Genomic DNA, 144,179 nt, shown 5'->3' with positions numbered 1-144,179 from the left:
TTTTCTCAAGAGATTTGGGAGCGGATCCAAAGAAAGATACAATGGAATAGTCTACTTCAAGATAGATTCCTAGACCATTTTCAAATTTGGCCTACATTATTCCCTTCATCTACTTTTTCATGCATATGGAAGGAAGTACCATCAATTGTGGTTTGGAATATATGGTTAGAAAGGAATGCTAGAATATTTAAGAAACATGAATATGAGATGTGATAGCTTAAATTTAGAATCAAACAATCAATTTAAAAAATGGTGATGAGTTTTAAAAAAAAATCTACAAGTTCTAAGAGGATTTTTCCATCTTGTGATGCCTTTATCTTGAGAACATGGCCTTTTCTTAAACCTCCTCTATCAATTGGATCTTTTAAGATTAAGGAAAAAATGGCTAGAACCAAATTTGTGTCACAACCTCCTTTGGAGAGTTGGATAAAAGTAAATTTTGATGGACCTACTAAAGGTAATCTGGAGTGTTTTAGCTGTAGGAATTATTCTCAAAGATCACATGGGTGAGCTAATTAAGTCAGCATATCAAATCATTGATCATGCAACAAATAATTGGGGTTTAGAATATCTTTTTTTGGTTTATCCTTGGCAATTAAAATTGGGGTTTAGAATATTTATGCAGAGAGAGATTCGATGAATGTGATAAATGCCCTATCTAAATCCTTTACTTTAAACTACCAATTGAAATATTTCTTGCAAAAGGAAAATGAAATATTGATTTGTTTTTATTAGTTAGAAGTTGTACATTGCTTTCGAGAGGTAAGTAGGTTAGATGATGAGATGGTCAATTGGGCCATTGTGGAGACAATAGATATGTTGAATGGGATTCCTAAGGATGTGTGGGTAGTACATGTTATTTTATATTCCTTTTTTGAGTTCGTCTGAAGCTATTTTGAAGTTTGCATCCATGGTAATTGATTCATCTCGACCAGGTGAGGTTACTAAACTTCAAGTTGGAGCTCTCTTTCATCCTTCCTTGTTCTCTTGGGAAGACTTTCACATTTATCTTGTTAGCCTTCCATGATTGGATATGAATGCATAAGGACGTCACCAGAGATACATTATTTTCTTCTTCCTTGTCTTCTATTGATTCTCGGCATGAGATATTTTTTGTTTAACTTTTTTTGAGTTATGTTATTGGCTAAGCTTTATAATTTTGGTCTCTTTGGGTTGAATTCCTTCCCATCATTTTGTAAAGTAGTTATGTAAATCTTGTTTCTTAATATATTTTAGGCACTAGCCTTTTATTAAAAAAACTCTAACCCTAATTAAACATTAATGGATACCCTTAAATCTTAAATCAAATTCAACCCTAATGCTAATGATAAAGCACAGGGTTAAGGTTACAAATGGGAATCAAATAGGGTAACAATCAAGGTTAGTGTTAGGGCTCATTTAGGGTTATGAATAGGGTTTAATTATAATTATCATTCAATTAGTGTGTGGGTTAGCACTATATTATGGTAAGGGTTATTTATAGGGTAAGGGTTATTATTGGATCAGGGTTGGATTGAATTTTCATTCAACACTATGATTAGAGTTCAAATAGGGTAGTGCTACAATTAGGTTTAGGTTTAGGTTTAGATGTAAAGTTAGAATTCAACTTTGGTCACTATTATGGTTGAATTTGAGTTGATTTTAACAAGGGTTAGGTTTTAATTTTGTTTAGAGTTTAATTAGGTTCCAGTTTAGAATTTAATCTAATTTAGTGTTTAGTTAGGCTTGGATTAGAGGTTAATTTAATTTAAGGATATGGTTCAATTTGGGTTAAACAAACTACTAATGGTCTAGATCCAATTCGTCTTAAAATTTTACAATGGTCGGGGTTTTGGTTTAGTGTTACGACTAAGGTTTAATTGTTAGGGTTAGGATTATATATAGGATGAGACCTAGGGTTGACATTAAAATAATAAAACTAATTTAATAAGAGTAAGTATTCAATTTGTCTCAGTCTTCAATCAAGTTTAGGGTTAGGGTTAACTTTGGTTGAGTTATTGATTAATTTTAAGGTTAAGGTTTAAGTTAGTTTAGTGTTTATTAAAATTTAGTGTTAAATTTGGTTAGTGTTAAAATCAAGATTAGATATAGAATAATAATTAGGAATGAGATTAAAATACTAACAATAATTTAATAAGGGTTAGGGTTTTATTTGGTTTAGGCTTAAACTTAATTAGGTTTAGAGTAAGGGTAGGGACACAATTTGGTTTAGTGTAAGGGATATGATGTGTTAAGTTTTAGTTACATTGCAATCTAATGCCAACTATACCTATTTACCCTATTCCTAACCCTAAATGAAGAATACCACTAACCTTGATCCTAAATCTATTTGAAAAAGGCTAGAATTAGATTTGGTTTGGTGTTAGGGTTAGGGTTCAATTTGGTCAGTGTTAGGGTTAAGTTTCAATTTGTTTTAATATTTAGGTTCAATTTGGTGTTGGCTTAGGGTTCGGTTTAGTTAATTGTTCAATAATATTTAGGTTATGAATTAATGAGGACAATATTAAGAATGGGATTTAAATTTTTTAAGTAAAATTAATAAACCTAATCCTAACCAAGAATTATTTTTTTATCGTTTCATGTTAGGGTTATGGTTCAATTTGGTTTAGTATTCAATTAAGCTTATGAATAGGGTTCAATTAGGATTATAATTTGTTAAATTTAGTTGAGTGTTTGGGTTAGGATTATATATACAATTACAATTAGGGTTTTAAAATTAAATGACCAAGTCTAATTTAATAAGGGTTAGGGTTCAATTTGGTTTTTCTTTTTCTTAGATTTAGGGTTGGGGTTTGATTAGGTTTATTATTAGGGCTCAATTTTGTTAAAGGTTGCAGTTAGGATTCAATCTCATTTAGTGTTGAATTAGGTTTAGGGTTAGGGTTTTATAAGGGTTAGTGTTTAATTTTGGTTTTGGTTTACTATTAACATTAGAGTTTATTTTTTATTATTAGGATTAGAATTATATAGAAGTAAACTTAGGTTTGGGATTAAAATATTAAGCTTAATTTGATAATAGTTAGGGTTCAATTTAGTTTAATCTTAAATAAGGTTTAGCATTAGTGTTGGTGTGAATAATTATTCATCTTGGATATTATTACACCTTACTTAAGTTTACTTAGGATAATGCATTTCATAGTAGTTTGGGTATGAGACACTTGGGTGTTTGTGCCACATTGGGATAGTGTGTGTAGGAGAAATCCCACCTTTTATGGTGTTGATCTTGTTGTTACACTCCACTCTTGTTGTTACAATCCACATTCAGTGGGTGATCCACCTCATGTGGACTATTATATTATTTCTCCTACCTACCCTTGTTTTTTATTGAGCCACATGTCATGTTTGTGTGCTCACATATCCCTAGCCTTGCCTATATAAGCAAGCTCATCTACATTGTATGTAACTATCGAATTGATTATTGATCATTTTCTATTGATGAGAATACAGTTTATTCTTGTCCTATATTGTGTCTCTATTTTGTACATTTCATTGAGCTCTTGAACTTGGCAAAATCTCACATGGTATTAGAGCCATTGGGGCTTCATTGATTCATCTTGAAGAGGCATTATTGTGACGTCAAGAGGCAGATCTGAGGAGAAGCATCTTTTGGAGGGGTCCTAGACCAGATCCAACCCCGCCATTGCGTCCAAAAGGCCATTTCCATGAATTTTGGTTATAAAGTCAGCCTATTTTGGTGAGAAAATTTTTTTCGCCAATTTTGCTATAATCGTATGGATTTCAAAATTTTTTAATATATTTTTTGAAAAAAAAAAAAAATAATTTTCTGAAATTTTTTTTCAAAAAATCAAAAATTAAAAAAAAAAAAGAAATTGAAAAATTTCGAAAAAAAAAAAATCATCAGAAAAATTAAAAAAAAAAAAAAAAAAAAGATGTTTTTGGGGGGTCCGCAGACCCCCCCGTGACCTGCCGTACCTGCGTGTTGCGTGTTGCAAGTCTGTCATACTCTGTAGCACCCTAATCGCTTCAGACGCCATTCCTATACCTTCCGCTCGCGCCGAGAGCCGTGCCACCGCTGCTACCCGCAGGTCCTCCCGGCACCTCCCCTGCTTCTCGGCCGCAGCTCCCACCGGCGCCCGCAGGTTCCCGCCGGCTCCCTCAGTCACCAGTGCACGCAGGTTCCCACCGGTACCTTCCAGCGCCATCGCCGGCCAAAGACTTCCGGCGCCGTCCAGTCCTCCGCCGACGACCACCAAACCAGGTGGAAACCACGTCCGCCACATGGCAGGCGACCACTAGCCCGCGGGAAAACCGTACCCCTGCATGCCACGTCATCATGCCAAATCACCACCATGCAGATGCCACATGGCTCACACAGTCATCTTTCCGTATTCCATTGTATAGTGCCCAGTCAGCAAATCCGTACGGTACGACCTGCACAGTCATCTGCCACGTCAACTGTCCATACAGTACGGACGCCCAGTCAGCAAAGAGGTGAAGTTTTTGCGATGGTCATACGGTCGTCAAATTTAACACAGTGAATTGCTGACATTAGCGCCACATCAGCATTTTTCAAAAATTTTGCAGGCCCCTCTCATTTGCATTTTTGATTTTGCAGTTCAACTTCAAATGGCCATAACTTGCTCATTTTTGCTCCTTTTTGGATGGAATTTTTTTTGAAATGGGATATAATTTTGTGCTCTCCACAGTGGTGAAGAATTTTTTTGATTTTGATGTATTGATTTTTAAAAAAATGCAGTTTTTGGTGACTGTACCTGAGTAATCCTAGTTTTTGCAACTTCAGAGGCTTTGTTTGGGGTCATACGACCTCCTTTTCAGGTGTCATTTTTTTTGAAAGTGCGTATTTTTTTGTCTACTTTCACATTATGCTATCAGATTGATGCCATTGTAAGTAGAAATTGTACTTTCAGATTTTGGCCATTTTTGGCTCTCTTGGTACTTATATATTTACTTGAATCTTAGTTAGATTCATTGCACTATTGATTGAAGTCTCTTGTATCTCATTTGAGAAGTTGTAAAATTTGCATCATAAGTCCACTTTTCCTTGTTTTGCAAGTGGCTCATTGTAATCGCACTAAGTATAAAGTGCCAAAATCATCACTTTAGGGGGGGTACTTTGAATGAGTGAATTTGGGAGGGTGTCTCTTGTGCTTTTGTGCTCTTGTGTTCCTTCCTTTTTTGCTACTATGGGTTCTTCTAAGTTTCCTCTCTTAACTCCTCATAATTATGCTACTTGGAAAATTGATGCATGGAGTAAACTTATGGAAAAATGACTCACTCATTACATTGATGGAACTATTGTTGCTCCAGCTGATCCTAAGGCTGATCTAGTTGGTCACTTGGATTGGCTCACTAAAAATATCATGGCAATTGGTACCTTAAGAAAGTATGTATCAAAGGATCTCATTTTTCATATTGAGAAGTGTACTCTAATCAAGGATGCTTGGCAAAAGTTTCAAGACTTGTATGGTCAAGTTGATGAGATTAGGGGATATCAAATTGATAGTGATCTCACCATGTTAGATCCCAAGAACTTTGATACTATACAAGATTATGTCACTAAGGCAAATGAGTTGAGGGCACAACTCAAAGATTGTGGCATTGATAAAAAGGATACTCAATTGATATTCAACTTGATAGGCAAGCTTCAACAAGAATATGCAGCATTTGTTTCTAGTTTCCAAACCCATAGGATGACAATGGGTTCAAGCTACAAAATGCCTACATTTGATGCTTTCAATGAAATGTTGATGATGGAACAAACTAAGTTGATAAGCATGGGCATTCTTAAGGCCTCTAAGTCTCAAGCATTAGTGGTAAATCAAGGGAACAAAGGAAATCAAGGAAAGGACAACTCAAACAAGAAGAAATAGCAATCAAAGCCTAAAGAAAAAGCACCTTCTTCTCCACAACAAGGAGATTCATCCTCTTCCAAGAAAAATAATTCACCAAAGAGGGAGAGACCTACTTGTGCTTATTGTAAAAAGATTGGTCATGAGGAGCATCGTTGCCATTCTAAGAAGATTGATGAGCTTACACATATCATCAAAAAGCATAACATTGATTTACCTAAAGTCTACAAGAAGGATGATTCATCAACTTCCACTTCCTCACATTCAAAAGGAAAAGGGCAAGAATTCATGGCTTCTACAAGTGGAAAGACTCACTCTTTTGGAACAAGAAAAGGAAAAGCTCTATGTGCTACTATCAGTCATGATTTAGAGAGATGGCTTCTAGATTGAGGGGCTTCTCATCATATGGCATCTTCGCAGTCCATGTTCTCTACATTTGAGCCTTGCACCATGCCACAGATTTTAATGGGCAATCATACATATATGGATGTGATTGGGAAAGGATCTATTGAAATTGGTGATAACTCCTTCAATGATGTGTTGTGTGTACCCCACTTGACAAACAATCTCCTTTCTATCTATCAAATCACACATGGCGCAACTAAGAGAGTTGTGGAGTTCACATCTGACCCAGTTTTCATTAGAGACTTGTAGACTAGAGCTATCATTGTGACTGGGGTGGTTGATCATGCATCTCGGTTATACTCCTTTTCAGATTTTGTTGATGATGATGATTTCACATTTGATGATTCTATACATGATGATCACACTTCTTGTGATGGTTTAGTTTTTGAGGAGAACTTTGGGCACTTGAACATGGGGATTCTCACATGTGACCCCGTTCTTGAGTCTTGTATTTCATCTCTTCATATTGATATCACATCACCTATTACACCTGATGATACAGATAGTGCGACAGTTTTGCCTTCATGTGATTCAATGTAGTAGGATATTCATTGTCTTCCAGCTTCAGCTTCATGGGATGATTACTTGACAGACATTGCAGGTTTGTTTGTGGAATCCTACATTGTAGATTTGGGAGACATCATTGATAACATTCATCTTCTCTTTGATGAAGGTGATCCTTCTTCAATTGTTGTGAGGGAACACTCTGACCCTCTTGTTCATTCTCTACATGATCATTCTTTCAAGGTTGACATGATTGTGGATACTTATGTACAACAGTTGGAGGAGGTCTCTTTATGTTTTGAGGAGACATGTGAGTCTTTGGGACATGTTCTACATCCATCTCCACTAGATCTTGGAGTGCCTTTTTCAGTAGTGTGGCATAGTTTACCACCTTTGGAGGGGGTATCTTTCAGCATCGACATGGGGACACTTGAGTAGTTTTCAGAGATTCCTTTCATCATGAGTTTTCTTCATACATATTCCCTTCATGATTGGGGATACTTCATGGATACACCTTTGGTTTTGTTTCTTCCTAAGGGGAGGAATGTTGTTCGATGTTCATGGAGCAGTTTCTTCATACATCGAGCTTCTATCATTGGTGCAGATTCCACATTGAGGGGGGGCTCTCTAGCTTCTCATCTTCTCTCATATGGGGGGGAATTTTTCCTCACATGGTGTTTTGTCCTTCACATTCTTCTATGAGAGTTCTCTTGTATGTTTTTCATCTCTCTTTTGGGGGAGGGGTTTTTCCCATTGGGTTTTTCTCTCTTTCCCCACTTTGTGAGAGTTTTCATTGCATTGGTTTGCATGCATTTGCATTTGTACATGGGTACCTAACATGGCCTCATAGCCGGGACCCATCTTGCATTGCTTAGTTGCATTGTAGACTTAAGTGCATTCCCCTAAGTTGCGCTTAAGGGGGGGTGTTGGTGTGAATAATTATTCATCTTGGATATTATTACACCTTATTTAAGTTTACTTAGGATAATGCATTTCATAATAGTTTGGGTATGAGACACTTGGGTGTTTGTGCCACATTGGAATAGTGTGTGTAGGAGAAATTCCACCTTTTATGGTGTTGATCTTGTTGTTACACTCCACTCTTGTTGTTACACTCCACTCTTGTTGTTACACTCCACATTCAGTGGGTGATTCACCTCATGTGGACTATTATATTATTTCTCCTACCTACCCACACCTATTTCCTACCTACCCTTGTTTCTTATTGAGCCACATGTCATGTTTGTGTGCTCACATATCCCTAGCCTTGCCTATATAAGAAAGCTCATCTACATTTGTATGTAACTATTGAATTGATTATTGATCATTTTCTATTGATAAGAATACAGTTTATTCTTGTCCTATATTGTGTCTCTATTTTGTACATTTCATTGAGCTCTTGATCTTGGCAAAATCTCACAATTAGAATTAAATTATTTTTATTTTTAATTAAATTTAGGATTAGTCTTTAATAGGTTTAGGGTTAAGATTAATTTTATTAATTTATTTTTAATTAAATTTAGGATTAGGGTTAAATTTGGTTTAGTGTTAGGTTCAAGATAGGATATGAAATTATATTTAGGGATAAATTTAAAACACTAACTATAATTTATTAAGGGTTAGGGCTAGAAAGTTGAACAAAATAGTTGAATAGTCTAGAAAGCTATGTTATGCTAGTCAACTCACCCTACTGCATATATCATTGTTTAGTTTTAGGAGTTAATAATATCATCTAATAACTAGTTATGGTTTTGAGCATACAACAACCTATATAAGACATGCAATAAACATAAATTATGCTTGGTTTCAAGCATGAATCATTTCGTATAATACTTGTTGGTTTGGTTTTGAGAATGAACACCTCGTATAAGACATGGAAAATTAAAAATATAGTACAAAGAGGGTGTTATGTTTGGCCCCCCTTAAGATGTCAACATAAGGGTTTGTTGATGTCTTAAGGAAGCTAGAAATAAGGATACATACCTTGAAGACCAAGGAGATATCCTTTAGTTAACAATGTATGTAAATCCAAGATAAAGAGGTGGGATACACACCTCTTGCATAAAATATAATCCTTGAGAAAAAATTAACTCCACACAATGAATACAATAAAATAATAAGAAAACACCACTCAAAAAAGGAAAAGTGGATCCTTAGAAAGGATAGGAGAAATCAATTCCCACCAATCATAGAGACAAATAGAAGAATTATACAACTTCCAAAAGAGAGATTATGCATAAAAGGTGTACCTCTTCAAGGAAAGAATAGCTCTTAACCAAGGAAAATACATGTACTCGCATGAAGGATAATATTATGCAAGAAAGGACATAATGTTATGAAAAGTCAAACTCATAAAGAAAAAGGTAATATTTGGAATAAAACAAAGAGAGTTGAATTGAAATGCCATTCCCCCCCCGAGCATGAAGTTAAGGATAACCTAAGGAGATATTATTCATAAGATACATATTATTTTTAAGAAAGGCATAGGTACTAACCAAGGATCACACGTGTACTCACATAAAGGATAATTCTATGCAAGAAAGGAAATCATGTTATGAAAAATGCAACTCATATAGGAAAAAGTGAGGAAAGAGAGAAAATTATTCTTTCCCTCAAGCATGTAGATAAGAATAAATAGATTATTATTTTTCTCACTGAGTATGATTGCACTTAAAATTGTACTACCATGAATGACAATGAGCCCCCAATATGTAAGCTAAAAATGTCACATAGTGAGGAGAAACATACTAGGAACTTGAATTTTATTTAAAATGATCACAAGAAATATGTCATTTATTGTCAACTATTACTTTTATGATACCTAAATAAATATACTATTGTATTTTAATTTGCAAATCTTGACATTCATTAGTAGAAAAACCATTGACTTGATTATACTTTTGAAAAGTATAATTTTCAAGATGTTTTCTATGTTTCTTTCTTTGTTTAGACCAAATAAGAGAAATTAAGTTGGCATGAAGAAGGTAAGATAAAACATTATTTTCTCATAATGCCATATTGGAATGAGAAGAAATTGAATTAATAGAAAATGTGGGAGGGGATGTTGAAATATCCAGAAGACAAGGTTTGTTCTTAGGTGGAATTGGATTGAAGTTTAAAGAGGCCCAATCAACATCTATATATGTGTTACTATCAAATTTGGGTATCTTAGATTTGCTACAAAAAGAATGTGTGAAATCTAATGACCCCCAATCATCCTCTAAGAGTTTCTTTTTAAGAACGTCTTTAGTAGGAGAGGGTGTATTTGTTTGAATTGGAGAAAACATTGTAGGAACTTAAAAAGTGTATTGTCCTTCAATTTGTATATTCCTATCAACTTCCAAAGTAAACACTTTGTTATTATATGTGTAATCGAGTTGATTATTCACTCCATCTTTAACAATAATTTTTGGTTGTTGATATTGGGAAACATCTTGATGAAGGTGGACACCAACCTTATACTTCTAAATAATATGAATGGTATTTATTTGATCTTGGTTATGTTCTTCAAATTTGGGAGAGAGATCATTGGAAAATTATAATGATGAGAAATGGCAGATCATCCTATATCCCTAAGGTATCTTTATGATTAAGATAAAATTTAGGAAAGGGACAATCATATATCATTAATGCTTCACCTTTAGGGGGGAGGTCAATGAAATGAAAATAAGATATGGTATCACTAGGAAAGGTAGATACAATATCATCCCCTTGCACCAAATAATCCTTATGGAGAGGTACATTTTAGGAGAAGGATGAGCATCATTCTCCAAAGCTTCATCTCTAAGAGGAAGATCTTTGTAACAAGTGTTCATATTCTCTTCTTACACCAATTTTTCCTTATTGGTGGGACCAATTTTGGGAGAGGGTAAATCATATATATGAATGAAAGGGAGAACTAAGTTATTATCATATACATGAAAGGGAACATCATGATCATGTTGAACATAACTTGAAATTGAACTAGCAAAATAAGGTAAGAATTCCATATGCCCTTATGATAAAATAAGAAATTCATATGCCATATAACCAAAGTAATGGGTTAGTGTAGGATCAAGGGGGGCCAAAAAGTGGCGATGTGAAAAAAATAGCCTTCCTCACTCGCCTAAAAACGCGAAAATCCATGTTGACTTTTTGCTAGGCCTGGGTGTCAGTACACCTTGGCCTGGTAATTACCTATGCAAATCGGATATCCAATTGTTATTTGTAATTTTAATTTAAAAAATATATTATATGTTACATATTATATAATATATAATATATTATTATATTAAATAATATATATAATGTAATAATATATTATATATAATATGATATAATATTATATTATATTATATATAATATGATATAATATTATATTATATAATATATAATATAATATAATATTATATTATATTATATAATATAATATAATATAATATTATATTATATATAATATGATATTATATTATATTATATTATATAATATAATATAATATTGTATTATATTATATATAATACCACCCAGTTCTTAGAGATCGAGGGCATATTAAAAAAGAGTACATGCCGCTAGTTCAACTCAACTCGTGATGATATAACGTCCATCGTCTATAATATCATCTTTTCAATACATGACCCGATGATCAATCATCGGGTCATGGCATGGGGGTTAAAGTGACATAGAATTCCTTCCCACCCGAACTATAGCTTCCAACCCATCCGATCTCCTACCTCCCACCCACCCCAAGAGTTGTTTTAAACCCCGTAGTCCACGAGTTTGCCTTTGCACGAAAATGAAATATTGTATTATATTATATATTATAATATATATAATATAATACAATACGTATTATATAATATAATAATATATTATATAATATATTATTATATTATAATATAATAACGTATTATATAATTTATTATTATATTATAATATAATAACGTATTATATAATATATTATTATATTATAATATAATATAATATTATATTATATATAATATAATATTATATTATATTATATATTATAATATATATAATATAATACAATACATATTATATAATATAATAATATATTATTATATTATATATGTTATTTAAAAATAATTTAAGTATAGAAATCGGATATCCGATAAAATCTGATATCTGATTTTCTGAGACTTATATTTTGACAATGACAATCCCGTGAGTTATTTTTAACTCACGGGCCGCATGAATTCATCAAAATCCAATATTCACTCCATCCGATATCTGGTGTTTTGACAAAAAATTGCTAAAAAATAGATTTAGAGGTAAGAATTTTATCGTTTTGAATCATTTTCATTCATTTTTTGTATTGTTTGTTAATGTTTATTTGATTTTTCATTGAAAATATGATTTTTTTCATGAAAACTAGGTTTTTCTAAATCAAATACCTAATTGTTTAAATTTGTTAACTAAATTTAATTGTTTACATTCAATTAGGTTAAAAATGGGGGATAACAATGAAAACACTGACCAACCACAACTACAACAACCAAACCCTCATTTGCCAAACCCCCCCTCAATACAAGATTTGATTGCACAAAATTTGAATGAATTGAGGGGGATTGCAAAAGTATATCGTAGGATCCCTCATCTAAACCCATTGTTTGATCCTCTCACATCGATCATAAAAAGTATGGAAACCATGACTGAGGAGCACGATGCCGCCCTTTTGTGGTGAGATTCTATGAAGGAAAAATATGCAGATGCCTTGTCATATAAGGATATCAAGGACCTTGAGATATCCAAAGCCGAAATCACCTCATTGTTTGTCAATCCCCATACTGGCCAGCTCGCAGATCTCAAAAAAAACAAAACTTTCTATCAAATGGTGCACAAATGATGGGATTGTGAAATTTTTTTGGGATCATTGGTGGATGGTTTTCGACAAACCACCCAACAACAATCTTGATATCCCCTTCTATTTCATAAAAAAATTGTATGTTGAGTTTGTTTTACACAAACATGTGAACTACTTTGACATCCAACCTTTCCAGGGTGTAGGTTTAGGTATGCCCCAAAATAGACCTGGGGCAGTCAGAGTAGTCCAGGGCCCATATGTTCCCCCTCCTCCTGTTGATCCCCCACTTGTAGTTTAGCATCCTGATATCATTTGTGAGGTGGCTTCACGGACCATATTGGCTATTCACTCTTTGAGTAGCCTTTTGGTTTCTCAGGCTGTGTCAGTAGCTCCACCTACTCTTGATGGTAGTGGTGCATCCGGTGTCAGTGACATGTTATCCTTGGCTCCACACATATACGTGCCCCATAGTTGTGTCATGTGTGGGCATGTATGCTTGGGTCCACTTGGACAACCCATTGATCCTCATGTGGACAGTGCAGATTATGAGGTGAATGAGATGCATGATGCACCAGATGTTATTACGCAAACTAGAGTATACCCTGGGGAGTCCTCACATGCTAGAGGCGAGGAGGCACCGTCATCATACATTGATGATGTATTGGTAAGATTTGTGTTTTTACAGTTCATGTTATATTTTAATTAAATATTTATAAATTAGATAATATTAAGTACTAATTTTTATTTACATGGTCTATTTAACAATTGATGACCAAGGATGAGTTGAGATAGATTCAAGAGGGCACCTTATCGACCATTTCATTTGGCTTTGATAGCTTGATGGTACATATATTATTGCACCTAGTCGTTTGTATTTTATTGTAGATACATGCTCATCATTTATATTGGTATTAATTAGATTATGTAGTAACTTGCATGTATATCTTATTTTACTCTTGTAGGGCACAAGCAACACGAGTGTGAGGCAGTGTGATTTAGGATCTGGTAGTGCAGTTGGAGACAAGGGAAAGGTAATTGAATGCAAATATGATTGAATAAATAGTTTAAATAACTTGTAGTGATTATACATGTCTAGACATAGATTGATAGTTTCATATACTTGTTGTGTATATATACAAAGAATTCTTGGCTTTACATCCTTGATGACTACACCCAGTATACCTGAAGAAGAAGAGATGCCTTAAGTAGATGTGTGTTTATTTTATTTTTTGATTAGTAGATATAATTTGTTATTATTAGTGACAATTATATGCTAACTTGTATTAATGTCATGTTTCTGAACATATGTAGGTTGTGTATGAAAATATTCAAAACATACCTCCTCTACCAAAGGCATACATCAAGAGTCCTACAAAGCTGATGAGAAAACATGGAGATGAGGTAAACATGAATAGTTCAAATATAGTTCATTTTTATGTTAACTTTTTGAATGTGAATTATATAATATAACTAATATTAATCGTGGTTTGTTTTTCTTGTGCAGGATCCTTCAGAGCTGAGCAGTGCAGCAAAGAGGATCGATTTTGATGATCCATCAGCAACTTAGGATGTTATAGATAGTTTTGGGATGCTTACATGTCTAGTTGGCATGTATATTTTGTATACGGACATACATTCATGTATTTAGACATACATTTCGTTTCAGTTGGCGTTTATGCCATATATGTGTATGGACATACATTTGTAATCATTTGGCATTTTTATATATACAAAAGTTGATATTCGATCATATAAATTGTTGCTCATCTATGTGTGGTGTTATCATGGAAATCTTTAATCTTCATTCCAATAATTAACAATGGTTAATAATGGTTATTTAATGAACAATACAATTCACTTCATTTCATCGTAAGTGTTGTTTTTATAATGAATAATATAATTCATTTAATGAACAATACAATTCATTTAATCAACAATACAATAAAATTCATTTAATCAACAATACAATACAATTAATTCAATGAACAATACAATTCATTTAATGAAAAATACCCTACGCATGCTCTTATTTTTCCCCCCACTTGATCAAACGCTTGGGGTCATACCCTATCGGCATCGTCCCTTGAGCGCCCTAAGTGCTTAAAATTATCAAACTTTGATGGACCCTAACTCGGAATCTGTGGCACCTACAAACAATCCATTTGAACCTACGAGGCCATGAGAGGGGTCCCTACAAAAGCCTATCTTGGTTTTTCATGTTGCCCTACAGTTTTATTAGGGCATAAATTTTTTGGTTGGCAAAAAAATCGTTAGTCTCAATCAATGGAATGTTGTCGCGTGGCCGATTTCTCATTCTGCTCATCGCAATGATGAACCATCAGCTCTGACATGTCCAGTTAGGCATTATTACCCTATGCATGCTCCTATTTTCTCCCCCCACTCGATCTAATGCTCGGGGTTATACCCTACCGACATCGTCCCTTGAGCACCCTAAGTGCTCAAAATTGTCAAACTTTGACGGGCTCTAACTCGGAATCCGTGGCACTTGCGAACAATCCATTTGAACCTATGGGGCCACAAGAGGGGTCCCTACAAAAGCCTATCTCAGTTTTTCAAGTTGCCCTATGTCATGCCCAAAATTTAGGGCAAGAACGGGATAATTTTTTTCTTTTTTAAAAAAAAATCGCACTTAAGACATTCAAATTTGGCAAATATAAAATGCTATAACATGTTTTGTCTTAACTATGGTTAGAGTTAACTTTATCTACTAGCTCAAGTAATCAAAATAATTAAAATTATTTGCTGAATTCTAATTGAATAGTTTTATCATCGCATCGTTCTTAATCAATAATTAAATCAATTAATTAATGTAGCAATAGATTAATCTCCAATATCCATTCATTGTTCTTAGGATCTAATTAAAACTAGTCCTAGCACTTAGTTTTATAAGTGTCTTTATTTTACTTAACAATAATTAAATAGTAGATTAACCTAAAACAACTAAAGGGTCGATTATATTCGTAAATGAATAATTTTCTATAAAGTTTAACCACATACACCTACGTCTAGGAGAGCTAAAAATTAAACCCTATAGTCCAATAATATAAATTAGAATTAAATTCCCTAAATGTTTAATTTAAAACATCTCAATTTATTTAATTAAAATTAACTATTACTTCACAAATATTTAATTCAAAAACATCTCAATCTATTTAAATTTAAAATTAAATATTAACTTCATTAATATTTAATTTGAAACATCTCAACCTATATAAATATATATGTATATATTCATATTCATATATATGTATATAAACAGTGGCGGCTCTCGGGTCGTTCACTGCGGACGGCCGCAATGGCGGCACCCAAAGTGATGCCGATTGAGGTCGCCCACTATGCCATGCACAGAGGGTTCAACCTAAGCCGACCCGCCCCCCCTTCCCCCGCCCCCCCCCCCCCCAAAAAAAAAAAAGTTTTGTTTTATTAAAAAAATTTTTTGTTTGGTTTTCTTTTTTTTGTAAAATGAAATAAATTTTATATATATAAGTATTCATTTATATACATTTTAAGAACCAGTTTAGTTTTGTATATTTTTTTGAATGATTTCCCTTTCTCTTAAAGTAAAAAGCAGAATTAAATCACTTAGAACCGCATCTCTAAAATTTTTAATTATTTCATTTAATTTGTTTAACTATAGATTTTATTTTCTGTACATAAACAAATGACAGTATTTAATAATTCTAGCAACAACTATATAAATGACCAAATTTAATAAATTTAATAGCAGCTAGATAAATCTGGATTTTATTAAAATAAAACTTTAGAAATGACTATAAAAATTTTGATTTTCATTTTCTGCAATAATCAAAATGATAGATTTAAATAAAACTAAATATGGCATTTCCATGTATAGATCTATTTTTTTTTAAAGTTTTCTTTTATTTCCCAACCTACAACATGCATGTAAATCTATTTCATTTCTCTTCTAATATTTGATTTTAAATGCATAAAGGGAATGAATACATTTCTTTCTTTTCAAAACATCCTATACACCACAAATATTTATTTCAAAACTTTAGGAACTAAAATAAGAAATAATCATTTTCTTTTCTGCAATATAACTTAAATGACTATTACAAAACTTTAACTCTTATCTCCAAGATACTCTTGTCACTTTACAAATAGGTCTCTCATCTCTAATAATGAGAAAAATAATAAATACATTTCCAAATATTTTTCTGCAACAAATAACTCCAACCACATCTACTTGTCCTGTTATTTTCTTCTAACAACCTGCAAATAAATCAAAGGTTGTGACCATGGAGTGCTCACCTCCCAGCCTAGGCTAACTGGTAGCCACCCCCGAGCTTGGAGAACCAATCCCTAGACAAGATTACACACATGCAAACGTAGTAAACAAGGGGAAAATAAACACAACACATTCCCAACCCAAGGCTACACTGCACCACACATTGTGATGTCCTTTCAAGGGTGGTGGTGGACCAAGTACCCTAAGGAGACTACAAGTATGGTAAAACATATAGCCACCTCATGGAAAACCAAATACATCATAAGTATAACAACCCCACATTCCTTATGCTCCACAAGGCATTAATGCCTTATTCCCCTCCTTATGACCCCCAAATGCATAAACAAGCCATGCAACAAGGGTCACATAAAATCCCTTGTGATCACTCTCATAACGAGAACCTCTCACTCGAGGGTTGTCACTTCTACCACCCACAAGACCATCCTCTCTCCCAAGAGTAGGAGGCCTTGATTACTCTCGAAGCACATAAAATACCACACAAAAGTAAAACATAAAACACAATAATTTTCCAAGGGAAAATATGCAAGAAAACTAGACTTTTTACACAAGATATTGTTTCAACATAACATTCAATATGAAAACACCTTACAAGTAAGGTGAAACCAACTTTCAACTGCCCAAGGGTATGCTAGTTTTATTGAGGATGAGTAGCCCAATTCCACAAGTCTTTCCTTTCTACACTTAGCCAAATTCTTAATTCAAAATCTATCTTTTTCCTTTCAAAATTCCTTGTCTCCAAAAATGGAGAGTGGGTGATTACCCACAAAATCTCTCATTCTTGCTTAAGAAGACCCTAGTGAGAGTTCCCACAAGTTTCTAAAACTGAAAAGGAAAGATAGGAGAAAATGGGAAAGGGATCTCAAATCCAAAAGGAAAGTTTATAACTTAGATGGTCCTTCTAATTTCAATTTTCGCACAACTTAGAAAAGTCACTTTTTAAGGTGTCAAAAAGGTCACATGAGAGTTGGTACATGCCTAAAATTACTCCTAACCCTTAGGTATACATTATGGGCTTTAGGAAACTCTATTAAACTACCCCTAGGTGTCCATTTAACCCTTTTTAAACCCATCTGAAGTTAATTTTCGGGTCAAACTTAAGTTGACCATCCCAAAGATTCTTTACCCAAGGCATTTATGGAATAATATTAAATTAATTGAAAAAAACTATAGTTAAACAACTCCCTCCAAGAGACAAATTTAAAAACTCAAACATAAATCAAAACATGTGTCAAGTGACACAAAGAAAATACTTTTACAAAATTATAGATGAAATCTTGTCTCTTGTTGGATTTACACAAATAAACAAAATTCAATTTAACATTCATGCAATAATCACTTTCATGAATAAAATACGATACAAACGGGGTGTTGTCTCTCCAAATAGACAAACCCTAGTTTTATGAACGCACATAGGTCTAGGTTTGGTTCTCCATAATATTTCCATGGTCAGATGGATAATTTCTTATGCAACTCAATTACACATTAGTAATTTCAAATACCCTCATATAATGTAAAACACATGATTAAGAATACACATCAAACACTCTGCATACAATATACATTAAATCAATACATCTTGCATCCAAATAACTCAACATAAGAAATTATCATATTTCTCATAATTTTGATCCATATAAAACATGTATCCTATTTCTATCATCATAGGAAAGTCCTGCGAATCCATAAATGACATACATCATCTCAAATTTATCTTATTCTAGAATCATATAGAGTTCTATAACATAAAGCATATAAATGAAGCATCAACATATAGCAATGTTATCCAAAACATGGAATAATATAAGTTATAAATCCATAATGCATAAAAATAAAGTATCCATAATAGTCTCAACATAAAAATCACTGAACTGCTAGACTGAGTCAGGGTAGGGCCTCACACCCTACGGTTTTATTAGGGCAGCAATTTTTTGGTTGGCAAAAAAATTGTCAGTCTCACTCAATGGAATGTTGTCGTCTGGCCGATTTCTCGTTCTTCTTGTCGCGATGATGAACCAGTGACTCCAACATATCCAATTAGGCATTATTACCCTATGCATGCTCCTATTTTCCCTCCCAACTCGATCGAATGCTCGGGGTCATACCCTACCAGCGTCATCCCCGGAGCGCCCTAAGTGCTCAAATTTATCAAACTTTGACGGGCCCTAACTCGGAATCCGTGGCACCTGTGAATGATTTGTTTGAACCTATGGGGCCACGAGAGGGGTCCCTACAAAATCCTATCTCATTTTTTAAAGTTGCCCTATGGTTTTATTAGGGCAGCAATTTTTCGGTTGGCGAAAAAACGTCAGTCTCACTCAATGGAATGTTGTCGTGTGACTGATTTCTCATTTTGCTCATCGTGATGATGAACTGTCAGGTTTGATATGTCCAGTTAGGCATTATTACCCTATACATGCTCCTTATTTTTCCCCCCACTCAATCGAACGCTCGGGGTCATACCCTACCGACGTTGTCCCTTGAGCACTAAAATTATATATAAACAAGCATTACACTGTAGACACATAATGATCATGAATATTTCCATGTATTGTATACACATGATTTTCTCATGGACATTGTATATCATTATAACAATGTTACATCAATTCACATCCATATACAAATACAACATCCCACTTCATCTACATCAGACATCCTCATGTCCTAAGAGAAAAGCTTGCGTATAGCAGTGCCTGTATATAAATGAAGACCAATACAAATTATAAATAGATCATTTCAAACATTTTTAAGATGCACAAGATTGTATAATTACGAAACTTACCAGTTTCTCTGCAAAGTATACAAGCATAACTTTGAAGAAAGACCCATGTTGATTAAAGCCCTTCTCACTGCATTTCTCTGCATGGTTGAAGACGATGGTAGATATGGTTATTTCTAAATAGCAATACATTCACTTGACTTAATGTTTATGCACAAAATTTTATCTCATTAATGCACAAAAGAATATGTACCATCACCAAGAGAGGGTCTTGTCAACGATGAATGATCTAGCATGAACTTGTATATCATCAAAAATCATAATGTGATGTACAATTGTATATCATCAATAAAGACTTGCATGAGCATAAAGGTTTTGCGGTAATTATATCATCAAAAATTTTCAGATGGTGTTATCTAATAACAAAAATTGTAAATCTCATCAAATGCATGATAATAAGTCGTGTTGCAAAAATATGTCCCTTCCGATTATATCATGTACCCACTATGTGCATGCAAAAAACATGTTGCCAAAAAAAAACGTTCATCAATAGACCTGCATTTTCAACACATCCTTAATATACACGTAACAAACTTGATCATTAAGGTTTAATGATCATTGTTTGAAATGAAATGCATGATAAACAAAATAAGGCACCATTAAAGACCTACTACTCAAGTGTGCCTAAAGGGTCATCTCTTTATTTAAGAGTATCCAATATTGCTTCATGATCAGTAGTAGTCACTGTCCATAGCTCTTTGGTCTTCATTTTTGCTTGATGCTTCAACAACTTGACATTTGTAACTATAATAAGGTGTGAATACATTATAATTGTTTTGTGTCTCTCATAGTCTTCAAATGCAGGTATGGCATTCTTTCTAATAATGTATGTTTGCAACCAAGTTTCCACAACAACAACTGAACCTATAGGATATGTGAACCCGTCATCATCTATCACTGGTTGTGTTAGCTTTTGTTTTCCCTATACACATCGTGCCAACCAATATTCTGATCTCTCTTCATTCCCCTACGGTGAAACAACTGCAAAAACATGTCCTGGTTGTACAAGATTTGATAGATGATCATACTCAAGTGAACTTTCCATGTCATCGTTTGACAAGGATATTGTTTGAGATAAATGAGTTAGATAGTGGGGAACCCACTTATCAACCCACTCACTTGACTTGCACTAATCCCAATCACACCGAACGCAACTCTGACAAAAAAAAGCCAATGCTCGTGTCCAAATCATCCATGTACTTGCATTTGAGCTAAGAAATGAATGCATTTTTGAAGAATCTTTAATTGTTTGACAATCCAATCTATCTCCCACTGTTCCCTCCTCAACCAACCAAAAGAATCTACTCACTGCTAAATCAAGAGTACCTCCATGTGACAATGCTAAACTATACCAATCAACAATAGAACGTGCATCAGAGAAATTTGCATCTAAAATCCTCAACTGCTCCTTAACTAGAGCTCTCTTCAAACATGCACTTGCTCTGTCATGCTCTCCCTTCCCATGCCCTGCCTCAAAAAAACACCAAATATGAGGTTTACACCTCTCCACATGTATTCTACTCAACCAATATTATATGTCAGTCAATTGCAATATCTTTCTCATGCAAGAACTCAAAAATATTCTCGAAAGAATGTTGCACATACTCGAAGGAGTGTGATCTATCATCACTCATATAAAAATGATACTCCCTGATTATCTTCCTATCCTCTTATGTACTATCAGGAGCATGTCTATATGTAATATGAACAAAAATAACAATCTGGACTGAATTGTAGTACTGAGACTGTACCTCATTATGTGGTTGCAATGTATAGTTCTCTGCAAATTCAACCACTGATACAATAGTGCCAATTGGGAAAGAGTTCTTACACATCCTGAACTATTGATCCAACCACTGAGACCTATGGGTGTTCCTTGCATACTTGTAGAAAATATTTTCCTTAAAATCCAAAATAAAATCAGCAATACTCACTCCTCTTGAGACTAATTTGCATCTAGAACCTTCACCTCCACTCTTCAAAGTATATTTCACTATCTTGTATCTTTTTTTCTCAACATAATTATTTCCAAACTCGTGTTCGCTGCCCTCATGAAAACATGAAACAAACTTTGACAACCCATCGCATTTTGAGCACTTCTCATTCAAACAATCATTTCTATAGAAATAGCAGCCATCATCTCTAGGGCATAAAAATAGATCTTGCAAGTCTCTTGATGATCTCAGAAATAGTATTGCACCACACTCCTGCAACATCTCATTAGTATGCATCATAGAACGAATATGACATAAAAGTTCATGGTACATTGAAAAATCCACATGGTACTTGCAACAACAGGTATTGCAAATCTTAAGAGGAACATAATAAAATGGTTTCAAAGATTCAAAGGCCCTTTGTGATATTTGCAAAGTTGGATGTAATTCACAAAAAAATTTGTACAACATTGTTTGGCTTGATTCCAAGAAATGTTTGGGATGCAGTGTGCGGTCTCAGTTGTCAATTCTTAATTTCAAAACATCCTTTACATTGGGTGACACTCTAGAATTAGAGTGCCAAAATTGTTGAATCTCTTCCTTCACATTGTCAGTCAACTTTATATCAACATGTGGAAGCCTCCCATGAAATTCCCATGTATCTTGTTGAAGTGGATCGTCAAGTCTTTGTCTTCCTGCAAGTGCTCTATCCAAAGTTTGACGGTTTATGTTAAAATCAACACAAGTTTGTCTCATTTGATGAGCCTTCCTCAATTGATGGCTTACTAAGGAGGTTGTAATCACTCTTCAAGTGACTTTCTTATCTCTTTCTTTGGTATTCTTTCCAATAGAATTGAGAGTGTCAAATAGATTTTTTGTAATAATAGAATTTCTCTCCATCTTCTTGTTCATACGAATCTTCAAATTGTTTAGCAATGGTCTCATCTTTATCATCTTTAGCAATTGAACAAAGAGTTGGCATTGCTCGGTCAATGTCTTATTTCTAAAATTTTGGTTGAAAAGTTGTGTAGCCCACAACCGAATGGTTCTTGTTGACCTCTTGCCTTCAAGATTCACAATAATGTTCTCATCGATTTCAAATAACCATTTTGGGGTTCTTGAAGGTCTTGGATCTGGAATTTGTCTTTCATCCATGAGAGGGTCTTCATTTCTAAAGTAATTAGGTGTTACATATGGTTCACTTGGTTGAGCAATTCCACCTTCAATGTTAAAGTTTTCCATATTTTCACCTCCTATGTCAAAATTTTCCACATGTTGAGCATTTTCATTATCACTTTCAACATTTTCAAAATTTCCAATATTTTCACTCTCAAAATATACATTTTCATTTTCAATATCTTGCGGCACATTTTCAAATTCAATTTCCTCTTCAGTTGAGGTAACATTAGCAATATTTAACATACCTTGTCTTCTCCTCCTATGACATTCTCTATCACTTTCTCTATACACTTCAATTTGGTCATTTGAAAGTTTTCTTTTGCATTTAGACTTCCGACGACTACTACTCCCCATTTCCCTCCACACATATGCTCCTTCATGATTGACAATGTAAGTTTTCACTTTAAGAATCTCCCAAAAGCACAAATTTGTCTCTAGCAGTCTGAAAACCCATGATCCTTAACAAAAAATAGAATAGGACCCATATTGTGGGTCGTTGGAATCTACAAAATGGCCCACAAACCATTTTTTTCTCGGTTTTTTGTACAAAAATCAGATATCAAATAAAATCCGATATCCGCTTCTAGTACAAAAATTTGTGGTCCCCAAAAAAATTCCCCTTGCCGCCATTTATTTAGCAAACTACCAAATTGCAAAAATCAGATATCTGATTAAATTGGATATCGGATTTTATTAGTCATATTTTGGAGAGAGAGAGAAGGAGAGGGAGAGAGGGAGAAAGAAAGAGAGGAGAAAGAGAGAGAGGAGGAGAGGGAGAGAGCGAGAAAGAGAGAGAAAGAGAGAGAGAGAGAGAGAGAGAGAGAGAGAGAGAGAGAGAGAGAGAGAGAGAGAGAGAGAGAGAAGGAAGGAGAGGGAGAGATGGAGAAAGAGAGAGAGAGAGATAGATGGAGAAAGAGAGAGAGAGAGAGAGAGAGAGAGAGAGAGAGAGAGAGAGAAGGAAGGAGAGGGAAAGAGGGAGAGAGAGAGAGAGGGAGAGAGAGAACGAGAGAGAGAGATGACCTGTAAGACACAATATGACCCCTTAGGACACAATATGGTGTTGTTAGGGGTCATAGGGTGTTATTAGGGGTCCTCTAGTGTCATTAGGGGTCATATTTTGTCTTGGGACACCACATGACCCCTTAGGACACAATATGACCCCTTTTCCCTACAATATGACCCAAAGCAACCCAATTGTCATTAGGGGACATATGGTGTCCTAAGAGGTCATAAGGGTTTAAGGGACACCCTATGACCCCTATGGACACCCTATGACCCCTAACGACACCATAGGAGCCCTTAAGACACCAAATCATGTCGTTAAGGGTCATATTGTGTCCTACGACCTCGTAAGACACAATATGATCCATAACGACATCATTTGGTGTCTTAAGGGGTCTTATGGTGTTGTTAGGGGTCATACGGTGTACATAGGGGTCGTATGGTGTCTTGGGACACCATAGGACCCCTTAGGACACAATATGACCTCTTAGGACACAATATGACCCAAAGCGACCCAATATGGTGTCATTAGGGGTCATATGGTGTCCTAAGAGATCATAAGGGTTCATGGGATACCACATGACCCCTATGGACACCATATGATCCCTAACAATACCATAGGACCCCTTAAGACACTAAATCACGTTGTTAGGGATCATATTGTGTCCTACGAGCCCGTAAGACACAATATGACCCCTAACGACATGATTTAGTATCTTAAGGGGTCCTATGGTGTCGTTAGGGGTGATATGGTGTCCATAGGGGTCAAATGGTATCTTGGGACACCACAGGACCCCTTAGGACACAATATGGCCCCTTTTCCCTACAATATGACCCAAAGCGACCCAATATTATGTCATTAGGGGTCATACGGTGTCCTAAGAGGTCATAAGGGTTAATGGGACACCATATGACCCCTATGGACACCATATGACCCATAACAACACCATAAGACCCCTTAAGACACTAAATCATGTCATTAGGGGTCATATTGTATCCTACCACCCCGTAAGACACAATATGACCCCTAACGACATGATTTGGTGTCTTAAGGAGTCCTATAGTGTTGTTAGGGGTGATATGGTGTCCATAGGGGTCATATGGTGTCTTGGGACACCACAAGACCTCTTAGGACACAATATGACCCCTTTTCCCTACAATATGACCCAAAGCGACCTAATATGGTGTCATTAGGGGTCATATAATGTTGTAAGAGGTCATAAGGGTTCATGGGACACCATATGTCTGCTATGGACACCATATGACCCCTAACGACACCATAGGACCCCTTAAGACATAAAACCATGTCGTTAGGGGTCATATTGTGTCCTACGACCCTGTAAGACACAAGATGACCCCTAACGGCATGATTTGGTGTCTTAAGGGGTCCTATGGTGTCATTAGGGGTCATATTGTGTCCATAGGGGTCGTATGGTGTCTTGGGACACCATAGGACCCCTTAGGACACAATATGACCCAAAGCGACCCAATATGGTGTCATTAGGGGTCATATGGTGTTCTAAGAGGTCATAAGGTTTCATGGGACACCACATGATCCCTATGGATACCATATGACCCCTAACGACACCATAGGACCCCTTAAGACACCAAATCATGTCATTAGGGGTCATATTGTGTCCTACGACCCCGTAAGACATAATATGACCCCTAACGATATGATTTAGTGTCTTAAGGGGTCTTATGGTGTCGTTAGGGGTCATACGGTGTCCATAAGGGTCATATGATGTCTTAGGACACCATAGGACCCCTTAGGACAAAATATGACCCAAAGTGACCCAATATGGTGTCATTAGGGGTCATATGGTGTCCTAGGAGGTCACAAGGGTTCATTGGACACCACATGACCCCTATGGACACCATATGACCCCTAACGACACCATAGGACCCCTTAAGGCACTAAATCATGTCGTTAGGGGTCATATTGTATCCTACGACCTCGTAAGACACAATATGACCCCTAACAACATGATTTGGTGTCTTAAGGGGTCCTATGGTGTCATTAGGGTTGATATGGTGTCCATAGGGGTCATATGGTGTCTTGGGACACCATAAGACCCCTTAGGACACAATATGACCCCTTTTCCCTACAATATGACCAAAAGCAACCGAATATGGTGTCATTAGGGGTCATATGGTGTCCTAAGAGGTCATAAGGGTTCATGAGACACCATATGACCCCTATGGACACCATATGACCCCTGATGACACCATAGGACCCCTTAAGACACGAAATCATGTCGTTAGGGGTCATATTGTGTCCTATGACCCCGTAAGACACAATATTACCCCTAACAACATGATTTGGTGTCTTAAGGTGTCTTATTGTTGGCATTATGTGAACTAGTATGAGGACATAATGACATTGTACGTTGTCATTGATGTCAATATGCTGAAGAGGTGAGAACCGGCATATGTGAGAACTGGTATAATACTGTGAACCGACATTTTTGCCAAACTGAAGTAGTGTGTTTGTTCAAGGTGAATCGACATATGGTTATGGGAACTGGCACATGGAAGCATTGTATGACTACTAGTTGGTAGTCTCAACTTTAGGGTTTTTGGTTGAAGTGCTTCAAGCTTGTGTGGCTCAATTGGTGACTTTGAATGATGAGTTAGCATGGTAACAAAGAATATATCGTGTTGCCACATAAGCCTTGTGCACATGAAGGATCTTGCATGAAGGAGATTGTTTCTATCTACCTTAGGAATGTGTGAAGTCTGTAAACAGTGATAACGTATGATGGGTTATCAACTACTATGAAATCGGTAGAAAATGGAAGATGGAGATTGGAGCAAGACTATTGCATTTAATGCAGTGTGCTCAATGATCAAGATTGAACCACTTGAATTCCTTAACGTAACAGGTTTTAGGGTTTAGGGTTTATGCTACCGACCTATCTATTTTCCTATAAGGTTGATGTTGTGATTCTTTTTGAGGTTGTTGGCAAAAATTTTGTGTGTGTATCCAAGAGAAGGGATACGTGATTCTTGCCAGACCAAAAGGAGAGAAGTGATACCTACAGAGTGTAAGTGCAGAAGGTGAAGATGAGCTTAAACGGATCTGCATTGGCATTGAGTGTTGTTACTAGATCATTGTAATACCTGTTGATCTCTAACCAGCTCAACAGTTGGAAAATCCCTTAATAGGGTAGCTTTAACCGGCTTGCTGCAAATCCTTTAACAGGGTGACTCAAAACAATTGATTTCTTGAAATCCTCTAACAAGGTAACCTTTAATAGGGTTTAACCCTTAACCCAGTGTTCTTGCCATCCCTTAACCGGGTGATCCCTAACAGGATCGGTTCCTAACAAAACCTATTGTATCAGTCTTTAACTGGAAAAGGCTCCTAACAGAGCGGACTTCTAAAGAGTTCAAAAACAAGCTTGTGGGTATTCATCCCCAATGTGGTTTTTCCCTATTGGGTTTCTACGTGAAAATTATGTGTCATGTGTGATGTCTTCTTCATGTGATGCTTTGTTGTTTTCTATCAAGTGGTGAATCTTGTTGATCTAGGTTCTCATTTGTATATCTTTGATGGTAGATTACTTGTTCATGTATTTGGATGAAATGGAAATGAAGTGTTAGAGTATATGATAAGATAGGTATTAACTAGTTTATGCTTGTCTCAGTTACTCTAGGTTTTTGCCAGTTGTACTCTGTTTTAGGACCTATGTTACTGTTTGTCTATCAATGCACAATGTCTGTTGACAAATCAGTCTAAGAGTGTGTTTTTGTCTGTACTGATTCACCCCCCCACCTCTCAATACTGGTTTGGTACTATTCTTTCATCTTTTTGTTATCAATTGGTATCAGAGCATCCTTTAGGTCCTTTGTGCTATAAGCTTAACCACTTGAGGTAAAGATCCCAGTCTAATGATGAAGAGGGAAGGTCCAAAGTTTAACAAAGAAAATTTTAGTATATGGAAATCATGAATGAAGATATACATCAGAAGCATGGGTGCTCAACATTGGAGCTATGTTGAGAATTCCTATGTTGTCCCTACTGGTACTCTCACTGATGACCAAAAGAGAGAGATGCAGAAGAATGGGCAAGTCATGGAAGCCCTAATTAGTAGTTTCTCTAACATTGAGTTTATTGATGTCCAAGGTAAGGTAAATCCCAAAGAGGTATGGGATACTCTTGAAAATATCTATGATGGTGATGAGCATGTAAAACAAGCTAAGGAAGAAAGCCTTAGAGGGAAGTTTGAAGATATGCTGATGATTGAAGGTGAGACCATTCAACAGTATGGAATAAGAATCAAAATGATTGTTGGAGATATCAAGAGTGCAGGTGGTAAAATAGAAGATTCCACTGTGGTAAGCAAAGTCCTAATATCCCTATTGCCGGTCTATGCAATAAGGGTTGCTTCTATTCAGGAGCTGAGATCAATAGACAAGACTAAGGTATCCCTAGAATCCATCATTGCAAAGTTGACAGCCTATGAGCTAAATAGTTTTGATGGCAGTGTTCAAAAGACTAAATCAACTTTTAAAGCTTCTGCTATAGCATCCAGAAAAGGAAAAGAAGCTAGCACTAGTGGTGAACCAAGATAGAGCAGAGAAATGGATGATGAGGAGATTCTGATGACATTTGAAGCTCTCCTTGCCAGGAAACTTCCTAAAGGAACTGGCAAATATAGAGGTAAGATACCTTTGAAATGCTTTTCTTGCAACCGGATAGGACATATTGATGTAAACTGTCCTAATGGTGACAACAAAGACAAACTAGAAAGGTTCAAGAAATTCAAAGGAGGAAACTGGAGAAACTATTTTGTGGCAGTTGATGAAGGTGTCACAATTGAGGAATTAGAGGATGAAGAAAATGAAGATATTGTGTTTGTTGCTATCAAGGAAGATGTGTCAGACAAGAAGGCCCTTGTCTCCCAATTTGATAATTCCAATGAGTGGATCATTGACAGTGGCTGTTCTCACCATATGACTAGTGACCATTGCAAGTTTCTATTCTTGGAAGAGTATGATGGTGGTGTGGTTTGCTTTGGCAATGATGCACCATGCATGGTCAAAGGCAAAGGGTCTATCTCTCTGAATGGAAAGAGCAGTGCTGAGAATGTGTATTGGGTTGATGGTCTCAAACACAACCTTCTGAGTGTTGCCCAGCTAAATGATAGTGGCCTCACTCTAGAATTCAAGAATGGTGAATTGGTGGCCACCGGCATATAGACCACAGGTAACCTATTTCAGTTGAATGCAAATATAAGTATATGTCTTATGGCTAAATTTGATGATAGTTGGATATGGCATAGGAGACTCTGCCATGTAAACTTTGTTAACATTGTGAAGGCTATTAAGATCAAGGTAGTTAGAGGGTTGCCGGTGCTAACCAAACCAGATAATACCTTGTGCAGAGAGTGTCAATTGGGAAAAATTTCTTCCTCAACCTTTAAAGGTAAATTTTTCACTGCTGACAACTTGCTTGGTCTTGTGCATACTGATTTGTGTGGTCCTATGAAAACTAGAAGTGTGCAGGGTGATAGGTACTTCATGATTCTCACTGATGACTACTCAAGAATGATATGGGTCACATTCTTGAAAGACAAGTTTGAAGCCTTTGTAAAGTTCAAGGCTTTCAGAGCATTAGTAAAGAAGGAAAGTGGTAAAAGGATCAAGTGCCTGAGAACTGATCAAGGAGGGGAATTCACTTTTGGTGAATTCAACAAGTATTATGAAGAACATGGCATCAAGAGGCAACTGTCTGCCCCACGGACTCCATAGCAGAATGGCCTAGCAGAGAGGAATAATCGAACTGTGGTTGAAGTAGCTAGAACCATGTTGATTCAAGGAAAGGTAGCTCACACCTTTTGGAGAGAAGTAGTGAGCACTGTAGTCTACACAATGAACCGAGTACTCATCAAGAAAGGTAAGGATAAAACTCCTTATGAGTATTGGACTGGTAAGACACCCGTGGTTAGCTACTTTAGAGTGTTTGGTAGCAAATGTTACATCAAGAGGAGTGAACACCAGAGAAAATTTGATGCAAAATGTGATGAGGGAAAATTCCTAGGATATTCCACCAAGAGGGAAGCTCTCAAGTGTTTCAACAATAGGACTCAGAGAATTATGGAAAGCATCAATGTAAGAGTTGATGAAACCTCTGAGAAAAATGAGGAAACCAATAGTGAGCAAGTGGTAAATGAACTGGTTGTAACCTTCTGTAGTTGTTAGTCAACCAAGTACCAGTAACAGTGTTCCTCACCGGTAGACGTAGATGCTAATACTGATGGAGATGAGGATGAAGAAGAAAAGCAAGAGGAATTGATTAAGACCATTCCTCAGTATGTCAAGCTAAATCATGATCCTAAGCAGATCATAGGAGATAAGGATGCAAGAATCCTTACAAGAAGAAAGGTCAGAGAAAACTCATGTATGATCTCTGAATTTGAGCCTAAATAATTCAAAGAGACCCATAAAGATGAAGACTGGATCAAGGCAATGGAAGAGGAACTTGACTAGATAGAGAAAAATGGTACATAGTCCTTGGTACCTAGACCAGAGTATAAAATGTCATTGGTACCAAATGGGTTTTCAGAAATAAGCTAAATGAGAATGGCATAGTGATTAGGAACAAAGCCAGATTGGTGTACAAAGGATATGCTCAAGAAGAAGGAGAAGACTATGGAGAAACCTTTACTCTAGTAGCCAAATTGGAAGGAGTCTGTATGCTTCTTACATATGCAGCTTTTAAAGGTTTCAAAGTATATCAAATGGATGTAAAATCTCCATTCCTAAATGGTTTACTTGAAGAGGAGGTGTATATTGAGCAACCAGATGGGTTTGCCCTATTTGAAGATAGAGACATGGTATGTAGGCTACATAAAGCCTTATATGGTCTAAAGCAGGCACCTAGAGCATGGTATGAATGTCTGTATTCCCATCTTATGAAGATTGGATTTGAGAGAACAGGTGAAGATAGCAATATCTATTTGAAGTCTAAAGGAGATCAGATCCTAATCTGTGAGGTATTTGTTGATGACATTATCTTTGGTGGAGATGACAAGATGAGTCATGAGTTTTCAGATGAGATGAAGAAAGAGTTTGAAATTTCACTCATAGGGGAGATTAAATTCTTCATTGGACTATAGATCCAACAAATGAAAGAAGGAATCTTTATCACTCAGTCCAAGTATGTCAAAGAGGTGTTGAAGAAATTTGGCATGGAAGATAGCAAACCAGTTGGTACTTCAATGGTGACCAGTTGTAAACTATCCAAAGAAGATGACTCAGCATTGGTTGATGAGAAGGGCTATCGATCAATGATTGGTAAGTTGCATTATGTAGTACCTAGCAGACCGGATATTGCACATATAGTTGGCATTACTACAAGATTCCAGAAAAGCCCAAGAGAATCCCACTTGGTTACAGTCAAGAAGATTCTTAGGTATCTGAAGGGAACTGTTGATTATGGATTGTGGTATCCATATAACAAGGATTTCAACTTGAAAGTCTATACAGATGTTGATTGGGCAGGAAATATAGATGACTGGAAAAGCACAACTGGTGGTACATTTTTTCTCAGTGGTAGACTAGTCTCATGGATGAGTAAGAAGCAGATTTGTATCTCTCAATCTATAGCAGAAGAAGAGTATGTTGCAACTTTCATGAACTGCACTCAGACAATTTGGATGAAGCATGTATTAAATGGCTTCAAATTTCCTGTATCTGAACTGGAAAGTATATTTTGTGACAATACTAGTGCAATTAATATCTCCAAGAATTCGGTTTTACATTCTAGAACCAAGCACTTTGAGCTTAAGTATCATTTCTTGAGGGAAAAGGTTCAAAATAAAGAGATTGCACTAGAACATGTTTCCAGTTAGGAGCAATTAGTAGACATATTCACCAAGCCTCTCCCAAAGGCTACATTTATGTACTTAAGAGGTGAATTAGGGGTGTTGCCCCTTCAAGAGGTAAACTAAAGGTATATGCTCAACATCAGTCAGGTATTCTATAGTCAAATTTTTCTTCAGGATTGATGTGTTGAAGGATGCTACTCCTCAGGGGGAGTAGCATAATGGAGAAGGGTAGCTTGTGCCTCCACTTTGGCATTGTTGTCAAAGGGGGAGAAGATGAGAAGCAGAGAATATATCTACAGAAATTGGGGGAGAAGATGTGAAGCGAAGAGATATATTTGTATATTGCCATCAATGCCAAAGGGGGAGATTATTGGCATTATGTGAACTGATATGAGGACATAATGAAATTGTATGTTGTCATTGATGTCAATATGCTGAAGAGGTGAGAACCAGCATATGTGAGAATCGATATAACACTATGAACCGATATTTATGCCAAAGTGAAGCGGTGTGTTTGTTCAAGGTGAACCGACATATGGTTATGGAAACTGACACATGGAAGCGATGTATGACTATCGGTTGGTAGTCTCAACTTTAGGGTTTTCAGTTGAAGTACTTCAAGCCTGTGTGGCTCAATCAGTGACTTTGTGTGATGAGTTAGCCTAGTAACGAAGAACAGATTGTGTTGCCACGTAAGCCTTGTGCACGTGAAGGATCTTGCATGAAGGAGATTGTTCCTATCTACCTCGGGAATGTGTGAAGTCTATAAACAGTGATAATGTATGATGGGTTATCAGCCGCTATGAAATCAGTGGAAAATGGACAATGGAGATTGGATCAAGACTATTGCATTTAATGCAGTGTGGTCAATGGTCAGGATTGAACCGTTTGAATTCCTTAACATAATAGGTTTTAGGGTTTAGGGTTTATGCTACTGACCTATTTATTTTCCTATAAGCTCGATGTTGTGATTCTTTCTGAGGTTGTTGGAAAAAGTTGTGTGTTTATCCAAGAGAAGGGATACGTGACTCTTGCCAGACCAAAAGGAGAGGAGTGATACCTACATAGTGTAACTATAGAAGGTGAAGATGAGCTTAAGTGGATCTGCATTGGCATTGAGTGCTTTTACCAGATCATTACAATACTTGTTGATCTCTAACCACCTCAACAGTTGGAAAATTCCTTAACATGGTAGCTTTAACCGACTTGCTACAAATCCTTTAATAGGGTGACTCAAAACAATTGAGTTCTTGAAATCCTCTAACAAGGTAACCTTTAACAGGGTTTAACCCTTAACCAGGTGTTCTTGCCATCCCTTAACCAGGTGATCCCTAATAGGATCAGTTCCTAACAGAGCCTATTGTATCAGTCTTTAACCGAACAAGGCTCCTAACAGAGCAGACTTCTAAAGAGTTCAAAAACAAGCTTGTGGGTATTCATCCCCATCATGGTTTTTCCCTGTTGGGTTTCCACGTGAAAATTATGTGTGTCATGTGTGATGTCTTCTTCATGTGATGCTTTGTTGTTTTTTGTCAAGCGGTGAATCTTGTTGATCTAGTTGCTCATATGTATATCTTTGATGCTAGATTACTTGTTCATGTATTAAGGTGAAATGAAAATGAAGTGTTAGAGTATATGATAAGATAGGTATTAACCGGTTTATGCTTGTCTCAATTATTTTGGGTTTTTGCTGGTTGTACTCTGTTTTAGGACATGTGTTACCGTTTGTCTGTCAATGCACAATGTTTGTTGACAAATCGGTCTAAGAGTGTGTTTTTGTCTGTACTGATTCACCCCCCCCTCTTAGTACCAGTCTGGTACTATTCTTTCATCATTGAGTTATCACTTATGGTGTCATTAGGGGTCATACGGTGTCCATAGGGGTCATATGGTGTCTTGGGACACCATAGGAAGACACCATAGGACCCCTTAGGACACAATATGACCCCTTAGGACACAATATGACCCAAAGGCACCCAATATGGTGTCATTAGGGGTCATATGGTGTCCTAAGAGGTCATAAGGGTTCATGGGACACCACATGACCCCTGTGGACACCATATGACCCCTAACGACACCATAGAACCCCTTAAGACACTAAATCATGTCGTTAGGGGTCATATTGTGTCCTATGACCCTGTAAGATACCACAGGACCCCTAGGGGTCTTAAGGGGTCCTATGGTGTCGTTAGGGGTGATATGGTGTCCATAGGGGTCATATGGTGTTTTGGGACACCACAAGACCCCTTAGGACACAATATGACCCCTTTTCTCTACAATATGACCCAAAGTGACCCAATATTGTGTCATTAGGGGTCATATGGTGTTGTAAGAGGTCTTAAGGGTTCATGGGACACCATATGACCCTTAACGACACCATAGGACCCCTTAAGACACAAAATCATGTCGTTAGAGGTCATATTGTGTCCTACGACCCGGTAAGACACAATATGACTCCTAACGACATGATTTGGTGTCTTAATGGGTCCTATGGTGTCATTAGGGGTCATATGGTGTCCATAGGGGTCATATGGTGTCTTGGGACACCACATGACTCCTTAGGACACAATATGACCCCTTAGGACACAATATGACCCAAAGAGACCCAATATGGTGTCATTAGGGGTCATATGGTGTCCTAAGAGGTCATAAGGGTTCATGAGACACCACATTACCCTTATGAACACCAAATGACCCATAACGACACCATAGAACCCCTTATGACACCAAATCATGTCGTTAGGGGTCATATTATGTCCTACGACCCCCTAAGACATAATATGACCCCTAACAATATGATTTGGTGTCTTAAGGAGTCTTATGGTGTTGTTAGGGGTCATACGATGTCCATAGGGGTCGTATGGTGTCTTGGGACACCATAAGACCCCTTAGGAAATAATATGACCACTTTTCCCTACAATATGACCTAAAGTGACCCAATATGGTGTGATTAGGGGATATATGGTGTCCTAAGAGGTCATAAGGGTTCATGGGATACTATATGACCCCTATGGACACCATATGACCCCTAATGACACCATATGACCCCTTAGACACCAAATCATGTCATCAGGGGTCATATTGTGTCCTATGACTCTATACTACACAATATGACACCTAACGACATGATTTGGTGTCTTAAGGGGTCTTATGGTGTCGTTAAGGGTCATACGGTGTCCATAGGGGTCATATGGTGTCTTAGGACACCATAGGACCTCTTAGGACACAATATGACCCCTTAATACATATGACCCAAAATGACCCAATATGGTATCATTAGGGGTCATATGGTGTCCTAAGAGGTCATAAGGGTTCATGGGACACTACATGACCCCTATGGACACAATATGACCCCTAACGATGCCATAGGACTCCTTAAGACACTAAATCATGTTGTCAGGGGTCATATTGTGTCCTACGACCCTGTAAGACACAATATGACCCCTAACAACATGATTTGGTGTCTTAAGGGGTCTTATGGTAATGTTAGGGGTCATACGGTGTCCATAGGGGTCCTATGGTGACTTCGGACACCATAGGACCTCTTAGGACACCGTATGACCCCTAACGTTACCATAAGACCCCTTATGACCCCTTAGGACACAATATGACCCAAAGAAACCCAATATGGTGTCATTAGCGGTCATATGGTGTCCTAAGAGGTCATAAGGGTTCATGGGACATCGCATGGCCCCTATGGACACCATATGACCCCAACGACACCATAGGACCCCTTAAGACACTAAATCATGTCGTTAGGGGTCATATTGTGATCTACAACCCCATAAGACACAATATTTCCCCTTACAACATGATTTGGTGTCTTAAGGGGTCCTATGGTGTTGTTAGGGGTGATATGGTGTCCATAGGGGTCATATGGTATCTTGGGACACCACAGGACCCCTTAGGACACAATATGACCCCTTTTCCCTACAATATGACCCAAAGCGACCCAATATGGTGTCATATGGTGTCCTAAGAGGTCTTAAGGGTTCATGGGACACCATATGACCCCTAACGACTCTATAAGACACAATATGACCCCTAACGACATGGTTTGGTGTCTTAAGAGGTCCTATGGTGTCGTTAGAGTCATATGGTGTCCATAGGGGTCATATGGTGACTTGGGACACCACAAGACCCCTTAGAACATAATATGACCCAAAGCGACCCAATATGGTGTCATTAGGGATCGTATGGTGTCCGACGAGGTCATAAGGGTTCATAGGACACCACATGACCCCTATGGACACCATATGACTGCTAACGACACCATAGGACCCTTTAAGACACCAAATCATGTTGTTAGGGGTCATATTGTGTCCTAGGACCTTGTAAGACAAAATATGACCCCTAACTTTATGATTTGGTGTCTTAAGGGGTCTTATGGTGTCATTAGGAGTCATACGGTGTCCAAAGGGGTCTTATGGTGTCTTGGGACACCATAGGACCCCTTAGGACACAATATGGCCCCTTAGGACACAATATGACCCAAAGCGACCCAATATGTCATCATTAGGGGTCATATTGTGTCCTAAGAGGTCATAAGAGTTCATGGGACACCACAAGGCCCCTATGGACACCATATGACCCTTAATGACACCACAGAACCCCTTAAGACACTAGATCATGTTGTCAGGGGTCATATTGTATCCTACGACCCCGTAAGACACAATATGACCCGTAATGACATGAGTTGGTGTCTTGTGGGGTCTTATGGTGTCGTTAGGAATGATATGGTGTCCATAGGGGTCATATGGTGTCTTGGGACACCATAAGACCCCTTAGGACACAATATGACCCCTTTTCCCTATAATATAATGCAAAGCGACCCAATATGGTGTCATTAGGGGTGATATGGTGTCCTAAGAGGTTATAAGGGTTCTTGGGACACCATGTGAACCCTTATGGACACCATATGACCCCTAACGACACCATAGGACCCCTTAAGACACCAAATCATGTCGTTAGGGGTCATATTGTGTCCTACAACCCTCTAAGACACAATATGACCCCTAACGACATGATTTGGTGTCTTAAGGGGTCTTATGGTGTCGTTAGGGGTCATACAGTGTTCATAGGGGTCATATGGTGTCTTGGGACACGATAGGACCCCTTAGGACATAATATGAACCAAAGCAATGCAATATGGTGTCATTAGGGGTCATATGATGTCCTAAGATGTCATAAGAGTTCGTGGGACACCACATGACCCATATGGACACCATATGAACCCTAACGACACCATAGGTTCCCTTAAGACACTAAATCATGTCGTTAGGGGTCATATTATGTCCTATGACCTTGTAAGACACAATATAACCCCTAACGACATGATGTGGTGTCTTAAGGGTTTCTATGGTGTCGTTAGGGGTGATATGGTGTCCATAGGGGTCATATGGTATCTTGGGACACCGCAAGACCCCTTAGGACACAATATGACCCATTTTCCATACAATATGACCCAAAGCGACCTGATATGGTGTCATTAGGGGTCATATGGTGTCCTAAGAGGTCATAAGGGTTCATGGGACACCACATGACCCCTATGGACACCATATGACCCCTAACGATACCATAAGATGCCTTAAGACACTAAATCATGTTGTTAGGGGTCATATTGTGTCCTAGGACTCCATAAGACACAATATGACTCCTAACAACATGATTTGGTGTCTTAAGGGGTCTTATGGTGTCTTTTGGGGTCATACGGTGTCCATAGGGGTCCTATGGTGTCTTGGGACACCATAGGACCCCTTAGGACACAATATGACCCAAAGCGACCCAATATGATGTAATTAGGGGTCATATGGTGTCCTAAGAGGTCATAAGGGTTCATGGGACACCATATGACCCCTAACAACATGATTTGGTGTCTTAAGGGGTCCTATGGTGTCCCAAGACACCATATGACCCTTAACGACATCATAGGACCCCGTAAGACACCAAATTGTGTCGTTAGGGGTCATATTGTTTCTCTCTCTCTCTCTCCTCCTCTCTCTCCCTCTCTCTCTCCCTCTCTCTCTCCCTCTCCTCTCTCTCTCTCTCTCCCTCCCTCCCTCTCTCTCTCTTCCTCACTCCCTCCCTCTCTCTCTCTTCCTCACTCCCTCTCTCTCCCTCTCCTTTTGTCTCTCTCTCCTCCTCTTTCTCTCCTCTCTCTCTCTATCTCTCTCTCTACCTCTCTCTCTCTCTCTCTCTCTCCCTCTCCTCCTCATCCTCTCTCTCTCTCTCCCTCTCCTCCTCATCCTCTCTCTCTCTCTCTCTCTCTCTCTCTCTCCCTCTCCCTCTCCTCCTCCCCCTCTCTCTATTTCTCCCTCTCTCCTTCTCCTTCTCTCTCTCTCCCTCTCTCTAAAATATGACTAATAAAATATGATATCCAATTTAATCAGATATTGGATTTCTGCCATGTGGCAGTTTACCGAATAAATGGCGGCAATGGGAAATTTTTTGGGGACCACAAATTTTTGTACTAAAATCAGATATCGAATAAAATTAGATATCGGATAAAATTCGATATCCAATTTTTGTAGTCAAATTTTCAAATTTCAAATTTTGGCTTGAGAATGCTTTGGTATTTGGCTTGGAAGTGACAAGCTTGGAAAGTTAACTGAAAAAACGTGTTTTTTAGTATTCCTTGATTTTCCAGACTTTACACTGGTGGTTGATGACTTTTTTTGTAACCAAAATTGATAAAATGAAAAGGGTTTTTTAAGAACATTCCCATCTTTCCAACAATATAAGGCTTGTCTTATTTCGACTTCAATAAATAATTATTATTTATTTTCTAATTGAATTTTGACAATAGTCCTGATTGATATACGGATTGAAAAACACTCATAACTTTCAAATGGTATAACATTTTTTGAAACCAAAACATGCGTCACATCCTATGCTTCATCTACTATTGGGAAAAATTAAAAAAAATTAAATTTCATAAGGTTTTGACCAAGTTAAGGTGGTCAGACGTAGGAGTTTATAAATTTTTGAAATACTGTAGTAAAAAAATCATAAATAATTATTTAATTTATTAAAAATTAAAAAAAATATGTCACATCCGAACATGAGTCTAATACTTATATTATAAATATTATAAAAAAATATTAAGATTTGATTGTGATTAGGGTGGTCAGAGATACGTCTACTTCTTATTTTTTTCCTGAAATTTTAGTACCACTGCATTGAAATTTGAAATTTTCATCAAATAGGTTTTTTTTTTTCCAAAAAACAACTAGTATCTTAGAAACTATATTCAATTTTCTATATATTCTCTTCTTACATATTTTAAAAATAATGTTCACAACTTAATCAAATTTTCATGTCAAGTTGCATAACTCTAATTTTCTGAAATTTCATTGCCACTTAAGGGTCTGTTTTGGCACACCATGATCCTGCACATACCCTAATGTTCACTCAACATATGCAATGAAAATTATGAAAAATTAGATTTGAAACACAATTGAACAATTATGCAACCCAAAAGTTAATTTGAGAATAATAAATTAGTTTTTTTTTATAAAATTAACCTCTAAATTAATGTAATGCAAATTTAACTATGATCTATGAATGCAAATTTTAATGTTAAAATGCATACAAAAAAGATATGAGACAATAAATCTAGACTAAGAATGAAAGAAGTCGAGTTCACCAAAATGTATTGGTTGTACAAAATTAGGGTTTTGCCAATTAGGATATCAAGACCACTAATATTACCTACTTACGACTACATTAAAAGAGGGATGAATCCAATATATCTAGCCATAATCCAAATATGGAAAGGGCTTAAATTTTGATTAGATTTATTGGTTATGTTTTCCACCCTCATTTAGTTGAATTTTTGGATGTGAACTGTGAAATTAGGGCTAGACAAGGGATAATTAAAGTAAATTGATAAAAATAGAATGCTATAGATGTCCCATGAAGCCACAAACTCGGATTTGGTCAAAAGAAGAGATTCAAAACCTATTCCTAGGAGTTCAACTTTTTTCGGGACCAAGTAGTACAAATCTAACCTAGTCCTTTCAATTTCACTTCATTGAAAGTTGAACATGTTCATAGTTGTCAACTTTGTTAGACTCTTTGAGTACAATTCTTGAGCCTATTTCCTACACATAGAGAGAAGAAATTTTTATGGATAGGAGTTTTCCTTAGGTCAAACCCTAGTTTAGGAATTAACCTTGAATTGAATAATGTAAATACTGAAGCAAATGCTAGGAGATATATATCGGATTTGCAAATGTTAATGGAAGGATTGATTATGAAATGCTCTTTAAATGTAATCACAAATACATGAACATGAAAAATCTTATAAAAAACACATGCTTGAATGAATATTGATGTAACCTTGAGCTCCATAATACTTGAAGGGTGAAATGTTTCCTTGAATGCTTGAGAATGTTGGATGATGAATCCTAGATATGAAGTTGTCTCAACGACTTCTATGTCTTAGTGGATGGAGTCTTAGATATAAAATTAATTTATAGGGTGTCTTTATATAGTGTTCCCTAGGTAAATTATCAATTAGGCCAACCTCTAATGGTCAAGTGTAGCCATTGTGACCAAATTACATTCAGGAAAGAGAGAGATTGTCCGGTCCCAAATTAGGACCTATTTAAGGGGGACCAGGATGTTGGGGGGCTCCCTAGTCCAAGATCAAAGTGTTCTTGGCATTTGCATGAAGGTTTCATTGATGAACTTAAGTGTTATCATTGAAGTCAATTGTAACTGCTAATGGAGTTGTAATTCAACCGGTAGTTGAGCTAGTGAAGGAAACTGGTATTATTATAGAAACAATGAGATCAACTGGTAACCTACTTGTTGATGTGCCAAACCCTAATCGATAGATCTTGGTGAATCATTTATGTTGATCTATGATTGAATAGTGATAGAAGATGATTATGCCATGTATGCATGATAAACATGATGAGTTTCAAAGTGGTTTTGGCATGTAGAGATAACCGTTTTATCTTGGGAATGAGTGAGTGCATAGCATGGAGTGGAAACCACATGATGAGTTACTGGTTTTGATGAGCGGTGATCAAGGAGTAGTTGAGGTTGTCTTGTACAATGTGCAGATTCTTTCTATGTAATCCAATGGTCATACTTGAACTGATTTGTTTGTAATCTCTATGAGATCTTAGGTCTTGTGATGTGTTACCAACCTATTGTTTTGCTTATAAGGTCAATGAGTTGTTTTGTTGTAGTGTTGGCAATTTTGGTTAAGTGTCAGTATTATTTATTGCTGAACCAGAAGGAGTATCTACAGTATGTGTGAAGGTAGGTAGCAGCATGAAAAGAATATGATCAAGTAGAGTTTTTCTATTTACTAGATCAACAAAACCCTATTGTTCTCTAACAATTACAATAGTTAAATCCCTTAACCAGGTAAGCTTTAACATGCTTAGTGCTTTCTAAATCCTCTAATGAGGTGATCCATTTCCTTGGATTTCAAATCCTCTATCAAGGTTACTCCTAACAAGGTCTTGCTTTTAACAGGGCATTATAGTCAATCCCTTAACCGGGTGGTCCCTAACCAGATCTGTTCCTAACAGGACATTTTTTTATAAAGCTTCTAACAAGGCTTGGCTCCTAATAGGGTGAACTTCAAAAGAATTCAGAATACTTGTGGGTATTCATCCCCACCATGGTTTTTCCCATTTGGGTTTCCACATCAAAAGTCATTGTGTCAAGTGGTGAATGGTTTTTGTGTTTATGTTTTGATATGGTTAATTTGTTTAACTGGTAAATCCACTTAGATATGTTAAGATGACCGATAGTGATCTGAAATTTTCTTTTACTAATGTTAGTAAAGTGGTTTGATGTTTTGGTTAAATGGTGTGACAGTTTCATATCTATTACACTATTATTTTAGTATTCTAGTTAACTGATAAACTTGACAATGCAGTTGCAGTTTGTAGTTCAGTGATTGATTTATAAGTTGGGTTTTGAGTTTGGTGAAAGTTTGGTTTGTTATGACATCTACTGATTCACCCCCCCCTCTCAGTAGTTGTCCAGATACTTATTGATTCACCATATCATCAATTGGTATCAGAGTATTTCAGGTCCTTTAGCGTCTAAGCCTAACAACTTGAGGTAAAGATCTAGAAGAAAATGATGAAGAAAGAAGGTGTGAAGTTCAATAGGGAAAACTATAGAATATGGAGTGATAGGATGAAGATCTATATCAAAATCTTAGGAAATCAATATTGGGTACATGCTGTTACCAAATATACCTTGCCTAGTGGGATTCTGTCAGATGATCAAAAGAAGGAGCAACGAGAGAATAATCAAGCATTGGAGGCCATTATCAGTTCCTTGTCTGATTTAGAGTATGTTGATGTCCATGGTTTGGAGAGTGCTTATGATGTGTGGAATAAACTTAAGGATATCTATAGCGGTGATGAGCATGTGAATATTTCCAAAGAGGAGAGTTTGAGAGGTAAATTTGATGACATGCAGATGGCTGAAGGTGAGAATACTCAATAGTATGGTTAGAGGATAAAGGAGATAATCGGTGAGACCAAAAGTGTTGGTGGTAAAGTGGAGGATAACATAGTGGTTAGTAAGGTGTTGAGAACCCTTTTATTGGTCTACGCTATCTGAGCTACAACCATTTATGAAATCAAGTCTATTTATAAAAAAAAAGGTAACTCTTGACTCCATCATCGGTAAACCAAGTGCATTTGAATTAAATAGTTTTATGGAAGTGTTCAAAAATTAGAATCTGCATTTAGCACTTCAGTTTCTAATCCACCTGTAAGGAAAATAAGAGATGTTAGTCATAGTCATGAGTCAAGATCCAGTAGAGAAGTTGATGATGAAGATAGTTTGATTGAGCTTGAAGCATTATTGGCCAAGTGGTTACCCATAGGTATCGGTAAGTACAGAGGTAAATTACCTTTAAAGTGTTTTGCATGTAACCGGATTGGACATATTGTAGCTAACTGTCCAAATGGAGACAATGAACATAAACGTGAGAATAAGAAGTACAAAGTAAAAGGTAAAAGAGATTGCCTCATTGCAGTTGATGGGGGAATCATAGATGAGGAATTTGAGGGAGATGCAAATGAAGACATTGTCTTTGTTTCCATTAAAGAAGAGACATCAGATCAGAAGGCATTAGTTTCTCACATGGATAGTTGTGATGATTGGATTATAAACAATGGTTGTTCACACCACATGACCGGTGACTGGAGTAAATTTCTTACTTTGAAGGAATTTGATGGAGGTGTTGTGAGATTTGGAAATGACTCACCCTACATGGTAAAAGGAAAGGGAACCATTTCTCTTAATGGAAAGAGCAATGCAGATGATGTCTACTGGGTTGAACGATTGAAACATAATCTTTTGAGTGTTGCTCAACTCAATGACAAAGGTTATCCACTGGAATTCAAGAATAGAATGTGCTAAATCTATGGAAGCAAAGGTGAACTAATTGCAAATAACAAGAAGACAAAAGGTAACTTGTTTCACCTAAATCCTAAAGTCAACAATTGTTTAATTGCTAAAGTAGAAGATAGTTGGCTTTGGTATTGAAGATTTTGTCATTTAAACTTTGATAACATTGTCAAAGTCAGTAAGTCCAAGTTTGTAAGAGGTTTGCCTTAGTTGGACAAACCGGTGAATGCTCTGTGTAAGGAATGTTAGTTAGGGAAGATGACATCCTCAACTTTTAAGAGAAAATCTTTCTCATCATAACATTTGCTAGAGTTGGTTCATACAGGCCTCTGTGGATGAATAAGGACTAGAAGTATTCAATCTGATAGGTATTTTATGATCTTCACTTATGATTGCACAAGAATGATGTGGGTCACATTCTTGAAGGACAAAATAGAAGCCTTTAGCAAGTTTAAGCCAATCAGGGCGTTAGTTGAAAAGGAAAGTGGAAAGAAGATTAAGTACTTAAGAATTGATCAAGGTGGTGAATTTATTGGAGTGTGCATTGAAGGTTTTGTCATTGATGGAAACTTTACAATCCTATGACACCGACAAGATAATTTACTAGCATTAGCAAGGTCAGACTCTACACTGGCACATATACCACTGACACCAGCAATGAAAGGAAGCATACCGACATAGAAGCCGATAGGAATTTTGTTTGTAATATATTTTGTTAATTGTTGTAAAATCATTGTAAGCCAATTTGGCAAGTTGTAAAATGACTCATATATATAAGAGATCATTATAGAACATAAAAAAAAAGAGAAAAGGAAATATATAGGTGAAATAAGGTAGACCTATTATACGAATTATAGGTTAAGGGTTTATGTATAAAGCAGAGCTTAAATCAGTACTGGATCTAGCATAGTAGATGCTATTTTGAAGTAGTACAAGACATTGGATTTATATAATCCATTTTGTAAGTTAGTGATACTTCCCACTTTGTAATTGAGTAGTGAGCTCTAGGCACTTGACCTTCCTGCATGTGCAAGCCCCTATTGTAGCAGTAATATTCTCTTATTGGCCAGTAAGTGAATATTGTGGGTCACAAATCCCACCAATATTTTTCCCACATCGGGTTTCCTCGTTAAACTACTGTGCTTTGATTAAGTAAAAATAGGTATTTGAAAGGTACCCGAACCTTTTACAAGCCAGGAGATCAGAAAAGCAAAAAAGAGTGCTTGATCACTTCAAAAAGTTAAAATGAACCCACCAGATGGGCACAACTTAAAACATCATTAAATAATTACATAAAACTCAGAACAGACAACAACAGGAAAGCAAAAGACAACAAAGAGACAGAACCAAAGACAACAACTGGAACTAAATACTATTCAGGATCTCCTCAACGTGAACAACCATTTGTTTCATGTTGTTTGCCGAGGTCTTCATATCCTCCAGCTCGTGACCTTCGATGTCGACCTTATTCTTTGTGTTGGCTCTAGTCCTCCTTTCATGACCCTTCTTGTTCACCTGCTCTTTATCACCTTCCTTCTCTGCATTGTTCTCATACCTATTGATAAAGATGTTCATATTGTCCACTGAAGATTTAAGAATTTGGAAATTTTGATCAGCAATTTGCTTGACACTGTGCTCCAGCTTGTCAATTATGCTGCCAAAGTCTTTCAATTTGTTGTCCATTTCCTTTCTATCTCCCATCTCATTGACTTTTTTCTCCATGGCTAAGATTTTTCCAACCATACATTCAATAGCTTGGACATTATGCATAATGGCCACTAACTCTTTAACATGCTTCGCCAAGGGCTTATCACCAACTGTAATTTTTTCCATGGCCAATGTATCTATTTTCAAGCTATTAATATCCTTCACCAGAGTAGTGATGGTCTCACAGAAGGCCTTAATGGTGTCTTTGTCACCACTATCACTTTGACCCCCTTTTTCCTTGTTATGCAGTCTAGTGGTATTCATAGTCTCCATAGTTTCCAAATTATCCTAAACCGGGTTAACCTCCCCTTCTTTGTCCTGACTATCAATCCTCTTATTTTCATCATCCTGCTTCTCAAACTCAACCAGAACATAATTGAGATAAAAAATCCTACCCTTTTTAGTGTTCTTTTTCTGAGCCTTCTTTCCAGAGGCTTTCCCTTTCCTTTTTTTAATAGGTTTTTCCTCAAGGGAATTAGTTTCAGAGTTTGACATTTCACATTCCACAATAATCCTCCTCTTCTTAGCCCTAAACCTCCCTTTTTTGCTAGTTTCTTTCGACTCTCCCTCAGTCTCAGAATCAAAGTTGAAACCACTATCCTTACTTTCCGTAGTCTCATCTCTAGCATTTTTGCCTTTAATAGGCTTTTCAATGCACTTCCCCTTTAGCATTTTGTACCATGAGCCCCTAGTGGAGGGCATGATTGCCTTTAGGCTCCTTCTGGATCTCCTTTATAGTATGATCCGTTGAACATGCTAGGTAATAGGGAAGGCTAACCCTTTCACCATGATGGAAATGGTTAAGAAGAACAAAGTGATGCCCATAAGCCCTGGTAAACCTGCCGTCTAAGGTAATATATTCAATAGAAGTAAATAAGACAAACCTCCATGGCCTACAAATTCTCTTCAGGGAGTGGTAGGAGTTGTCAATTTTGATCATATTTCTTCTCTCACCATCCATAACAGGAAACTTGTTTGCAGCCTTATCTGATATCCCTCTATCCCTGTAAAATTTCATACCCTCGGCAGTCATCCCCGTGGCCTCAGCAATAACCTCTTCGTCCACATTCATCATATGTGATCCAATCAAAACTTTTCCATTTTTCTAGTTCTTTATGAAGTAGTTGGTAATTGTGGGGTCCTTCCCATTCAGTCATTCCATGAAAACATTGAGCCCCCCCTGCCAAAGGATACTCTAGACTTCTTCGTTCTTTCTCCATTTAACGCATGAAGCAGGTTCAAATCTCTTCTTGTTTCCTCCCATTTTTCCAACACCTTCCTTGAAATGCCTTCTCTCATTTTGATAACTTTTCCTCTGGTTTCTATAGTTATTCTGTAAGAGTTCCCATAATCCGTGCCAAATAATGATGATATGACACCTATTTAATAGCTCATTATCTTCAAGCAAGCCCTGCATCGAAAAAGGAGGAAAGGTCATTAGAAATAATGATTAAACTACTGTGTTATGGTGTGTTCTTCATGTGGTTGTTGTTATCTCTATTTATTGCATTATTTATTGTTTACCAGTATACAGTATTGATATGCTTTACATGTTTTAAGTTAAGAAAACTATTTAACTGGTTAAATACTGATTCACCCCCCGCTCTCAATATTTGTGGGAATCCTAACAGAATAAGGACTAGAAGTATTCAATCTGATAGGTATTTTATGATCTTCACTGATATTTCTCAAGAATGATGTGGGTCACATTCTTGAAGGACAAAATAGAAGCCTTTAGCAAGTTTAAGCCATTTAGGGCCTTAGTTGAAAAGGAAAGTGGGAAGAAGATAAAGTGCTTAAGAACTGATCAAGGTGGTGAATTTACTTAAGAGGAATTCACTAGATACTATGAAGATAATGGAATTAAGAGGAAGCTTTCTACACCTAGGACACCATAGCAGAATGGTATTGCAAAGAGGAACCATCAGTTAGTTGTTGAAGCTGCTAGAACTATGCTGATACAAGGAGGCATTGCTAAGACTTTATGGAGAGAAGTTGTTAGCACAACTGTCTACACTATGAACCAGATACTGGTTAAAAGAGGTAAGGATAAAACTCCTTATGAATACTGGTATGGTAGATCACCTAATGTTAGTTACTTTAAGGGTTTTGGCAATAAATGTTTTATCAAGAGACATGACTATGTTGGTAAGTTTGATGCTAAGAGTGATGAGGGAATCTTTCTTGGTTAGTCCATCAAGAGAAAAGCCAACAAATGTTACAACAACTGGACAAAGAAGATCATTGAGAGTGTTAATGTCCGAGTGGATGAGTGTTATGAGGATACAGGAGAAACCAGTGAAGAGAAGAAGGAAGATGAACCTTACATTCTAATTTTGGAGCTAGAACTGGTGAAGCCAGAAGTTGGTGAAATGAATGTTGCAATTCCAGTTCAACCGGAATAGGTAGATTCTGCAAAAGATGAAGATAGTGAGGAAGAATAACTTGAAGATAATGATCATGTTATTCCAAGGTATGTGAGACTCAATCATAATCTTGATTAGATTATTGGAGATAAAGATGTTGGTGTGTTAACCAGGAGAAGAATAAGAGAGATTTCCTATATGATCTCCACTATTGAGCCTAGAATAGCAAAGGAAGCCTTTGGAGATGATCACTGGATCAAGGCTATGGAAGTAGAGCTTGACCGGATTGAGAAGAAAAATACATGGACCCTAGTACCTAGGCCAGTAAACAAAATTGTAATAGGTACTAAATGGGTATTCAGAAATAAACTAAATGAAGAGTGAGTAGTAGTTAGAAACAAAGCTAGATTGGTATGCAAAGGTTATGCATAGGAAGAAGGAGAAGACTATGGCGATACATTTTCACTAGTTGCTAGATTGGAAGGTGTTAGGACTCTACTTGCATTTGCAACATATAGGGGATTCAAAGTATATCAGATGGATGTGAAGTCAAAATTTCTAAATGGAATATTGGAAGAGGAAGTCTACATTAAATAACAAGATGGTTATACTTTGACTGATACAAAGGATATGGTGTGCAAACTACACAAGGCACTATAAGGATTGAAGCAAGCACCAAGATAACGGTATAAAAGACTACATTCAAACTTGGTGAAGATAGGTTTTTAGAGAACCAGTGAAGACAACAATATATATCTCAAGACTGAAGGAGCTAAGATACTAGTTATTGAAGTGTTTGTGGATGATATCATTTTTGGAGGCAATGATGACATGAGTGATTACTTTGCAAATGAGATGAAAAGTGAATTTGAGATGTCTCTGGTAGGAAAGATAAAATTCTTCATAGGTTTGCAAATTCAATAGATGAAGAGTGGTATTTTTATTACATAGTCCAAATATGTGAAAGAGGTATTGAAGACATTTGGAATGAGAGACTGTAAACCAGTTGGGACACCAATGGTTACAGGCTGTAAAGTGTCTAAGGAGGATGATGTCGCATTTGTTGATGAAAAGGAATACAAGACTATGATAGGAAAACTGAAGTATGTTGTTCACAGCAGACCAAATATTTCTCATGCAGTTGGATTAGTTGCTAGATTTCAGAAGAACCCAAAGGAAACTCACATGGTAGCCACTAAAAGGCTATTCAGATATTTGAAAGGTACTATTGATTATAGATTATGGATTATGGTATCCATATGCAGGTAAATTTGATTTGAAAGTCTATATAGGTGTAGACTAGATAGGAAATATTGATGACAGGAAGAGCACAACTAGAGGTGGATTATTTCTTGGAGGAAGGCTTGTATCTTGGAGAAGCAAGAAGACAAGTTGTATATCACAGTCAACTGCTAAAGCTGAATATGTTGCAGCGTATATGAATTGTACCCAGGCAATTTGGATGAAACACATTCTAGAAGGATTCAAGTTGAAGATCACAAAACCGGTAAGGATTTTATGTGATAACACCAGTGCAATAAATATTTCAAAGAACCTGGTGTTGCATGCTAGAACCAAGCATATTGAGCTGAAATATCATTTCTTGAGAGAGAAAGTGCAGAGTAAAGATGTGTTATTGGAGCATGTATCTACTAAGGAATAGCTAGAGGATATCTTTACAAAAACTCTACCTAAAGCTACTTTTGAGTATCTTAGAGGTCAACTAGTGGTTGTGCCCCTACATGAGGTCAGTTGAAAAAATCAATCCTGAAGCTAATCGAAGAATCTTGAAGCGGGATTGGTGTAGAGTGGAGCTACTCCACAGGGGGAGCAACAAGTTGCAGAATAGTGAAGTATGACACTAAATGCTTTACTTTCACTTTGGCATTGTTGTCAAAGGGAGAGAAGAACTGTATGATTGATAGGGAGAAGAACTATAGCCAGTTACCAACTGAAGACATGGAGACTCATTTGAAGGAGAGTACATGGTAAAATGTAAACCACAATTCCTATACCTGTGTATGTGCATTACTCTCAATCATCACAATAAGAGGGTATTGACATTTGTGTTGGAATTTGCATAAAGATTGCATTAATGATATGTTATGTTGCCATTGATATGAATTAACTGGTAACGATATTGTTGTAATGTTGTTTTGTAACTAGTAGGAAGAGCTAGTGAAAGGGAACTATAACTAGTAGGTAAGTTTGTGGAGTGAACCGGTATTGCTAAGTATTGGAGACTTGAACTGGTAAACCCTACCTGTTGATCTGATAAACCCTAACCGATTAAGTTTGGTGAATTGGTTATATTGGTTTATGATCTGATTATGAGCGATAATGATTATAACACGTATGCATATTGTATGAAGAGAGTTTCAAAGTGTTTTTGGTGCATTGAGAAAATGGTTTTTGTCTAGGTAATGAGAAATTATATTGCATGTAATGCAAAGCGCGTGATGAGTTACTGAGTTCGATGAAGTGGTGATCAAGGAGCGGTTGAGGCTTTCTTGAATGATGTGTAGAGATTGTTATGTAATCCAACAGTCATACTTGAACTGACTTGTTTGTAATCTCTATGAGAGAATTAGGCTTTTGTTGTGTTATTGACCTATTGATTTGTTTATAAGGTTGATGAGTTGTTTAGTTTCAGAGTTGGCAAAGTTTTAGTTGAGCGTGTGGTTGCTGAACTAGATGATGTATTTGTAGTTTGTGTAAAGGTAGATAGGAGCATGAAAAGGATTTGAATAAGCAAGTGTAGTGCTATTCAAATAGATCAGCAAACCCCTATTGTTTTCTAACAATTACAACTGGTTGAAATCCCCTAATCGGGTAACCTCTAACAAGCTTAGTGTTATTCAAATCCTCTAACTAGGTGGTCCATTAGATTGGATTTCAAATCCTCTACTGAGGTTACTCCTCATAGGGTATTGCTTATAACAAGGTAATATAGTCAATCCCTTAACTGGGTGGTCCCTAACAGGATCTATTCTTAACAAAACTTTTCGTAAAGCTTTGACATGCTTGGCTCCTAATAGGGTGAACTTTAGAAGAGTTTGGATAGTTATCTTTTTAGTCTCATCTCACCGTGGTTTTTCCCATTTGGGTTTCCACGTCAAAATATTGTGTCAAGTGGTTAATGTTTTTGTGGTTATGTTTTATATGGTTGATTTGCTTAACTACTTAATCCACTTTGATAAGTCATGATAACCAACAGCAATATGAAATGAAGTTTTACTTATGTCAGTAAAAGTATTTGGATGTTTGTGAGTTTCAAGTTTTTTACTATTAATCTATTGTAACAGACAACCGGTTTAACTTGACAGTTTATCAAATTGAGAAGAACAATGCATGGACCCTAGTACCCCGACCGGTAAATAAAAATGTGATAGGTACTAAGTGGGTATTCAAGAAAAAGTTGAATGAAGATGGTGTTGTAGTCCACAACAAAGCAAGCACTAGTACATTCGGAGCTGATTTCCGACAGTCGTTTGTCAGATTTTCAATGAATTTTTGTTGGAGTGTCGACAAAATCCACCATCGAAAACTCTGCATCGGATTGGTTGACGATGCCATGCCTATCAAAAATTTGACAATCCAATGGACTCTGCCAACTGTCAAAGAAGTCATCAGTCGATAGCTTGGTATTTGTCGTAATTCTGACGATGATCATTTTTATAAAAAAAATAAATATAAAAGAGCCATCGAAGGAAGGAAGTTCTTTCAATTTGTTTTAAATCCTAAGGGGTTCAGGGTTTAGGTTTTAAGTCGCTTCAATACCTGAGAAAATCCCTTTTGGTTTTTGATTTGGTGTTACTATATTCACTTAAGCGATGGGTCTATTTATCATAAAAGTGTTCTCCCCTTGTCATTTAGCTAGGCGGTCCCTTTAAATATTTTATTCTTGCTCGCTTTTAATCTGCCTTTTCTAATGTCCATTGGGCGTTATAAGTATCATGCGATTTTCTATTGATCTGATAGCCCGCGTTGATTCGCAATCAAAAAGTGCTTGAAACTTAGTTTCCGCAAAGTAGCGAAAGGTGAAGGTGGACCCGACAAATAGGTTTGGACCAAAGCTAAACACCGATCAAGTTTCATCTGATCGAATGGACAACGTGGTTTTGTGAGATCAAGTTGAACATGTTTTAAGCTTTGTGAGGTGGTGAAAGGGTTTGGCGGGTCCCAGAGATAAGCAGTCTTCTTTGGTTAAAGAATGATCAGGTTGGAAAAAGATCAATGGCTTCTCATTGTTTCATGGCCGGGAGATGCACGAGCTATACCTTCAGCGAAATAGTGAAAAGGTGGAGGGTCCTGCTAAGAGTGGTAGTAAATGTGGTAACCCCAGTTGATGATGACATGGCAGTGACAAGGCACTGAGTTGGTGGTATGCAATGGGTCCAGGCAAGGTTGTCATAAAAATAGTAAACAACGAGCAAGTTCTTGAGATCTAACGGCTCGTGTGAATTCACAAAGATAAGATGCTAGCAAGTTAGTCATTGCGAAGTAGCGAAAAGGTTGATGGGCCTAAGGGACAGGCATGGCATGAAGTTAAAAGGAAATCAGGTCTATTTTGATCTAACGGTTCTCATGGTTTCATGGCTGCAAGCCAAATGAAGAACAATATTCACAAAGTCGTGAAAGACAGGTGGAAATCACATGGAGGAGTGACGTGGCATAACAATTGCCGCTTTTTGTAGAGCTTGGAAAAAGATCAATGGCTTCTTGTTGTTTCGTGGCTGGGAGATGCACGAGCTATACCTTCAGCGAAATAGCGAAAAGGTGGAGGGTCCCACTAAGAGTGGTACTAAATGTGGTAACCCTAGTTGGTGATGACATGGTGGTGACAAGGAACTCAGTTGGCGGTATGCAGTGGGTCCAGGAAAGGTTGTCATAAAAACTGTAAACAATGAGAAAGTTCTTGAGATCTAACGGCTTGTATGAATTCGCAAAGATAAGATGCTAGCAAGTTAGTCATTGCGAAGTAGCAAAAAGGCTGATGGGCCCAAGGGACAGGCATGGCATGAAGTTAAAAGCAGATTAGGTCTGTTTTGATCTAATGGTTCTCATGGTTTTGTGGCTACAAGCCAAATGAAGAATAATGTTTGCGAAGTCGCAAAAGACAGGTGAAAATCACATGGAGGAGTGACGTGATACATGGTTTAAAAAAGTGGTTGAGGGCCTGCCTAGATGTAATCGATAGTTATGTGGGAATAGAAAAAGGGAACACGTGGCAGATTAAGGGTGGAACCAAAAGGAGTTTCCAAGGCTAATGGCCAACTGCCATGTGGCATTTATTAACCAGATAACAAGTGGGGTAAGTAATTCCCAGATAAAGGGCCCACTTAAAAGGCATTCATCTCAAGATTGATCCAACGCTTCTTGTTGTTTCGTGACCCGAAGATGCCCACAGCTTAACCTCAGTGAAATGGCGAAAACCGTTAGCTGTCAAGATGAGGCACAGTTAGTTAAAAGGATTGACGGTCTCGGTTGGAGTTAAAGGCTGGGTGATTTGAGTTTGATCTAATGCTTGGCGCAGCCTCGCGAAGGAAAAGTGCATGAATATTAAACTCTATGAAGTGGTGAAAAGGAGGTAGGGCCCGACACTAAAGCAAAGAGATTAAATAGAGATAAAGGCAATGTAAGTTCTCGAGATCCAATGGCCAGCGTTGTTTCATGAAAGAAAAGAGCACAAGTTTTATGTTCTGTGAAGTAGCAAAAGAGTGAAACAGAGGAAAGACTTAGAGAAATTATGACCCATTGGAGCCAGTTTTGAATTTGATTTGGCAAATTTAATTCTAAAAAGAAAGACGAAGCATGTGGAGTTAATTTCTAAAAACTTAAATGCCAACTTGCCCTTTTCAGTTCACATCAACTTGATTGCTAAGTATTGTTTCATCGAAGTTTGTTGCAGAGAAATTTTATTCATGCGAATAATTAGGTTTCTTGTGCTTTTCTTGATAACTCTTGGTTTGTTCTCAAATACTGCTGTGTGAATTACTTCATTAGAGGTCTGTGCTAGCTTCTAGTGGTATAATTGTTTGACCAAAATGGCACCCAGAAGAGAATTTATAGGGAAAGTGAATGATGCGAAGCATCCACCAATCTCAACCACTTAGGGAGGTCCTTTTCCTAACTCACCTAAGTCAAGAGGTTTCAAACTCACAAACTCACTTTAGGCTACTAACCCCATTCAATGTGCTTTAGCCCACCAATGACATACTTCTACTCCACAAACCTCATCCAATCATGGAACATACCTTAAATAGGTCACAACAAAATGTTAAGACCCAATATCAAATATTTCAACTCCATACATGATAGGTTCCCTCAATGGCCAACAACACTAGGCCTTTCCTAATGAGGACTACCAATGACTTACTCACACAACTCTTCATGCCCATTAGACACACACCAAACCAAAGACATTCATAGAGATATTATGGAGAATCCCTTCCATTTACAAAATACTTGACTCAACCCCCTCAAATCACCCAAGGCAACATTACAACTCTTTGTTGTCTCAATTCTATTCATGGGACAAACATCAACTTTAGGACAGTCATGTGCAAGATGGGGATAGTCATGATTTAGGCTTTTTTTATTTCTCCAAACACCATAGAAACATAGTGTGATGGTTTGAAAACAACTTAAATACTATCTCCAAGTTCCTTCCATAGCCATATATAACCTGCATTCATGAGTATACATGCCAACAATTGAAAGTACCCTGTCCAATTCCAGGGAGCAAGAAATGCAGTCATGAACAGTCATCAATAACTTTTTACATATTGAAAATAAATCCAATCTCTCTAGTAAAATTGTAGATAGGTTAGATATAGAAATTTTATTAAAGTTTTAGAAAGATCCAATGGTTAAAACAAAAGATATGATTGTTTTACCAAAATGAGTTAACCCTAGGCAGGGTTTTGGCAGTTTTCACAAAAAATTATGATTTATCCTTCAATACTTGATCAAATAAAATGAAACAAAAGGCACAAGAAACTAAATTCATTCCCATTCAATTAAAAATCAGTTAGAAAGGTCGATCAATGAGTTTTAATGGCGAACCAAGAGCATGAACAGACTGTAATATGGTGATTTCCAGAATATAGTGTAGGAATTTCTCAATTTTTATTGATTTTTCTTCACATATATCAACAAAAACCATGAATGAATGAGGATAGGCCTTTTTATAGGTTTTATAAACCTCCTCATCAGTTACAACCACCCTTTTTAATTGTTTTAACAAACAAACTCCTAATTTCTCTTATAATGCAAAAATTTCTTTAAGCATTTTTGACAATGTGAGCAATTTTGCCAATTTTAACTCCTAGACCCAACCTATGATATTTTAATGACACAAATAGGTCCAAATAGACATGAAAGGACCTTTAAAACTTAAATTGTACATTATTACATCAATTTGACCCATTTTGCAAAGTATTTTCCAAATCAAGACCTTCTTAGGACCAACTAGACAACTTGGTTACATGAATGGTCAAATGACCTTATTACCTTGCTATTGATCTCATTAGACCTTATTTAACACAAGAAACCATCTATAATTAAAAATTTTCATATTTTACCCCATATAGGTCATTGGAACCAAGAGGTACACTTGGTTCACTTGGTGCTTCTGCACCATACTCCCCCCCATGAAAAATCCTCATATCCCATGAGGGAACAACAACTCCAGCCTTCTGAATACCTGCAAGAAACTGAGAAAAACCAGAATACAAAAACCAATTAGTCCACAAAGGAAATCCAACCACCATAGTACTTGGTGGATACCAAGAATCTTCAATAAGTGCTTGCACTTGCACCATTTCCAACACATCTTCAGGCTCTACCTACTGTACCTGCCCCTTAACACCTGCAATATCATGCTTTTTGCTGTCCTTATCCTGCACAAAAGGACACATAACAGATCCAACCATCACACCTTCAAATAAACCACCTTTTTCAGCCTTCTCTAGCCTTGAATTAGCTATCAACTCTCCCTCCTCAAGCAATGTCTTCTTCCCAAACATGACTATTTTACTCTTACCCTTGACATCATCATTCATTGGCATTAAAGTATATTTAACCTCATCCCTTTCAATAGTATAAGTGTTCTTCCTACCATCATAACTAGTATGGTTGTCATATTGCCAAGGTCTACCAAGTAGAATATGGCTACATTCCATGGGCAAAATGTCACATAAAACACTATCTTTATATTGACCAATCTGAAAATCAACCTTTGCTTGCTCCTTCACCAACAAAGTAACATCATCATTAACCCAAGAAACTCTATAAGTATTCTTATGAGGTATCCTCTCCAAATTCAATTTATCAACCATTTCAGTAGAAACCATGTTATCAGAGGATCCAGAATCAACAACAACAGTACAAACTTTACCTTTGCATAAACACTTTGTTCTAAATAGGCTTCTTCTTTGTATGGGTTCAAGTTTTTGTGAGGTCTTCAAGATATGTTGTTTGATCATCAAACACTCACCAACTTCACCATGACATTGAATTGCTTTTAGACTACCACTATCAACTTCCTCCTCTTGAGCATATGCAACCCTCTTATCAACCTTAGATGATGATGATGCTGTCTTTTCAGGACATTTAAAAGAAGGATGACCATATTAATTACAATTATAACATCTTCCTGAGAATTGATTAGAACCTCTACCAAATCTGCCTCTATTACCACCATAACCACTTCTAAAATCAGAAAACACTTGGTCTTTACCTTGTTTCTCATTACCTTGTTCTTCATTTGCTAGCTTGTTTGAAGAAAATGTGCCTCTTCCTCTGTTATTACTACCACCTCTTCCTCTTGTGGCTTTCTCTTGTCTCCTCTTTACCTTCTCCTCCACCTTAAGAGCCAACTGATAACATTCTTTTACAATACTGGGGTTAGCAACCACTAATTCATCTTGAATATTATATCTTAATGCACCTAGGTATCTAGCAACCTTCACAACCTCATCCTCCTCTCTTCCTGATCTTATACTTAATTTGTAAAATTCATCAGTATAGGTTTTCACATCTTGTTCTTTTTGCCTTAGGCTTTGCAATCTCTTATATAATTGAACTTCATAATCTTTGGGAAGAAAATTACCTTTGAGTTTTGCTACCATACGGTCCCAAGAGAGAACCTTTGTCTTACCTCTCTTTCTTCTATCTGCTTCTTCATGGTCCCACCATAGGAGTGCATGCCCCTTTAACTTGGTCTTTGCCAATCTCACCCTCTGATCATCAGGTACACTTTCACCATCAAAGTAAGCATCCATGGCTGCTATCCAATCTAGGAGTTCTTCCTCCTTCAAACTTCCATCATACATTGGTATGTCACTTCTCACTTTGTGTTTGTCTCCCTTCACTGCTTTTAGGAGTCTTAATGTTCTTTGCTCTTCAGGATCCACTTTCTCTTCATGAGCTTCTTCACCCTCTTCCACTTCATGGAATTCCTCTTCTTCCTCACTAACATCTGCAACATCTACATTTCTCCTCTGATTTGTTTCTACGGCCTCAAGCCTTGCCAAGAGGGCATTATAGGCTTCCTGCAAGTGTGCATTCTTCTCCTTCAAATCTTGAATCTCCCTTGCTGTTCCTGCATTCTTAGGAGGCATTTTGATTGACACTCACTTCCTTTCTTCATAAGAGACCTATAACCTAGGCTCTAATACCAATCTGATGCGGACCATCCACCAATCTCAACCACTTAGGGAGGTCCTTTTCCTAACTCACCTAAGTCAAGAGGTTTCAAACTCACAAACTCACTTTAGGCTACTAACCCCATTCAATGTGCTTTAGCCCACCAATGACATACTTCTACTCCACAAACCTCATCCAATCATGGAACATACCTTAAATAGGTCACAACAACATGTTAAGACCCAATATCAAATATTTCAACTCCATACATGATAGGTTCCCTCAATGGCCAACAACACTAGGCCTTTCCTAATGAGGACTACCAATGACTTACTCACACAAATCTTCATGCCCATTAGACACACACCAAAAAAAAGACCTTCATAGAGATATTATGGAGAATCCCTTCCATTTACAAAATACTTGAATCAACCCCCTCAAATCACCCAAGGCAACATTACAACTCTTTGTTGTCTCAATTCTATTCATGGGACAAACATCAACTTTAGGACAGTCATGTGCAAGATGGGGACAGTCATGATTTAGGATTTTTTTCTTTCTCCAAACACCATAGAACCATAGTGTGATGGTTTGAAAACAAATTAAATACTATCTCCAAGTTCCTTCCATAGCCATATATAACCTGCATTCATGAGTATACATGCCAACAATTGAAAGTACCCTGTCCAATTCTAGGGAGCAAGAAATGTAGTCATGAACAATCATCAATAACTTTTTACATATTAAAAATCAATCCAATCTCTCCAGTCAGATTGTAGATAGGTTAGATATAGAACTTTTCCCAAAGTTTTAGAAAGATCCAATGGTTAAAACAAAAGATATGATTGTTTTACCAAAACGGGTTAACCCTAGGCAGGGTTTTGGCAGTTTTCACAAAAAATTATGATTTCTCCTTCAATACTTGATCAAATAAAATGAAACAAAAGGAAAAAGAAACTAAATTAATTCCCCTTCAATTAAAAATCAGTTATAAAGGTCAATCAATTAGTTTTAATGGTGAACCAAGAGCATGAACAGACTGTAATATGGTGATTTCCAGAATTTAGTGCAGGAATTTCTCAATTTTTATTGATTTTTCTTCACATATATCAACAACAACCATGAATGAATGAGGATAGGCCTTTTTATAGGTTTTATAAACCTCCTAATCAGTTACAACCACATTTTTTAATTGTTTTAACAAACAAACTCCTAATTTCTCTTATAATGCAAAAATTGCTTTAAGCATTTTTGACAATGTGAGCAATTTTGCCAATTTTAACTCCTAGACCCAACCTATGATATTTTAATGACACAAATAGGTCCAAATAGACATGAAAGGACCTTTAAAACTTAAATTGTACATTATTACATCAATTTGACCCATTTTGCAAAGTATTTTCCAAATCAAGACCTTCTTAGGACCAACTAGACAACTTGGTTACATGAATGGTTAAATGACCTTATTACCATGCTATTGATCTCATTAGACCTTATTTAACACAAGAAACCATCTATAATTAAAAATGTTCATATTTGACCCCATATAGGTCATTGGAACCAAGAGGTACACTTGGTTCACTTGGTTTTCCTGCACCAGTGAATTACGAGGACTGAAATATCTGTGATGATTTTTTAGAGCAATTAACCATGTCCACCAATGCTGGGGCTAAGGCTAAAGAGCTAGTACCTAAGAACCCTCATCTAAAAATTGGAGATGGCCTTTATGATAAGGGTAATTGGTTGAGGGACCCTGAAATAGGATTGTTAGGCTTAGGACTCTTCAAAGTTGGTTTTGGGCAGAGGAATTCCCCAGCTTCTTTGAATGGCATATGGGAGCAGGATGTAGGAAAGCATGTGGTCCCAAGTGTTTTTATGGATGTAGATCTGTTAGCCCTGATTGCATAGAATTATGACTCTATGGCAAGATGCATCAGGAACATAAAGGGATCAATATTGATTGAGATAAATGAAGATGAATTCAGGAAAGTGTTTAAACTCAGTGAGTCCTCCAATTTGTTAGAACCTATTGACTTTGAGTCGTTAGCCCAGGTTTACAACACACAAAGGGATCATCTTAGAAGTGGCCCATTGAAAGAATTATTTGTAAAGATAGGGGGGTTAACAATTGTAGGTCCCAGCACAATGGAACCATTCTCTCTCAACCTATTCACTCTGAGAGCTAAGGGTATGTATTGGGCATTATGCCAAATTTTTGGAGAGGATGCTGAAAAGAATATGCCAACCCATTATATGTTAATGATTGCACAAATTCTAAACCCCTCCCTAGAAATAACATTTGATTATGCCTCATACCTTACTGATGCAATTCATAAAGGGCTAGTAGGAATAAAAAATGGTAAGGTGGATAGGCCATTTGGATGGTACTCCATGTTAATGCATATGTTTCTGTTCAAAGGGGCTGATTATTTTGGAAAGGAGATGGACCTGATTAAGGTCAAGGATAAAGAGGAAATGCTAGTGCAATTGTGGAGTACTGTTCTATCTTGGGATAGAGAAGATGCAAATTATTTAAATTTTGATAGATGCTTTGCATCTAAAATTAGGATTCTTCTATGCAGAGAAAACCTTAGAATTCCTAAGGCTCTTTTGGAGTTTCTTAGACCAAAGGAGTTTGCAGAGGATATCAAGATTGTTCACAATTAGGGAGACATATATTTGTACCCTGTGTCTACTATTTTTAGAGTGTTTGGATTTAGAGGCACCCCCTTTTTACTACCCTATCAGGTCCCATTGAAGATAGGGATTGCAGAAGTCCCGAGATAAATTGGGGGAGTACAAGAAGCAGAGCTAACCAATAGAGGTAAAGGGACTATTTTCCCAACTATTACCATGGCTCACCATTTTGTGATCACTAAGGGTGGATGTATTTTTTTTGAAGAATTCTTTAAGCCATATAGGTTGTCTACTGCAGTGTCAAGATGTGCAGACCCCGAGGATTTTTTCAATGACATGTTTAGAAAAAGAGTAGTGTGCAGAGGTAGGCCACATCAATTTCAGTTCCTAGAAGATCTGATTAGAAATGAATTCAGCTTAGATGAGAAAGAACTAAGGAAGGAGAAGTGGGTGGCATATAAGAAAGCCCTTGATTTTATCCATCAATTTGACACTGGCTATGACCCCCTTTCTAGCTTCAATCCATTTGAGGAGAAAATAAAATTCCCAATTCTTTATTTTAAAGATCTCATGCAGACCTTAAAAGAAAGGAGGGAGGCCATAATGCAAAATGAGCCTGATAAGGCTAAGATGGTATTGGCTAAGCCTACCTTTGCTAGAGATATCCCACGTGGTGACTATGTAATGCACAAAAGGTCAAAGTACACTGTGATAATGCCAGTGATAGGTGAGCCTTCCACTTCAAAAGGGAAGAGGAAAATTGAAGATGTCATTGACATCTAGGATTCCCCTAAGAAGTAGAGAGTGGGAAAGGAAATTGAAACCGATGAGCCTCAATATTCTCCATCTCAGTCTCCTATCCACATTGGAGATGAACAAGCTATGGCTGAACAATTATTGCAGTTAGGGAGTCTTAGTGAGATTGCCTATACCTATGAGGAGACCTAAGAGGGGATGGCCGAAGAGCCACCTAATGCTGAAATGGATTTGATTGATGGTGAGTTAAAGGGCCAAGAAATGGACCTTACTATTAAGCAAGCTAGCGAAGAATTCCTAGCTGACATTAATTTTGTCACATCAGGAGCTTTTATACAATTTCTATGGAAGCAAAATATTGATCAATTCAAGACTAGATGTGAACAGAGGAAAAGTGAACCGCCTCTTAAAAATACAACTCAGGTAGAAGAAGAGGTTAAGCAAGAAATGACAGAGGAGTTCAAAGCAATCACCCCTGAGAAAGGAAGACAAATGGTAGCAAAGGTTGGTGTGTTGATTCTCCCTGAATGGGATATAGCTGATGCCTTAGTGCTTGATGTAGTGAGGAAAGAAACAAAGCCTATGGAAGGAGTGACATTCAGCAAAGATAATGCTACTCTTGTCATGTGGTCTTTAAAGAAGGATGAAAACAAAAGAAGGAAGGATGCATCAGATTCTAGCCTCTTAGGAGGCATGATAGTTAAAAGAGTCCAAGACATAGGGGTAGTGGAAGCTACAAGCATAGTCCTAGAGACTTCAAAATTCAGTGTTGCGGTGGCAGAGAATGAGGCACAAGAAAAGGCTAATCTCCAATTGAAGTTGGAGACTATTTTAAAAGCTTACAATGATGCTAAAGAAGGAATAGCCAATAGAGACAACATAATTGCTAGACTCCAGAGTCAACTGGCAGGTCAATATCATCCCGATGAATCTTCTACACCCATGATAGCCTCCTCTCCAGCAAGACCCCCTCCTACTAGTCCCATCATTGAATATCCCCCTTCTCCTATGCCTTCTAGTTCCCAATTACCTGAAAATGTTGAACATGAGTTGGAAAAATTGAAACAAGCTCAAACATTGTATGCAAACAAATATGACGAGAAGGTGAAAGCCACCATCTTGAAGTTTGTTGACTCAGTCAAAACCTCCAAAGAATACATAAATATGAAGATGATTCTTGAGATTTTGATCAAATTGAGAGAAGAAGAAGCCACTTTGGAACCAGTCCTGAATAAGTGGGTGCCTAGAGGTAAAGAGTTAGAGCTCATGTGTTCTTCCCATGTAGATGCAGAAGAGAATGACAATCTAAGGTCCACATGTGAGTTTATAAAAGAGATGCATATTCTTTCAGTGGAAGGAGCAGGTATAAAAAGAAAAGCCCAACTTTATAGGAAAGAATATTTAAATCATAAATTTGAAATGTTTCTAGGAGGTTTCATTGGTCTTGTCCAGCTAAAGGAAGAGAAGACTTGGTTAAAGGAGGTGGACCATAATTTGTCCCTAAGGATCAATTAGATTATTCGTACTGATGACACATCCTTATTTGTCCAAACAATTGAGGAAATTGAAAAAGTGAAATCTCATTATGGTTTCATAGAAATAGAGATTGGGCATGTATGAGTCAATTGAAAGCAGCTAGAAGATATGAAACAAAAGATTGCTAGTTTTAATTGGCCTAGTGATGATGTGTATCAGGAGTGGAAAGATAAGTATATGGGATAGAAAGAAGATGCTCAGGAGTAGTTACAGGAGGTTGTAATAGAACAACAAGCAGAGGAAGCCATAGATGCTGAAGAGGACTTATAACCGCTTCTTAAAAATGACCGGTTGTTTGTAACAAACTTTCTTTTGAAGGGTCCAAAGCTTGTATGCATCCATACTATTATAAATGGATACCAGGACTCCTAAAAAAATGATCGCAAGTAATTGTAAGAAAACACTGCAGAAATTTATCTGATCTTTTTTCTAGTCTTATGGAGAATACTCTAAGTTTTGTAATATTTTCTCAAAATTAATAACAATATACAGACTAGAAATAGTGTATATACATAAATGTGCATAGCAGTCATAGGGAAAGTCATGTCAAATGTGCAACTCAATACAATAAATAATCTTAGTTTGTAGCCCTATAGCATCATAATGCAGTCCTTGACCAAGTATGCATATAAGAAACATCTAGTTCTATTAAGGCACAAGCATCAAAGTCAGAGGTTATGACAACTAGTGAAAAACATCAAGAACAAAAAGTTCAGTCTCAAGAATTAGGAGTTGTAATAAAAAAACTTACAAGGATGAGGCATATTCATAACTTTTGCAGTCCCACCTTGGATATCAATACTAGAAGCAACTCATATTGTTCGTGTACAGACAAGACAATATGGGAGTTCATTATACCTAGCAACTTGTGGTTTTGTTGTTTGTGTTAGCTCTGTTGGACCCTGCAATTAAGATTCAATATACATTATTCAATAAGATAACTATGCAACATAATGAAATATTGAAAAGTGTGTTACCTTGTTGAGCTTCGCTTGGTTTCGAGAATAGTTTAATATTCTCTACTTAACAGGGCCAACCACGTGAAGGTGGAATCTCATTTGGCCCCTCCCCCCCCCAACATCACTCTAAATTCCCCGTTAACATCTTATAACATTCATTCATTAATTCTTTCTACCATTAATAAAATATAGCATTCATTCATTAATATCACATAACATTCATTAACACATAACATTTATTAACATTAATTAACATGAAACATTCATCAATATTAATTAACAAATATCATCCATAACCATTAATTAGCACATAATTACATTGACTAACACATAAAAATTAGTCATTATCAAATAAGTTAGATTACAATCATTTCTTTGTTTGTTTTTTCTTTGAAGCTATGAAAAGACTAAGTGGAACATCGATGTCTTCATCATTTCCCCCCTTTGTAGATGTTCCACCAACTGCTCATGATCTCAATGTATGCCTAGTCCTATATTGAGGACGAGGACACTGAAGTGAAGGGGGTCCTCTGCAATAACAAAGAAATGGGTTAAATTCAAAACAAAAAAAATATTATTGTTACAAGTATTTCATTAATTTAGAGAACATAATTGTTGTGCTCTTTACCTGATGGGGCCACATCATTTTGTGTAGCCTCAACCTCAACATGTTGAACACCACGGTCCTCTTCACCTGAGTGGGGAACATCATGTTCTTCGAGTTGTGTACCCAGATCATGCTCCACTTGCTCACCACCGACTACATGCTCTAAAATATTAACAAGAAAGGTTACATTAATTACTACTCTAATTAAAAATTAAGATATTTAATTGTATTAATAGCTAAATAAATAAATTTGAATAGCAAATGAATACCTCCACTATTGGGATGCACATCTGGACCTTCATGTGTAGGTGGTATTTCACAATTAGTAGGCTGCATTCCAATGACATGCACATTGTTATCATTGCTTGCTTATTTAAAACAAATATAGTCACTTTATGTTGGAACTCAACATCAATTAGATTATTGGTAAAGTATTCAATTTGAAAAAACTTCCATTTACCATATTTAACTGTGTGACGGATGTACTCGAATGTTGTGTATGCGCACTCAATTCTTGTAGCCAATCAACCATGGTTGAATAGCCTTGCTGGTAGGAAATTCTCTTGTCATCTTCTATGGGCACTCTATTGAATTCAAAGCCTTGCATTTTTTCTTCGTATCGTGAATTTTGCTTGCATTGTTTGATAAAAAAAAACGTTTGCAATTTATTAATATTCTGAGACAATATGGGAGTTTACATGAGATACTTACAATTCATGCAACAAGTTTCATGTAACCACCAGAGCCGAGTTTGTGTTGCCCTTGCTTTTCTTGCCTTTCCTTGGTTGCCTTTGACGTGTCACTCAGTCTATAAAAAGTTTGAAATATGTTAGATTATATAAATATAAAGAGTAATTAATTAGTAAATAATTACATTCTTAAAAGTATCCCGTACCTTCTTCTGGAATCTACTGGTGTATTTCCTTTTTTCCTTTCAATTCTCTCCTTGGCATCCAAAATTAGGTCCTTCCACTCCCTCTTTGGAATCATGAGGGGACGCTCGTACTTTAGGTTCCTCTCCAAATGGGTCTTGTATTGGTCCCTCACATACTTTAGATATGTGCTAGATTTTTCAAGGAGCTTGGTTTTGTCAAAGGTGTCATTTCCAAACCACTCAACCATTTGGTTTGTCAATTCATATTTTAACCTTTTTTCTTGGTCATTCCACCTTTTAAAGCAAAAACAAACCTATTAGATTCAGAAATGAACTGAAGCTACATTTATTACACTTCAAGAAATGGATCAAAGGAAAAGTATTCTAGCAATGATATGAAATCAAAAGTGGATAAGGGTTAGTTCACATATGATGTACCACCTTTTACGTATGGTGGGCCCAAATATCTGCAATGCAATGTCACTAAGATGTTTATAGAAAATATCATTGCCTGCAAAAAATTCATGGGATCAATATTAGTCCAAAATGAGTGATCATAAAGTAAATTACAATTAGAGTATATATAATAATAATTTTAAAGTACCTGGAGCCTTTTGTATCTTTAAGGGAAGCATTTCTTTGTCGCTCACCACAAATGTGGCCTGCAATGTTCCCGTACTAGCAATATGAGAAGATCCCCGTAACGATGCTATGTTATCAGTAGTAGTTGTCTTTGGCACATCCTCATGTGCATCTCCTCCTACAAAAAATGAATCCACTATGAAATGGCATTAGAATTCAAGAAAGAACACTTGAAGGGAAATAAACACATGACAGAAGATAGAGCAAAAGAGGGATCTACCAACAGTGGGCAGGCCAATATGACATACAATAGAGGATGTCTACATGCTACATGTTGCCGACATTGTAGTCAGCAATACAGGTGAGGGTGAGCTCTGATGAGGCAGCATCGACATTTGGATAGTAACATTGACAACACCTAAAGAATAATACATTAAATATATCAAACATTAAATATATGAAAAGTGCAAGAATTGTAAACAAGGATGAACCTTTATTTTGAAAATTGACAGTATCAAGTATGATGTGTTCTGGGTACTCAGAGTGATAAGACAAGAAAGTGATAATACAAGAAAATCATCATCACCTGATCCTGCAACACCTTGATCATAGGAGTGACTTTCATGAGGGCAGATAAATTACTGTAAAAATAATACGTACATATTTTAGTTAATGACATAAAAAAAGAATAAAATATAAACTATTAATGAACTTTTGTTATAATTAAAGCTTTCATTACTACTTACTTGCAAGTTTTCTACTGTCTTATACAATAATTCCACCCTTTGTCATATCTCATCAGTGGTAGGATGCATGGCTGCCAAACCAACAATCTCTTTCCTAATTTTTATAACAAGAATTTTAAAGAATTTTACAAGGTCTATGGGATCTTCAGGGTCATCATTGCTTAACCCTAATGATTCCACATCCATAGAAAGGTGCTCAGGTACTGCAACTCCCTTTCCCTTTCCCTGAACATCTGTCTGTGTCAAGAATATCATTAACAATTACAAAATTAGTATAAATCACTAAGAAAAAGAACATAATAATGTAATAGTTTGCTTCTACCTAATTTGTACAATTAATGAGGTTTACCTGCTTGGTAGAAGTGTTGCAAGGTACATCTCTGTCCATGATATGTGATGGATCCATGTTGGCCTATGACAAAGAAAAAATATAAAAAATGTTAGCAAAATTACATCATACACAACATGAACAACATGAACTTTGTAGACAAAAAGAGTATTAAATAATAAAAAGATGTTGTCATCAAAATCATTGTAAATTTTGTAATTCCTTACCTTTACTTTATGTATACTATGCAGGATCCTCAACTAAATGGTCACATAAATAGTCACATAGCTAATAAACAATCCAATTTCCATAAATAAACACAGTTTAAAAATTGTCACATAAATAGTCACACCCCCTATCTCCATCTCCATATTAAAAGGTGCATCATGAATTAATTATGTAATGGCATTAGAATTCAAAACATAATGAATTAATTATGTAAAAACAATTCTATCAAGAAGTCAATATTCAATAGATAATATACTAATCACATTCCTCATACATTTCATTCCTCATCATCATGAACATCAAGGTCATCATCATCATCATCATCATCATCATCATCATCATCATCATCATCATCATCATCATCATCTTCTTCTTCTTCTTCTTGTTCTTCTTCATCGTCATTGTGAAACTGTCGATCGTAATCATCATCCACTTCATCTTCTACTTCTTCGGTATCTTCTTCTTCCATCACACTATACTTTATCGGCCTTCCTCTTGGATCATGTCTAACAACAAATGACCAACCCGGTTTATGTGGAACCCCTGAGTAAAATACTTGCTCACACTGGCTTGGAAGAACATAGGGCTCATCCCCAACTAGTTCAAATGACCTTGTATTTAGCATTATAAAACCATTATCATGTTCAATAACAGTTCTATCAGGATCATTTTTATTCAATCGTAGCCTGTACCATTTGACGACGAACAAAACTAATTTGAAGGAATTAAAGTCACACTCAAGTATATCATCCAAAATGCCATAGTATTGATTTTGAGACTATTGAGGATGAATGTCATTTCTCGATGAAATATTTGTCACCTCAAAGACTGCAGTAATGCTAGAATCACAAGTTTTCTTCGTGTCATCCAACTTTTTTATGTGAAATTTATGACCATTTCAGCACATAGCGTTGTGGTGTTTGACCTGCGATATGTCAAACATGTAAAATTTATTGCATTGTGAGTTGATAAACATATGGGTGATTAATAAATTTATACGTACCTGTTTATCTCTTAAACCATATGCTAAATCAATTTCCCTCTGCATAAAATTGGAATCTCCATTATGATGTGCTTCTTTAACCAATGAAGCCACACCTTCCCATGTTAACGTGCATCCAGAATGTTGACAACGTTCAATCCATACCATCATCCAATCAAGATTATTTGCAATATACAAATGTAGTGCATCCCACTCTCGACCAACTGTACAAAAAATAAATAGACGTCTTACAATCGATTTATTTTGAAGATTAATAATTAATTAACTACAATAACATCTTATAGTTACCTCTCACTTTCCTCAATCTACCTTTCCCCATCAAGTACTCCCCTTTGAATTTGTTAATGGTGTTGGGATCCCAAATGCAATCCATGTGGATCTTTGCTACAAACTTAGGAAGATATTCAGAAATGTACACCATAGTTTGGTATACCATATATCCCTCCACCAAAGAACCCTCAGGATGTGCTCTTTGTCGAACTAAAGCCTTCAAAAATTTCAAGTGCCTCTCAACCATCCACATTGACCTAGTGTGTACAAGTCCACACAATTCAATCTCCTCAACTTGGTGTATGAGGTAGTGTTCTTGTGCATTGAAAAAAGCTAGAGGTAGACACTTTTGCATTTCACACATTAAATGAGGAATTTTTCTCTTCCAATATTTTATATCATCTTTATGGATTTCTTTACATGACAACCACCTACAAGGTATTCAAGATGCAAAAAAATATATTACATTAGAAGTAAAACAAATCGCAAATATAATATCTATACAATGAACTAAACAAATATCACTACTTACCTTATGTATTTTCCAAGATCATATATGACTTACTTGACATTATTGTCGAAGTCGTCTAGGAGAGATAGAGGTAGAACATACTGCAAAAATTATAAAATTATCTTTTCATTTTTTTGTAACATAATGAAAAGTACACGTACGCTCAGTACTTAAATACATACTAAAAACACAAGAACATGAATTACCTTAATGAAGGTATGCCAATCATGCATTTTCATCCCTGACGCAAATTCACTTTTCTTTGATATAAGATTGTTTATGTTCGTAGCAAATCCTGTGGGAAATCAAATTTTTTGTATAATTTCTTTTATAGCATTGCTTTGCTGGTCCATTAATTGTTGACATATGCACACTCCAATGAGACATTGTATGTGATTGAAGGTTTTGTCATTGATGGAAACCTTGCAATCCTATGGCATCGGCAAAGGCATTATATCGGCATCAGCAGATCACAATCTACACCGGCACTCAGGACACCGACACTGGCACAGAAGAAAAGAAGTATATCGGCACAGAGGCCAACAAGATTTTGTTTATTATTGTAAGCCGACTTGGAAAATAGTAAAATGAATCTTATATATAAAGGAGATCATTGTAGACATTTTGTAATGTAAGGAGAATGTGAAGTAGGAGCATAAAAGAAAATATTAGGTAGACCTAATGTGCAAAATATAGGTCAAGGGGTATATGTAAAGAACAGTGCAGGAACCGGTACTGAATCTAGCATTAAAGATACTATTGTAAAGTAGTACAAGTTATTGGATTTGTATAATCCTTATTGTAAGTCAGTATGACTTCCCATTGAGAAGTGAGATCTAGGCAGTTGGCCTTCCTACATGTGCAGGCCCCTATTGTAAGTAATATTCTCTTAATGGCCAGTGAGTGAATATTGTGGGTCACAAATCCCACCGAGGTTTTTCCCACACAGGGTTTCCTCATTAAAATCTTGTGTTATGGTGTACTTTTCATGTGGATGTTCTTGATTCTGTTTATTGCATTATTTCTTGCATATTATGTGTTGCATGTTTTAAGTTAAGAAATTCTGAATACCGGTTAGATACTGATTCACCCCCCCTCTAAGTATCTGTGGGACCCCTAACAATTGGTATCAGAGCCTGGTCCTCTATTTTTAGAAGCCTAATAGCTTGAGGAAGATCTTGACACTGGTAAAAATGGAAAATCTGATGAAGCAACTTGAAGGAGCTCTTACAGACTATGATGCAGAGAAATTGAAAAATATCAAAGTAGAAGATGATTTAAGGGTAGCTCAGGATATCATTCAGGCACTTCAAGAAAATTTTATTGTTGCAAGAAATGAGAGAAGAGAACTTTGTGAAAAATTGCAAAATGAGAATAATGAAAAGGAATCACTTAATGATATAATAAGCAAGTTGAAATAAGAGATCATGACAACAAAAAATGAAATGCAAGATATGACTATGAGATTTTGCAAAGAGATTGAGGACAGGAAGAAGAATGAAGAAGAATTGACCAGAAGACTAAGTGATGTAGCGAATGAGAATACAAGACTTAGCTATGAAAATGACATGTTGAAGATAGATTTGATGCATACTCAGAATGACTCAAATGAACTGATGAGACAAAAAGAAATCTTGGAAAGAGAACTGGAAACTGCAAATCAAGACAAAGAAAAATTCAAGAAAAGCTTAGAGGAACTTGGCACCTTGCTGAAGAATCAAAAACCTAAAGGTGACACTTCTGGAATTGGCTTTGAAGTTGGTGAAAGCTCTGGTACTGCAAATACTCAAGATCACAGCAAATTGGTAAGACAACCTAATGCTTATAAATTCAATGGTAAATGCTTTAACTGTAATAAGTATGGTCATAGAGCAAATGAATGTAGATCTAGAAATTATCAGAATATCAACACACCCACCGGTCAATGTTCTAAATGCAACAAAGTAGGTCACAACTCTAAAAACTGCAGAATGAATGTGAGATGTTATGTTTGTGGAAGATTTGGACATTTATCTAATCAATGCAGGACACAAACCAGCATAGGTTATGGGAAAGCTATTCAGAAGAATAATGTAACTTGTTATGAATGTAACAAGATTGGGAATATTGCTAATTTTTTTAGAAGTAAAGGAACTCTGGTAGACAACAAAAGTTCTAGCTTGAAAGGTAAAGAAAAAGTTGAAGAGGTTAAGCAAGAATTCTCAAAACAATGGATTAGGAAAGCTAATCTAAATATTGGGAATACTCCTCTACCAGTAGAACAAACCAATGCTCCACCGGTAGAACAGAGTGATGCTTCACCAGAAGGACAGAGAATTGCTCCACCAGCAGGAAGTTCTTCATCCAATTGAAGAAAATTTCCTTGAGGGTTTGCCAATCTATTGATACATGTGCTATTATTCCCTCGGTTAGAGATAAGAAGTTGAAAATTACTTATTACCAGCAAACAATGTTAAGTGAATACTTAATCGGCATGCAATTAATGTGGTAGATGGTGAAAAGACACTATAAAGTTAAGGTTTTGGCTCCATTTCATTTCACTGAGATTTCAAATTTTCAGAGAGTGCGAAGACTCCGAGCTAAGGCATTTCGAGCAAGAAGAAAGCACACTCCAAGCAATCATCCATCTAAGGTAGTAAAAGGTATTTAATCATGGCATCCACCTCTGCAATTGAATACATAGCAAACCCTACTGTTGTTGAAGTAATAAAAAGACCTAGGCCCGTATTTCAGTTAGTTCCCAAGATAGCAAAGAAGGATGATACCTTAGGTGCTTTTCCTCAAATTCCTAAGGGAGTTGTTTATGTTGAAGACCCCTGAATGTACATCCACTATAACATTGAAGAGTTAGGAGATGAGGAAATCAAAACCATGTATAAAATCATGATATGTGATAATACCAGCAAAGTAAAGGATGAACACAAAATCATTGAGACCCTAGGATTTACAGAAATCCTTAGCATTCCTGAATTTTCAAAGGATGTTATTAGGATAGTTTTAAGTAGGGTACATGGAGAATTTTTCTGGTTAGATGCAATCCATAAGATCACCAAGGAAGCTGTGAAAGTTATCACAGGGTTACCGACCACTGGTAAGAGACCAGATAAAACCAAGAAGGTTTCCAATGATCTAGTTATAGACCTAACTGGTGCAACATTTGACAACAGGTCTCTAAGGGTTAATGATGTAAAAGATATCAATGTGAGATTCATCAGCATGATATTAGGGTATAAAGCTACTCATGCTAATAGACTAAATTTAGTTTCAAGTTTATGCATTAAGAGTGCTTATGATATGGTAACAGATAATGCAAAAATTGACATATGTGAATGGTTAAAGGATGAATTAATTGACAATCTTGGTAAGATCCAGAAGGACAAGAAAGGAACTTTCAGATTTGGAATCTGTTAGTATGTCTAATGCTACACATAACAAAACAAGTTCCCTATATAGGTTACAAAGAATTTGGATATGACATACCGATAGTCAAACAATTGACTGAACTATTCAATAACATGGGTGAGAATAAGGAAAACAATATTAATGACTTTTTCCAAGCATTAAAGACCAAAATGAAGAAAAGAGTAAGGTTATCTTAGAAGATTGTAGACAAATACAAAGATGATATATGCTTTGTCATCAAGAAAGATGAAATCTGGATGGAAGCAGTCATCCTAAGGACAGTTTGGGTAACCGAGATGGGCTATGCAACAGATGATCACATAGTTGAAACATATGCCAAAGCACTTTTGGAAGCCCCTAGAGAATCAAAAGAAGAAATATTTGGTAGTGCTGAAACCATAGAAAGTCAAATTCAATCAAAGAAAAGAGTGAAAAAGGTTGAGGCAGTTGTGAGGAAAGGATCCAGACAAGCAAAAGACATTAAGGAAGATGTATTAAAGAAAACCGGCATAACAGAGGATGAGTTAGAAGCTCCATAGCCTAAAACTCACCTATCACCGGTAGGTACTTCTTCAGGAAGTGACATTCCTGCAACTTTTAAAAGAGTTGTAAGGAAAAGAGATCCTTCACCGACAACCACACCTTCACCTAGGAGGACAAGGCAAAAGAAACAAGCAGTGAGATCTCTGATTAGAAAGGCCACACCAAAGAAGAAACTAACACCTAAGAAGAAGAAAAGGACAAACAAAGACTTGGCCCCTCTTGATATATTACTAAATGAAATCATAGAGGAAGGTAAACTAAAGAATATAGAGAAAATATATGACACTCTAATAGCTGATGAAAAAGAGCAAGTTGAGAACAATGTTATATTACATATGGCTATGTACAAGAGATTTTTGATGGAAGTAGTAAATGAAATTCCTGATGAATTATTCAAAAGAGTTGAGGCAAGAAGACAAGTAGTGATAGAATTGGATAAGAAAATAAAAATTGAGAAGCTACTTGCTGTATATCCAGTAAACTCTCCAAAGGAAACTGATGATTTAATTGCTCAAGCAAACCGGTTAGTATTCTCTACTGCACACCGACATATTTCACTAATGGTAGGAAGAGTTAATGAAGTGAAAGAGGAAATAGAATATGGATGGGATATATTAGAAACCCTAAACCTATAAAGGTATATTAGAAAGATAGAGACAAGGGGAAAGGTAAAGTTGGTGGACCACCAAGCATCAAAGTTAAAGACAACTTACCCCCACCTTCTTTAAATACTCCACCGGTGAAAAAAACTACTGAAGATCAACCAACAATTGAAAGTATGGATGTAGAGGATAATAATCCTAATTCTGAAGTCCTATATACTATGGATGTTGATACTCAGAAGATCAACATAGTAGTAGACAAAGATACAACTGAAAAGTCAGATATGGCTAGTGAGCCTCCGGTAGTAGGGAAAACTGATAAACCGACAGATGATAAAGAGAAAAAGGTAGAGACTGAGTCATAGATTGAGGAAATGAAACCTATAGAGAAACAAATAGAGCAAATGGCTCCAGAACAACAACAACCAAAATAGGTACATAAGGAAACAGTGCCACCGGCAACCAGTGAAGGAGGAAAACCAGTGCTTAAAGAAATGCAGACACAAACTGACCTACCAGAGGTCAATACAAGCTTGGTAACTTCCACTGGTACTCAGATTGTTGGATCATCATCAGCATAAAAATCAACAAATGTGATTGAGGTATTACTAGATTCTATCAAGAAAATAACCGACTGCAACTCACAGGCTTAAAAAGCAATTGATGATACCATACCAATTTTGAAGGTAATTGCACCTAACTGTAATATAGATAACAAATATTCTTTAGGACAATTGGACACACTGTGTAAATATATCTCAAAGAACATTGAGAAAATAAAGGAAGATTCAGTAAAGGATAAAGTAGAAGTTGAAAAGAAGAAATTCTTTGATGAGGAAATAAAGAAGTGTAATAGAGATTTTGACACACTTCTATCAGAATTATGTAGTTTGTTGAAAGAGTACAAAAATTTGTACAAAGATACCTGTAAAACAAACTTTTTGACTGTAGATATTGACAAGAAAATGAGCAAGGTACATGATGAGATCAATAAACTTGCAGATAGCTTTGTCAACTCACCTGATACACTATCAATTTTTGAGGAGAAGATAACAAATTTTGAGGAAGAACTACTCAAATTGGAAAGGGAGAAAGAAAGGATAATAAATAAGGCAAAACATTTGAGATCTAAACTAAGTCCAAGATTGGACTATCTAGCATCTCTGCGGAAGGAAATTTTTGAGGCATTAATACAGGGAAGCAAAACACTGACAGAGCATTTGCAGCATCTCACTGGTATAGTGAAGAGAACTGAGATAGCAATAAAGGATAGTAAGAAGTTTATGGAAAGTATAAACTTGATTTTGGGAGATCTTTTTCAGATTATAACTACCCAGCTACAAGGTTGAGTTTATGAATAGTTGAAACTACAAACTCTACTGACATCTTGATAACCTTTTCCATTGATGCCAAAGGGGGAGTAGTGGGATGAGAAAGTTCAAAACACAGGAATCATATGCTCAGGGGGAGCTCTCACATTTTTGGTAACATTTTTTTTGGACTGCACACTTTTGAACACTTTTTGAAATTTCTCATGAGTGTCGCCATCAATGCCAAAGGGGGAGATTGTTGGCATATGCACACTCCAATGAGACATTGTATGTGATTTAAGGTTTTGTCATTGATGACAACCTTGCAATCCTATGGCACCAGCAAAGGCATTATACCGGCATCAACAGATCAGACTCTACACTAGCACTCAAGACACCGGCATTGGCACAAAAGAAAATAAGTATACCGACACAGAGGCCGACAGGATTTTGTTATACAATATTTTGTTTATTATTGTAAGATGACTTGGAAAATTGTAAAATGACTCATATATAAAGGATACCATTGTAGACATTTTGTAATGTAAGGAGAATGTGAAGTAGGAGCATAAAAGAAAATATTAGGTAGACCTAATGTGGGAAATATAGGTCAAGGGGTATATGTAAAGAATAGAGGAGGAACTGGTACTGAATCTAGCATTGAAGATGCTATTGTAAAGCAGTACAAGTTATTGGATTTGTATAATCCTTATTGTAAGTCAGTGTGACTTCCCATTGAGCAGTGAGCTCTAGGCAGTTGGCCTTCCTGCATGTGCAGGCCCCTATTGTAAGTAATATTCTCTTATTGGCCAGTGAGTGAATATTGTGGGTCACAAATCCCACTGAGGTTTTTCCTACACTGGGTTTCCTCATTAAAATATTGTGTTATGGTGTACTTTTCATGTGGATGTTCTTGATTTTGTTTATTGCATTATTTCTTGCATACCGGTACACTGTTATATTATGTGCTGCATGTTTTAAGTTAAGAAATTCTGAATACTGGTTAGATATTGATTCACCCTCCCCTCTCAGTATCTGTGGGATGCCTAACATTAATAACCAAGGAAGCTCACTTATATTAATTTGGTCTCCATGGCTATTTGATTGAATGACATTTATCATTGCATGATTGGAATCCTGAATGTCACTACATATTTTGACAATTTTTTCTTTGTCACACCTTCCATCCAATATTTTCCATAATGTCTCTGTTATATTCTTTCCAATATGCATACTATCAAACAAATAAACAATTTGTAACTGCTCGTAGTAGGGCAACCTACTAAATTGTTGGGGATAACTTTTTATTCCCTTAGGAAGGTGGTCATTTATGCCTTCATGACCTTCATGATCATCAATCTCATCATCAGTAAACAAAACAAAATAGAAAAGATGTTTTATGACAAACCAATAGATGGAATGGCATTACCTTGATGATTAATTCTATTATATTCCAACTTCCATAGGTGAGGTGTCATTCTTCGTGGCTTTGATGCATTCTCTTCTTTCCCATTAAAAATATGTTTTTCAGTATTTTGATACTTATGATTTTTGTGGAGAAAGTGCCTATACTCATCAAACCTGCTTTCCTAAACTTTTTGAATGACGAGATTTCATCTTTGGATGACAAACAGGACATTCAAATTTTCCCTTTGTTTGAAGACTGCCAAGATAATGTATAATTGGATTAAATATGATATTTTTTTGAATTATAATGTTCATGCACAATTTAAACACTATAACATACCACAAAAATGTGTTAGCCCCGGGGAATCGTGTATTGTCCATAGAAGCATCGTACAGAATTGAAATTGTCTTTGTCCTATTGGTCTAGAGATGTCATACATAGTGACACCATTCCATAACTCCAGCAACTCATCGATAAGAGGCTCGATATATACATTCATATCTTTAACTTGGTACTTACCTAATCGAATGAACAAAAACATTACATAATTATTATGACCATTTTACTACAATATTTATAATTAAATTTAGATGACTATATTTAAATGATAAAATACCTAGAACAATCATTGCCAACACTATGTGCTCCCTCTTTATTGACATCCATGGAGGAATGTTATTGTTGATAACAAAAACAGGCCACACTGAGTAAACAGATCTCATCTCTCCAAATGGATTGACACCATCCGCTGCCAATGAAAGCCTAAGATTATGAGGTTCTTCTTTAAAGTGTGGCCACTTTTCCTCTATGTCCATAAATGCTGAACCATCCACAAGCATTCGAATAATGTCATCTTGACTTCTATTGCGTGCATGGTAATCCATAAATTGTGCCAAGCTAGTGCACTTGAATAATTGTTGTATACGTGGAATAATGGGAATATAGCGAAGAACCTTGCGAGGAACCTTTTTTGTTATTTGATCTGTTCGATACCTACTGATATGACATTCAGGGCATTCATTTTGAAATTCATGTTGTTTGTGATATATAATATGATCATTGGGACAAGCATCTATTACTTGATACTCTATTCCAATATCTTTCATAATGGAAGATAATTCTCGGTATGAGCGAGGTAGAATATTTGATGGTGGTAACAAAAACTCACCTATCAATCTACAACAACAAAATATAATTTGTTATAATAAATAATATTAATGGTACATCATGATTCATAGTTTATTATGACATATATGATATGCCTTAACATACGTGACATTGTTATGTTGGATAAACCATTCATAACCTTCAAGTTCACCAACAACAATACAACGGAGAGAAGAGTTGCCTGCGAGCCTTCATAAAGGGCCTCAGATGCCTTCTCAAGTAGAGGGACATCATGAAAAACATCAAGGTCATCTTCATCATCATGATCAGCTGCGCGAGTACTAAATCAGTCATGGATCAATGTATTTGTACCATCATCTTCAATTGTGTTTTCTGGCTCATGATCATCATCTTCCATGGGATCATTATCTTCAGCTTTGATATTCACACCTCCATGTTCATCCACTTCGAAAACCATATTCTCAGGGTTGTGTTGATCCATACCATGTACTCCAGGGTGCTTGACCTATATAAAATTGATATACATAAATAAACCATGATCATGATCTCATCATCACGTGATTTATTATGTATATAAATTGTCAAAACGATATAATGAAAAACTTACCAATGGATGATAATCATGTCCACCTTCAATGTGACCATGCAGCCTACAATGTTTCTTCATTGTTTTGATTAGAAGTCTTCTAGTCTTTAACCCCTTACAAATTTTGCATGGACAATAACATTTTCCATCACCTTTTCTTTTCAAGTTAGACCACAATCTAGCAATTGTCTCCTTATTTTGTTGTTTGTTGATATTGTCTGACAAGGTCTTTCTTCATAGGCAAGAAAATAGAAATTATTGTTTGACATGGTCTTTCCCTCAGGAGCTGGCAGATCCTACTTCCATACTTTAATTCTATTTTCTCAAAGGACAATCCTAAAAATCCATGCATTGCAAACAAATTTTTACACCTTTGTTGGTTGTGGTGGCATCACAGAGAGTTTACATCAATAAATGAAGAACATGCCAATGCTTTTAATGAAGCAGTAGAAGTCTATCTCTTATTCAATATCTCTAGTGAATCCCCCATGATCTTTTGTTGGAGTAGAATTTGTTATATTCTAGAAAGGGTCTTGTCCTTTGTTGATGGGATATTCATCTACCTCAAGAAATAACCGTTCTTTTCTCCAACAAGAAGTGGAACTAAATGAAGATCTAGCACCATGAAATTAATCCTTAAAAGGATTACTATAGTTAGTTTTGGTAGATAATGATCTGGGTAAAATACTAAGGTGGCTTTGCGAAACATTATGTACTAGCTTAGCACACTCTAACAACTTTGGTGCAACATGCTACATCCAATTAAGTCTCCATCGGTATCTCTATTGTGTTTATGGATTGGGATTCAATGTACTCTTTTTATACATAGATTTTACTTTCAACTAAGGAGGTTTGTATGTAGTTACTTGTCTTTCGATTGTATCCCTATTTCAAGAATTTCTTCTATCAACAAATCATTTGTTGTAAGTTGTACAAGTGGAAGCTTGAACATGCCTTCCATGCTAGCCTTGTTGATACATTCAACACCATCTTATGTAACAAATCTTTAGAACTCCATTTTTTCGAATTGAAGAGTGAGTAGTAGGGACAATCTAGGACACTTACAGAGGTTTTGCAAGAGAGATAAATAGACCTAAATATTATGGCTTAATAATGATCAATAGGTAAATAGATAAGAAACTCTCAATATCAAAATGACTTTCTCAATTGTCTTTACTAGAAATGGATAGATCTGCTAATAATGGCTTTATGACTGTATGTCAACTTTAGATTCAATCCAAGAAGAGCTATAAATAATATGCGATATCTAGATTTATGATCTCTATAATATAACAATCCCATAATTATGTTTCCATGCATCTATACCACTGCACAAACATCATGCTAGTACTCAGCCATAGCAATTGATATCCTAATTATAGAATGTGAAATATGCACATAACTATGAATAAAGATTAAGAAAAACAAAGAAAGATGCTTATTGCAAACATAAATGACTAATGGACAAGAATTGAATTCATTGTAGATAGTTTTGAATATCAAATTCACTTATTTGTGTGCATTTAGTAACTCATGTACTTGTGGCCAACCATTTATCTCTTTCATAAATTAAACACTTATTAATAACATTAAATGGCTAAGTAATTATGTTTTAGTTGAAATTTAAAATAAAATATTTTATTTTAGGACAACTCACACTATTACCCTATCATATTTTAGACTCTTGGTTTTGTTAGTAGTGGTTTGATGTCTTTGGAGCTGATCATTGCATTTCTTTAGTTATGTTTGCCAGCCTACTCCCAGCCTATGCCAAAATGGGAGCTTTGGAATAGGGTATGGACATCCATCAAAGCATAAAAGATAGAGGAATTTTGTCAGATGTAGTTGCAACTGCACAAAATGGATTTGTTGAGAAGGATTTAGAAACTTTCAAGCAAATGCAATCGGCAGGTGTAAAGCCAAATTCCACGACCATTGCTACTATCCTCCCTGCCTATGCCAAAATGGGAGATTTGGAATAGGGTATGGACATTCATTGAAGCATAAAGGATAGAGAAATTTTGTCAGATGTTGTAGTTGTAACTGCCTTGGTAGACATGTATGCAAAATGTGGAAGCATAGACAAGGCACGTGTACTATTTGATAGAATGCATGAAAGAAATGTTGTCTCGTGGACTGCAATGAATGCTAGATATGCACAAAATGGATTTGTCAAAAAGGCTTTAGACACTTTCAAGCAAATGAAATTGGAAGGCATAAAGCCAAATTCCACAACCTTTACTAGCATCCTCCCTGCTTGTGCAAAAATTGGAGCTTTGGAACAGGGTATGGACATCCATCAAAGCATAACGGATAGAGGAATTTTGTTAGGTGTTGTACTTGCAAATGCCCTGCTTGACATGAATGCAAAATGTGGAAACATGGACAAGGCTCGTGAATTGTTTGATACAATGCCACAAAGAGATGTGATCTCATGTGAACAATCAACATGCGTGTATATGGGAGGAAGGGATTGCTGATATAAAATTGAACGGTCACTCCTCAATCATAGTTCTATGGTTTTACGAGATTAAACTAGGACAATTAACCACCACATGTATATTTTTTGCAACATGAAATTAAAAACTAGGGAAATTTGAATCTACCTCCTACGTGGGATTGCCTTCGACGCGGGTTTGATGTTCTTGGGGGTTGAAGTCACCACGGATGCCTATGCAGGATTGCAATTCACAAATGAATTCCCTGCCTCTTTTTTTATTTTGTAATGGCCATTGTCATCAGAATTACGATGAACTCGAGCACTTTTTTGAAAAAAAGAAAATCCTCATTGCTAATGCCTTCTTTGTCGAAACCAAAGGGGTAATTTCCATCGGAATTACGATGAATGCGAGCATTGTTTCAAAAAAAAATCAAATTTGGACACAATATACCTTCTCCGCTGGAAACCTCAGTCAAAAATCTAGTCCAAATGTTTTAGTGAAGATTGGTTTGCAAAGTTTATGCACAAGAAGAAGGAGAAGATTAAGGTGAGACTTTTGCACGAGTGGCTAGACTGGAAGGTGTCAGAACTTTACTTGCATTTGCAGCACATAAAGGATTCAAAGTATATGAGATAGATGTGAAGTCAACATTTTTGAATGGAATACTGGAAGAAGTATACTTTGAGCAGCCAGATGGTTATGCTCTGTCTGATGAGAAAGAGATGGTATGTAAGTTTCACAAGGCACTATATAGATTAAAGAAAACACCAAGAGCATGGTATGGAAGGATTCGTTCACTCCTGATGAAGATAGGTTTTCAGAGAACCAGTGAAGATAGCAACATATATCTCAAATCTGAAGGAGATAAAATATTGGTTAGTGATGTGTTTGTAGATGATATCAAATTTGGAGGTAATGATGACATGAGCAATGAATTTTCCAATGAAATGAAAAGTGAGTTTGAAATGTCTCTATTTGGAGAGATTAAAAATTTCATAGGTTTGCAAATACAACAAATGAAGAGTGGTATTTTTATCACACAGTCTAAGTATGTGAAGGAGGTATTAAAGATATTTGGTATGAGTGATTGTAAACCAATTGGGACACAATGGTTACAGGTTGTAAGTTTCCTAAGGAAGATGAGGCCACATTTGTTGATGAGAAGGAGTACAGGTCAACGATTGGAAATTTACACTAGATTGTTCACAGTAGACCGGATATAGCTCATGCAGTTGGTCTAGTTGCTAGATTTCAGAAGAATCCAAAGGAAACACATTTTATAGGAACCAAGTGGATATTTAGATATTTGAAAGGTACTATTGACTATGGATTATGGTATCCATATGAAGGAAACTTTGACTTGAATGTGTACACAGATGCAGACTAGGCAGACAATCTTGATGATAAGAAAAGCACAACCGGTGGAGCATTCTTTCTTGGAGGAAGACTTGTTTCATGGAGTAGAAAGAAGAAGAGTTGTATATCACAGTCTACTACTGAAGCTAAAAATGTTGCAGCTTATATGAATTGTACCCAGGCTATCTAGATGAGGCACATTTTGGAAGGTTTCAAGATGAAGTTTATAGAACCTATAAAGATCTTATGTGACAATACCAGTGCCATAAATATTTCAAAGAACCCTATTTTTCACACACGAACCAAGCATATTGAATTGAAGTATCATTTATTGAGGGAAAAAGTGCAGAGTAAAGATGTAATCTTGGAGCATGTTTCTACCAAGGAGAAGCTTGTAGATATCTTTACTAAACCTTTACCTAAGACTACTTTTGCATATCTTAGAAGTTAGCTAGGGGTTGTACCCCTTCATAAGGTCAATTGAGCATTATGTAGAGTACATCAGTCCTAGAGCTACTTGCATAATTTTACAATAGGATTGATGTAGAAGTGGAGTTATTCCATAGGGGGAGCATCAAGTTGCAGGTTGTTGATGTTGAATAGTGAAGTTTTACATTAAATGTTTTGCTTTCAATTTGGCATTATTTTCAAAGGGGGAGAAGAACTATATGATTATGTGGGAGATGAATTGTATGATTGACAGAGGCAAGATGTACAACCAACTACCAGTTGATGACAAGGAGAGTACATGGTAAAATGCAAACCAAGATTCCTATTTACAATCACAACAATCAATGGTATTGATATTTTTATTGCCATCAATGCCAAAGGGGGAGATTGTTGGCATTTGCATGAAGATTACATTAATGATATGTTATGTTGTCATTGATGTCAATTAACCAATAATTATATTGTTGTAATGTTGTTTTGTAACTGGTAGGAAGAGCTAGTGAAAGGGAATTGTAACTTGTAGGTAAGTTTGTGGAGTGAACTGGTATTGCTAAGTATTGGAGAGTTGAATTGATAAACCCTACCTGTTGATCTGATAAACCCTAACTGATTAAGTTTGGTGAATTGGTTATATTGGTTTATGATACGATGATGAGCGGTAATGATTATGATATGTATTCATATTGTATGAAGAGAGTTTCAAAGTGTTTTTGGCACATTGAGATAACAATTTTTGTCTAGGGACTGAGCAAGTATATTGCATGTAATACAAAGCGTGTGATGAGTTATTGAGTTTGATGAAGTGGTGATCAAGGAGCGGTTGAGGCTTTCTTGAATGATGTGTAGAGATTGTTATATAATCCAATGGTCATACTTGAATTGACTTGTTTGTAATCTCTATGAGAGAATTAGGTTTTTATTGTGTTACTGAACTATTGATTTGTTTATAAGGTCGATGAGTTGTTTAGTTTCAGAGTTGGTAAATTTTCAGTTGAGTGTGTGGTTTCCAAACCAGATGATGTATCTATTGTTTGTGTAAAGGAAGATAGGAGCATGAAAAGGATCTGAACAAGCAAGTGTAGTGCTATTCAAACAAATCAACAAACCCCTGTTGTTTTCTAACAATTACAGTAGATTGAAATCCCCTAACCGGGTGAGCTCTAACAAGCTTAGTGTTATTCAAATCCTCTAACTAGGTGGTCCATTAGCTTGGATTTCAAATCCTCTACTAAGGTTACTCCTCATAAGGTATTGCTTCTAACAAGGCATTATAGTCAATCCCTTAATCGGGTGGTCCCTAATAGGATCTATTCTTAACAAGACTTTTTGTAAAGCTTTAACATGCTTGGCTCCTAACAGGGTGAACTTTAGAAGAGTTCGGATAGTTGTCTTTTTAGTCTCATCTCACCATGGTTTTTCCCATTTGGGTTTCCATGTCAAAATATTGTGTCAAGTGGTGAATGTTTTTATGGTTATTTTTTATATGGTTGATTTGTTTAACTACTTAATCCACTTTGATAAGTCATGAAAATAAAAAGCAATATGAAATGAAGTTTTACTTATGTTAGTAAAACTATTTGGATGTTTGTGAGTTTCAAATTGTTTACTGATAATCTATTGTAACAAACAACCGGTTTAACTTGACAATGATATTACATTGATAATTCTAAGTTTATTTTGAGAGGTTCATTTTGAGATTGGTGAAGTTTATATCAATTTTTCTATCTACTGATTTACCCTTCCCTCTTAGTAGTAGACCAGATCCTTATTCTTTCATCAGACCATCAATTTGTATTGCCATCAATGCCAAAGGGGGAGATTATTGGCATTTGCATGAAGATTGCATTGATGAACTTAAGTGTTGTCATTGATGTCAATTGTAACTGGTAATGGAGTTCTAATGCACCTGGTAGTTGAGCTAGTGAAGGAAACCGGTATTACTATAGAAGTAGTAAGATCAACTAGTAACCCTACCTGTTGATGTGCCAAACCCTAACCGATGGAGCTTGGTGAATTGATTATGTTGATCTATGATCAAATGGTTATTGAAGATGATTATGCCACATATGCATGATGCACATGATGAGTTTCAAAGTGGTTTTTGTGCATAGAGATAACCATTTTATCTTGGGAATGAGTGAGTGCATAATATGGAGTGGAAACCGTGTCATGAGTTACTGGATTTGATAAGCAGTGATCAAGGAGCGATCGAGGTTGTCTTGTACAATGTGCAGATGGTTGCTATGTAATCCAATGATCATACTTGAACCAATTTGTTTCTAATCTCTATGATATCTTAGGTTTTGTGATGTATTACCGACCTATTGTTTTGCTTATAAGGTCGATGAGTTGTTTTGTTGTAGTGTTGGCAATTTTGATTGAGTGTCAATATTATTGATTGTCGAACCAGAAGGAGTATCTCCTGTATGTGTGAAGGCAGGTAGGAGCATGAAAATCATTTGATCAAGAAGATTAGTGCTATTTACCAGATCAACAAAACCTTGTTGTTCTCTAACAATTACAAGAGTTAAATCCCTTAACCGAGTAAGCTTTAACAGGCTTAGTGATTTCAAAATTCTATAACCAAGTGATCCATTAGCTTGGATTTCAAATCCTCTATCGAGGTTACTCCTAACATGGTATTGCTTTTAACAAGGCATTGTAGTCAATCCCTTAACCGGGTGGTCCCTAATAAGATCTATTTGTAACAGGACATTTTTTTGTAAAGCTTCTAACAAGGCTTGGCTCCTAGCAGGGAAAACTTCAGAAGAGTTCAGAATACTTGTGGGTATTCATCCCCACCATAGTTTTTCCCATTTAGTTTTCCACATCAAAAATTATTGTGTCAAGTGGTGAATGGTTTTTATGGTTATGTTTTGATATGGCTAATTTGTTTAACTGGCAAATCCACTTAGATATGTTAAGATGATTGGCAGTGATCTGAAATGTGCTTTTCCTAATGTTAGTAAAGTGGTTTGATATTTTGGTTAAATGGTTTGAGAGTTTCAGATCTGTTACACTATTATTTTGGTATTCTAGTTAACTTGTAAACTTGACAATGCACTTGTAGTTTGAAGTTCAGTGATTGATTTATTAGTTGGGTTTTGAGTTTGGTGAAAGTTTAGTTTGCTATTATATCTACTGATTCACCCCCCTCCTCTCAGTAGTTTTCAGGATCCTTATTGATTCATCATATCATCAAGTGTAGAGCATTCGGGTCCTCCAAAATTAGGACTAAAAACTCAGGCACTAAGGGAGGACCATTTCAAGATGGGGCCCACCCAGTGGTGTCAACATGTGACATCAAGGTTGGAGTAAAATGAGAGAAAAATGGGCCTAAAAGAAATTCATATGGGACACACTAAAGTAGAAGCACAAATATAAGGTTTGAATTGTATCGATAACAATTTATGATGCTACAAAATTAATCTTTGTTAAGGCACACATATTTAGGTGATTGAATATATGAGGTTGAAAGACCAACAAATACTCATATATGATTTGAGATGAGAAATGAATATGAGACAGTTGATAAGGCTTGTAAGTTAATTATAAGTAAGTTTTCCTTTGGATGTAGTTCAGTAGGGAAACATGGAGATTTCAATGAATGGGTAAGAATTATAAGGTTAGGAACTACTTACTTGCACATGAGTATTAAGCCAAGTAGTACCATTTAATTATATTAATATTAAATAAAAAGTAAAAAAATAGAATGTTTTCAAGGTGTGAGAACTCTAAAGCAAAGCTCGTAAGTCTAATCATCTCAAAGATTGATCAGTGTGTTAGCACATATTTTTACAAAATATTTTATGCTATATGGAGGCCTTTTTATTTTATCATATGAGCATTTATTGCTGGTTTGTATGTACAAGAACTTTATTAGCACAAGTAAAGCTCTCTAAAAAGATCAGTTGTTTCAGGAGTATCAAGGTATCATTTGGGCACACTAAGGGCATGCACTAAGTATAGACTGGACAAGGAATCCATTATGGAAATGTTTGTCAGCAGAGACGTCATTATGGTATGATATAGGATTGTCTTATAGTATGTATCAGACCCTATGGGAAAAGTTGAGATCACCAATATTCAGGATGGATGGCTAATTTGTGTTGGATTGCAAAATTTCAATAATTGGCATAAGTAATCTTGATGAAACATCCTTGGAAAGCAAAAGAAGGATTATTGGCTAGATTTATACCGATAAAATAGAAGGCAGATGCATTGGAGTGCTTAAACAATACTAAACACAATGCGTGCTCTTGAAAAATACATACCATCGGGATATCTTGTTCCGATGAAGCAGAAGGTAGTTGTTTTCTATCGGCATATATTGGCTTATCGACAAAACATAGAAATTGTTATACCAATAACCTATGAATCCATCGATGTAACTTCTGATGATAAGGCAAAGTGGATCATGGACTTATAGTATCGAGAGATCGGAAGTAATGAGAAAAGTCTATCCCAATACTTGATGATTGAAGGGAACTACAGGCGGGCCCATTGAAAAAAAATACCATATCGGAGTAGTCCAAAAATGGTTAAGCCAATCCCTGATGACTTAAAGAATCGGAGGGCGGAACTATTGGTATTACCTATACCGATAAAATAGAGTCAGAGGTATAAATAATAAAGGTGCATCAGAGACTTATCGGGACTTCGAGAGGAATAAAAAAAGGCTATTCTGACCCTTGATGAAGATAGAAGTGCCTGTAGGGATATCAGTGTAGACTATACCGATAAAGTAAACATTAAGTGAGGACTCATTGGGATATCAGAAGAAGAAATTTTATACTATGCCGAGTCCTGATAGGACTATTAAGGCAGATGGTGAGTTGTCAGGAGTTCTTCAAGGCGAGTAATGCTGATAATGCACGGGACTTAGTCAGATTGTGGATTGGTATATTGAGATCATCGGGACATCGGAGTGACATAAAATGAAATATGCTGATACTCGATGGGTTAAGAAAAAGAAAACCGAATGTGAAGGCACCGAGGAGAGTTATGTTGATGGAGCATTAAAACAAAAAGCATAGCCGAAACTGAAGGAGTAGTCATCAGGATAAAGTAAACCATCGGGACAGGAGAAAAATTGTTATCTCGAGACCCAGTAGGCTAGTCAAGATAGCTTGTGCCGATCAGAAGGTGAAAAGCAGTAAAGTCATAACAAATGGTGCCAAACAATTGAATTATTGGGGAAAGTCTCACTGATTAGCCGTTGGAGGTCCTAATGTGAAAAATTGACATAGTGGCTTCAATTAAATACATCTATTGAGTAGGTTTGTCACCACAAAAAGAAAATCCATCAAGATTGTGGTAATTAAGTACAAGATTGGACTCCCTGGGATATATAACCAATGTTACATAACAACATTTCACAAAGAGCTATTGCAAAAAGATATTAGGTGTTTATTGAGAAATATTCAGAGTTGCTAAACATAGAGTAAAGAAATTTATAGAGATGGAAGGGTCAAGCTCAAAAGTGAAGCGAAAGGTTGTTGCAGTATCCAATACCATGACAAAAAATTCGAAGGGTAAGGTCAGTGAAGCTCGAAGAAAATTAAACCAAAATATGATAGATTAGATGGGCTTTCTAGGAGCTAGGTCAGGCAGAGCTAAGGTGAATTTTCCTATCTGTGACCAGTTGGAGGATAGGTATAGAGAGATTGGAGATGTACTCACAATAGTGTGTGGACATGAGTTGTTTCTTTTTCATTACCTGTGCAGGGATGAGCCTATGCCAATTTCAAACCCATGGAACACCAATTTAGGTAAACTCGTGGTACCTAATGTCTTTATAAATATTGACTTATTGAAGCTCCTGGTAAGAAATTAAGATTCAAACAAATGATGTATTTTGTTGCCTGATGGGGTTGGTTTTGTTCACTTTGTAGTAGCCACAATTCAGGAGGTTTTTGCAGTGGATCTAGAGGAAAATGCGCCTTTATCATTTGTGGATTTGGAAGAGGAATATAGAAAAATGGATACTACATATCAGGGTTGGAACCTCGCTATCCACAAAGTGGAGAAGGGGAGGCTAATAGAGGAAGATGGTCCTACCTATGATATGACTATTTTCAAGAAGTATCTACAATATACATATATGGCTTGTGGCCAGGTTGGAGGAGTTGAAGCTCCTGATGTGGAAAACATAGGACCATTGGTTTTAGCCACAGATATCGAGAGACATGAGCCTAGAGCTTTTGATTTTGCCTCATACCTGGTGGACACACTGCATGAAGGCTTCATGAACTTGAAAGATAATCCAGACAAGCATTTCAAGCATTATTCATTGTTAATGCATATTATTTTATTTTATGGGAGATTAAGGGGATTATGGTTAGAGGGTTTGAATATAAATACAGTAGGGAAGAATGGACAAGATCAACCAATGTAGTTGTGGGTTTCTTTCTATGATTATAGATATGTGAATTCTCATTACCTCAAATTTGAGGAATTCTTTGTTAAGCCAATTTTCTTGCTCTTTGGTGAGTCTTTGTAGGGATCATTTTCTAAGGATGTCAAGAAGTTCTTAGGCCTCACGAGCACAAAAATAAAAAGGTTAATCACCCCCCCTCCTCTCAGTAGTTTTCTGGATCCTTATTGATTCATCATATCATCAAGTATAGAGTGTTCGAGTCCTCCAAAATTAGGACTAAAAACTCAGGCACTAAGGGAGGACCGTTCCAAGATGGGGCCCACCCAGTGGTGTCAACATGTGACATCAAGGTTGAAATAAAATGAGAGCAAAATGGGCCTAAAATAAATTCATATGGGACACACTAAAGTAGAAGCACAAATATGAGGTTTGAATTGTATCCATAACAATTTATGATGCTGCAAAATTAATCTTTGTTAAGGCACACATATTTTGGTGATTGAATATATGAGGTTGAAAGACCAATAAATACTCCTATATGTTTTGAGATGAGAAATGAATATGAGACAGTTGATAAGGCTTGTAAGTTAATTATAAGTAAGTTTTCCTTCGGATGTAGTTCAGTAGGGAAACATGGAGATTTCAATGAATGGGTAATAATTATAAGGTTAGGAACTACTTACTTGCACATGAGTATTAAGCCAAGTAGTACCATTGAATTATATTAATATTAAATAAAAAGTAAAAAAATAGAATATTTCCAAGGTGTGTGAACTCTAAAGCAAAGCTCATAAGTCTAATCATCTCAAAGATTGATCAGTGTGTTAGCACATATTTTTACAAAATATTTTATGCTATATGGAGGCCTTTTTATTTTATCACATGAGCATTTATTGCTGGTTTGTATGTGCAGGAACTTTATTAGCACATGTAAAGCTCTCTAAAAAGATCAGTTGTTTCAGGAGTATTAAGGTATCACTTGGGCACACTAAGGGCATGCACTAAGTATAGACTGGACAAGGAATCCATTATGGAAATGTTTGTTAGTAGAGACGTCATTATGGTATGATCTAGGATTGTCTTATAGTATGTATCAGACGCTGTAGGAAAAGTTGAGATCACCAATATTTAGGATGGATGACTCATTTGTGCTGGATTGCAAAATTTCAGTTATTGGCATAAGTAATCCTGATGAAACAACCTTGGCAAGCAAAAGAAGGATTATTGGCATGACTTATACTGACAAAATAGGTGGTGGATGCATTGGAGTGCTTAAAAAATATTCAGCACAGTGTGCGCTCTTGAAAAAGTCATACCATCAGGATAGTTTGTTCTGATGAAGTAGAAGGCGGTTGTTTTCTATCGACATATATTGGCTTATCGGAAAAACATAAAAATTATTATACTGGTAACCTATGAATCCATTAGTGTAACTTGTGATGATAAGGCAAAGTGGATCATGGACTTATAGTATCGGGAGATTGGAAGTAATGAGAAAACTCTATCCCAATACTCGATGACTGAAGGGAACCGAAGGCGGGCCCATCCAAAAAAAGGACCATATCGGAGTAGTCCAAAAATGGTTAGGCTGATCCCCGATGACTTAAATAATCAAAGGGCAGAACTATCGGTATTACCGATACCGATAAAACATACTCAGAGGTATAAAGCATAAAGGTTCATCAGAGACTTATCGGGACTTCACGAGGAATAGAAAAAGGCTATTTTGACCCTCAATGAAGATAGAAGCGCCTGTGGGGATATCGGTATAGACTATACTGATAAAGTAAACATTAAGTGAGGACTCATCAGGAAATCGGAAGAAGAAATTTAATGCTATGCCGAGTCCTGATAGGACTATTAAGGTGGATGGTGAGTTGCTAGGAGTTCTTCGGGGTGAGTTATGTTGATAACACAGGGGACTTAGTCAAAATGCAAATTGGTATATTGAGATCATTGGGACATTTGAGTGACATAAAATGAGATATGCTGATACCCGATGGGTTAAGAAAAAGAAAATTGAATGTGAAGGCATCAAGGAGAGTTATGTCGATGGAGCATTAAAACAAAAAGCATAGCTGAAACCGAAGGAGTGCTCATCAGGATAAAATGAACCATCGGGACAGTAGAAAAATTGCTATCCTGAGACCCGATAGGTTGGTCAGGATATCTTGTGCTGATCAGAAGGTGAAAAGCAATAAACTCATAACAAATGGCACCAAATAATTGAATCATCAGGAAAAGTCTTGCCGATTAGCCATTGGAGGTCCTGATGTGAAAAACTGACATAAAGGCTTCAATAAAATGCATCTGTTGAGTAGGTTCCTCACCACACAAAGAAAATCCATAAAGATTGTGGTAATTAAGTACAAGATTGGACTCCCTGGGATATATAACCAGTGTTATAGAACAACATTTCATATAGAGCTATTGCAAAAAGATATCACGTGTTTATTGAGAAATATTTTGAGCTGTTGAGCATAGAGTAAAGAAATTTACAAAGATGGAAGGGTCAAGCTCAAAAGGGAAGCGAAAGGTTGTTGAAGTATCCAATACCACGATGAAAAAATTGAAGGGTGAGGCCAGTGAAGCTTGAAGAAAATTAAATCAAGATATGATAGATCAGATGGGATCTCTAGGAGCTAGGTCACACAAAGCTAAGGTGAATTTTCCTATTCATGACTAGTTGAAGGACAGGTACAAAGAGATTGGTGATGTACTCACAATAGTGCATGGGCATGAGTTGTATCTTTTTCATTAGCTCTGCAAGGATGAGCCTATGCCAGTTTCAAACCCATGGAACACCAATTTAGGTAAACTCATCGTACCTATGTCTTTGTAAATATTGACTTATTGAAGCTCCTAGTAAGACATTATGATGCAAACAAATGATACATTTTGTTGCCTGAAGGGGATTCTTTTGTTCACTTTGTAGTAGCCACAATTCAAGAAGTTTTTACAATGGATCTCGAGGCAAATGTGCCTTTATCATTTGTGTATTTGGAAGAGGAATACAAAAAAATGGATACTACATATCAGGGTTGGAACCTCGCTATCCACAAAGCGGAGAAGGGGAGGCTAATAGAGGAAGATGGTCCTACTTATGATATGACTATTTTCAAGAAGTATCTACAATATACATATATGGCTTGTGGCCAGGTTGGAGGAGTTGAAGCTCCTAATGTGGCAAACATAGGACCGTTGGTTTTAGCAGTAGATATCTAGAGACATGATCGTAGAGATTTTGATTTTTCCTCATACCTGGTGGATAGACTGCATGAAGGCTTCATGAACTTGAAAGATAATTTAGACAAGCATTTCAAGCATTATTCACTGCTAATGCATGTAAATATAGTAGGGAAGAATGGACAGGATCAACCAGTGTAGTTGTGGGTTTCTTTCTGGGATTAGAGATATGTGAATTCTCGTTAACTCAAATTTGAGGAATTCTTTGTTAAGCCAATTTTCTTGCTCTTTGGTGAGCCTTTGCAGGGGTCATTTTCTAAGGATGTCAAAAAGTTTCCTAGGCCTCACAAGCACAAAAATCTAAAGGTTAATCATAATTGGGGTGATTGGTACTCATGCCAAAACTTCACTTTTGTTCGATGCTATGAATTTGAGGGTTATCCCTATGTGTTACCAAAGCCTACACCAGACAGGATTGCTTTTTTGGAAATTATAAGGCAATTAAGTGTCTCTAATGCTAAGAATTTTGGAGGTGCACACAAGCAAGCCTTCCTCCCTAGTACACTTCATTTCTAGGATTTTAAATTTGTATCTACCAGAGCATATGAATTTATTGACCGGAAGTTGGTGGATGAATACAACCTGTTCCAACACATGTCTAGAATGCATTATAATCCTGAGGGTTACATCCATACAAGTAGGAAGAGGCAAGAGTTGGGAGATTATTTTCATCAGGAGGATGAATTTGAAGAAATGTGTAGAAATAAGGAGGTGGAAGAGCTTGAAGATGTTATGGAGACCTTGGAGAAGAAACTAGAGGAGAGAAGGCAGAGATTAGAAAACATGGAGGAAGAACCAACCCAAAGTGATTCAGGGGAGAATGAAGTAGTTTCCAAGCTCTGGGCACCTAATAAAGAAAAGGATCCAGAAACACAAGATAAGCTCATCATCACACTAAAGGCAGAAAGATATGAAAGAATGATATAGCATGTTTCTTTTGTATCAGATGATCAATTGATAAAGTCTAAGGAGTTCAAATCATTCCTATACCATTTCAAGGGTAAGAAGTTAAGGGAAGTAGTGCCAAATATTACCCCTAAGAATGAGGTAGAAATGAAGAATAGGTTGAAGGAAGATATCGATACGAAAGTTGAGACTATGACCCCAAAAAAGGGGAGGCAACTACTAGTAGAGGCTGGAATAATTGTGTTTCTAGGTTGGGACCTGAGTGCCTCATTTATCTTTGATTCTTTGTTGCACTCGGACAATAAGGACATGAAATTAAATATTAAAGTGTAAAAGATATTTTTATTGGATCAAGGTATGATCCAAATGAGGAATAAATGTTGCTATGGGTCTTATACCCTCCCCATAAAAGGCCAAAAATCATAGATGTGGATAAATATTTTGGTCACATGATGACCCTGAAAGTTGGAGAGGTGGATCCTATGGTCACGACTGATATAGGTATTAATATTTCAAAATTCAACAAGGTCCAGATGAAACATGAGATAGCAGAGAAGAATAAATATAAGGCCTTATATGAAGAAACCCTTAAGAGGAGTGGGCATCTGATCTCTCAAATTACTGATTCAGGAGGTCAATGGAAGAAGAAATTTGAAAATTTATCTTATGAGCATACTAAGTTGAAGAGGGAGATGAAGAGAATTAGGGTTGACATTGCTTGTGTTTTGCTGAGTAAAAGATATGACAATATGGAGAAGACATTGGACGAGTTCTGGGAAGTATATCAGAGGAACATGGACAATATGGTTTGAAACACCAAAATTCGAAATAGACTTAACTTGTTGCTACAAGATGCATTGACCAAGGAAAAAGTAAAGAAGAAGGTTCAAGGTTTTCTCATCACACATGATGAATTCATAAAGGAATTGAAATCTGAATTCTATGAGTGCCAACAAATTGTTCAGCGTGGGGTTCACCGTTTGGTAGATGATGCAGGGGTAATTAAAGATAAGATCATATGGCTTTCTAAGTGTAAGTCTTTACTTAGTGAATCCCAAGCCATTGTCAAAATAGATATCCTTGATATTAATGACACGACCGACTAGTTTGATAACTTTTACATGATCAAGAATGCAGCCAGGGATGCGATCTTCAATGCTACAACATGTTGAAGAGCCATTTTTTTTGTTTTGGAGAGGACAGAGGAGATTCTTGTCAATAAGAATTGCTTCTCTTTTAATACATTCTTCTTTCTCCAACCTTTCTCCACTTGTTAAATAATGTTAATAATTATGTTATTTAACTTTCTAACCTTAGCGACATCATGGAAACACTTAGTATTCATGTCCCCTCTGCAAGCCACAAGTCAAGAGATTTATATTTCCAATATTGTTCCTCTCAACAAAGTATTTCCTCTAGTTCCAATTTCAATTCTTTTTCCTTTTCAAAATAGCTCACATCCATACCTTGAGCAATAAACTTATCATTTAATTTTGTCAACTACCTCTAAATTCTTTATTTTTCTGAAAAAAATGTTCTTAAACTTATGAATATTCTAATCTTTAATCTTCCCCTTTAAAAACTTAATCATCATGCATATCTAAAATATCCTTGATCCCTGATAAAATAATACATTTCTCCACTAATAATGATCGATTACCAAAAATGATCTAAACCAAGAAAAGGTAGAATTTTGGAAGAGAAGTCTAAATGTGAAGGAGGCCAAGCATGAGAAACCAAGAATCAATCTAGTCTCTCTACAATTTGACAGAACCCTATCTTCTATTAGTCCATGTGAATTTACCACTAGATCGTATACAATAAAAAAGAAGATCACAATCAATGAAATCTAAAAAAATCTTCCATCATCTTAGTTGGAATAATAATTCCCCCATATTTTGATTAATATCTTATATTACATTGAAATATACCCCTAAGATTACAAGCTCACCTAGTTAACACCTCACAAAATCAGAGGACATTTCTATACAAATTTTGAAATTTAAGTATTTCCCCCACTAGTATCCTTATAGAATCCACAACTTTCCCACCATTTTCTCATCACCTTCTTATTATCCTATTATTGTGTATATAAATTATCTTTCTACTACCGTCCATTTTGATCCTATAATTTTCCCATTACTGTCTCAAAGTCTCAAATTATTTTCCCACTGTTGTCTAAAGAAGAATCAATTTCTTCTCCTATGGATGAGTCTCCCCTTCCTCTCAAATGTAGAAAAAATCTTCCTCCTAAAAAAAAAGCTATCCCTCCTAAGGATAGACCTATTCGTCCTCCTCATGATGGACTTGTTCTTCTTCCTACACTACCCATTCCTCCTTTATATGGTGTGGTTCCTCCTCCATATTATAGAGAGAAGTGACCAACCTCTCCTATTGTCCAACCTAAAAAACCTCAATACATTCATCCTTCCTTAAAAGAAGAGAAAAAACCTATACCTAATGAGCCTAAACCTCCCAACCTTCAACAAAGACTAGATGAAACCATTGTGTGAGAGAACACCAATGAAGATGTCATGCTAGAGCTCGTGAGGTTGCTTCACAAACCATTTCTTCTCCCAAAACACTAACAATTGACATGATTCTATTTTCTCCTAAACATGATGTTCAACCTAATTCTCCAAGATGCCAAATGCTAGTTCAAGTTCTATTCCTATTAGATCTCCTATTCTTATTAATATCTATGAAGAGATAGGTGAAAATGTTCTTAATAATGAAAATGTTAATCCTAATATTTATGATGATGAATATGAATATATTGATATTGACAATAACTTATCTGCAAAATTTTCAAGAACATTAATCCTAGCTCCTAGTAATGAACAAAGTGACTTAGAATTAGAGAATGGTCCTTTTTTGAAACTTGTGATAACTCTATCTACTATGCTTGATGTGGCTCCTCTTGCATATTGTCCACCTTCCCAAAATAGTGATCATAAAGATTGAGGGGAGGATGATGTGCTTGATTAGCTTCATTACCACTATAGACTCTCTCTCTCTCTCTCTCCTCTCTTTCTTGTTTGTGATATTCTTCTATTTTTTGTCCCTCGTGTTTTCTACTTGAGGATGATGCAAAGCATTGAGATATCTTTTGGTCTCTCCCATGTTGACTCAAAAGGCACATGTGTTCCCATCTTCCATGGTGGTTTCCTCTCTTTGGTGGATGAGGATGATTCTATGTATATATATATGATATACATGATTTATCATAAAAAAGCATATTGACTCCAAATTCAAGTGAACGCACCTTGTGCTTTGTGTTTTGTGCTCATTATACTTTGATTTATCCTCTCTTGGGGGATAACTTTTTACATTAATATTTGTGTCTTGTTTGTGTGTATCCTACCTTAAAGTAATTACTCTTGATAAGGTGTACACAATTTCTTTGACGTGGGGCATACACTCTACTCATGATTCTCTCTTTTGATACTTAAAGTTACTCAAGGAACTTTGTCTTTGCTTTGTAATTTTGGTGATTCTTTTCATGAGTCATAGTAAGAGAACCTTACTAGTTATAGTCATGGTTATCTCTCTCTCTCTCTCATGATCCTCCCTTTTACCTTATCATTGAAGTCATAAGATCCTAAAGTCCACTAGGGGCTTGGTGAATCTTGCCTCCCTGATGTCGTGAAAGTATTTGAATTTGAATTCCTTGTACTTTACTGTTAGTATTTGTGTAAGCTCATACTCCTGCTAAAGTGGGGGCTAAATGTAACATCCTAAAATTGCACCCCTTGTAATTTTCAACTATATTTGGGTCTTTGTGTTAGTGTTTTTACCCCTTGGCCTGATCAAAGACTTGAATATGCTCATATAAGTCAAAACCTGCATTTTCTCAACCCTGCACCTCAAAGCCACCTTGATCCTCTCCCAAAATAGGGAAGAATAGGTCATGGAACCCTAGGATCCACTTAGACCAAGGTGTGGCACCCTAGGATACCCTATTTGGGACCTATCTTGGGGTTCCTCCATTTGGCTCATCTCAAATTAGAGCAGGAAAATTCCCCCTATGTCGACCCAAGTCAAAAAATCAGTCAATTAAACCCACTGGCAAGTATATAAGAGGAATTTCCCTTCATTTGACATATCATGAAATCATTGATCTAAGACGTACACACAAGAGGTCATCAAGCATTGAACAGATCAAGTATTCAAGAATTCAAGATAAATTGAGCATTTTCAGTCTTCCTTCAAGGTTTGGAGCAGCAATAGAGACAAGATTTCAAGTATTAAAGAGGAGATCAACATTCTACTTCATGAAACCCTAATACCATGTGTAGGAAAGAAAAAATCCAGAAGGAGGTATAGCATTTCATTTTCAGTCAACTCAACATCCCCTCAAAGAGGAGGATTTCTACTTTTAGTCCTTTCATTTACATTATTTCAACCACTTGGTTAATTCCAAATCTGGGGTTTGATCTAAAGATAAACCCCTATTCCCAACACATTTCCCTTTCTTTCTATGTGCAGGAAATAGGTGCACAACTATACTTCTGGAATTAAGCTTTATTCATAGAGATGGAAAAACCCTTTATGACACGAGAAAAGTTCATAGGACCGATAGGAGGGCACCCTTGTCCAGACACACGGTTCATGCAACTTTCACTGGATTTTGTAGAGAAACTCTAAATCATCTCAAACTTCTCAAATCCATGTGCATGACTGAATCTCAAACCTATAGCTCACAGTTTTCGTATACTTTGTCTTCATTTTCAACACTTTGTCGTAATTCAATCAATCAACTTACAAAAGAGGGTCAATTGCATATCAATCACAATCAATCTACTAAGTATTTAATCCTTGTATCCTTTAGGATTGGATCTACTAGATTCATCCCCCTCTTTTGAATGTAAAGTCTCCCAAAGTGAAAATTGAACCTTAGTGAAGTTCCCACCTTCCCCTCAAGTGGCAAATTTGGCCAAGGTTCCCAATTTTTGACTTTACATTTTGGTGAACCTGACGTCTTACAACCTTAATTCTGATTTTTCATTTTTAGATCTGAGTGTATGCAATTTAAAATTCCAATTTTCATTTACAAGATTTATTTTCTTGCAATTTAAAAAAATTTAGAGGTTGAATTTGCCCAAAACCCCTAATTTTTAGATTCAAAATTGAGCTTGTTATTTGTCTACATTGGATTAATTGTTTTAGATCTGAGAACTATTCAATTTTACAGTTCAAGTTTTCATTTACACTGCCAATTTTTAAATTTTTTAAAATTAAGTGGTTGAATCACAAAACCCTAATTTTTTGTTTTAAAATTGACCTAGTGGATTGTGTAGATCTTGAATTAATTTTTCAGATTTGGGTCTTTGCTTCAATTTCAAAATTCATTTTCCCTCTTTGCAAGATTCAAATTTCAAATTTAAATTTTCAAAATTAAGCAATTTATGCAGCAACCCCTAATTTTTAAAATTAAATTAAATTTATGCAAATTCAAACTTTCTTTTAAGCATTTAATTGATTCAATTAAATCTAAAGCCTCTTGTCTTTCTTCTTAACATCATAAAGTCAGCCCTTAAGTGTACCCTTTTTCTTGTCCTTTCAATTAATCCTTTTATCAAACATTCAAAGTGTGTCCTATTTCGACCTTCCAAGCTTAATTTTATATATCTCGATATCTTAAATTTCCATATCCTTCTAGAATTTGCATAAAAATCATAATATCTTGCTTCCCCAAAAATTTGGAAAACAGTTGGTCAGACCATGTGTTTGGACCAAGTGGCTACCTACCTGGTCTCGACTTTTTCTGCTCAAATTTTGGGAGCTTGTTTTGACTATATTTTACTGTACAATTGTAGAGATTTGTGAAATTTTATTGATTTTAGGTCACCCAATCTAAATTTCAACATTTCCATTTTGAATTTAATTTATAAAATTAAATTGATTTCTTCAATATTTCAACATTCCAAAATCTCAAAATTTTAACTAAGAGGTTAAATTTTGACAACCCTAATTTTCATTTTGATTTTCCTTCCTTTCAAACTTTTCAAAATTTTAAGAGGGCATTTTCAACCTTAATTTTAAATTCAAATTTCTATCTTCTAGGGGACAATTATAATTTTTATAATTTAAATTCCTAGTAGATTGCATTATTATTTCCAATGTCTTTTTCCTAGTGCATGATTTTTACTACTATTAGTCCTACCTATAGTATCCCCATTAAGGCTGCCAAAGGTTTAATTACTGAGGAAATGGAGCCTAATTTGGATAGCTTTTACAATGAGGATATTTCTGCTTCTTCCCATCCTTTAGATATTCCTATTTATCCTCTTGATGATTCTCACAATGAGGAGGAATCACTACCTAGAGTATCCATTGACCAATTGGAAAAGATGGACAATCAATTTAACAATCTTCAACATGGATGACTCCAGAATACCCAGAAAGTGAAGCTCTCCCGTTGATTGAAGGATTAAAAATAATTATTCAAAAACACACGGTGTTGATATCTTGTGTGGTATTCCTCATATTGTTGATTCTAATATAATGTCTATGAATAATTATGCTGAAAACCTAGGTTATACACAACCTCCTAGTAAAGTTAACATTCTATTCCTTTGACAACTTCCATGATCAGTGTTCCTAGCTTCACATAAAGCATCATGGCTACTTCTACACAAAATGTCATAGCTACAAATTTTAGTCATGGGGAAAATACCTCTTCTTTCATTCTACCTACCTTGAGTGTTCCTCTTGTTACTCAATCACATTCACCACCTATAAATGTTAGTCAAGGGGGAAACTCCTTCAATCAAAATTCTTTTATTCCTCCCATGAGTCTTCCATGTGCTACCCAATATTCTCCATTACCCACTTATCAGAGTATTCCATCTCCTTATTCTCAATCTCTTCCTTCATTCAACAATATTACTCCACCCTCTCAATCTAACATGTCTCATTTCAATCCCTCTCTGAAGATACAATCAATAGTCTTGCCCAAATAGTATCCTCCTTACAACAACAAATAGCTTCTATGAATCAATCCAAGTATAATGTGTTGGAATCCAAAAACACTGAGATGGGGGGGGGGGGGGGGGGGTGAATCAGTTTTCTACTGATAAAGATAGTTTTGAACTTATTCGTTACTAACCCGTTAACAGTAAATAAATTTAGAATGCATACACCAAATAACACTATGAAAGGAAACACCAAAACACCAAGATTTATACGTGGAAAACCTTGCAAAGGGAAAAACCACGGTGGGGCTTGTTGATGGGTGTTTTGACACACTTACCAATAGTTAGGTAGTTTATGTAAACACTCACCACCTCTCTTGAAAAGAAATAAGTTTGGGAAACTAACTACTCCAAGGTCTCTATAGTCGGGTCTCGATGATGAGGGGCAGCTCAATGGTTGATGCAGTTGTACATGTCAAGGGGCCTGCTAGTTGAAACAAATCCCAATAACTTCCAATAACTTAACCTTTTTTTTATATTTTATGATTTAGATTGTTTTTCAAAATAAACAGCAAAAGATAGATCAAGGAAACAAGAAAATAACAATGAAACCAATATAATAACAACTTAATGAACTACTCAATTAGCACCCTGCAATCCAAAATCATCACTATCATTCAAACCAACATTTAATAATGGACCTCAAATAAACATGCGAATTCATGCATTCTCACAAATTCATAGAAACAAATACCACCACGATATCATCCTATCACATTAATTCTCATACACCACTTATGTGCACAATATGATTCATAAAGCAATAAAACATAAGGCCAAAATAAGTTGCTGATTTCAAACAATAAACATTACCAGATTGCAAAGAACAAATTCATAGCACATATGCATAGATTAGGGAATCTATAAGCTTCTTATTGTATTAAATCCAAAGAATATATCATAACATCTAGTCAAACTCATAAAATCTGCATAAAAATATCTAAAAGAATATCTAATTGGGCCTCAAATCATCAATTTGTGGACCCTTACAAATGAACCAAAATCTCCAATTTATAGAGTTTCTTGTCCTACTTTCTAGGAAATAAACCTATCTAAATTAAGCATGGGATTCGATGAGAATTACAAAAATGGTGATGCATGAGTCAACCCTTCATGCATTACCTGCTCAATAATCAAGGTACATGCTAGAGCAGTAGTTGAAGTCCTAGTGTAATGTCATACAAAATTTCTTTTAAATATCATGCTATCATTAGCAACTGTATGTTTATCTTTCACTTCTTTTTATAGCTCTTATAGTTGCTAATGATACATGCAATTATCTCAGTAGGAGGATCAACAACATGCTTGATTCTATACTTGTACTTCTTCAAAATTTGCTTTGCATTCTTGCTTCTATATTTTAACTTCTCTATTATCTCTGAAGCCTATTGATATTGAGTTATTAAGTATGTATATCTATTCATTAACTCAACATTAAACTCAATAGGAGTTGTAAGATATCGTACCACATATGCATCTCATTGATGGAGTACATTGTCTTCCTCCATGTGTCTGACACTACTAATACCAAGCCCAAAAATACCTAGCAATTGGCCTACAAACTTTTCATACTTATTTATTGAACTAAGGAGAGGAGAATGAACATCTATTATGTCTTTTGCATACTGTTGAAGCATCTCAATCTTCATCTCCAAAATGTATATATATGACTACAAATTTTCAACACTGTTCCCTCCCAAGAGATCTTCACCTATTATGACATCCTCCTCGAGATTCAACACCTTATTCAAAATTTGATATTGCTTAGATAAAAATGTTAAACTTCTGCTCCCACTGCTAAGAACATGAAGTTAGAGCTCCTCCAATTTGTGTGGCCTTCCTATATAGATCCATAGTGTTCTGCAAAAACAATCTAATTTTGGAAGCATTAGTTTGCACCCATGTTTTTATAGTGGCTGCCACCTTTCTTACTTTGACAAGTGCTCTCACATCCCCCTCTGGAAGCGATGATGTTGAAGGTAGACTATCATCTATACGTACATCTAGTGGCTTGCTCATTTCTACCAACAGTTGCTTGTACTGCTCCAACTGTTCTTTTACCTTTGAGTGAGAAATATTCTCTTTCTCTATCTGTCTCCTCACCATACTAGTAGCAAGCTCCTATGTATACAACTTTCCCCATTTGGTTTGTTTACCCAATTTTACCTATGACACATGGTATTTTAGGGAGCCTTCTCCTTTAGCCTGTACAGGATCTGCAACATCAACAATCACCTCACAAGAATGATTTCTAGACAAATGGTGTATGGTCTTGGCCTTCTTCATTTTCCTCGGTTCTTCTATGATTGCTTGTTCTACTGTGACCTTCGGTAGTACCACTTTCTTTTTTTTCTCAAAGGTAAATCTTAACCATTGCGGTGCTTCCTCATCCTTCTCACCTTCATGTGGCATGATCTTTGTAGTCACCTTGTGCACCTTGGGTTTCTCTTCTACTTCATCTTTCTCCTCTTCTTTTGTTTTCTTAGGAATTTGAACTCCTTGAGCTGAAGCAATTTGTTGAACCAAGTTTATTTGAAGGGCTTTATTAATATCCAACCGTTGCTGCTCATATAGCTCCCCTAATTTTCCACTTACTTCCTCTTCAAATTGTTTATCATCTTCATCTATTTCTTCTATTTATCCTCTAGTAGCTATTTCATTCAACAAATTCTCTTGGTCTTCGAGAGTTAAGACCAATCTCTCATCCTGTTCATCTTTAGGCTCATCTTGATCCTTTTCTTCTTCAATCGGAAACTTCTCTAGTAAATCTTGTTTATCAATGTCCATGGGATCCACCAATGCCTGTTTCCTGAGCTAAACAAATTTCTTTCTCTTCTTCTTCTTATCTTTTCTTTGTACTACTTGTTTAGTGGGTTGCTCATCCTCTTGATCAGAGTGACTCAATGTTATGAATAATAACCTTTTTTGTAGTGGGAGTTAATACTTGGGTTATTGGAGGTAATGTTGGTGATGTTGTAGCAAAAATATCAGCTGGTGTAGACATAGGTGTTGCCACAGGGATTGTAGTGGTTGTGTTGTGGCAGTAGGTGGAAGCTGAGTAGTTGTACTTGTTGTAGCAGGAGGAGGTTGAGTAGATGTAGATGTAAATTCATCCACCTTTCCTTGCTCATACTTCTCCTTAATGACCTCTCCTGGTACTTTCACAATAGCAACCTTGATGGGATGTACCTCTGCCAACTTGGCACAACTCCTAGCCCTTCCCTTATTCCAAAATCTATGGCCTTTTCCAACAATTTATCCTTTCTCATTTATACCTTGACCTGATCCAAAATATCTCCTATGGTTGGCTTAGGTCCAATAGCCTCATCTAGTTCAGTCGATGTATTCTTTCTAGAACTTGACCTAGTTATCTAGGCATACTCCCTATGTACCCTTGACTAAGGATTATTAGTGGCTGATTCTTTTTGTTTTCCTTCTGAAGTGCTCGGCCTAATCCTTAAATTCAGCCATTATTTAGTTCTTTTTATTATATATTGAGTTACTTCATCTATATTTACCTCTTCTTGCCCCAACCATCTTATTGGAGAGAGAGGCTTCTTATCAATTCCTTGTTCCTTGTATATAGGATCTAAAAATTCATCATCATCCCTCAATTCTTTAGGGAGATTGGTCTCTATTTCACAATCTCTTATCTGTGTCACTATAAGAGGGAATACTATTTCTCTCTAACCTCAAAACTATCTTGGAGGTTAGCCCAAAAGTCCTCCAACCTTGGTTTATGCCCATCATATGTTTTTGGCATGATTTGCTTCAATTTTCCATATGGGTCATAATGTTCCCGAGCATAATTAAACTCCTTCAAATGTAAATCTTGCAACTCTCACTCAACCAACTTAGCAACTTGAATTTTAAAACAAGAAAAATAACCAATCGAAATAGAGAAATCAACACCTATTTTATGTTTTGATGATAATAATGATTGCAATCCAACCATGTACCTGACATACTCCAAGAGTATCACCCAGTCATTGCAATATTTGTGCAGCAGCATGGGGTTCCCTATGAAGCCACTAATTCTAATGTATGTAGAATGTTGGTTCTGAATGAACCAACATGCCCATTCCCTTATTATTGCCATAACCTCTGGACTTATTTTGTAGCATGTATCACCAGTGAGTTTTATTATAATGGGAAAGAGGAAGGCATCATTTATTCTCTTGAAATGTTCTTTTGCATTGCTCAAAGGGAGTTAAGTGTAATACTCCCATACATTCTTCTGCCCTTCTGCATCCCCAAGTTGGCCTTCTGGTGGTAGCCCCAGAAACATGCTTGCCCGAGCAACTACCTTAATAACATAAGAAGTAAAGAAGAATCTCTTTATTTTGTGGACATCAATCAATTATTTGTGAATGCTATCTGAGAAGATTTGGGCCCAATCAAAATACTGCTTCCCAATCAAAATAGTAGTCATATACTGAAACATCCAGGGGTGAAAATGTCTACAATCTATCTTGTCGAAGGCCTTTCTCAACATAATAATTAAGTCCCACTATGGCTACTTGAAATTGGCCCTTATAATGTCACTGGCCTTTAATCATGTCTTCCTTTCCTTCTTGATCCAATTTTCATTCATGTGTCTCTTGCAAGAAGTAGTATCCTTATCCCATACTTTTGCAACTTCCTCCTTAGTAGTTCAGAGCACTTCATCCCTTGAAGGTGTTGGCATATGATGAAGTGGTGAAAATGTATGTTGTCATTGATGTCAATAAGTGTTGTCATTAATATCAATGAGTGCTCAAGTAGGTGAGCCGGTATGCACCGATATGAAGATTGGAAGTTGTTATGGTCAACCGGGATGGAGTGGACCAGTGTCAAGGTTCACTAAGTGTGACTACTGGTTGGTAGTCTCTGTTCAGCTGTAGGTTTCTGGTTTGGTTTTGCGGTGCAACCGATGATGTTTTGTGATGAGTTAGTTAAGAAAAAGGATAAGGTTCTAGATGCCATGTCAGCTATGTGCATGTGAAGGATTTCTTTGAGGATATTGTGCATGAAGATCAAATGCATTGAATGTCTACCTTGGGAATGTGCATTTTTCTTAGAGGTGTGTGAAAAGCACATGATGGGTTACTATTTTCCAGAGGTGGTGAAGATTGGACAATATAGAATGACTTGAGATCTATTTTAGATCATTTCATTCTATGTAATGTATTTGATGGTCAGGATTGGACCACTTGTAATTGTAAACCTAAAATGTTTAGGGTTTAGGGTTTATGTTACTGACCTAATTGTTGTCTATAAGGTCGATGGGTTTTTTTATTGGAGTTGTTGCCAAAAGTTGTGTTTGTGTTCGCATGTTGTTGATTTGATACTTGCCAAACTAGAGTGAGGAATCTACAGAGTGTGATTGCAAAAGAGAGGAGTTGAAAAAGATCTTGCTTAGAAAAGAGTGCTATTATCAGATTGTTGTGTTACCTTTTGTCTTCTAACCATTTCAACAGAAGGTAAATCCCTTAACTGGGTAGCTTTAATAGGATTTGTTGTAAATCCTCTAACCAAGTGGCTCAAGTTCATTGAGTTATTTAAATCCTCTAGTGAGGTAACCTTTAACAAGGGTTCAACATTTAATAGGGTATATAGCCATCCCTTAACTGGGTGATCCCTAACATGATCAATTCCTAATAGAACCTTATTATAAAGTCTTTAACAGACTAGGCTCCTAACAGAGTGGAGTTCCAAAGAGTTCACAAACAAGCTTGTGGTTATTAATCCCCATCGTAGTTTTTCTCATTTGGGTTTCCACGAGAAAGATCTGTGTTATGGGTTGTGAGTTTTTCATGTGATGATTGTGTGATTATGATTAAGTTAGATATGCATGCAGTGTTAAATGGTTGTGGTATTATTGATACAACTCATGCATGATTATATCGGTGAAGTAGTCATCAAGATTTGAGATCTGTTGAATGTTGTCTGAAGTATTTTTGTTTGACCGGTATAGCTATCTGAAGTATCTATGTTTAACCAATATTGTTATGGTTAAGTACATTGGTGAAGACAACCTGTTAGCTATGTTTTAATATGATAAAGTGTTGAAGCAATTTTTATATGTACTGATTCACCCCCCCCTCTCAGTACCGGTTAGGACCTTAGTAGTTCATCATTATTCATCAATTGGTATTAGAGCTAACCCAGGTCCTTGGTGATATAAGCTTAACCGCTTGAGGCAAAAGATCTTGTTTTAATGATGATGAGGGAAGGTCCTAAGTTCAGCAGGGATAAATTTACAATATGGAAGGACATGATGAAGATATATATCAAGAGTTTGGGTGCACAACACTGGAGCTATGTTGAGAATGCCTATGTAATCCCCATTGACACTCTAATCGATGATAAAAAAAGAGAGATACAAGAAAATGGGTAAGTCATGGAAGACCTTATTAGTAGCTTGTCTGATATAGAGTTCATTGGTGTGCAAGATAAGGACAATCTGAAAGAAGTATGAGATAAACTAGAATCCATTTATGGCAGTGATGAACATGTCAAGCAGGCTAAGGAAGAAAGCCTTAGAGGAAAGTTTGAAGATATGAGGATGGTTGAAGGAGAGACCATTCAGCAGTATGGCATAAGAATCAAGATAGTGGTTGGAGAGATCAAGAGCACTGGTTGAACAATTGATGATGCCATTGTTGTTAGTAAAGTTCTGAGATTAGTTTTACCGGTCTATGCAATCAGGGTTGCTGCTATTCAAGAGCTAAGGTCTATCGACAAAACCAAGGTATCTTTAGACTCTATTATTGTAAAGTTGACTACATATGAATTGAATAGCTATGATGGTAGTGTTTAGAAGACAAAATCAACCTTTAGAGCGTCTATTTCCTCTACACCAACTAGAAAAGGAAAAGAGGTCAGTACCAGTTATGAATCTAGGCCAAGCAGAGATATGGATGATGATGAGATTTTGATGGAGTTTGAAGCTCTTCTTGCCAAGAGACTTCCAAAAGGAACCAAAAAATATAGAGGTGAGCTTCTTTTGAAGTGTTTTTCCTGCAATAAGATAAGACACATAGATGTTAATTGTCCTAATAATGACAATAAGGATAAACTTAAGATGTTTAGGAAGTATAAAGGAGTAGGTAGGAGAAATTGTCTTGTTGCAGTGGATGAAGGTGTTACCAATGAGGAATCTAACGATGAAGAGAATGAGGACATAGTGTTTGTGGCTATCAAGGAAGAGTTGTCTGACCAGAAATACCTTGTCTCACATATTGACAACTCTCATGAGTGGATCATTGATAGCGTGTGTTCTCACTGCATGATCGATGATCGGAGAAAGTTTCTATCTCTTGAAGAATATGATGGTGCTATTGTTTGATTTGGCAATGATTCACCTTTCATGGTGAAAGGAAAAGGATCCATCTCACTAAATGGAAAGAGAAGTGTGGATGATGTCTACTAGGTGGAAGGCCTTAAGCATAATCTGTTGAGTGTTGCTCAACTTAATGACAAAGGACTCATACTGGAATTCAAAGGTGGAGTCTGTAGAATAATTGGAAAGAGTGGTGAACTCATTTCCACTGGTAAGAAGGGTAGAGGAAACCTGTTTTAGCTGAATGCCAAGATTAGTCAGTGCTTGATGGCAAAATTTGATGATAGTTGGATATGGCATAGGAGACTTTGTCATATGAATTTTGATAATATTGTAAAGGCTAGTAAGATCAAGGCAGTAAGAGGATTGCCTTTGCTGAACAAACCAGAGAATTCTTTGTACATAGAATGTCAAATTGGGAAGATGTCCTCCTCAACATTCAAAGGTAAGTCTTTCTCAGCATAGAACTTACTTGATCTAGTGCACACCAATTTGTGTGGTCCGATGAAAACTAGAAGCATTCAGGGAGATCGGTACTTCATGATTCTTACTGATGATAGCTCAAGAATGATGTGGGTCACATTCTTGAAAGACAAATCTGAGGCATTTAGAAAGTTCAAAGCCTTTAAAGCATTAGTGGAGAAGGAGAGTGGTAGAAGGAAAAAATTCCTAAGGACAAATCAGGGAGGTGAATTCACTTCTGATGAATTCAATAAGTACTGCGAGGAGAATGGGATTAAGAGGCAATTGTCTGCCCCAAGGACACCATAGTAGAATGACATAGTAGAAAGAAACAACAAGATTTTGGTTTAAGCGACCATAACTATGTTGATCTAAGGAAATGACACTCACACATTTTGGAGGGAAGCGGTGAGCATTGCAGTCTATACCATGAACCAGGTACTCATTAAGAAAGGTAAAGACAAAACACTTTATGAGTACTGGAATGGGAGCTCCCAATGTGAGTTATTTCAAAGTGTTTGGGAGTAAATACTATATCAAGAGAGGTGAGCACCTGAGAAAGTTTGATGCTAAGAGTGATGAAGGAATATTTTTGGGATATTCCTATAAAATCAAAGCTCTCAAGTGATACAATAGGAGGACTCAAAAGATTGTTGAGAGTATCAATGTCAGGGTTAATGAATTCCCTGAGAAGCCTGAGGAAATTGATAACAATCAAATGGAAGATGAACTAGGTTTAGCCTTCTGGGAACTAGTTAAGATAGAAACAAGTGACAAACACTGTAAAGACCTTAGTGTTTTTGTACTGGTAGAAGCTTCAGTGTGTGAAGAAGAAGATGAAGAGGAAAAAGAAGAGGAAAAGCAAGTTGAACTAGCTACAGCCATTCCTAGGGATGTAAGACTACATCATGATCCAAAGTATATCATACGAGACAAAGATGGAGGAATACTTACAAGAAGAAAGGTGAAAGAAAACTATTGCATGATTTCAGAATTTGAGCCTAAGACCACTAGAGAGGCACTTACCGATGAAGACTAGATAAAGAAAATGGAAGAGGAGTTGGACCAGATAGAGAAGAATGCAACATAGTCCTTGGTACCTAGACCAAAACACAAGAATGTCATAGGTACCAAATGTGTCTTCAGGATTAAGCTAAATGAAGAAGGCACAGTGGTAAGGAACAAGACAAGACTTGTATGCAAGGGATATGCTCAGGAAGAAGGAGAAGACTATGGAGAAACCTTTTCCCTAGTGGCTACAATGGAAGGAGAAGACTATGGAGAAACCTTTGCAGAATTCAAGGGATTTAAGGTATACCAGATGGATGTGAAGTCTGCCTTGTTGAATGGAATCCTGGAGGAAGAAGTGTATATTGAGCAACCAGATGGGTTTGCTTTGTCAGAAGATAGTGACATGGTGTGCAAATTACACAAAGCCATGTATGGATTTAAGCAAGCACCAAGGGCATGGTATGAATGGTTACACTCTCATCTCATGAAGATATGATTTCAAAGAACAAGTGAGGACCACAACATCTACCTACAATCTAAAGGTGGTCAGATTCTGATATGTGAGGTATTTGTAGATGACATAATCTTTGGTGGAGATGATGATATGAGTCATGCATTTGCAAATGAGATGGAAAAAGAGTTTGAGATGTCTTTGATTGGAGAGATAAAGTTTTTCATTGGTCTATAGATTCAATAGATGAAAGAAGGTATCTTCATTACCCAGTCCAAGTATATCAAAGAGGTATTGAAGACCTTTGGCATGGAGGAGAGAAAATCAGTTGGAATGTCGATGGTGACGGACTACAAACTAACAAAGGAGGATGATACTACACTGATGGATGAGAAGGAGTACCAATTGATGATTGATAAGATGCACTATGTGGTGCATAGAAGATCGGATATTTCTCATGCAGTGGGCATAGTGGACCATTTTCAAAAGAGTCCAAGAGAATCCCACTTGGTAACGGTAAAAAGGATTCTTAGATATCTGAAAGGGACAATTGATCATGGATTGTGGTATCCATACAATGGTGACTTTGATCTCAAAGTGTTTACCAATGCAGATTGGGCAAGTAATGTGGATGATCGGAAGAGCACAACCAGTGGAATGTTATTCCTTGGTGGAAGACTAGTCTCATGGATGAGCAAGAAAAAGAGCTATATTTCCCAATCTATAGTTGAAGCGGAGTATGTGGCATCATTTATAAACTACACTCAGGAAATCTAGATGAAGCATGTACTGAATGGATTCAAAGTGATTATATCTGAACCAATGAGTATATTTTGTGATAATACCAATGCAATAAACATTTCCAAAAATCCGATATTGCATGCTAGGACCAAGCATATTGAGCTCAAGTATCATTTCTTGAGTGAAAAGGTTTAGAAAAAAGAGGTTGTGTTAGAACATGTTTCCAGTAAGGAGCAGCTAGCAGACATATTCACTAAGCCCTTACCGAAGACTATATTTACCTAATTGAGAGGTGAATTAGGGGTTTTGCCCCTTCATGAGGTAAATTAAAGTTGTGTGCTCCACATCAGTCAGGTACTACAATGTCAGATCTTAAATGAATTGATGTGCTAAAGGATGCTACTCCATAGGGAGAGCAGCATAGTGGAGACTAGAAGCTTGTGCCTCCACTTTGGCATTGATGTCAAAGGGGGAGAAGATATATGATGATGAAGATATATGGGGGAGAAGATATATATGTGAGAAGTGATTGAGAAAAGTGCACACTAACTAGTTCAGGTGGTGGTGGTGATCTTTTTAAGTTGAACTAGTATATGTCAACTGATATATGTTATTGAGCATGGTGTAGATACTGAGCACTGATACATTGAGTATTGCCATCAATGCCAAAGGGGGAGATTGTTGGCATATGATGAAGCAATGACAATGCATGTTGTCATTGATGTCAATAAGTTTTGTCATTGATGTCAATAAGTGCTCAAGTAGGTGAACCGATATGCATTGGTATGAAGATTGGAAGTGGTTATGGTCAGCCGAGATGGAGTGGACCGGTGTCAGGGTTCACTAAGTGTGGCTACAGGTTGGTAGTCTCTGTTCAACTCTAGGGTTTTTGGTCTAGCTTGTGTGGTGCAACTGATGATGTTTTGTGATGAGTTAGTTAAGAACAAGGAAAAGGATCTAGATGCCACATCAGCTATGTGCACATGAAGGATTTCTTTGAGGATATTGTGCATGAAGATTGAATGCATTAAATGTCTACCTTGGGAATGTGTGTTTTTCTTAGAGGTACACGAAAAACATGTGATGGGCTACTATTTTCCACATGCAGTGAAGATTAGATGATACAGAATGACTTGAGATCTATTTTAGATCGATTCATTCTATGTAATGTATTTGACGATTAGGATTGGACTGCTTGTAATTCCAAACCTAAAATAATAGGGTTTAGGGTTTATGCTACTGACCTAATTGTTGTCTATAAGGTCGATGAGTTTTATTATTAAAGTTGTTGGCAAAAGTTGTGTTTGTGTCCGCATGTTGGAGATTTGATACTTGCCAAACTAGAGTGAGGAATCTGCAAAGTGTGATTGCAGAAGAGAAGAACAAAAAATGATTTGCCTTAGCAAGGAGTGTTGTTATCAGATCATTGTGTTACCTGTTGTCTTCTAACAATTTCAATAAAAGTTAAATCCCTTAACTGGTAGCTTTAACAGGTTTTGTTGTAAATGCTCTAACCAGGTGGCTTAAGTTCATTGAGTTATTTAAATCCTCTATCGAGGTAACCTTTAACAGGGTATATAGCCATTCCTTAACTAGGTGATCCCTAACAGGATTGGTTCCTAATAGAACCTTATTGTAAATTCTTTAACCGAATTAGTCTCCTAACAGAGCAGACTTCAAAAGAGTTCACAAACAAGATGTGGGTATTCATCCTGTAAGGAAAGCAAAGTGCGGAAATGCCTTCCTAATATCAATTAACAGGGGAAATCATACAAGAATATTGTTTAAAAATTTTACAGAACATTAAGAATAACATAGACAAAACACATAGAATCAACACAGAGACAGAACGCCAATATTTATGTGGGAAAACCCTTTCGAGAAAAAATCTACCACCAACAATTCGACACTTTATTTTCTATAAATGAATTTACAATAAAGTTTTAGTATACAATTACAGGTATTCATTCTTAGAGTCTAACGAACTGGACACTACAATCAGCTCTCAGCTATCTGTCTTTCACCATAGTTATCCAATGGCTTCATATATCAGATTGGCGATAGTTCATCTGAGCAATTGCAACAATAGTTTGAAGTCTAACCATCTTTACTAGTCTGCATTCATGAGAAACATAATATCCCACATGCACTAGGAAGTTAGGTCGGTTCATATTCATATACATTGACAAGACCATCTTTAATGTCCAAGTCTTTATCTTTTGGACTCTGGTTCGAGCGCACACCCGTAGTCAATCTCTACTCCATCAGCCATTGGAAAGACCACAAAAGCATTGCTCTGATTTTCTGATGAACTAGTGACTCCACTAATGCAAATCCAATCAGATTGGTTCCATTGACTTATTGGGATAGCCTTCAACAGGTAGACACAATCTCCCGATGACACCACAATGACTCGATCGGGCCATTGGCATAGCTTCCATCTTGTCAACTCGATCACCGATATCAACTCGATCATCGAAGGCAACCTCATCGGGTATCAGTGTAGAAAACAATTAGTTCTCCCGATCTCTGATGATACCCCGATCATTGAAGGAAACTCCATCGGGTCATCGACAAGAAAACAAAATAGCTATCCCAATCATCTAATCTTCCTTGATCTGCTCAATCTCTCTTTTGCGCTCCACCACGTGGCACCCCTTAATTGGCTCCAGAGTCCCTTCCCTACCACCTTAGCATGGCCTCACTAACCACCTGAAATGAAGCTCTTCTTTGTCACTCGATTGCGATGGATATTCTAACGAGCAGTTTCCCATCATGACCTAGCAACCACCATTGGATCAACCTTCATCTGCTTGACCATTATCTCACCTGAGGTTATCTCTTGCTGAGCCCCACCACTTAGTCACCAAGCCGCGATGGATAATGTTCGTGCATCTTGTCATAGTGGTATTGCAATAATCATTGATCCACCTTCAACCTGCATGGTCTTTAACTGACTCCTTTTTGCACGTGCTTTGTCGCCAAGCCATGGGGAATAAATTTTGATCATCTTCCCATTGCAGTATAGAGACAACCATTGGATCATCTTGAACTTTCTCACCCAATAGCCGATCACAAGAAGAGGTTTCCATTGGACCATCGGCAAGAGTCACACCAACAGTTGTTCCATCAAGATAGGTTACTCCGATTAGTCTGAACACAAGTCAAGTTAATTTGAGGCATATTTCCAAGAAACTCCCACTTGACGAGGAATTCACTGGACTGATTACCATTCCAGACGTTACTAAGAAACATGGGTATCAAGACCCATAGAATTAGAACACCACCTGAACTTGTGAGTGCTCACAGGTTTCATCAAGGCATTTGCAACATTTTCCACAGTGTCTACCTTGTTAAGATAAACTTTTCCATCTTCCACCATGTCACAAACAAAGTGATTCTGAACATCAATATACTTCAATATGGCATGCAAAGTAAGATTCTTCACTGAACATATGGCACTCTGACTGTCACTCCAAATTTCAACCTGCCCTGCATCAAAACTAATACCTAAACTCAAACGCCTAAGCCAGACAACTTCTTTACAAGCATGTGTGGCCGCCATGTATTCTGCCTCTATAGTGGACAAAGCGACTATAAATTGCCGCTTTCTCATCAAACTAATTGCTCCACAATTCATGACAAAAACATATCCATTGGTGGATCTTCTATTGTCTATGTCTCCTACCCAATCAGAATCCACAAAACCACATACATTGAGAGTTTTCTTTGAATCATCAGAATGACCATGATAGCACATAGCAAAATGTGAAGTTCCCTTCAGATATCTAAACACCCTCTTTATAACATCCCAATGCGGCCTTCTTGGATTCGACATAAACCTGCTAAGTACTCCCACTGGTTGGGCAATGTCTGGTTTTGTATAGACCATAGCATACATCAAGCTGGAAATAGCACTTGCATAAGGGATGTTCTTCATGTCAGCAATCTCTTTTGGAGATTTCAGACTGTCAACCATAGACAACCTAGTTCCCTGCAAGATGGGAACAACTTGTGATTTATAGTTAGACTTACGAAACCTATCAAGAACATTGGTTATGTACTTTCTCTGGCTGAGCCAAAGTTCTTTCTTAGATCTATCCTTTTTGATCTCCATTCCCAAAATGTACTTTTCTGCTCCTAAGTCCTTCATTTCAAATTTCATAGATAACTGAGATTTTAAATCTGAGATCATACCTTTTGTATTTCCTATGAGAAACATGTCATCTACATACAAAGCTATGATAAGAATCCTATCACCTTTAGTTTTGTAGTAAACACAATGATCAATTTTTGATCTCACAAATCCCAAGGACAAAAAAAATGTATCATACATTTGATACCACATTCTGGGAGACTGTTTCCAACCATACAAAGACTTCTTGAGTTTTCAAACCAAGTGTTCTTTACCTTTTTACACAAAGTGCTCAGGCTGAGACATATAAACCTCTTCTTCAAGATCACCATGAAGAAATGTTGTCTTCACATCCATCTGCTCAATCTCCCAATCATATGCTGCTGCAAGTGACAAGAGATATCTGATAGATGTCATCTTAGCCATAGGAGAAAAGATCTCTCCATAGTCAGTACCTTCCTTTTGAGAATACCCCTTTGCAACCAATCTTGCTTTGTACTTGTCAATGCTACCATTTGGACCATACTTCTTTTTGAATATCCACTTGCAGCCTATAGGCTTTCTACCTTTAGGCAATGGCACCAAATCCCAAGTTCCATTTTTATCCAATGATGACATTTCATCATTCATGGCTTCCAACCAGGAATCTGAATTAGGCATCTTAATAGATTCTTTGACAGTCCTAGGCTCATCAGTATCTACAAGTAAAACATAAGCACAATTAACATTCAACATAGAGTGATTGTACTTATTAGGTGTATACTTGTTAGGTTGCCGCCTCTCTCGAGTAGATCTTCTTAATTCTGGTGTTGAGGTTTCTTGAGGTATCCTTTCACACCTTACCAATCACTGGATTCCAAAGTTTGTATCCTTTCACACCAACTCCATAGCCAATTAAGATACATTTCACAACTTTGTTATCCAACTTAGGTATATTAACATTAGGCACATGAGAATATGACTCTGCACCAAAAACATGAAGGTTCCTTAAATAAGGTTTCGTACCAGACCATGCTTCCATAAGTGTTTTGTCAACCAATACTGAAGTAGGAGAACGATTCAATGGGTAACATATTGTAGCAACTGCTTCAGCCCAGCTCCACTCAACATGCTTCTTGCTTTCTCCATTAGAGACCGATTCAACCTTTCAACAACTCCATTTTGTTGTGGAGTGTAAGCTACAGTCTTATGTCTCTTAATTCCATGATCAACACAGTACTTATCAAAATCTGCACTACAATATTCACCACCATTGTCTATTCTTAAACATTTAATCCTTCTCCCAGTTTGATTTTCAACAAGGTTCTTAAACTCCTTAAACTGATTGAACACTTCTGATTTACTTTTAAGAAAGTACATAAATGCCCTTCTTGAATAATCATCTACAAAAGATACATATTACATAGAATTAGACAGAGAAGAAACATCCACTGGACCAAACACATCAGAGTGAACATAATATTGAATGTCAAAAGACTTATGAGAACTGGAATAAAACTGAACACAGTTATGTTTTCCATATATGTAGTGTTCACATAAATTGAACTGAAAACTGCAATCATCGAGACCTTCAACCAAATTCTTATTCTTCAAATATTTTAAACCTTTTTCACCTATGTGGCCTAACCTATTATGCCAGAGCATTCTTTTCTCAGTAGGAAGTTTAGCTTCCAACGAATTAGCATTATGCATCATTACAGTTGTCTTAATAGACTTTTTAGAGGTTACATTACAACATATAGGCTCAATATTTAATTTATACAATGTCCCAATGCGATCACCCTTTGCCAAAACAATGGAACCCCTAGTCATCTTGCACCCACCAGATACAAATGTAACTTGTATTCTAGCATCATTAAGTTTACTTACAGAGAGAAGGTTTTTTGCTAGACCTGGTATATGAAGAACTACATTGATCCCCTTCACTCTACCATCTAGGAATTGAATTTTAATTCTACCTCTCCCTACAATCTCTAACGTAGAATCACTAGCCAAGTATACCTTTCCACCAGCATATGGTTCATACTTCGAGAACCACTCCTCGTGGGAGGTCATGTGAAAAGATGCACCATAATATACTAACCAGGTGTCATCTAAGGTAGGCAATGCCAGGGCTACTACAAATGCATTTGCATCACTCTAAGAAGATTAAGTGTTAGAATACTTCTTCTTCTTCTTCTCCTCCTTGCAATCCTTTCGGATAATGCCCTTTCTGCCCATAGTTCCAACACTTCACCTTTGACTTCTTGCCTGGAGATTTTGATCTCCCTTGAGACTTGGACTTGGACTTCTTTCCTTTCTTCTTGTCTTTGTCCTTCGGTCTGCCTCAAACAGAGAGAGCATCTTTTGTCATCTTAGAAGACTTCTTTCTCATTTCTTTTGACAAAAGAGTATTAACCACAATATCCATCTTGAATTGGGTCGTAGTACTATCGATAGCCATCACTAAGTGATCCCAAGAGTCAGGCAATGAATGCAACAACATCATGCAATGTTCTTCTTCCTAAATGGTCACACCAACAGAAGTTAACTGTGCAAGAACCATGTTGAATGCATTCAAGTGGTCTACCAATGGTGTTCCTGCATCCATCTTTAGAGAGTACAACTTCTTCCTCAAGAAAAGTTTATTCACCTTGGATTTGCCTTGATAAATATCTCCCAACTTCTTCCAAAGAAGATGTGCAATTTCCTCCTCATGGAAATTTAACAAAATAGAGTCAACAAGACATAGCCTGATTAGACCCCTTGCCTTCCGGTCAGCTAATTCCCAATCCTCTTGCTTCATGCCTATAGGTTTCTACCCAGACATAGCAATCCAAAGGTCTCAGTTGACCAACAAGTCTCCCATCTTGAGTTTCCATAGTTCAAAACTGGAACCGTTAAATTTTTCCAGGTCTATGCGCCCTCAAGTGCTCGCCAACTTAACCTATAAAAAAAAAAAGTAGACACTCTGCAAGACTCCCATTGAAATAGAACTAACACAAAAAACCAACCCTACCCAACAAGGATAACAAAACGGGCCAGGCTCTGATACCACTTGTAAGGAAAGCAAAGTGTGGAAACACCTTCCTAATGTCAATTAACAAGGGGAATAATACAAGAATGTAGTTTTAAAATTTTATACAACGTTAAGAATAACATAGACAAAACACATATAATCAACATAGAGACAGAACACCAAGAATTATGTGGGACAATAGTTTCGAGAAAAAACTCACCACCAATAGTTCGACACTTTATTTTCAGTAAATGAATTTACAATAAAGTTTCAGTTTGCAACTACAAGTATTCATTCTCAAAATCTAATGAACTGGACACTACAATCGACTCTCGGTTATCAGTCTTTCACCATAGTTATCCAATGGCTTCATATATCAGATTGTCAACAGTTCATCTGAGAAACTGCACCAATGGTTTGAAGTCTAACCGTTTGTGTCAGTCTACATTCATGAGAAACACAATAGCCCACATGCACTAGAAAGTCAGGTCAGTTCGTATTCATATACACTGACAAGACCATCTTCAATGTCCAAGTGTTTATCTTTTGGACTCCGGTTCGAGCACACACCCGTAGTTAGTCTCTACTCCATCAACCATTAGAAAGACCACAAAAGCATTTCTCTAATCTCCTGATGAACTAATGACTCCACTAATGTGGCTCAAAACAGATCGGCTCCATCAGCTTATTGGGATAGCCTTAAATAGGTAGACCCGATCTCCCAATAACACCATACTGATTCGATCGGGCCATTGGCATAGCTTCCATCTTGTCACCTTGATCACCGATATCAACCCAATCACTGAAGGTGACCTCATCAAGTATCGGTGTAGCAAACAACTAGTTCTCCTAATCTTTGATGATACCTCGATCTTTGAAGGCAATTCCATCGGGTCATCGATAAGACAATGAAATAGCTATCCTGATCGTCTGATCTTCCTTGATGTGCTCAATCTCTCTTTTGCACTCCCCCACATGGCACCCCCTAATTAGCTCTAGAGTCCCTACCCTACCACCTTAGCACGACCTCACTAACCGCTCAGAATGAAGCTCTTCTTTGTTGCTGCATCACAATGGATATTCTAACGAGCAGTTTCCCATTGCGACCAAGTGACCACCATTGGATCAACGTTGATCTTCTCGACCGTTATCTCACCTAAGTTGCTCTCTTTCCAGGCCCCACCACTTGGTTGCCAATTGATGATGGATAATGTTCGTGCATCTCTCCATAGTCGTATAGTGACAGTCGTTGATCCACCTTCAACCTACATGGTCTTTAACTCGCTTCTTTTTGCACATGCTTTGTCACCAAGCCACGGGGAATAACTTTCTATCATTTTCCCATCGCGGTATAGCAATAGTCATTGGATCATCTCAGACTTGCTCACCTAATAGCCAATCACAAGAAGAGGGTTCCATCAGCCCACCGACAAGAGTCACACCGACAACTATTCCATTGGGATAGGTTACTCCGACCAGTCTGAACACAAGTCAAGTTAATTTGAGGCACATTTCCAACACATCCCCACTGTGGTTTTTCCCATTTGGGTTTCCACATGAAAAATCTGTGTGTTATGGGTTGTGAGTTTTTCATGTGATGATTGTGTGATTATGATTAAGTTAGATATGCATGCAGTGTTAAATGGTTGTGGTATTATTGATACAACTCATGCATGATTATATCGGTGAAGTAGTCATCAAGATTTAAGACCTGTTGAATATTGTCTGAAGTATTTTTGTTTGACCAATATAGATGTCTGAAGTATCTATGTCTAACCAGTCTTGCTATGGTTAAGTACAGTGGTGAAGACAATCGATTAGCTGTGTTTTAATATTATAAAGTGTTGAAGCAGTTTTTGTGTGTACTAATTCACCCCCCCTCTCAGTACTGGTTAGGACCTTAGTAGTTCATCATTATTCATCAGAAGGAATGCCAAATACAAACCTAGCACATCTAGTAATAGATCAATTACCATTCTGCCCTAATCATCTGTGCACTTCCTAGTGTCTGCGTTATAAAATTTTACAATAGTCATAATGAAATCTGGGGCTTAGACAGATTGCCAAAAAATGGTAGCCTTTACTAGCCCTGATCTCTTAATTTTCCTATAGGGAGCCTCCAATCTTGGCTTATCCAACTGAGTTTTGATATCTTCTAGTTCAATGTGTCCCACTTAAGTATCTATTACCCACTTGATCTGGTCATCTAATACTTCATGGTTGCAGGTACTTTGTCCAATTCCTTGACTTTCTTGCTAAAGGTTGGATCTATTTAATTTCTCTGATCTGCAAGAGGGAACCACAAATTAGCTTATCACATAATCAAAATATCAATTGTATCACCCACTTCGGGACTCCAAGGTTCCAAGGTGAGTAAATCCTTTAAAAACAATTAAATTTGGAACTTCGAGACTTTGGGGTTCCAAGGTTAAGATAGGCTAAAACAACATGGCTCGTAACTTCAAGGTTCTGGGGTGACACAAAACAATGGATCCCAAAACTGTGGGGTTCCATGATTCTGGGATGAACTAATCAGAATGGTTCGAGACTTCAGGTATCCAAAGTCCTGAGGTTCTTAGTTGACGACACAAAAGATGGTCCTAGGACCCCAGGGTTATGGGATTCCAGGGTGGAAAGTACTATGAAGCCTGAAACTCTAGGATTCCGGGATGACAAAAACCTAGGGCACGTGAGAAGACCAAAAACACACAAAACAAAAAAAAACAAAAAAAAGAAAATCTATGCTAAAGAACTAGAAAATCTAAACAAGAAAACACAAGGGAGAAGAAAACCCACAAAAGCTCAGTAACAGAGAGGTGCGAAGTCGGGAGATCAAAGCTGGGAGGCTAGAAAAACTTGAATGCACAAAAGAGCTTAGAAAATTTTGTTTCCCCTATTTATACCCCCCAATACTTCATGCATACGGTTTTCTTAAGCATGACCTTAGGAGTCTGGGGTTTCAGACTTCGAAGATGACAAACAACAAAACCAAAAAACCACCTCAGAACTCTGGGGTTTTGGGGTTCCAAGGTAAGGACAACAAAACAATGAACACAACTCAAAAATCTAGGGTTCCTGGGTGTGGCTAAACAACAACAAGTGGGAGCACCTCAGGACTCCGGGGTTCTAGGGTTCTAAGGTAAAAACACAAAACAACTTTGAGGTTCTGGGGTATTGACCAAAGACATAAAACAAAGATCCTACCTCAGAACTCCAAGGTTCCAGGGTAGGACTTCAAAACCAAGCAAAGAACACCTCGAGACTTTGGGGTTTTGGGGTTTTGGGGTGTTAATGCAAACACTAAGAAAAACAAAACTACAAAAAAAACAAAAGAGAGGGGACGCATTTTTTCAAGAAACTGATGGGGTTAGGTATGCAGGGCATAATAGGGCTAATACCCACAATATCTATATACTTGATCAAGGTATACAAATATTCCATAAGAGGCTCTGCACATGCAGAAAGGCCAACCACCTAGAGCTCACTGCTCAAACACAAAAATAGTAGGTCTCACTGACTTACAAAACATTTACAAGTGTTTACAAATATAAATGAACTAAAGAGAATCTGACCATGTTGGATAAGTTTCAATGAATGCTCTGATATCCTTCTTTGTATTCTGGTTTTTTGATACTCTTGTTCTGCTACCAGTTAAGCTATACACGTGAAACTACACATAGTCGCCTCCAATCGCATACCAAAACTCGCTGAAATATTTGCAACCACAAGTTCACATTCCAATAAATACACACACCATATGAATTTGATATATTGCTGAGGTGATATTCTTAAATATCCTTCTAACTTAACAATGTCAGCTTCAAAAAGAAATATAAATAAGTCGACTACCGGAGCATAATGAAAATAAAACATAAATCGAATGACCATGTCAGTCATCACATGTTACTACCAAGATCCATGAAGACATGATCAAGACCAAAAGATTTCCTTAGTTGGGTCCTATCTATTACCAGGTTCCATATACATGTTACCAGGATTAGGACAAGTTACCATGATGAAGACTTAGTCAAGATGAGGTGAATGTTGGTGCTGGTGTAAAGCAATGTGAATACTAATACTAGTTAGTGTAATACATATCGGTAAACCAAACAATGAAACCATTTACCCTGAGATGATGAGCTGCCATCAATGACAACCCATAATGCCATGAACCCTTGTTGGATGAGTGTTAATTTCTAACAATCTCCCCCTTTGGCATTGATGGCAACACTCATGTGAAAAAAGATACCATATGTGAAAATTTCCACTGTGAATCTATTGATCTGTACATGTGTCTGATATATACATCTAATGATCCCCCTATGAAATATATACATTTTTCACTTACTCCTCCCCCTTTGACATTAATGACAAAGCGGGGTGCTCACAAAGAAATCTGTATAGTGATAAACATGAGCCAGTTCTATACACACTTCAAAATATCTGCATACATGTTCTTCAAAAATGAAAAATAATTATGCCAACCATTCTTAAGAGATTCAAGAATAGAGATGAAGTTGTTCAAAATGATGGCATAAAACTCTATCTCATTTGAAGTAGTGGGATCCTCCTTCTGCAAGATAGAAATACATTCTATTTTATGAAACAACAGATGTAAAGTGGAAAATTGGATCCTAGTGACTCCCCACCTAGGAGAGAGAAAGGAAGCCACTAGGATGATTTTCACTTGGGAGGAAATTTACATTCAAAAGAGGGGTTGAATCCACTATAGCCAAATCCAAGAGAGACAAGGATCTAAATACTAAGTGGATTGCAAGTGGTTGAAGTGTGATTTACCCTCTTTTGTAAATGAGAAAGTTGACTTGTTGACTATGTGGAAAGGAGAGAGAAAATGAGTGAAATGAGGTGCTACCAGTTCGAGATCATGTTGTAACTTTGGATCTGAGCTAATTAAACTAATACAAATCTGCCCTACAAATTTGGAGAAAATTTGTTGGGACCATGGTGGAAATGTACATAGTCCACCATAAAATCTGCAAAATGAAAAGAGTTCTTCCATCTCTGCAAATGAAGCCCAAATGTGCAATTACAGTTGCACCCCTGCAACCTAAACATAGAAAAGAGAAGAAAGGGGGGTTGTGGATAGGGGTTTTCCTCAGTCAAACCACAGTTGAGGAATCAACCTAGAAAGAAAGTAATTGCAAATACTTTAATGTAAACAATGGAGATGTATACCCTGTAGATTTACAACTTGTTGATGATGATTGATTTGCTTCTTGCATGTAACCACAAATGTTGTATAAATTGGCATGTAACATGACAAAACCCTAACACACACATGCTTGTAAATAAATGTTGTAATTTTGCTCCAATGGATGAATGAAGAAGACTTGAATGCTTGAATGCTTGATAATGACCTTGAAATCTTCTATCTTCTCCTTATGTTCTCTATCTCTTATCATCTGCCATCTGTCCTTCATCCTCTCTGGAATTAGGGTATTGAATTCCCTTTTATACATGCCTCAAGGATTAACTTTCAACCACCAAAGGCCAACAAAGAGGAATAACAAACTCCAAAGACAAGAAGTGCATAGGAGATCAGGGAACCCACAAATAGGAGCACCCTAGGAGGTGGGGACAAGGGCGCCACACCATTGTCCTAGGGGGGACAGGGGAACCACAAGCTTAATTTTATCAAAATGAAAAATTAAAATAATGGATTGGATTGTGATGATGATCAAGAGATTGGTATCCAGTATGTTTAGATTGGTGGAAATGGTTTGGTTTGGTCATTCATGTGGTTCATATGTGTGTTGCATTTAGTTGGTTCAGGATTTGGTGATCCAGAAGCTATCATATATTCTAGTAAGCCTTCTAGTTATTGGTAATGGTTTTACCGACAGAGCTTTGTTGAAGATATTTTGATGGATTTGATAACTGGTATTGGTGCGGCTTCTAGAAGGTTCTTAGGATGCTGATAGTTATCATGTTTGTGTTCCAATTGACTGGTGGTGTTGCATTTGGCTTATGGCGACCTATTTTAGGTCTAGTGCTATTTTGTGTTATATACACCTAGGTTATGGACTAGTTTGTGTAACGTGTTGGTGCATTCTCCCAACGTGTTACTGGTTGGATTTATTGATTGGATAATGTTGTTTCGGCCTTAGGCTAACTTGGGTTATCATTGGATTGTGGATTTATGTAATGGATTTATTGTATTATCTTGTAGGTGGCCGACCTAATTGTTTATGTCTAGGTTTGTATAAATATGATGTAATATCTATTTGTAGTTCATGGTTATGGGTTATGGGATTATCTGTGTGAAAATAAAGTTGTAATCATGTACAGAGGTTTTGGTCAATCATAGGTGATCGAATTGGGTTTGTGTAATAAGTTTATGACCTCCAGTACTGAGCTTAACTAGAACTATACTCAGGCATAGGAGATGCTATTCTTGTAGTTTAATCTTATTTTAGGATTGTTGTCTGAAGATTTCTTGTAGTTAGTGAGGCTCCTTAGTGATGAGTAGTGCACTCTAGGTAGTGTGCCTTCCTTCATGTACAGGCCCCTTATTGTAATCACATACTTACTGCCGAAGTATCATCTAACTGTGGGTAGGGTTTCCCACTATGGTCTTTCCCTTTACTGGGTTTTCTACATACTAATCTTGGTGTTATGTGTTGTGGATGCATGGTAAATGTTTTATGATTTATGTTTGTGCTTAATTTATATCATTGCTATTCTAGTATTTAGTTTATGCACTCCGATAAAAAGTTTTAAGTGATTAAATTTTCACAATATTTTGACAACTGATTCACCCCCCCTGTCAGTTATCCACCGGTTATCCTAACAAAGAATTCATGCTAGAGCTCGTGAGGTTTCTTCATAAACCATTTCTTCTCCCAAAACACCAACAATTGACATGATTCCATTTTCTCCTAAACATGATGTTCAACTTAATTCTCCAAGATGCAAAATGCATGACAAATGATGGTTCAAGTTCTATTCCTCTTAGAGATCCTATTATTATTAATATTGATGAAGAGATAGGTAAAAATATTCTTAATGATGAAAATGTTAATCCTAATATTTCTAATGATGAATATGAATATGTTGGTATTGACAATGACTTATCTAAAAAATTTTAAAAAACATTAATCCTAGCTCCTAGTAACCAACAAAGTGACTTATTATTAGAGCATGGTCCTTATTTGAAACTTGTGATAGCTACATCTATTATGATCTATGTGGCTCATCATGTGTGTTTTCCACCTTCCCGAAATAGTGATCAGAGTGATCATGCTTAGTGTTTTGTGTTCATTATCCTTTGATTTATCCTCTCTTAGGGGCTAAACTTTTGTTATAATGTGCTTGTCTTGTTTGGGTGTATCCTACCTTAAAGAAATTTCTCCCAATAAGGCATATTCAATTTCTTTAACGCTGGGGCATACACACTGCTCATGAATCTCTCTTTTGATCATTAAAGTTACTCAACAATCTTTGTCTTTTCTTTATAATTTTTGGTGCTTCTTTTCTTGACTCATAGTAAGAGAACCTTACTAGTTGTAGTCATGGGTCTCTCTCTCTCCATCTCTCATGATCTTCCCTTTTACCTTATCAATGAAGTCGTAAGATCCTAAAGTCCACTAGGGGCTTGGTGAATCTTGCCTCCTTGATGTGGTCGAAGTCTTTCAATGTAATGTCAGAAAATTGCACCCCTTGCAATTTTTGACTATATTTGGGTCTTCCCCTTAGTGTCTGTTAGGATAATCGGTGAACAACTAAGAGGTGGGGGTGAATCAATTGTTAACGGATTATATCAATTAAATCACTTAATAACCTTTAACCGGATCACATAAATATTAAGTACCAGAATAGGAGAAATAGATACTGGTAAGAAATGAAACTTAACAATAAAATATATAATCAAAACAATGCAGCCATACCACATAACACCATGATTTGTACATGGAAAACCTGGAAAGGGAAAAACCATGGTGGGAAGCCCACCCACAGTCAGATGATACTTTTGCATAAAGTATGTGATACAATGAGGGGCCTGTACATGCAGGAAGGCACACTACCTAGAGCGTGATGGTATGATGAAAGAATAAGTATCTGATAGATTACTGAGAGGGAGGGGGGGGGTGAATCAGTAAACTAAAAAACTGATACAAACTTCCCAATCTCAAATTCAAATTCACAAAGTAAACTTTCACTGTCAAGGTCAATACTCATAAGAATACTCAACATCAACCAGTTAACTATTATAACAACTCAATAGTAAACAAATTCAATCTTGTAAACATCAAAATGCTTAATCATATATCAACATATTCCATCTCTCAATGCTTCCAGTTATCACGCCTTATCAGAATAGTTAAGTAGTCAATCAAATCAACATATAAGATCATAACCACAAAAACTTTCACCACATGACACAAATGTTTATATGTGGAAAACCCAAATAGGTAAAAACCATGGTGAGATGAGAATCACAAGATAGCTATCTAAACTCTTCTGAAGTTTGCCCTGTTAGGAGCCAAGCCTGTTAAAGCTTTTACAATTAGTCTTGTTAAGAATTGATCCTGTTAGGAATCACTTGATTAAGGGATTTACAAAATGCCTTGATGAAAAGAAAATACCCTTCTAGGAGTAACCTCAGTAGATGATTTGAGAATCCAAGCTAATGTATCACCTTGTTAGAGGATTTAAAAAGTAACCAAGCTTGTTAGAGCTTACCTGGTTAGGGGATTTCAATTCTACTGTAATTATTAGAAAACAATAGGTTTTCTTGATTTGTCTGAATAGCACTACATTTGCTTGATCAGATCCTTTTAAGCTTCAATCTTCTTTTACTCAAACTGCATATCCATTCTTTGGTTAGGCAACCACACACTCAACTGATTTCTGCGAACTTTTGCAAACAACTTTACAAACAACTTCATCGACCTTAAATATAAATCAATTAGGTTGGTAGCACAACAAAAACCTAATTCTCTCATAGAGATTACAAACAAATCGGTTCAAGTGTGACCACTGGATTTACATAGCAATCTATACACATTCTTCAAGAAAATTCCAACCCCTCCATGATCACCACTTCATCAGACTTTGTAACTCATCACATGCTATGCATTAGATGCAATCCACTTTTCTCATTCCCTAGACAATCAAACAAATGTGTCAAAATAATCTGAACTTAAACTCATACAATGATCACACCTATTGCGATCATTACCGCTTATCATTAGATCTTAAACCAACAAACTTGATTGTTTAGGGTTTAACAAAAACAATGGGTAGGGTTTACCGGTTACATTGCATAGAAAGGGCTTAACCTTATACACTGGTTTACTGGTTCAACTCACAAACTTACATACCGGTTTACAACATCTTCCTCAAAGCTCTTCTACTGCTTATAAGACAATATCAATAACAACAACAATATCAACAATATCATAAATACCATTACCAGTTCAATTGACATTAATGACAACATAACATATCATTAATGCAATCTTCATGCAAATTCCAACAAAGCATATTTCTCATTACAAAAGAGTCTCACTTAATACAGAGAGGTTATAACCACTTCAAGATAAATAGACAATAATCTAGAATAATGAACTACCAGAGATAACATCTACCATGCTTGATTATAGTCCCAGTTAAGCTCAATACCGAAGGCCTTTGACCTCTTCCTTAATCCTAATTCGATCACTAATGATTGACCAAATCTCCTTCGCATAAGATATTACATTTCCATTCACATACCATTCCTATATATGATATACAATGAGATCTTACATCAATTTATACAAACCCTAAGCCCTAAACCAATTAGGTCAGCCACCTAAAATATATTACAATAAGATCATTACATATATCCATATTACAATGATATGCCATGTTGGTTTGAGACAAAAACAACAAAAAACAATCCATAAATCATCTCAGTAATGTGTAGAAAACACGTTAACATGATACCAGTCCATAACCTAGATAGGTACTGGACCTAATCTAGGTCCACCATGCCAAAGAAATGTCTTCAATCAATTGAAGAACAATCAAAGAACATCTTCAGCATCCTGAAATGCATCTAGAAACCACAAAAAACACCACTTATGCATCCTATTAAGATTTCTCAGTGAAGGCTTTGTCAGTTAAACCTTAAACCCAGGTCAGTAAGGGTTTACAAGAGTGTGTGATAGCATCTGATTACCAATTCAATACCAACTGACCAAAACATGATCCAGAAACATGTAACGCATAAAGTTAAATATACTCCATTGATCCAAACATGCTAGAAGTGTCCAACAGATAGTCCTTTCTGTGGGTAACACTAGATCTTCTATCGGTAACCAAAACCTATCTACGAGTAACCAACCATAACAAATAGTGTTGACATCAATGAAAAAACATCAATGCAACACATAATCAATTCATCCATAATGCCAACAATCTCCCCCTTTGGCATTGATGGCAACACTAGATGTGAAAAACCTCGAAGTGCCAAGAAATGTCAAACAAGTCTCCCCTGTGGAAGACAACCAACAATCTCCTGAATATCAATAACTCTTCCCTATGAATAATATCTCTATAAAGTTCTGAATTTATTTTTCACATCACTATCTCTCCCCCTTTGACATCAATACTAAAAATCTGACAAAAATGTCAAAGCAATAATATAAACCTCTGAATCTCAAAGCTGACTACTCCCCCTAAGTAGTAGCACCACTCATTAGTGCTGAAATGAATAATATTTTTGATAATGCATGCCAAACTAATGACAAACAACATCAATCAAGTCTCTTCTAGAGGGGCAAAAACCCCTAACCTATCTCTCAAATACTCAAATGATTCCTTAGATAGTGGTTTAGTGAATATATATGCAATCTGTTCTTTTATGTTCACATAAACCAATTTGAATTCCTTTCCTTCTACCTTGTCCTTCAGAAAGTTATATTTTATTGTTATATGCATAATCTTAGAGTGAAATACTAGATTCTTAGACATGTCAATAGCTACAGAGTTATCACAGTAGATAACTACCGGTTCACTACAATTTACCTTGATATCCTTCAACATTTGCTTCATCCATAATACTTGAGTGCAATTAGTTGTTGTTGCAACATACTCAGCTTCTGTAGTAGATAAAGAAATGAATGATCATTTTTTGTTGATCCATGAAACCAGTTTCTTTCCAAGAAATAAAGTTCCACCAGAAGTTCTCTTCCTGTCATCAGTATCTCCTAGCCAATCTGAATCAGTATATGCACATAAAGTGAAATCATCATCTCTAGAATACCATAAGCCATATTCCATTGATCCTTGCAAATACCAGAATATCCTCTTTATTGCACATTCATGATTTTCTTTAGGATTAATCTAATATCTTGAAACAATACTCACTGCATTCATAATATATAGTCTAGTTTGAGTTAGATATAGCAAGCCACCAATCATAGACTTATACCTTTTCGGATTTACCAGTGTAGATGTATCTTTGATAGATAATTTCTCACTTGTCACCAAAGGAGTATTTATCAGTTTGTAATTATCCATACTAAACATCTTCAATAATTCCCTTAGATACTTAATTTGAAAGATAAAAATGCCTTTGTCAGTTTGAGTAATCTGCAAACCTAACAAAAATCTCATCTCACCAATCATCGACATTTCAAATTCATTCTTCATATTATTGAAAAATTCCATGCACAATTTATCTTCTCCTCCAAAAATGATATCATCAACAAATACTTCAATAATTAGAATATCATCATCAGTGGTCTTATAATATAAATTACTATCAGTATCACCTTTAGTAAAATCAAGATTCAAAAAATATTTATCCAACCTTACATACCAAGCTCTAGGAGCTTGTTTCAATCCATATAAAGCTTTCCTCAATCTGCAAACCACATCTTTATCATCTGTTAGTGAAAATCCATCAAGCTGTTCAATGTACACTTTTTCCTCAAGTTCACCATTCAAAAATGCACATTTAACATCCATTTGATAGACCTTATAGTTCCTATAAGCTGCATAGGCAAGAAATAGTCTAACTACTTCAATTCTAGCTAAAAGTGCAAATGTCTCACCATAATCAATTCCTTTCATTTGAGAATATCTTTTACAAACCAATCTAGCCTTGTTTCTTACAACTTGACCATCCTCATTTAGTTTATTCCTAAAAACCCATTTAGTTCCAATAACATTCTTTTTTTTAGGCTAGGGAACTAAATCCAATTCTCATTATTCTCTATCTGATCTAATTCATCTTCCATAGCCTTTAAACAATGTATATCTTTACAAGCTTCAATAACAGATGCCGGTTCAATTTGAGAAATAAGACATACCTCTTCATTTTCTAATCTTATTCTTGTCATAACTCCCTTGTTCCTATCTCCAATGATTTGATCTTCAGAATGATTTAATCTTACATATCTTGGTGTCTTCTGAACTACAGGTTCACTACTCTGATCATCAGTCACAGTTGAATTTTCTGACTGAATTGGTGTAACTATCTTAGTTTCCTGTACCGGTTGAGGCATTTCTAATTCAGTTATGATCATTTCCACTATTGGTTCCCTATCATATGATATAGATTGATTTTTGTATTGCTCATCCACTTTTGCATTAGCACCCTCCATAATTTTCTGCAATCTTTTGTTATAACATCTATATGCTTTGCTATGAATTGAATAACCAAGAAATATTCCTTCACCACATCTAGGATCAAACTTCCTAATTGAATCATGCCTTTTGATATAGAATTTACTTCCAAAAATTCTGAAATATTTAACAGTAGGTGTATGTCCAAACCATAATCCATAAAGGGTCTTACCAGTTTCACCTTTGATGTGAACTCTGTTGAATGTGTAGACTGCTGTACTCACTACTTCTCTCCAATAGATTTGAGGCAGTTTGGCTTCCATCATCATAGATCTTGCTGCATCCAAAATGGTTCTGTTCTTCCTTTCCACTACTCCATTTTGCTGAGGAGTCTGGGGTGTAGATAATTGTCTCCTAATTCCATTTGTCTCACAATAATTGTTAAATTCATGAGAAGTGAACTCACCGCCTTGATCTAATCTCAAACATTTGATTTTCAATCCAATTTTTGTTTCAACCTTTTCTTTAAAGATCTTGAACTCCTCAAAGGCTTCAGACTTCTCCCTAAGAAAAGTCACCCACATCATTCTAGAATAATCATAAAATATTAGCAAGAAATACCTATCACCTTGAAAGCTTCTAGTCCTTGCAGGACCGCATAAGTTAGTGTGATTCAAATCAAGTACATCATTAGATTTATCATGCATGCTCTTAAAATAAGTTCTAACTTGCTTTCCCAATTGATATTCCTTACATACCGGATTATGAGGCTTCATAATCTTAGGTATATCTCTAATTGCCTTTATTGAACTGATCTTAACAATACAATCAAAATTAACATGACACAACCTTTTATGCCATAACCAACTCTCATCAATATGAGCAGTCAAACATGTCTTATTACTAGTATTCAAGTGAGAGATATTACCTTCAATTTGAGTACCGGTTGCAATCTCCAAACCAGTTTTGTTAATGATTTTGCATTTTCTATCTTTAAACTAAAGTTGGAAACCCTTATCCACTAATTGGCCAACACTCAAAAGATAATTATTTAAACCTTCTACATAATAGAAATTATCAGTACTATGCTTGCCATCTAGAGAAATAATACCTCTACCTTTGATCATACATTCTTTGTCATCTCCAAATATGACTTGACTGCCATTGTATTCTTGCAGGGGCACATTTTTTCTTTTATCACCAGTCATATGATGTGAGCATCCAGTATTAATTACCCATTCATCCTTATCTTCAACTTTTGCTACCAGGGCCTTTTCTTCATTCATGATAGCCAGTTTCGGTTCATTTTCCTTTAAATAATAGAACACCCAGTACTTTCTATTGTCAGATTCACTAGCAGAGTCTGCTGCTGGTTCATCCTCAGAGTCATCACTTACTCCTTCCTCATCCACTATGTAGAAGTGCTTTCTTTTCTTAATCTATATTTGTTCTCATTAGGCTTTAATGATTTCTTAACTTTTTATTCAAATCTTGCATTCCTTTCGGGACATCTAGATACAAAATGACCAATCTTATTACATGCAAAACATTTAAAAGGTGCTTTTCCTTCATACTTACTTCCTGTCGTTCCTTTAGGTACTCTTCTAGCAAATAGGGCTTCAAGTTTCTCAAATTATTGATCTTATTTCCTCATATCTTCCAATTATTTTGCATATAAGGCTTTCCAATCACTTTTGTTTGTAGATGATGATGATGCATGAAAAGCATGTTCAGACTTTGCAGCTCTAGAAGGTCTGAATTCTTCAAGCTCAAAAGCAGATAATTTCCCAATCAGAATGTCTCTGTTAACTGAAGTGTTTGCCATTGTTCTCAGCACATTAATTGTAGTTGCCTTCATCTTATAAGCCGGTGGAAGGGCTCTCAATACTTTGGAAACTATTTCATCTTCACTCAAAGATCCTCCACAACATTGAATTCCCATAACAATCTCATTTACTCTTTCCATAAACACAACAATTCTTTCATTATCTTCCATCTTCAATTTTTCATACCTTACCCGACAACCATCAAGTTTAGCAATTTTGATAGTAGGATCACGTTCATTCAGAGTTTGCAATTTATCCCACATAACCTTTTCTGATGATTTATTAGTCAATCCCATGATTTGTTGATCAGTAAGTGCACACAAGAGGGCTTCTCTAACTCTGTAATCATTTTCATATATTTTTGTCTAGGTCTGTAGGAGCAGGATTGGCAAATGTCGAATCATAAGGTGTGTATCCTTTCTCAGTGATCTCCCAAATATCCTTGCCAAAACATCTAAGATGAGTCTCCATTTGGATTTTCCATATCCCATAATTTGTTCCATCAAGCTTAGGGATTTCTCTTCTGAAAATAGTTGTTGGTGGATTTGAAGTGTTAATTGCCATAGGATCTACCTTGAGTGGTTAAGCTTCTAGAAAAGAGGACCAAATCTCTAATACCAATTGTTAGGATAACTGGTGAACAACTGAGAGGGGGGGCTGAATCAGTTGTTAATAGATTATATCAATTAAACCACTTAATAACCTTTAACCGAATCACATAAACATTAAGTACCGAAATAACAAAAATAGGTACCGGTAACCAATGAAACTTAAAAATAAAATAGATAATCAACACAGTGAAACCATACCACATAACACCATGATTTGTACATGGAAAAAAATGGAAAGGGAAAAAACACGGTGGGAAGCCTACCCACAATCAGATGATACTTCTACAAAAAGTATGTGATACAATGAGGGGCCTGCACATGCAGGAAGGAACATTGCCTAGAGCATACTGCTCATTACAAAAGAGTCTCGCTGACTACAGAGAGGTTATAACCACCTCAAGATAAATGGACAACAATCTAAAATAATAAACTGACAAAGATAGCATCTACCATGCTTGATTACAGTCTTGGTTAAGCTCATTAGTGGAGGCCTTTAACCTCTTCCTTAATCCCAATTCGATCACCTATGATTGACCAAATCTCCTTTGCATATGATATTACATTTCCATTCACATACCATTCCTATATATGATCTACAATGAGATCTTACATCAATTTATACCAACCCTATGGCCTAAACCAATTAGGTTGGCTACCTAAAAGATATTACAATAAGATCATTACATATATCCATATTACAATGATATGCCATGTTGGATTGAGACCAAAACAACAATAACCAATCCATAAATCATCCCAATAATGTGTAGAGAACATGTTAACATAATACCAGTCCATAACCTAGATAGGTACCATACCTAATCTGGGTCCACCATGCCAAAGCAATGTCTTCAATCAATTGAAGCATGATCAAAGAACATCTTCAGCATCCTGAAATCCATCTAGAAGCCATACCAACACCAGTTATGCATCCTGTCAAGATTTCTCAGTGAAGGCTCTGTTGGTTAAACCTTAAACCCGTACCAGTAAGGGTTTACAAGAATGTGTGATAGCATGTGATTACCAAGTCAACACCAACTAACCAAAACATGCTCCTGAAGCATGTAACACATAAAGTCAAACATACTCGATTGATCCAAACATGCCAAAAGTGTCCAACAGATAGTCCTTTCTACTGGTAACACTAGATCTTCTAGTGGTAACCAAAACCTATTTGCCAGTAACCAACCATAATAGATAGTGTTGACATCACTGACAAAACATCAATGTAACACATAATCAATTCATCCATAATGCCAACAGTGTTTGCGCCCCTCAGCCTGATTAGATACCTAAATATGCTCGTACAAGTCAAGACCTACATTTTTCTCTACCCTGCACCTCAAAGCCACCTTGATCTTATCCCAAAATAGGGAAGGACCAAGGTGTGAAGCCCTAGGATCCATGGGCCTAGTGCATGGTGCTATGGGATCCCCTATTTGGGACCTATCTTGGGGTCCTTCCCTTTGGCTCATCTAAAATTAGAGCAGGAAAATCCCCCCTATGTCGGCCCAAGTAGGAAAATCAATCAATTAAACCCACTGGTAAGTATATAAGAGGGATTTCCCCTCTCATTTGACATAACATGAAATCTTCGATCTAAGGCATACACAAAAGAGGTCATCAAGCATTCAAGAGATGAAGCATTCAATAATTCAAGAGCAATTGAGCATTTTTAGTCTTCCTTCAAGCTTTGGAGCAACAATACAAACAAGATTTCAAGCATTGAAGAGGAGATCAACATTCTACTTCATGAAACCCTAATTGCTTGTGGAGGCAATCAAAACTCCATAAGGAGTTATAAGCATTTCATTTTCAGTCAATTTAATATCCCCTCAAAGAGGAGGATTTCTACTTTCAGACCTTTCATTTACATTATTTCAACTATTTGGTTAATTCCAAAACTAGGGTTCGATCTAAAGACAAACCCCTATTCCCAATGCATTTCCCTTTCTTTATATGTGGAGGAAATAGGTGCACAACTATAGTTCAGGAACTAAGCTTTATTTGTAGAGATGGAAAAATCCTTTTCGACATGTGGAAATTTCAGAGGATCAATAGGAGGGCGCCCCTGTCTGGACACACAACCACTGTAACTTTCATCAAATTTGACAAAAAAACTCTGAATAATTTCAAACTTCTCAAATCAAGGGCACGACTGAATCTTGAAGCTATAGCTCACTATTTTTGCATACTTTGTCTTCATTTTCAACACTTTGTCTGAATTTGATCAATCAACTTATAAAAGAGGGTTAATTTCATTTCAATTACAATCAATCTACTTTTTATTCAATCCTTGCATCCTTTGGGATTTGATCTAGTAGATTCATCCCCCTCTTTTGAATGTAAATTCTCCTAAAGTGAAAATTAAATCTTAGTGAAGTTCCCACCTTCCCCTTAAGTGGCGAATTTGGCTAAGGTTCCCAATTTTCCACTTTACATGAAGATATTAGTGTGATGCCTAATGTATGCCAAATATGAAAGAGATCCTACCAAAAAGTGAAGTCTTAACGAAAAACTGACTTGTTGAAGAGACATGTTCTCTATCTTACGGAAATATAAATTTTGGTATGATGATGAAAGTATACCAAGAATAGATTGAGTTTGTTATTGTCAGGATCTGGTTATTATTGAGAGGGGGGGTGAATTAGTAAAAACAATAAATTAAAATCTTTCACAAACATGCAAACTCTTCTTAATAACAGTTCATAACTAGTACCGGTAGCTGATCAAACAATATTTCAAATCAGATTTACCAAACTATTATGGGTAGCTACTTAAGTGTTCATCATTGAGAAAATATAGTAAAGACATCAAATGAATAACTCAATAATCCATCTAGAACATAAATACATATATTTTTCACATGGAAACCCAAATGGGAAAAACCATGGTGGGAATTGGTACCCATAAAATATGCACTCTTTCAAAATACGCCCTATTAAAGGCCTAACCCTGTTAGGAGCTTTACAATAATGCCCGGTTAAGAGAAGACCCTGTTAGGAGTCACTCGATGAAGGGATTTTGACCTCAGCTCTATGAGGAGCTCTACCCTATTAGGAGTAACCTTGCTAAAGAATTTAAACCCAAGTTAATGAGCCACCCGGTGAAAGGATTTACAACATTAGGCCTGCTAGGATCTACCTGATTAAGGGATTTTAATACTATTGTAACTATTAGGAAAGAATAGGTAAATGATCGAGTCTTAGCACTTCATATCTTTCTATTATAGATCCTTTTCAGATCCAATCTACTTCACACATGTAGACACACTAATCTAGTTCGACACACGCACACTTCTCTTCAAGACCACTGACACAATAAACCTTCTAAAACTTGACCCGAATTCATTTTCAACTTAGTCGGTTACATAACCCTAACTTATAATTAATTTACATCATAGATCATATGAGATCATTACAAATCATTACAATTCATCATACAGATCATTACAACAACTTTCAAGATAATTACAACCATTGAATGATCATAACACATCACTGCACATTGCTCTGATAAGTTGGCAAACCCTTATCACATTCTGCTAAGCACTTCATTGTTTCTAAAGAAATTCATTCTTTTATTGTGCTCAAACAAAATTTTATCCATTCACATGGATTCTGATGTGTCACCACCAATTTAAGAATATGAAAATAATCACCGCCAAACCATAAAACATCACTGGTTAAAGATCTTGTAACTGGATCTCAAACCCTACACTGAATATACAATAGTCAATTACAAACATGACTTCCAATTCTCCAAACATGATGCAGTTCCAGTCATACACTCATTACAATGTCTTAAGAATACATTCCAAACCGCAACACTTAACTCAACACGGATCACTACCACAACCATTTCCTTATTTGTTCCTTCTTACCATCTAACTGCTAATTAGTAGCTTAGCTCTCCAACTCAATCCATTACCGGTTAGGCTATACTAGTTGCCTTAAATGACTTAAATGACATACCAAACATGGTTGCCATCAATGACAATAGAAATAACTGATCATATCACAATTATATCATCACCAACAGTCTAAAAATATATTATATCAACATTATCCTTTACCGGTACATCATCATCTCCATCAGTTATGCCAACATTCTCCCCCTTTGGAATTGATGGAAAAACTAAAGGAATGCAACACCAACACATTCAACTGATGACAAATACTTAGAACTCATCATGCCATGCTCAATTGATATGTTCTTCACTTATTCTCCCCGTTTCATTTCTTCTCCTCTCGGTTGTTATATTTCTTCTGTTACTTTGACAACAATGCCAAAGGTGCAAAGGCATCTTCTGTCTTCATTTTTGTTGCTTCATCTTTGCTGCTCCCCCCAAGGAGTAGCCCTCTTCTCATCAATCCATAGTGAAGGATATTAAAGTCCATTGGATTGATACATCACTAGCATCTTAGTTGATCTTGGGTAGGGGTATAACCCCTAGCTTTCCTCTGAGATATTCAAAGGTTGCGTTAGGAAATGGTTTGGTGAATATGTCTACCAACAAATCCTTAGTTGACACATGCTCCATTCTCACTTTCTTTCCTTGCACCCTTTCTCTTAGAAAATGATGATTTAGTTCAATGTGTTTTGTCCTAGCATGTAGTACCAGATTCTTAGATATGTTTATATCACTTGTGTTATCACAATATATGATCACCAGTTCAGTCATATCCTCCTTGAATCCTTCAAAGACATGTCTCATCCAAATAGCTTGTGTAAAATTTATAGATGCAGCCACATACTCTGCTTCTATTGTAGACTGTGAAATACAACTCTATTTCTTACTGGTCCAAGATACTAGTCTACCACCTTGAAAGAATGCTCCACTAGTTGTGCTTTTCCAATCATCTACATTCCCCATCCAATCAGCATTAGTGAATACCTTAAAAGAGAAATTGCCTTTATATGGATACCACAATCCATAATCAACTATCCCTCTATGATATCTGAATATTCTCTTCACTGCTGTTATATGTGTCTCCTTAGGGATCTTCTAAAATTTTGCTACTAAACCAATTGCATGAGCAATATGTAGTCTACTATGAATAACATAATGAAGTTTACCAATCATGGATCTGTATTCCTTCTCATCCACTAAGGCTAAATCATCTTCTTTTGATAATCTGCATCCTGTAACCATAGGTGTTCCAGTCAGTTTACAATCTTACATTCCAAAGGTCTTTAACACTTCCTTTACATACTTAGACTGGCTGATAAAAATTCCACCTTCTAGCTATTGGACTTGCAAACCAATAAATTTTTTTATCTCACCCATTAGAGACATCTCAAACTCTTTCTTCATCTAATCTATAAAAGTCATACACATATCATCATCTCCTCCAAATATGATATCATCAACAAATACTTTTGCAATCAACATCTTGTCTCCTTTAGTCTTCAAATAAGTATTGTTGTCTTCACTGGTTCTTTGAAATCCTATCTTTATCATATGTATATAAAGTCTTTTATACCATGCCCTTATTGCTTGCTTTAATCCATATAATGCTTTATGCAGTTTGCATACCATATCCTTATCTTCTAACAATGCAAACCCATCCGTTTGTTCAATATACACCTCTTCTTCTAGAATACATTTAGAAATGTTGACTTTATATCCATTTGATAAACTAAATAAATCCTTTAAAAGTTGCATATTCAAGTAGCATTCTAACACCTTCAAGCCTAGCAACTGGCACAAAACTTTCTCCATAATCTTCACCTTCTTCTTGTGCATACCCTTTGCAAACTAGTCTTTCCTTGTTTCTAACAACTTCTCCTTCTTCATTCAACTTGTTTCTGAATACCCACTTAGTACCAATAACATTTTTGTCTTCAGGTCTAGGAAAAAGTAACCATGTGTTGTTTTTCTCAATCTAATCAAGTTCTTCTTCCATAGTTTTTTACCAGTCATCATCCTTAAGAGCTTCTCTCACTTTCTTCAGTTCAACTATGGAAATCAAATAAGATCTTTCTCTGATTTTTCTTCTAGTCTACACTCCAGCATTCTTGTCACCTATTATCTAGTCTTCAGAATAATTTAACCTCACATACCTAGGTATAACTAGTTTCAGTGTAGTAACCTAATCTTGTTCTTCATCTTCTTCATCTTCTTCTGGTTGAGCATCTTCATCTACATTGTTCTTCTCAGCATCTTTCTGCACTTCCAATGCAATAATCATAAGTTTTTGTTCACCATCTGCTGGATCAGATTTGTTGGTATCATCAAGTTTATCAGAGAACTCATCAAATTTTACATTCACACTCTCAACAATCTTTTTTGTCCTTTTGTTGAAACACTTGAAAGATTTTCTTTTAGTAGAGTAGCCAAGAAATGTTCCTTCATCACTTTTAGGGTCAAATTTACTAGTATATTCATCTCTTTTAATAAAACATCTACTACCAAAAACTTTGAAATAATTGACATTAGGAGTTTTACCATACCATAACTCATAGGGTGTCTTGTCATTATCTTTCTTCACTAGTACCTGATTAAATATGTATACAATAGTGTTGATGACTTCTCTCCAAAACATCTTAGGTACATCTCCCTATATCAGAATAGTCCTTGCTTCTTCAAAAATGGTTCTGTTTGTCCTTTCTACAATACCATTTTGTTGTGGCGTCCTTGGAGCAGATAATTGCCTCTTTATTCCATTTTCATCACAATATATCAAAAACTCATCTGATGTAAACTATCCACCCCAGTCAAATCTAAAACATTTAATATTATTACCATTTTCCTTTTCCACTAAGGCTTTGAATGCCTTGAACTTGCTAAAAGCTTCTGACTTTTCCCTCAAAAAAGTAACCCACGCCATCCTTGAAAAATCATCAGTAAATAATATGAAATAATTGTCACCATAAAAACTTCTAGTCCTCATAGGACCACATAAGTCATTGTGCACCAAGTATAGAATATGCTTGGAAGAAAAAGATTTATTCTTAAAAGAAGATGTAGTCATCTAACCCAACTGGCATTCTTTACACATCACATTATCTGGTTTAAAAAGTTATGGCATACCTCTCACCATACTAGACCTGCTGACCTTAACTACATTATCAAAGTTCACATGACAAAACCTTCTATGCCATAACCAACTATCTTCAACCCTAGCAACCAAAAAAATGTTTACATTAGCATTCAAATGGAATAAGTTACCTTTAGTTTTGTTTACCAGTAGTAATTAATTCTCCTTTGCATCCTAAGATCCTACACACTCCATTATTAAACTCAAGATGATAACCTTTGTCATTCAATTGACTAACACTCAACAAATTGTGTTTCAAACCTTCAACCCAATAGACATCATCAATATTAATTTTACCATTAAAAGATATAGAACCTTTACCTTTTACCATATAGGATGAATTGTTCCCAAATCTTACTACACCACCATCAAATTCTTCAAGAGAAATAAACTTGTTCTTATCACCAGTCATGTGGTGTGAGCAACTACTATCAATAATCCAGCCATCACTGTTGTCAATGTGAGATACTAGATCCTTCTTATCAAACATATCTTCTTTAACATCAACAAAAACAATCTCCTCATTGTCTTCATCCTCAGATTCTTCATTAGTGACACCTTCATCAACTGCAACATAGCACTATTTCTTTCCTTTCCCTTATATTTTCTAAACTTTTCCTTTTAATCACTATTAGGATAGTTTGTAGCTATATATCCTATCTTATTACAAGAGAAACACTTAAGGGGAAGCTTGCCTTTGTACTTACCAGTGCCTCTAGGAAGTCATTTTGCTAATAGAGCTTCATATTCCATTAGATTATCTTCATCATACGCATCATCTTTAATACCGCCAAGATGACTTGACCTGCATTCATGACTATGACAAACATTTTTTCCTTTTCTCACTAGTGCACTAGATACCAATGCTTCGAAAGTTGATTCTGTCTTAGGTACATTGCTATCAAAACTATTCAACTCAAAAGTAGCGAGTTTACCAATCAAAGAATCAACAATAACCTTACCACTACAGACTGACCTCAACTCTTGAATAGAAGACACTCTAATGGAATAGGCAGGCAATAGGTTTCTAAGCATTGCTCACCATAGTGTCTTCTTCTATAGTACCACCAACACTTTTGATTCCATTGACAACTTCTTTTATCCTCTGTCCATACTGAGTGATATTTTCTCCTTCCATCATTCTCATATCATCAAATTTTCCTCTAAGATTATCTTCCTTATCCTTTTGAACATGTTTATGACCACCATAGATTAATTCTAACTTCTCCATAACTTTAAAAGAAGTTTCTAAACCATGGACAACAATATATTTAGTATTAGAAAGTGTACTTACAATGGCTTCCAATGCTTGAATGTTTCCTTGTTGCTCCTTAAACTAATATGTAGTCAGAGGACCGGTAGGAGGTACATACTTATTAATAACATGCTACCAAAACTGGGTACCCATACCTTTGATATAAATATTTATTCTATCACTCCATATTCTATAGTTGTCCTTAGAGAATTTGAGACCCTCCTTCATCATCTTCAGATCTTTGCCTCAAGCGGTTAAGCTTCTACACAAAGAGGACCTAATGCTCTAATACCAAATGTTATAGTGGATCTGGTTATTACTGAGGGGGGGGGGGGGAGTGAATCAGTAATAATAGTAAACTGAAATATTTCACAAATATGAAAATACTTCTCAATAACACTTCATAACTAGTACCACTAGCTGATCAAATAGCCTTTCAAATCAGATTTACCAAACTATTATCAGTAGCTACTTAAGTGTTCATCATTGATAAAATATAGTAAAGACATTAAATGAATAACTCAACAATCCATCCACAACATAAACACAGATTTTTCATGTGGAAACCCAAATGAGAAAAACCATGGTCAGAATTGGTACCCACAAAATATGCACACTTTCGAAATGTGCCCTATTAAAGGTCTAGTCCTGTTAGGAGCTTTACAATAATGCTCGGTTAAGAGAAGACCCTATTAGGAATCACTCGGTGAATGGATTTTAACCTCATCTCTGTTAGGATCTCCACCTTATTAGGAGTAACCTTGCTAAAGGATTTAAACCCAAGTTAATGAGCCACCCGGTGAAGGGATTTACAACATCAAGCCTATTAGGACCTACCCAGTTAAGGGATTTTAAAACTTCTACAACTATTAGGAAATAATAGGTAAATGATGTAGTATTAACACTTCATAGCTTGCTATTAAAGATCCTTTTGTAGCTCCAATTTCCTCCATACATGCAGACACACCAATCTGGTTTGGCACACATAGTTCTCTTCAAGACCACCGACACAATAAACTTTCTCAAACTTGACCTAAATACATTTTTAACTTAGTCGGTTACATAACCCTAACTTACAATGAATTTACATCATAGATCATATCAGATCATTATAAATCATTACAAATCATTACAATTCATCATATAGATCATCATAACAAATTTCAAGACAATTACAACCTTTAAATGATCATAACACATCACCGCACATCGATCTGATAAGCTACCAAACCCTTATCACATTCTTCTAGGCACTTCATTTTTTCCCAACAAATTCACTCCTTGATCATGTTCAAACAATATCTTATCCATTCACATGGATTTTGACACGTCACCACTAAGTTAAGAACATGAAAAGAATCACCACCAAACCATAAAACATCACTGGTTAAAGATCTTGTTACTAGTTCTCAAACCCTACACTGAATATACAACAATCAATTACAAACATGACTCTCAGTTCTCCAAAAATGATGTGGTTCTAGTCATAGACTCATTATAATGTTATAAGCATACATTCCAAACTGCAACACCTAACTCAACATGAATCACTACCACAACCATCTCCTTCTCTGTTCCTACTTACCAACTGACTACTACTTAGCAGTTTAGTTGTCCAGCTCAATCCATTAATGGTTAGGCTATATTGGTAGCCTTGAATGAATTAGATGACATACCAAACATAGTTTCCATCAATGACAACACAAATAACTGATCATATCACAATTATATAATCACCAATGGTCCAACTATTAGACACAATGTGCCACTGAGAGGGGGGGTGAATTAGTGGTTTCCAAACTTTTTCCTTTTCTATCCTATGTGTTTATATCAATTGATAGATCTAACTGAAAGTAGACTTACCGGTTAGATGGGAGACAAACATAGATGCACTCACATACAAAGAGACATCACATAATACCAGCATATATGAGGAAAACCCAAGATGGGAAAAACCTCTATGAAAAATTCTACTAGAGTCTACTGCTTGAATCCAGCCTCACAATGAATCTCTTATTACAATGTTTAGGGCACCAAACCAAGAAGCACCAACCCCTGATTTAGAGCACCAACCCTTGATCTAGGGAACCACCCCAAGGAGTTACAAGCCCTAATTTAAGGCACTAACCCAAGGAGCTACAACCCTTGCATTGAGATCCAACTTAGTGATTACAAAATCATATTTTGATACCAAAGTTATCTTCTTCTTAAAAAAGAACTTTGTAACTCTCAAGTATGTCTCTCCACCAGTTATCCTCTCTATAGATCTCTGTTGGTTCTCTATTCACCTTTTCTCTACTGCACCTTGTTCTCCACCACACTCTTCCCGGTTCAACCTCTTCTCCTTCTTTGTTGGTTCTTCTCTCTAATGGTTCTCTCTTCTCTCAACAACACTACTGCTCTCTACTAGTACTACACTCTATCGATACTATGCTTGCCTTCATTGCAATCTTTTGCAACTCTTCTCTGCCAGTTTGGTCAATGTCGGTTCACTCCTCTGTTAGACTCAATGGCTGACTATTGATTGCCTTACTATTTATAGTTGAACCCTTCAAAGTGATTCTCTCTCACAGTCAATCTCTCCTCTGATACTTGTTGATCACTTGACTGATTTCTTCTCATATGCAACAACACACTCTCATCAAGCGATAGGTATCATCGATTTTGGCTTGCATATTTATAAACTAGTTTTCCCACCAAAAGACAATTCAAATTCTAGGCAATTAGGGTTTTCTCATCAACCTCGAGGAAAACCAAATCCAATCCAATCTGATCACCTTGATTGATGAACTGTAACTCATCAATCAATCTCACCATTATTGTGCCTTCCTGATCACTCCTTGTATTTTTAGCAATATGATTTTTAACCTGTTAGCGAATTTCTTGGTTGATCACCAAGAATGGTTTTGTGGTTCCCTTCACGTGCCTTGATATGGTCAAATAGTTTGTATTGGATCTCTGTTGTCCTCTTGACCTCTAGCCACAAACCTTTGCTGCACATTCTATGAATCACGTAGTCGACATAAATGTTGATTGGTCACCATCTACCTTGCCAGCTAGCACTTCATCGACTCAACATCCTGACTTGTGCATGCATGCCACTTCACCTCCACATGGCCCCTGTGTCGGCATCCACCTTTGCTGGATCATCTGTGTTAGTATGGATGGGATCAATGACCAACTCCATTGTCGGGTTCATCTATCAACTTACTAACCCTACCAGTTAAACCCTTAACCAGTCTGTCATTAGCCTTGCACCTCTCTTCTCTTCTAGTGGAACACTCAACTAGTCAACACTCTTTCTAACCTACCTTATGCACATCTTCATCAGATGGGACTCTTCTGCATCTTCACTTTGTTAGCATTATCAGTGGATATACTTATCAAACAACACCTTGATGACACGATGTCATCAACCTTCAACTATTTCCATATGATACATATGCATGTCGATTTCACTCTCTATCTACAGCTGCTTATCCTTGCCTTCTTCATCATCAAACCAGACATCATTTCAACCGGTTTGTCAAAGTGACAAATCCATCACTCTTCATCTATCTTGACAACTCAACATGCCTTCTCTATCAGTCTAGTGCATATCTTTGATTTCATGCACTCGAGGAATCCTTTTTCTTCACTGGTAGATCCTGTGTGATCATTCAAAAACTTGCCTTGAACTCTTCTTCCTTATCTCACAAAACTATGATGCACACTTTTCATAATAGGAGATAAGCTCTACTTACCGATGGGAGTGGATCCTTGTCATCTGTATCCTGTAGTGCACCAATGTGGCTTCCTTGTTTGTGCAACATATCTTCAAACTGATGGTATGATGAAAGAACAAGGATCTAGTCAACTACTAAGAGGTGGGGGGGGGTGAATCAATAGATAGAAAAACTAATAAAAGTTCACCAATCTCAAAATAAATCTCTCAAAGTAAACTTAGAACTATCAATGCAATATCTCTGTCAAGATAAAAACTATCAAACTAAACCGATTTACTATTACAATAGATAACATTAATCACTTGTAACATACAAACATCCAAATACTTTTATTGATATAAGTAAAACATCATATCATATTGCTGCTAGTTATCATGACTTATCAAAGTGGAATATGTAGTTAAGAAAATCAACCATAATAAAACATAACCACAAAAACATTCGCCACTTGACACAATATTTTTGACGTGGAAACCCAAATGGGAAAAACTACGGTGAGATGGGACTCACAAGATAACTATCTAAACTCTTTTGAAGTTCACCATGTTAGGATCCAAGCTTGTTAAAGCTTTTACAAAAAGTCTTGTTAAGAATCACCCAGTTAAGGGATTGACTATAATGCCTTGTTAGAAGCAATACCCTATGAGGAGTAACCTTTGTAAAGGATTTAGAAGACAAGCTAATGGATCACCTTGTTAGAGATTACTCGGTAGGGGATTTAACTGCTGTAATTGTTAGAAAACAACAGGAGTTTGCTGATCTATTTGAATAACACTTTACTTGCTTGTTCAGATCTTTTTCATGCTCCTATTTGCCTTTACTCAAATTGGAGACACATCATCTGGTTTGGCAACCATACACTCAATTCAACTTTTCCAACACACTACAACTAAATAACTCATCGACCTTATAAACAAATTAATTAGGTCGGTAACACAACAAAAACCTAATTCTCATAGAGATTACAAACAAGTCGGTTCAACTATGACCATTGGATTACATAAAAATCTCTACACATAATTAAATAAATCCTTAACCACTCCTTGATCACAACTTCATCAAACTCAGTAACTCATCACGTGTTTTGCATTATATGTAGTATACTTACTCATTCCCAAGACCAAAAAAAAATGTTACCTCAATACACCGAAATCACTTTGAAACTCTCTTCATACAATATTCATACATGTCATAATCATTACCACTCATCATCAGATCATAAAGGAATATAAACTATAGCATAGGAAATCGGAAATCATCACAAACAATATAAAAACTAATCTAGCCCAATCACAAAAGCTTAAATGTAATGATCTATCCTAAACACACTCAATAAAGACATAAAGACAAAACATTCAAAACTAAATACTATGCAAACCAAACGTAGATATGAATGCTTCCTTCATGCGGCTCCATTATTCTTCTTTCCTCTCCAAATAGCCTTTGTTTGTGGATCTCACCTTCAAGTGTATACACATGAGATGAAAGCAAATAGACAAGATTATGGCGCAAGAGTACTCGAAATGTGATTGATTAGAAATTCGATAATCTGATTATTCTCATTCTGA

Source organism: Cryptomeria japonica, chromosome 8 (genome assembly GCF_030272615.1).
Source record: "Cryptomeria japonica chromosome 8, Sugi_1.0, whole genome shotgun sequence".
Classification (NCBI taxonomy): Eukaryota; Viridiplantae; Streptophyta; class Pinopsida; order Cupressales; family Cupressaceae; genus Cryptomeria; species Cryptomeria japonica.
The sequence above is the reverse complement of the archived record's forward strand: the minus strand, read 5'-3'. Positions refer to the sequence as shown.